Consider the following 144,179-nt stretch of genomic DNA (forward strand, 5'->3'; position numbering starts at 1 on the left):
TGCAAATATGTGGTCACATTCTAACAGTAACATTTACCAGTGTTTCTAAACTCCAAAGACTTCACCTCTGTCTTGTCTTCACTCCTCAACTGTTTGTTTATCTTCCGCCTGCTTCTTCCCGTCCTCTGCACAGTCCCTCCTTATCTCTTTGGCCTATTATTACTTGTTTAAAACTCGGGTTTCCTGCAATCCTTCATCTCTGAGGAATCCTTGAGATACAGTCTAAATTTATCCTCTGTTTTCCCAGAAAGTCCTGAGCTCTCCATTGATGCCAAAGTGCCAGGGAAAGCCTCTGAGTCCCTGGCATGGAAAATTAAAGAGTGAGGAAAAAAAAATGCATGGAAGCACTTTGCAACAGGAAATCTATTTAAAGACAAAATTAAACACATTTTCAAGTTGCAGGTATATTTTGTTGTATTCAGTGGTCAATGCATTATGAATGCTAAGTTTTTATAGAACTGTTATTTTATTTGAAGATACAAAGTTATAAAAGGAAGCAGTAAAACAAGTTAATAAGGCATTAGTTCTGCAGTTGTAACTATTAGGAAGTTGGTAATAAGACTCAGTGGGATTTTACAAAATCTAAAAACAATACTTATTCAAGATTTCTAAAGCTTTAGTAAATTATATCTTTGTTCTAGTTTAATACTGGCAAGCACTAAAAAAAACCTTTGGTTTCACAGCACGTGGCTTCATGACAAAGATAGAGAAAAACTGTTCAAGTTATTCTGCACGTGACTTCGTTTCCTCACACGTAGATCCAAAACAGTAGAAGAACAGAAGATATTTTATCATCCTTCCTTCCAAACAATGTATCTGATCCTCTTATGAGCAACAGCTCAGGCTGACAAATGACCCGCAATACAGGATGGACACATGAAGACGGTTGCATAATACCAGCAGACCTGCCTCCACGTGAGGGAGGCTTACTCACTGTAACCCACAGTAAACCCTCGCAGGTATAGGTTACTCACTGTCATTTCATCATCATCATCTGATATTTCATTTTCTCTGTGATTTGATTTGTGTCCAAAGGGTTATTCATCTGAGGAATGTCACGAAAAAGATTATCATGACCAGCAGGAATCGCACTGCAGCAAAAACAAGGCAGAAAAATACAATGAAAATAGTAAACAGGAGCAAAGGCTTCAGGGATGTGCTTCGTGTGCAGTTTCATATATCTGTGAGGAGGACATTTAATCTAACGATTTTGCCTTAATGTTCCTATAAATCAACACCAACCGATAATTTTAGGCCCCCTCTTCCTCCTGTACTTGACACTTTTCTCCAGGCTTCTGGGAGACTATTATACAACTTCATTCAAGTCATTACACCTTTATTGGCCCGAATGCATTCTGCACCATTTGCGGTTTATGTAGCTGAGAGCGTTTATTAGACAATCCCATCATTCAGCAGGTGACGTGCTGCTTTGCGCAGAGTTGGCAACAACATTTGTGCAAATGTTGCTTTACAAACAAATAATACTACAGCTGCTCCTGCACTGCCACTGCCACATAGACCAATAAAGTAGCACTTGCCTTACTGTGCTGCTGTTTCTCTGCAATTTACCTTCATCACAAATTTCAGATATCTTGAACACACAAATTCAACCTGAGAAAACACTCAGAAGGTTTAGCTTGTGTCAAAGCGCAGCATCACTGATAAAAATCACGACATATAATTAAAGCCTCCAGAAGAGCTACTTAATGGACCGTGTGTTGAATATGTTATCTCAAAAAGTTTTAAATATTTTTAGTTTACAGCGGCCTAAATTTTAATATCCATAATTTTTTTATTAAGTATTTTATCCGTATAGTTTTAAAAAATATTGTTTATTGTACTTATTTAATTTCTGCATCATTTCGTAAATTGCACAGTAGGTTATTTTATGTTTCTTGAATTGTTATGTTTTAACGTCACTTGTATTTATTTTAATAATTACAACTTATATGACTTATACTATAGCCTGTTTTCTGATATAAACATGTATTTTTTGCGCAGATACTATAAAAAACACATATTTAAGCAATCGGATGCATTGTGCTGCTGATGAATCTTGATTATGTATGTGACTGTATGTGTGTGTGTGTGACTGTATGTGTGTGTGTGTGTGTGTGTGTGTGTGTGTGTGTGTGTGTGTGTGTGTGTGCGGCAGTCGAGCGCTGTTAGGAGGAGTCTGTGTCGGAGGGGGGCGGTGTGTGCCGAGCCGCTCCGTGAGCTCACTGGCTGCTCTGTCTCTAATGTGTGAGAGTCCTCTTAGAGGTCTGGCCACCGCGACCGACGTTTGGTCATTAGGTGACTGAAGCTCGCAGTGTGCGGACACTCCAGCACCGCCTTCAGTCCGACCCCGGGACCGGGAGAAGTCAGACAGAGGAGACTTTACGCACAGCTCTGCTGAGAAGATGGAATGCATTGAAAGGACTCCGACTCTGTGAAAGTTTGCGTTTTTCTCGTGGAAAAGCAAATTACAGACAATTAATCGGAATGCAGTCACGCTTCACATTCGCCTTCTTTTGAGGTGCAGCAGAGGATGACACCTGCACCCCCCTTGGCGCGGACCACACTTGGCATCTTTGAATAGTAGGTCAAAGCTTCTGCGAGAGTGACTTTCTGCCTCTCATTCTGCACTCAGATCACAGTCCCGCTCGCTCTGGTCCTTGGTTATTTTCTGCAGCTGCAGAATCAGTGCATGTGTTGCGCTCCTATAGCCTATGTCTTCATCTTTGCACCGTCGCGGACTGCGGCAGGAACGCACAAGCGGGCAATCATCTCGTACCTGGACTGCGCGTAAACGCAGGTGAGCTGTACATTTCTGGTTCTGCTGTCACATTTTTCATCTCTTTGAACTAAAGAGAAGGTTTAAAGCAAGGAATAGCCAGATGTAGCTCTGTAAACAGCCTGAAGTGCATTCTGTGCTCACTGTGCTATATATTCACCATGTTGGTTCAAGCATTTGCTGATTAAGAGAGGAATCCCTTTAATAGTTTAAAATCCAGGAATCTGGAGGGAGATTAAATTAGACTGGTGGTTAACCCCTTACAGACCAGTTTATCATGTGAGCTTTTTGCCCTTAAAGGTTGAAACAAATGGTGTTAATCCACATTGACTAAATATGTTAAACGTTAAAGAAGCGTTGCACCAGCAGTTTCAATTAGCTCCCCAGAGATGTTTAGTCTTAGTGAATTTTTTTATCCCAAAATGGTTTAATTACTGCAAAAATTCGTGATGTTTACCCAACATTTCCAGGATGTTGGAGGCGCTTTTGGGATCTCCTCTGAAATTCAATGCACAGTTGAGTCCTTTTTTGGCTGCACAAGATGAGTTTAAAGAGGTTACAGTCAGCCACCGGGTCATTTGGCAGTAGATGATGTGTTTGTGGGATTAGTTGGCTTTGTTTACGTTCATTCTACTTTGCATTAGATTAAACTCTTTCCCTTTTTTTGTCTCTGCCATTCAGCACTCTCTGACATGCCTGCACTACTCACCTCTTCATGAGATCACACCTCCTGGATATTTAGAATAAAAGAAAAGGAAAAACTTCCTCCTCATCACCAGTGAGGCAGTATAATCTGTGAAGCACTGACTGACTCACCATGGGCACCGTACTATCGTTATCACCCAGCTCTCGCAAATCAGGCTACTATGACAACCGTCCCGGCTCTCTCAGCCACTACCCGAGCCTCAGCAGCCGCTCCCTCAACAGCCAAAAAGACCGCGGGCTAAAGAGGGGCCAGTCCATCTTCCTCCCAGCACTCACATGGAAGAGACTTGTGGCCTCTACAAAGAAGAAGGGCAACTCGAAGAAAGGCTCTGGTGGCCCGGTGGCCCTCGGGGATCCTCTGAATAACAACAACAACATTAACATCTACCAGAAGGATCCCGTGCTGCACCTCAACCGTGAGAATGTGAAGAAGTCGCTGTCATGTGCCAACCTGTCCAGCTACGAGGGCCCAGCTGGTCTGGGTCTGGGGCTTGGCTACGGACTGGGGATGGGTCAGGGACATGGATATGGCTACACCAAATCCCAGCAGCTTTCCTCTGTGAAAAAAGTCCCCCAGGGCACGGTGACCTCGTCTCCGAAGCGCGTCATCGTCCAGGCCTCCACCAGTGAGCTCCTCCGCTGTTTGGGGGAGTTCCTGTGCTGTCGCTGCTACCGCCTGAAGCATCTGTCTCCGGCCGATCCGGTGCTCTGGCTGCGAGCTGTGGACCGCTCGCTGCTGCTGCAGGGCTGGCAGGACCAGGCCTTCGTTACTCCGGCCAACGTGGTCTTCGTCTACATGCTGTGCCGAGACGTAGTGGATGGTGATCTAGTGGCGTCGGAGCACGAGCTGCAGGCCATCCTGCTCACCTGCCTCTACCTGTCCTACTCCTACATGGGCAATGAGATCTCATACCCTCTTAAGCCCTTCCTGGTAGAGGCGGGCAAGGAGGCCTTCTGGGACCGCTGCCTCGCCATCATCGACGCCACAAGCTCCAAGATGCTGCGCATCAATGCAGACCCGCACTTTTTCACACAAGTATTTGCTGAACTCAAGAGCGAAGGAGGCTGCGGCCCTCAGGATTATAGCCGGGTGCTTGATCGGTGAGCACCCATCCTCGCTGACCACATGCCTTTGTGTACACTCATGCACTCGTACACACACACACACACACACACATAATTGTCATGCAGATTGCTCCACCCCTTTTTCTTCTATGAAGGCCTATCTTAAAAGAATTACACAGAAGTATTGAATCATTGCATTTGTGCTTGTTGCCATTGTCCCATCCATCCACAGATAACTGGTTGAGTGGGGCTTATAGCTGTTTGTTAGTTTACTTTAACCATTTGGTCCACCTGCTCCCTCCCGTGTCTGGTCCCAGTCGTCCCAGCTACTGCTCTGTATCTGCACAGCCTCACCTTAACATTATCAATCTGTATGCACAAGGCAAGGAGATGCCATCACCTTACGCAAAGCACGTTTTTTTCCCCAATAGTGACAGAAGAGAAAATAGGGCTCAGACAACATAGTCCACATGAAAATTTCATGGATAATGCAAAGCGACATCTTGACATCCTCCGACGTCTCATGTGCCCGCGGTTCAGACTGACGGGAACAGCTGAGACGTCCATGTTTGCTCAGTAAAACAAAACGAACAGGCAGTGTGTTTTTGTGGAGCCTTTTGAGGGAACACTTGCTGTTTGTTTTTCCCTTCACTCACTCAAACCTGCCAGCGGCTCTTCCGTGTGTTAAAGTCTCATTTAACCCTGAGGAGGAAGCCGAACATGCATTTACCGTGGGCATGTTTGGTGCGAGCGCATGCATGGCTGTGTGCGCAGGCATCGTGCGCTGGACGGCAGCCAAGGTCATCAGCTGTTTACCCCATCCTTTGTTCCCTGCGTCTTGTTGACAGGGCACCCACAGCCGTGGTATTAATGAGATTAGCCGATTACTGCTGCCCCTCCCCTACGTCAACCTCTCCCCCCTTCTTGTCCTGTCGGCAGCCCTGCAGACCTTCAGTGGCTAATCCAGCCCAGGCAGGACTGGGCAGGACTATAGACACACACACACACACATTAAAATACTTTGCTGTGTGTGCTTTATTCTCCATGCTGCATGAATGTGTGGCACACGTGTGCAGCTCGGGGTCCGAGGTGGAGGCAGGAAATCTTTCCAGAGGCCATCCAGGCAGAAATGACAGACGAAAGGCGTTTGTTATTGCTGCTTCTGAATTTGTCCCACTTTCTCATCCCTCACCTGCGCATCCTCATCTGCCATCAAGAGGCTCTCAGGAACTGGGAGTTCATTTCTCTCATGTTCCTCCCTCCGCTCTACTATTCCCTTGAATGAAGCCATTGGCATTTGTGCTTCAGTGGCTTTAATCCCTGGTCCTTGTGTGTTTTACTGTGCATGTCAGTGATGGGTCACAGATGAGCTCCAAGTTCATCGTTTTTAGATTTTAAGGGCTTATCAACTGCATTTGAACCACTGTAGTCATAAGAAGATTTGGTTCTACAGTAATTTATATTTGGTGGCTTTTGGTGGAAGCCAGAGGAAAGGAGAGCAGCTGCAAGACCCAGCTGAGAACAGAGCAGCGGCAGCAGACGTTATATTTATTAAGTCAGACACAGCATGGAAGGACGAGCTGGGGTGGAAGTGGGTTGCAAAGTGACTTGCCCTATATGAGATAGCAAGTTGGCTCTGTAGAAGGGTATCGGCTGAGCAATCAGCTGATCTGAGCTTGACTTCATGGCCGCCGTGAACTAGAGCTACATCTTGTAATGCTGACAGCACAATAAAAGCTCGATTAAAGGCCAAATGTTCAAATTTTCAGAAAAACGCTAGACGTATGGATTCTTTTAGATTTTTAATCAAGGTTGATAAACTCACATATTTAAAGGGTTTGGGGGAGAAAAATGAAGAGGCTTCCCAACTTATTTTGGGCTTATGCTCCTTTAAAAATGAAATGTGTGTCTGTGACTCATCACTGATGCGTATGTTGTCTAATTGTAAAACTTGTTTTTAAAAGAAAAATGTAAGTCATTTACATAGAGAAAGCAAATGTTTGTGGAAAAAAAGATATCTTTTTGTTCTCCTCCTCTTTTAATCACCTCAAGATCCTTCAGAGTCTTTCCTGTGACCCTTATTTTGGGTTCTTGAGGGGGTTTATGATGAATTTGAACCAAGAAGCTGTTTAAAACATAAAAATCTCTTATTGTGTGAAGTGGAAATGCCTTAATCTTATTGTAGCAGGGCATCTGGAGGTTTTGGTGCTCCACCTCTCTTCTCCACGTGGCAATCACTTTGCTGTGATGCTTCGCTATATTCTCGGCCACAAGGTCGTACGATACACGAGCATCCCTGCAACAGATTTGACCTTTACACACATGCAGACGGGCTGTTGCACATGTATTCTCCTTGGGTAATCCACTTCTAATCCTGCAGCCCAATCAAACAGAGAGAGGGAACCCAGGATGAAAACATGGAGAAATAAGCAAGCAGTTCCCCTCGAGTGAAGCCTTCAAGCCCAGCTCTGACAAAGTGAAGACTGCCCCACCGCCTACTCCAGCTCATCCAAGCTTACTGGAGTCGAGCCTCCCTGCTCTCCTGAGGGGTCTCGCATGAGCTCACACCAGCCTGAGAGGAGCGACGGCGGTGAGTCACGCTCGGAGAGTCGAGAAGTGAAACATCGCTTTCTCTACAGCGTTGACCAGCAGCCATTTTGGACTTGTAGGTCAGCGCAGCTCTCTCTGCAGCCTGGTTTCGTCTCTAACAAGGACACTTGTGTCTTAACTCACCCCCTCCTGCCTCTCCCCTCCCTACACACACTCAGCTGTTGTTCCCTGCCTGTTTCATTAGATTTGACACCCCGCACCCGCCAGCCATTGTCAGGACGAGGAAGGGCAGAATGGGCCAGTTTGTTGGCACCGGCTTGGTTTGTGTTTGCGTGTGCATGCAGGTCAAAGTTAAGGGCAACATCTGCTTCCACCATGCAGCTCGTGCAGACCTGGGTGATAATTAAATCATCTCATTGACATCAGCAAGAAATGAGGAGTGGAGGAGCACATCGCGACCCTTTTCTTTTAATGAAAAAGGCCTTTTTCTTACACGTGGCCCATTCTTCACTCTCTGTAGCAGCACAGACACAGCACAGAACCACGATTATATCAGTCTGATCGTTAGAATTTGACCCTAAACAAAAAGGCAACACCTCCCCCACCCCTTTTTTCAGCACATCTGTCCAATCAGTCGGCAGCTGGACTGTATAGCTGTTCCTTAACTAACTCGCTTTTTAGCTGGAACTGTAATTCTGTTTTATCCAATCAAAACCCCCCGATATGAGTCCCAAGCGGATTCTTGCTTCTGACTGACGGCGGACACACGATGCCTGTGACATCTCCGGAGATTTAACCGTGATAAAACATGACATTTAGTGCAGTTTGGACCTCGCTCTGTAGATGGGACCTCCGTCTTGGACTTTGGCAACTGAGAGTTGCAGAATATTTCAGGTGGCTCTTTGCAGGAGGCTTTGGCCGTTTGTGAACAATGTTACAAAAGACTTAAAAGATAAGTCTGGTATTGTTCTTTATTTTTCTTACTGTCAACAAGCATCAGACTGGGTTTTTACGCTTTCAGACTTGTCTGCAAGCTGGTTCTGACTGAAGACGGGACGTGAATGTATACTTTTATTTTATGAAAAAAGAGTGGGCACTTTAGTTTATAGCAAACATCAATGACACAGGAGGAAATTAGTTGGGGAATTTACAGCTGCAGGGTTCGAGTTAGAAAAACTACAGTGCCTATGTTCATTAAATTAAGCAGCATGTGTTTGTGTTTAAGCTGCTGCGTATCAATAATTATTTGATCTGTTGACACTAAGAAATCTGGAAAGTACATCACTGCTTATCCTTTAAGCTGCCACAGCTCTGTGAGCTGTGTTATTTCAGTGCTGCTGTAGGTTGGTGTGTCATTTCAATGGCACGCCTTAGACTGATGATGTAAATATGAGGATGTGTAACAAAAAGAGCTGTTAAGAATGAAAAAATGAACAAAAACAAATAGTGTTGCTGTGTAGTAGCATGCATGCCAGCCAGGTAGTTTAGATTTTTTTCTTTCTTTTTTTTTACTTCTGCTTTTGTTGGATATGTGTGATGTTTTAAATGAATTTCTATGGTAATTTAAAACTGGATCTCATTGGTTACAGGAAACACGATGTTGTCAGTATTAAAGTCTCTCATGGCTGCAGGTGTAACGATCAACATTACCATGGTCTGCTCATGTTCAGAAACACTAGAGACATTTAACGAAACAGAAAAGCTCGTTTTTCGAAAGTCCTGAAAGATCAAAGCATGTCACGTGACTCACTCTCACACCAGGCTTCATTTGTCACTTCGCTAAGTTAGATGTGGTCATCTGGAGTCTTTTTTAAAACCCGAGCTCGCCCCTGTCTTGTTGCTTAATTTGTAAAGAACTGATCGAGTTAGAGGCTTTTCTCATCGATGCACCAGCTGGTGACACAAAGGCGTCCATTGTGCGTGCAGCAGTCGTCGCAGGCAGCTCCGGCTCGGCCTGCGTCCTCTGATGCAAAACAACACGTTAAAATTTCACCACAACTTCACTTTATTTCTGCGTCTTTTCCTGTGCCAGCAGTGGACAGATGTTAGTCCAGAGATAAATATGTGACTGTCCAGTCCATTTCCTCCTCCACCGCTGCTGCTGCTCCTGAGTTTCCATGGTTACTTTCCTCAGCCATCTTTTATAACTGTCGCACCGAGATGAAGCAGCACCTCGAGCGACTTTTGTAAAGCCACTCAAGTGTGCGTCTCTCTAAAAGTGAAAAATACTGTTGATGGGGAAAACTTGAAGAAAAACAAATGTGACTGTTTCATTTTTTTCTTTTTTTTTGTTGTTTATTTCCTTTTTCATGATGATGACGACGATGATGATGTTTACTATATTGATTATTTAATAAAGTATTGAGCTGAAATCCAAACCTGCTGCTTCCCATTTTCCACTTAAATAAACTGCCTTTGTCCTCCACACAGCGCACATGATGATATATTTCCTGCATTCAATCCAGCTAACTTAAGGCTGGCTGTAAATTTATGTGGGACACAAGATAATAACTTAATGCACATACACACAATGGCGCCGCGCTGCAGATGGCCTTTTGGCTTCCTGTCAGTGAGGGCTGGGCTCCATCTGAGCATTTCTCTGCACTCAGTTGCCACCCTTTCCTCTGTTACCACAGGTGGAAATGCTGTGATGTGAAGCTGCCTCTGCTCTCCTCCGAGTGCGATGAGAAGATTTTTATACGACATGAAAGAACAAAGTTGGTGCTGCAGAGCTGAGACGGCTTTGTTCTGCAAGCGTACACGAGTTTAAAATGAGAAACGCAGAGAGGAAAGCAGGTTTTGTGTTGCTGATTTAGTAGCTGTGGCCAGCAGAGCGTCTGCCTCGGGCTGCCTTCACACCCACACACACACACGCACGTATGCACACACACACACACACACACACACACTGATATCTCTACATCTTAGCTGCTTTTAATCATGTATCAAATTAAAATTATGATTCAGAAACTACAAAAGGTATTCCTTGTTACGTTTACATTACTTTTAAAAAAGGACACCTTCGAATTGGTGCACTGTTACTACCTAATAATAATAGTTACATAAATGAACCACATACATGAACTTTATATGTAATACTGTGAAAGCAGAATATTCTCCAATAGCTCCAACTGGCACAAAATCACAGCACTGAGGGAAAAAACAATCATAGGCATCATCCGCTCAATGTTATTGTTAAAGGTAATATTGAATCAGATACCCTAGCAGAAGCCATTAAAGGTGTTTTAAAGGCTGGCTCAGTAATAAATTGAGCTGAAGTTTTAGACTGTTTTTCTTTCTAACATTTAACTGAGCCATCGTTAGCCTGTTCTAGTCCTCAGTCACACAGGCTTAGAGTTTAGTTGCCAAACCTTTGGCAATCGCAGGTCAATAGGGAAAAATGCACATTCCCTCAATAGCTGGTGAGCGGATTGTTGTTTCTTGGTGATGGTTGCTGCACCAAAAACCCCTGTGTGATTGTTTTGGTTGCTCGAAGAATGCTTCCATCACCTGGAGTTTGCAGCGAAGACTACCAAGTGATAGTGAAACTTAAAACAGTGTGATTAAGATCAGAAACATGAAGACTCGTGTTGTTCCCTGAGGCTCACTGGACTTGGGAGCTCAGTCCTTAACATATTCTACAGATGTGTGGTGAAGGCTTCCTCTGCTCCTGCATCACTATGTGCATGGCAGAAAATAAGGCTTTGCTGACGATTGGTCCAACCACCACCACCATCAACTCCAGCAGATGCAGGAAAAGTGTCTTCTGTATCTTGAAAGACCTTACTCACCCAGCACACACACTGTTTGTTTCACTTCCCTCAGGCAGGAGGCCGTGGAGCATCAACAGCAGGACCCCCAGACTGAGGAAGACCTTCTTCCCTGAGGCTGTAAGACTGCTGACCTCGTGTGGTGCTCTGTAGTCTGCTGCTCCAAGCTAAAGATGACAGGCATGAGAAACCACTTGAGCCTTCACACTCGTCACTGCACTTTCTTTGAAACTTGTAAACTGTCACACTGTCATTTTATTATTGATAGTTAATTCGCGTGGTTATGATGCTTCTTTGGTCCCAAATAAAAGCCAAGAAGGTTAAAAATATAATAGAAATTTATGCAAAAATGAGGACTGAGTACAAATGTGGGAACATGCCATGCCCAAACATGCCATGTTCTGTGAATGCACATGTTGGAATGACAATAAAACCCCCCGAATACTTGAGAAATGCAGCTTTTAAGGCCTTTACACACTGGAAGCGTCCGTGTGATTATTTTGTGCAATAAAACATTTTTCAGACTCACCAATCCTTAATGCAACCCTCCACACTGACCAAGTAATTTCCTTGGATGAGTTTATTTAGTTATTTTTTCAAACCAATTTTTCAGATCCGAATAAATAGATCTGACCAGTCAGACCACAGCATTTGGCAACAATACACCCATAGCTCAAAACACGCACTGGTACTGAACATACAATGATATGAAAATAGTGAAATAACACTAGTTTATGTCAAACGCTCGGTGTAATGGCCTTTTCTTTGATCTCCTCACTGTGTGACTGATTAGACAAGCTGGCATCTCTCATGCAAACTACAGGCAATCTGGTAGCTACTGGAGAGGTTTCTGGCACAGCACCGTACCTTGTGACTAATTTCACCTAGCAACTGCCAGAAACCACTCCCCAACCTGTTGGTAGAACACACATTTCTCCATAGCAACGGGTGGTAACCAAGGAGTTGCAGACCAGACTCTAAGCCTTTGTGACTGAGGTCTTTCCTTTGCTATTCCTTTTACAGTGAGTCCAAATGTCTGCCATGAAAATAAAACCCTACATTTTTTTACTTTAAAGCTTTTAAATGTCCCAGAGGAGACGTTTGCTAACAGGTGGCTAAATGAGAGTGGCACCGTTATGGCTCGCTCATTAACAGATACTTTATTGTGTGTTTAATCCACGTTCTTACTTTTTACCAAAGCTAGAAATGGTTAAGTGCTTCTTAACAAACACATGGGTTTTCCTTTTAAATGCATATATTTAGCTTTTGTCATGTAACAGCTGTTCTCCATCTAACTATGACTGAGAAATGAGTTTTCGGTGAAAGCAGCTTACTTGGCGCGGCACTATGTCACCCTGTCGATGATACTAGAAAATGATTATTTAAATGCCATTTATTATCTCTTCACAATGCGAGGGTGAGAGGGCAGTCGGGGAAAACTACACAGCGGTGGTCAGTGGCCGGCACGGGGGACCCCTCATAGGGCAAAGAGGTGAGGGAGGTGAGGCCCGGGGTGCTTTAATAAGAAAAAAAGGAAGAAGACAGATGAGACGAGATGGAGAGGATTCGCTGCAGATGGCTGCCGCGGCCCGACCGAGTCCTTTCCAGCTTTCTCCTGTCCTCGGAGGACACAAATCACCAGCTCTCTGCCTCCCGGTGTCACTCTTCTATAGAGCCTCTGAGCTCCCTGTGGCTTTTCAAAGCCTCGGCTGCTGTTCACTGACTTTTATCGGTCCTCTGGGAACCAACATGCACCAAAACCCTGCTGCCATTCTTCCCATAGATGGTCTCCAAAGACATTATCTGTCCAAGCTGTGCTGCACTTTTCTGCCTCAGTCCCTGCTTTAAGTACATATTTAAAAAAGAAAACATGTTCAGGTGTTAATATGAAGAGCTAAACAGTTGCTTTCCAAACTGTATATCCAGCATATCCAGCTATTGGCAAGCAAGGGCAAGGAGCATATTACTGGGTAATTAGGTCACATTAGTGTGTGGTGGTCATAATAATAAAACCCTGTTTACAAGAACAAGCATATCCTCTGTGGCGGCTATATCAGTTATGTCTACTCTACACTAATGTTAGACACAGGGGTCATTTCCAACGCTCAATGCCGTGTTCACGTCATAGTGTAATTACCAATTTACCACTTATAAACAGCACTGGCGTCAACACTAATTAATACTGAATGGGGAGGCTGTTTGTTTAATGTTTAAACAAGCCAACCGACTCATTATTTCCTGCTAATGGTCAAATGGACAAAATAACATGAAACAGTTCTGGTGCACATGTAGGACTAGGACTAACTGGCACTAGATTGCAGTACGAGAACAGAACATCCTTTATTTCCAAGCCTTCTGCACATACCATGAACTACCGAGGGACATCTTTTGCCCTTGACTGTTAGCTTTAGAGTAGCTATCTGTATATAAGGCAGCTTGCTTTGAGTGAGCACTCAAAGTGCTTTTTACTCAAAGCCTCATTCACCCAATTACACACACATTCATATACTTTTTTGTATACCTAACTGTCTCGTCTAAGGATGCAATCACAGGCGACTTGAGGTTCATTATCTTGCCCAAGGATACGTCGACATGTCATTCCACCAACCTTTCCCTGTACCTTCTGAGCCACAGCCACCCTAACTTAATCAATGCAAGCCTATGATCCGCTCTCACTGGGAATTCCTCAATCATGGGAAATAACTGTAATCTCAAATCCCACTGGATTCCTACTGTAGAATGGAAATTCTTTTGTGTCCATTAAAATGATCAGAGTGGCTGTTCTTCTAGGTGTTGCAATAAAGTTTGAAGTCCAGACATCCATAAAAAAAATAGGATATATGAGGTTTAGAAGCAGGAATAGAAATTGGCAGTAAGTGTTCTGACTTAAATAAACAAAACAACCCCCCAGAACAGCGCTGCTATTATTTTGGATGAATGAAGATGGAAAAGGAAATAGCAGTGACATTTGGAGGTTAGCAAAGCGGAGCTAGTTGATGTAAAATCACCGTGTGGCATGCTACAGCGCTACGGTTAAGCTAATGTAAACACATTAGCAGACCTAGAATGGCTAAACTGCTTTCAGTGCAAGGTCCATGGTGCAACCAAGAGAACATCTGCAATGACCCCATCCACAAGACGAGGTTAGTCATTAATGCTACAGTCACAACAGCAGTCAGAGCCAAAATTATTGCGACTTTGTGCAACAAATTCCATCGTATTTGCACTGTTGGTGACTTCTAGAATATTTTTAATATTGTCATCTAACTATGTGTCCAAAAAGTTTGTACTTCACTTCTGTTAAATAAAACTTTTGTCCTCTGGTAAAATTCTGAGGCTAGACCTTACTTGGAGCCAGTTTGATGCAGCTTGTTGGCTTATGTCCCAGAGCGGGATGAAGCGCTTATCCAGTAAAATTCTAGTCTGCTACTTTGGATTCCACTTTTATCCAAACATGGCACCTTCGAAACCAGAGGGTGACATCATGGTTGCCATGTCCGTATTTTATATACAGTATGTGAACTGCCTTTATACTGCGTATTATCAACAAGCACACCACTTAAAGTTGCTTTGTCTGCTTTGACCACGTATTTTTCAGTTTGAGACATGTCAGGCTATGTCTCAATACAAATAGTACTAAAAATAAAGCTTTGCACTGCAGACATGACCCTGTCTGGTGATGTTCAACACGAACACCTGCTTCTTCACTATCGATGCACCATTCAAGAAAGTCAGTGTAAGAAACAAAAGCAACAGTTTAAGAAGAAGATTTTCTTCATATTGAACCTTTGCAAGCTACCCAAACAACATAAAATGTGACTCTTTTTCCCCATGTTTGGTCGCTGTGGTTTATCAAACGTTTCCTGATTAGTAAGCATTTGGGCTGATGGCGTGCTGGCTCAGAGCGAGCCAAAGTAAAAACCAATCTCCCCCCTCATGTTACTGTAATCTGCAGCATGTGACCTCCTCTGACGGAGGGATGCTGGAAAACCTGCAGGGCTCACCAAACCAGTGGCCGCTCTGCACTGAGAGGATTTAAGGGGAAAAAACACAGCAGCTCTGGGACACGTTATATTCCCACTGGTAAATCCTCTCCAACTCATTACCAAATCCTCACTGCAGGGCTGCTAAGCTCTAAAGAGAGACGGACCAGGTGCCAGTCTTTTTGTAATGGAATTGCACGGCGGTTTAAGTGATTGCATCAACAATTGCCACCCCTGATAAATTAGATTAGACGTAGAAGAATCCTGTTTGCACACTGTTGCTGTAAGAAACCGAGAAACTTCATGATAATCCAAAGCAAACATCAGATGAAACGCTGTTAGCGTCGATCTACATTCTAACCACATGGCTGATTGCAGTATTGCGTTTGTGCCGGCGAGATTGGGTTTCATTCACAGCGAGGAGAGATGTGATTGGAGCTGTCAGAAAGGAAAATGACTGCAAAAATGATGCAGAAGAAAAGCCTGGCAGCAGCAGCTGTGACTGTGATGGGGAAACAATTGGGGAAATGACTGTTGCATTTGTGCTAATGGAAAAGATGCCATTAAGCTAAACCCATCAAAAAGCAGGGGAAGCACTATGAATTTCAACTCTGCTTTTGTGAAAAAGATGTTGATTTGGTGAGGCAAAAATATCCCGGTTTGATCTGATGATTAACTGTTCATCTGTTCTGAAAACGTGTTTGCATGGATCGCAGACGCACGCGAAACACACTTAATAATCGGAGATGGAGAGGCTTCAAATGCTGCTCTAACACGTAATTGATAAATCACTGCTTTTACATGAATGATTAAAGGATTACACACAAACAAATGCAGCATATAATCTCTGTTTTCTAACATACAGCCGCCTCCAGCGAGTGATTGGTGGAGCTGTAACTGGGAGAAGAGCTGTGGTTTTCATCCACGGGAGCGACAGCAGATTAACACAGAAACTCTGGAGGCCTTCGTTTGGCGCCGAAACACAGAGCTTTCACAGTAACACGCATGAGTCTGAGGCTCACGCTGAGGCGCTGCTCGTGGCATCTTGGTAAACAAATCTCGGTCAGTTGCCTGATCTTCCCTCTGCAGCTGTAGAGACCTTGGGATTCTCTCATTTTCTGAGACTCAAAGTCAAAATTAGATTTACAATTAACTTTGTTTTGCTACTAAATGCAATTTGCTGTGAAAATAGCAGCATGAGGGCAGAGGGCAGAGGGCTGAGGTGTGCCTACGGCCGTGATTTCTGCTGCATGCTTACTTTAATTTTTCTTTGATTAATGAGATCTCAATATAACGAGACGCGAAAGAAGAAGCTGCTGACTTCGGTCACCTAGTTAATAAAACCTGAGGGTCAAAAGTTCACAAGAGGTTCAGAGAAGAAACCAAAAAGACTCACTCATCACTCATTGAAGTGCTAAACACATTAATAAATAAATAATAATGATCCAGTGAAGTAATGTAGTATAATTGTTACTTTTACTTTGGGCATTTTAAGCATATTTTGATGCTAAACTTTTCTTACGTAGGATAATGACTTTTATTTAACAACCTAAATGATTCTTTCACTACTTTTCATGTAATCTGTATTATGGCACATGAAAGTGAAAATCATGCCTTGTGTTTTGTACACTATTTGTACTGGTTTTTTTTATTTATTCCACTGAGAAATGGGCACTGAGCAAAACCACCTCGTAATAAAACTACACAAAAAGTTGCACCGTCACGAAGGTGTGTTGCTTCAGATAGCAGCGAGGCATGAAAAACAATTCAATTCCCCCAGTTTAACAAAGTCTTCAGTCAGGTAGGAACACGGCATTTTTTTGTCAGTTCCTTGAAGCATAATCTAAATTAACTTTAATTTCACTAGTCACAGGGAAGTAAAAACTGCATGTATAAAATTATCAGACAAAAACTAATTTAAATCAGTTTTATAAAGTAGGTTTTTGCCCTCTAGAAGATATGCCTCTTCCATCTTTATTGTTTCCATGCCCCATGAACTTCTCTCTCTGTTATATATGTCTGGCTTTAATGCTTTTCAAACCCCTAAACACTATGCAGCATTTTATGACACCACCAGATATTTTATCTTTACAAGGCCTGAGTTATTAGTCGCTTTATTTAGCTGTTTTATTCTTTAGAACTTCTCACATACCTGTAGCTCCCATTTCCCAGAGGAAGATTATGTGTTTTAAACTTCCTCTGGATGGTTCACACGTTAATGTCACGTTGCAGTCGTGCGAGAGTCATTACAGTTGCAAGAATAAAGGTGTGAATTGGCATCAAACCTCCTGAGACAAGATGCCAAGACAGCCTTGTAGTCCCAGCACCACTTTAAAGTGAAGAGAAAAAAAACAAGCAAGCTTTAGACTTTTTGATGTTTCACATTCACTAACTGTTTAATTTGCAGTGTTCCCTAAATACACTTTAACAGTGCATTATTTATTTTTAGCTTAGTGATAGCTGAGCAGTGTGATCTGTTAAAGTTTTTGGAAACAAGTTTGAAAGGCTCTTTCCACACATGAGGTCCAAACAGTTTGAACAGAATTAGGCTGGGATGTTTCCCACAGGTGTCCTCACTCACACGTGCCACACAGCAGGAAACGGTCCAGTTCAAACTATTAGAAATACTCCCCATCTCTTGAGCTTATTTGATGTCTGCGAGTCTGCTTGGGTCCCAGTGGCGTAAATTTCATCATCGGCTACTGGCTGTTATCTTTATATGTTGCGTACCCTGAAAGCAGTTACATTGCTTTTCTGAGCTTCTGAGACAATGATGTGGGCAACAAATCATTGTCATTTATTTTATAAAGAACTCAGAAGCTTAAATACGGATTTAAATCAGAGGAAAGACATGCTTTTTCCGACTTCCACCCAGTATTCAGAAGGTGTGAACATCCTGGTCCAGCATCATGGACGATTTTGGTGACTTTGGTGTAACTTACAGAGCTACAATATTTTCTCCTTCCACATTATGCAGATCCTACTCATGAAAAATACACACACACATCTGTACTCTCAGAGTATTATGTAGCACTGAGATTTGGGGAATCACAGCAGGGTGTGCGTCAAAGAGCAGGAGTCACGGCGAGGGCAGAACATCACCGAGTCGCACTAACAGGTCACAGTGGAGACAGATAAAAACTGGCAGCACATCAGAGAATTAAGATCTCAGACTGTGAACAGAGACACGCACATATTTACTCAGAGGGGAAAAAAAACTACAAGTGGAGCAGTAACCATATCTAAAACCTCACTAAAAGAAAGTGGAGGTTTTGTTGTGTTTGAAATGAAGCTTTTGCAATAAAACACTAAATCTAATTTTCCACATTAAAGTCTGCTTGTCCTTCTTTGGAAACCTGCTGCTAATCTCGGCTAAAGGCTACATTAGCTGCTACTAGCATAACACACCCGAATCTGCAGTTGCATTGAGAATAAGGAATAATAAAGGAATAAAAAAGTCCAAGGCTGTTTTAAATCCACTCTATAGTGGGCATGTATAAAAGAGGGACACTGTTATGTTTGTGCATCCATCCATGCAGGTATTTTCTAGCACTTAAGTAGTTTTAGCTTGTGAGGGCAGCAGTCAAAGCAGAGAAACCCAGATCTTCCTCTCCCCCCACCTCGTCTAGCTCATCTGAAGGGGATACCAAGGCATTCCCAAGCCAGCTGAGAGATATAATCCCTCCAGCATGCTCTGGGTCTTCCCCGGGGCAACTCCTGCTGGGATATGCTTGTAACATCTCTCCTAAGAGTACACCTGGGATGCATCTGTTCAAGGACCCAACACATGCGATGGTTGTGCTTACTGGTTTTCACTTTATTTATCAGTTGCACAGACAAAGACACAGTCAGTCCAGACCTCTGTCTCTCCCTTCTCCAATCGTCTCTTCCTTCACTATGAAAAGAAACGGAGACCGTCATCAGTTTAGTCGCCACCACCTGTGGCCTCACCTGCCTCCCGGCACCGCCCCCTTGAGCACACTGCACCACTCCCGACCTGCAACTAAGTCAGGGACCACACCTCCGCCACAGCATCCTAGTCAGATGCATGAACCACCTCAACTGCCTCCTAGAGATGGGCAGACTGATCTAAACATCTATATCGATACCAACACTGGTAGTGGTATTTGATCGATGCTAGCACTAGGACTGATAGGATGCTTTGTTTCTACCCTCTTAGTATGAAGCGTACTGAACTGTGTTAAACATTTTTTTCTTTGGAAAATTAAAAAACATACATCAGTTATAATCTGTGAAAAATGTGCAAACCTTTTTGTGCTGACTGTCATGTGAATTGTATTTATAGCCTGTAGCACATTTAAGCAACAGTGGCTGAGCCAAAGTGCTTTAGAGGCTGGCACAAAAACAAATTGCTAACTGATGATGATTCATTTATAAATCATGTAACACAGGCTGCCTTTACAGGTTAAAAGTATTTGTATTGGTATCAGCACCACTGGCTGATTTTCATTTGAGTCAGAAAGGTAGAATGTTAAGTTATCAACCAACATCAAATTTAATTAGCATTGGCTGCAGGTATAAACTGTGTGTTTACTGGTAGTTTAAAAATTACCAGAATGTGAAACTGAAGCAGAGACTTCTTGGGTTATTTGTTAGTACAGTAAGCCACACAACATTTTTTTTTTGGCTGATAATACATCTAAAATATCTCAAACAAAGTGGATAGGTCTGGTTCAGTCACAGACTATTCGCCTTAATTGAGTTTAAAATGATCGGTTATGTAAAAAGCCCTCCGGGACTAAACAACAACAAACCCTGTTCAGTTGTTATAAGCATGTAAATCAGCTAGAGACTGAAACCATGTTTGTAGCAGGCTGTAAACATGTTTATTCCTGCTGTAACACGGGAGTCTGTGGGGATTAACTCATATTTGGAGTTAGTCTCGAGTGGCCACCAGAGGAACTGTAGTTTATAGTCCTGGCTTTATTTTTTTTTTTACCACTTGTATTATGTAAGTATCAGTTCCTTCCACGGGACAGTGGACAGTTTGCATCAAACATTGAGACAACAAACTAAAGGACTAATAATGACAATTATGCAGCAATCTTTACCATTAAATGATCATTTTCTTTAAGCATGTCCGTAAATCTGGTTCATACCAAATGTTTTATCTGTTCTTCAGTTGTAAATATTCTGGGAAGAATTACACAAAAGAGCTCAAATTTATCTGCAGCTGCTGTTAGTTAGACCTGGAAAACACTCATAATTATTAATGTAAAAAAACATTTATTGTCACAATTATTGTTTCTACAAATCTCAAAACGTGAACAATGCAAAGGTAGCACGATTTTCAACGGCACTGTAGAAACACACAAGGTTCAACTTAATCACACGTTTCTTGTAAGTTTTCTATGATTGGTTAGCTTTAACCATGATAAACAAGCTGGGCTTCAGTTTAGTGCGGCTTCTCCTGAGACGACAAATTTACACTTTATTTAAAGTTCTGTAAAAAACTGCAATAGAAGACGTTTGTATAAAAGCAGGTTTCATGGTGAGTTTGTTCACAATAAAAGAAACATATCTGGACAACTGGATAGCACAATAAATAAACAAGGAATGTTCAGTTTCATTCCTCAGAAATCATTTAAATTACTTCTCCAGTGCTGGTTTGCGTTTATCAGTCTAACTATCAGGAAAGGGGACGAGAGAGGAAGCAGCTCCTGCGTCACGGTGTCCAGTTTTCTGTGGACGCGGCCTCATAGCTGCCACTCAGAGGACGGATAGAAGCGTCTTTACTGATTCATTATATTCAGTATATTTGTGCAGGGAAGCCTTAAAGCCACTTAAGGCTGAACATTTTAATGGGTTTTAATTACTGCGTAAAGTCGACATTCACTCTGTTCATGTGGCAAAACATGAGAGAAACATTAACATACAGAGAACTTAAGTAAACATTGAATAATGAATTTTCCCCCACTGTCTTTTTTCTTTCCCCCTTTTATTACTTCTGACATAATTATCTCAGTCTGCAGGCAGCGGTGTGTTACAACACAAAAACATGTCCATATTTATCATCATAAAAAGTGCTTTTTGTTTGTTTTTTCAATCATATCTTAAAAAAAACATCTTTATATTTCATAAAAATACAAAAAAGCATAAACAGTACGATACATATAAATGTGTTATAAATGAATATAAAAGTATTTCAGCTTTCAGTTTCCTCTGCGTGCTGAGGAAAGCAGATTCTCCCAGAAAATCTGCTCAGATTACTACTTTAAAATCCTCATATACTGAAAAATTGTTTATATGTATTAAAAGAAATTCCTGCTAAAGTCCAGCTGGGATGTCTGTGGCTGATATTTTCTCCTTAGATGTCGATGAGGTGTAGCTGTTAATGGTTTGACTGGGGGACTGTTAGTTAGCGGGGACCAGCAGGATGAAACCGTCTTTACTCTTCTTGAAATCGGCGATGGTTTGACCGGCTTTGGTTTCCACCGAGATGTTCTTGGGCTTGCCTCGCATGTGAATCTCCAGACCTGAACGGCAAACCTTCACAGGAAACTGGACTTTTTTCACCCTGGAAGACAACAACGCAAACATTTGGGTTTCAATAACTTTGCCAGAACTGATACGTGATTAGCTGATGGTTATCATGGTTACAGGGACCAGGATCATCCATTAAACTGCTGGTATATTGATCTGGTCAGTTAAATAGCTGAAGATGTTCAGACACAATTGCTCAGTGGGAAAATTACAAGCAGCTTTAAAAGATGTCCACATCCATCCATGTCCATATACGGGCTGTATAAATCACTTTTATTGTCACTTATATATTATCTTGGATATTAGACAAAAATATGAAGCTGCTTTTGATTCACTTGGAGACAGACTTTTTGTTAAGCCTTTTTTGACTGAATTCACAGATGCACAGATATAAAACTAACTTTGATCTTTATTTCATTTTTACCCAGACATTAAAATACAGGTCTACACAAGCTAAGATTCAAGAGTCCCAAACCTGCCCACTGGTGCGTGGGTTTTAGGAAGATAGCATTTATCGCTGCTAATCCAAAATCTTGGGATACCAAAGTTGCAGTCTGCTCCTCTTAGAAGTGTGTTTTGAATGTCTACTGCAACAAGACTACAACATTTCCAGAGCAAGTCACAAAGTAAAAAACAGAAAAAACCCCCAAAACTGAAGCATCACCACAAAATATTTGTTATTGATCACCTAACACCTGGCTGTTTGCTGAGTTCTCCTGATCAAAGCAGTATCCAGCCCCTCTGCTGACAGCTGGGGCATGAAAGTGTGCCTGGGCTCGCTCGGCTGCTGCACAGTCAGCTGAAGATGATCCACTGTGAAGTCGCTGCTTCCTCCTCGACCCCCGGGGATCCCGCAGCCTCAGCGTGGCTGCCTTGACCCCGCTGCTCCACCAAACACAAGCTGGCCCAGCACATGGCTGGATCTGTGCAGCATGCTTATAAAGACTAACACTGAATCCACCTACGTCATAGTCAGAGGCCCAGGGGAGTTTAAGGCTCAGACTCCTGCTTGTAAGAATGTTTCTCTTGCGAATGTATTCTCTCCTTCTCCAATCAGCAAACACTCTCACTTTCAATTCAAGTTAATGGCTTTAAAAAAAAGAGATGAAAGGCAATATTTACATAATGACTATTTGTGGATGCCTCTGAATATTGGTAATGCGACTGATGATAAAGGCTGGCTTGTAAAGATAAGCCAACTTGGCAAGCTTGAGGTTAGTTTGGCAAGACAGACGAATGTGTTGTTTCAAAGTGTTTGTGTCATCTTCTCCCCAGACTGCATGGTCGTCTTCAAAAATATGGCTGGAAATCATAAAGGATAAAGTCCCATTTTTGGGAAGATTGCATAATTATTGTTATGCAACAGTGCTGGCAATCGTTGGTGCAAATCTGAGGAGAAACACCTGAAATCTTAGGTTTTAAATATGCAGCTTATTATAGTGTTATATAAATATATAACGCTATGTACATTAGCGGAATAGAGATAGGAATAGGGAGAACTGGATTATAAGTTCACTTTTGTTTTGGAAGTGCTAGGTTTTTGTGTGTGCATTGTGTTTTAACCCTTCACCAAACTCTGGGGACCTCTCATAAAGTCGGTTAAAAGTACAATAAAAAAAATCTCCTGCATATTAAATATAATCTGAGGCTTTGCCCCCTGGCACTAGATTGCATATATTGATTGCAACGTCCTGATCCAACATTGTTTGGACAAATATTTTTACCTCCAATTAGGCTCAGGTTCATGAATACTCGAGTTTGTCTTTGACAAGCAAGCAAAATGTTTTTTTTTCTGGAAGTGGTATTTGCTGGAACTTTCAGTTTTACCTCATTTGTTTGAATTGTTTGAGTTGAGCAAAGACAAGTCTGTATTGAACATTTAAAGATGATGATTAGTATTAAATACATTTAACTTTCATTTTCATGAAACTGGTTGTCAAGTTTTTACTATAGCTAACCAACATGATTAGAATAACTTATTTGCTAGTTTAGCAAATGAATTGATTTGCTAAACTAGCAAATAAGCTAGTTCAGCTAGCAAATAAGCTAGTTCAGCAAATGAATTTTCTAATTCATTTGGTATAAACTAATCATGAAGTTTTTGTTTAGCCTAGCTGATGGTATTCAGGTTTCTCATGTGATGTCAGAGGCGCATTGCGTGCATGTGTGTACTCCCTAACGGGTTGGTGAGTGGTTGCTGGTTGTCACTAGGCCAAATAATAAGAGTGCTTCACCAAAAACCTCCTTTTCCTTGTACTTTAATGTCTAGCAGATTGTCAAGGTTCTTCATGGTTTGCATGGAAGACAGCGGGTTGTCTGCAAACACTTGCTAACTTCTAGTTGAACTAGAAAAAAAATTGCAATGGAGAACATATGTCTTAGTGCTGTAGCCAAAATGTTAAAAAGGTGAAACTTTTGCTTTGAAGGTAAAAGGGCTTAATTTCCTGTTTTAGCTGCTTATATTATAACATTTATAAGAGAAAATGAAGCGCAGTCACTCTTTTATAACTATACAAAACTCATTAAACACATTAAGCTATCAGAGGTGTGACATTTTACTTTGAAAGACAGCTTTTTCCAGCACACAAAAATGAAACAGAAATGTCTATTTGCTAAGACAGTTCTGTCACTACCTCGTCACTGATGTGAGCCTGACAGTTACAACTAGGTCATGTGGATTCAAGGCCTATTCTGATTTAATTAAGTTGATTAGCTGTGCAGGCTAATGTAATAAAATAGTGACTGCCTTCCATTTATGTTTCTATTTAAAAACCATAACAGACAATTACAGAGAAATGCAGCCGCATTCTGAATAAAACAAAAAGATTATCCGGTGGAAAACCTCATATTTGGATCAGGTAATCAAATTGCTTAAAAATATGTTTCAAGTCAATCAGTGGGGACATATTTCTTGAATTTTCTGACGGAAACTGAGATCTCTATTTTTAAAGTTGCAGATGCATTATTTGCTGTGCTCTTTCTAAAAGAGTTTGACCTCAGTCACTGCAATTTTCCAGAGCTGTGATGCTATTCATCATGAATCACCCCAACAGGTGTGGCCCTGCTGTTTTTTTCTCAGCCAAGCCAACCCTGCCTGGCTGAACCCCCAAACCAGCTGTCCAGCCCTGCTGGACTATGATAAACCTGACACAAAAACCCACTGACCTCCAGAGAGCTTTTTTAATTTGTGCACAATGCTGACCTCATCGTAGCACTACCAGAAGTGAAACCCAACTCCGGCAGCGCACATTGAGAAAAGCCTCTGGCTGCCCCTGAGGACAGTGGATGACAGGCTGCAGAGGCCTGTGAATTTTTCTGCTGCAGCAAGAGAATTTTGTTTTAAGGCTGAGATTGTCCACAATAACCAGACTGTCCTCCACCAATAGAAATCGGCCCAGATGTTGCTTGTGCAAACATTTAATGTTCACAAGCACTAGATGGGGAACCACCTTTAACTAGGGGGTCATTGGAGGACCTCACTTTGCAAATTCATTAAAAAAAAAAAAAAAAAAAAAAAAGAACAGATTAGCCATCTTTAAGTCTACATAACATGTTTTAGATAACGTACATAGCAGGAAAGACATTCTCTCAAGGTGCACAAGAGGATTAAAGAAGTAACTGCGGACTGGGACAGATAGAAGTCACTGACCGAGTGCACGATTTCTCAACACATTTCCATTTTTTTCCAACTTAAATTATGCTTTAAAGCTGCACAAAGCATGTTGTTACATTACAGCCAAACCTCCCAGGAAGCAGTTTGGGGTGGATGGATCGGTGTACAACCAAACCGTCAATGTCTGACACTGTGGTGTCCAGCCTGTGGCCTTTAACCAACAATTACCACGACCATGACCCTGCCCTAACCAAACTGTTTCATTTACCTAAACCCACCCTTTAGACAACACCCTTATGAATGATTAGTTTGTTTTGATGTATTGTTTTTTGCAGTTATGGACTGCTGGATAGTTTTTTTAATATATTAAAGCTTCTCACAATAATTTTGTAGTTTTGAGTAATTCAGACTACAACTATTTAACAGTTGTTTTTTTAAAACAGACAAACTGCTCAGACAAACAATCCAGATTCTGCCCAAATTCTTGCACAAACCTGTTGGCCAGTAGCCAGAAATGCATCCTCATTCGCTCGGAAGTTTCTGGCATGTTTGAAAATATCACCACAAAATCACAGATGCTCTCCTATCAGCCCTGATTTATGAGAGCAGCAGTGACCGAGAGTGAGAGTGAGAGTGGAGCTGTATTAAATGTAGCGGAAAATAAACAACATGGTGGCTTTAATTTGATTTGATTCGTTTTCTCGTGTAAGGTCGCATGAATATTGATTTCAGATGTCTCCAATCTTGTCTCACATCTATTAATGAGCAACAAAATGCCAACCCCCCCCCCAAGACAGAGACAGTTAAGTGGTTTGAGGAGCTCTTGTGGTCTGAGTTTACTTGGGTGAAGGTTTGATTCTTTTATTCTCTTTGAAAACCTTCAATATTAGATGTTAGCATTCTCTGCCTGTACTGTGCAGAAAATAAAAAGAAGGCCCAGAAATGCAGCTCGACCTTGACATAAAAGTGAACCTGTTGGGATTGGCTTTTTTTTTTTCTTATCTTCTGTTATATATATAAGGTCTAAAAAGGCTGTTCAATTTAAAAATGGCTAAAAGAGGCCAGCATGTTTTTAAAAAAATGATTGCTAAGTTTCAGTTTTTTTCTATTCTTGACTCTGTATGATGTCAATAAGAGCTGATGTCTTTAATGTAATCATATGTGAGCATCTTTACCTGCAGGAGGGGCAGTTAGTCAGAGGATAGTTAAATTATAGCTCTGTCAGTAGGATGACAACCTCCTTCCTACTAGGCTAAAGCGGCAGGTTGCCTGATGACTGCATTAAGTTTTTTTTTGCTTAGGGAAACTGATTGCAAGCTGCTGCAGTGACCAGTTGGTTGTAAAGTGACTGCACAGGTCAACTGGTGGAAGAAAACTGGTCTCCAAACAATCGTGCCCTGAATCAGACTGGCTGTAATCACTCTCCGAAAGACTGAGAAAGGTTTTCAAATCTTATTTATAAACCCAGGGAATACCAATACGATGCTATCAATCTGAGTCATACTGCACCAATAAGAAACACTCGTCTGTGCTGCGTCTCTTTAGGTGATTCAACTGGTTGCAGACTATTTGGGTTATATTTCTATATGATAACAAGATTAAAGACATTTCTGTTTATGATTGGACGGCTAAGACATATTATGACACACCCCATTGCATGTAATGTGTTGATGTTAGTGTGACTCAGTCTTATTGCCATTTTATCAGTGCACCAAACTCACTTTGAGGACAGGTCACATCTGGTCGCCTTCTTCAACAAGACTGCAAGCTCACTGAACAAGGTCGCAATAATTTTGTTTGGGCCACCGTCTCCAACCAATGTTTTCCAAATGTTCATACAGAGAGAAGCTAAAGCAGCTTGTCTCTGATAAACTGAGGTGCTGCACCAAGGCTTAGAATAAAGTAAATAAAGATTATTTTAACTTTGAGCTGTGGACAAGCTTCTCTATCACAGTCCACAAATAAAAAAATATGCAGCTGGTAATGAACAGAACCAGTCGTCTTTTGTTCTTTCCTCTCATGAAGAAGACTCACACCTCAGGTTGTTGTGAACGCTGTGTGGCTAAAACAGTCACCATGATTGGAAAGCGTTAGCACGGTTACACGTGCTGCTCTCACTGCTTATGACAGGAGTGAAAAGCTGTTTAATAATAATAATAATAATTTTCCATCCATCTTTTTTTATATATACAATTTTTTCACATATTTTCAAACAAAGATGTAAAGATTCCCCTCTGCAAACTACCCATCGTAGTTGTCATTGTGATAGCTTATTTTATGAACATCTCCCCTTTGGTATTGAGTTCAAAATGTCCTCCATGGAAATCATAAAATCAGTGACACATATTAGGAGACAGTCTGTACGGGAGCAGTGGGATGTGGTATATAAACATGGTCCACAGGCTCCTGTCTGCAAAAACGTTCTCATGCTGCAGTCAAATAATTCATGGAGACGACGGTGCAGACAGAACTGGGGCGAGCAGCAGCTCCTGGAGGAGCCCTTGGACCCTCCACTCCTCATCTCCCCTTTTTTTCTGCCCCCTCCTCCCCCTCTTCAGCTTTTTCTAGGATTTCTCCCTGTCATCCCCAATATGATGCTGGATGCTGATAATCCGATGTGAGTACATGCCTCTGGTGTCTCCATTATGGAGACTTACAGGCCATTTCATTTACAGCTGAGCTGCATGTGTGGTGAGGAATAGCCAGTGAGCCTGCTGAAACACAGGGCTTCTGGTGCTGTGTGTGCCACTGTAGGAAAATCAGATCAACAACAACACTCCCATGCAGCATAGCTCAGAGGGAGTAATGTGCCAACACAGATAAAGGATGCTTCTAATGTCTTTTTACACAGTTTTCTTTAGAAACAGTTTGTCCTGCTGGAGGACACTGCTCAGTAAACTGAATATTTTATAATATTATCAGAAGCTTCTCTTCACTTTAAACAGAAAACGGGGATCAGTGCCTCCAAGGGACAAGCGGTGACACAGCAACCACGATTAAATCATGACTGATAATTAAAATGTAACTGCTGAACAATAAAAAGATTATCTGTCCCAAGGAGACAGAAGCATGACACACTTGTATGGGATATGCACAGTATGATTGAAACATCACCTGCATTTATGTTTATGAGCCTGTGTGTCTGCACCGCTCTGCCATCAAGACTTGGAGCTGATGAATACATATATCAACTGTTAGTTTCACTAAAACTGACTGGAGAGAAGACCTCAGTCTATACACGCATTGACAGAACTATGACTGGGAAAAAGAGCGCATGTCTACGGTGGATGAATATAAGCTATTTTATTATGGCCAAATAAACTGTAACTAATACTATCAAACAAACTTATCGTAGCTGCGCCACCACGACTTATAGTTACAGCTGTGGGTGGATGCAAATCAGCCTGCTTAATAAGATAATCAGCTGAATGGAAGCAACTGATTCAGGACATCCCCCAAACTTCACCACTAACAACAGCTATTTTTTATTCGCATAAGGCGAGTACATCTGAAGTTCATCAAACAGCTTTATGTTAAATAATTTCATAAAACATTAAATCATAAGTGTGATTTGCATAGAAAGCTTTGATTTCAATTCACATGCTGACTAGAAACCATGTGCTTGAGAGTCTAAGGAGCTTGGAAAGAAAAGCGTCTGGACTTCTTTGAGTTGCTTGAAGACGTTTCAACTCTCATTCGAGAAGCTTCTTCAGTTCTAAGGGTCAAATGGTGGAGAGTCCCAGATTTAAACCCAGTAGGAGTTTCCCAATCCAGTGGCTCAGGGGGTTGGGAAGCGCATCTGTAACCGGAAGGTCGCCGGTTCGATCCCCGGGCTCTCTGTCCTGGTCGTTGTGTCCTTGGGCAAGACACTTTACCCTACCGCCTACTGGTGTTGGCCAGAGGGGCCGATGGCGCGATATGGCAGCCTCGCCTCTGTCAGTCTGCCCAACTGTAACTGCCCAACGGCTACAACTGTAGCTGCCTCCACCAGTGTGTGAATGAATAGTGGCATTGTAAAGCGCTTTGGGTGCCTTGAAAAGCACTATATAAATCCAATCCATTATTATTATTATTATTAGTGACTGACTGATCCTTAGCCAATGATCTTAAAAGGTTTACCATACTTTAAGTCTAATGGGGACCATAACTTAAAAATAACGTTCAGTGTTTCAGTGTGACCTGAAATTAATGATTGAGCTCATGAACTTCGCCATAGATATTTATACAGTTTTAAGTGTAAGTGGTTTAGCCCTCTAGAGTCGAATCAAATGACCAATTAAAAACGATGTGGCAGCAAGATACACCATCGCTGAGTCTCCATTTCAACGTATGTTATCGTATGTTACGACAGTGATACTGTGATTTTTAGGATTTGTATTTAGTGTTGTTGTTTTTTGGTTTTCTCGAATGTTTGTTGTGAGGCAACTTCTGAATGTCACAGACGTTGGACAAAGAGCCACCACAGGCAAACTGTGCAAGCTGTCTCCAGGTGGGAACCAGAAGGAGTGATGAACTGTGGAAGTGTCAGACCTGTGACAACTGTAAAGTCAGGTTGTGCAGTTTTTAAAGGTAAATTCAAGTATTCAAAAAAGCCACTTGTGCCTTTGCCCCTATGTGACTATGCACCACCTTCCATATACTATGACCCCTGTGAGGATTTTTAATTTATCCTCTCCCAATCTGTCATCTGCCCATCTGTCCCTCGTCACCACGACTAATCTTACACTGTGCAGTTTATGTAAAATCTTAATTAACTCAAGAAGTCTCAAACTGTCGAGCTGCAACAACAAAACATAGTATTTTGCTTAAAGAAACCCCAAAAAGTACACAATAAAGGAGGAAATGCAGCGTCTGTTGGTTGTTGCTAATTCTCTGAAGTAAAGAGCTTGTATCAGAGGCCTGTCAGATTAGATAACAAGCAGAGAGAGCGACAACGTCTGCTCCTAATGATCCCACAGACCCTAGACAACATCAGACTGTCAAAACACACAAATTCTCTTGTGCAGCCATAACTTTCACTTTCCGCTTCCACCGCACATAAACACACATGAACACACATAGCCTGCAGATAACACTTGGGTGTGTGAAAGAACAGGCAGAAACCTGCAAAAGAAACAACAGCTTGACACCTTAAGTCATGTAACGGCACCTTCCATCAGACACTGTTAATGAGAACTTTTTGCACTGTGCAAAAGATCAGAAAGGTTTCCTCTTTTTCTTCGTTCTCTGGCAATTTCTTTATCTGAATCCTCGGGTTTAGGAAAAACTGGTTCTTGAACTACACAGGTGTGCACGGACTGACCGAGCAGAGCAAAATCTGAGCATGCTCTAAAGGGACTCCAGGTCCAAAGAGGAGGCAAAACTGATGAAGGCCAAAGATCAGCACGATAGCACTGATTAGATTTCACATGTTGGACGACCAAGATGAGATGCTTTAGTTTGCAGACTGTGAACTATGTATGCGCTACACAAGATGTAGTCTGTCTATGTTCAGCTTATCTGACTGAAGTTAAAGTCTTCTGGTTACTTCCTCGCCCACTCTCCTTTTCCTTTGGTCTGTGTGTTTTTATGAAAAAGATTCAAATAAAATTTTCATGCAAGTGGGAAAAATTTCAGATCACGCAGAAGCATTTTCACAACACTTCTTGCCACCCTGGACATATTTGCATTTAATTGTTTCTTTCCCATTCACTTTGTATCCAGTTGAAGCTGCACAACTGAATACAGTATGAACACTCGGTTGTGATTGGAAACTGGATTAAAGGAGAAGTTTGCCATTTATAAAACCGTGTATTTGGTTCATGATGTTAAAACTGGTCTCATATTGTTGTCAGTTTAGTACATCTGAAAATGTTTAGCTTAGCACAAAGAAACAGAGGGAAACACATCGTGTAAGCAGGGTGATCAAAATAACCTGCAATGCTACCCATAAAAAGGAAAAACCATAGCAAATTTGAATTTCAGCCTCTCAGGCTTTTTATTCAGCTCAAGAGCACTTAAGTACTGTTTTGACCACTGTATGCAACTCACAATTTCACCACAAATCTCAAGTTTTGCTTCTGTAACTTTGGATTCAAGCCGAGCAGATTTTAATGTTACAGAGCCAAACAGCGATTTTGATTGGCCGAACCTACAGTCCCAGCCAGAAGGCAGAACATCAGTTCAAAAGGGTGACCAGAAACATGCTCATTTTTGTGCACAGCGAATGCATACTGCTGGATGGCCTGCACTGAAAAGGCAAAGTAACCCATTGGTGTGTTCACACCCTGCCCTGCCTGCTAAAATGTTCATACAAAATGGACAATCGTCAACACGTTGATGAGTTGGAGGAGATCCAGCACACACATGTGGTCAATGGACTTGTAGTTTATTTTTGTGGCTAGATGCACACAGACATCATCATGTCACCTGTTTTTGGACTGTAGCCATACACAGAACAAAAAACTACCCAAAGACACCTAAAGACATCAGACTACAAACACAAGCTCACACGCAGTCAATACCCAAGTAAAGACACTAAACAGGAACTGACATATACAATACTAACCAGAAACCTAACCTCTGAAATATAACGTAACCCACAGAGCCTTACACTATGGGGACTGACTTGTTTTGGTGCAAGATGCCAATAGTCTGTAAAACAAAAAAGTGTAAAAACAAGATGCACAGCTAAACCACTTCTTAGTTTGGAGCAGTAAACTTCCTGAAGCTACTCAGATAACAGGCATTCCCTTCAACACTACATTTTTTGTATAGATCACACACACATTACATAACATCAGTCGGTTACGATTAATTATTTGTCATTACTTAACGTGACCCTGTTTGCTGTCTCCCCCTCTTTGCAATCTTCTATCCCATCCATCTTCTTCTCAGAATTTGACACTCTGCAAGGGGAAAACTGGAGGATTGTGAGGACAGTCTTAATTAGCACTTCCCCAGCTGCCTGGCAACCATCGCTGGGGCAACAGCATCATCTGCAGCCCCCACAGCGGGGACAACGGGGGCTGAGGCCACTCAAGTCTTCGGGTATGAGGTGGCTGGGCAGGCGGGGAGCCGACCATCCTGCAGGGTTTGCTTTAGCGTCATAGAGTTGATCATCACCACCCATCCATTATGATAACCATCAGCGTCATCGCTAACAGTGGGCCTATCTTAACTGGCTGCACCCTGCGTCGTGAGCCTCAGCAGGGGGGCATTCTGGGAAAAAAAAAAAGTGATTCATACTGTAACAACAGCAGAGTGGATGCATACAGAGCGACTTCTCCGAATGGATAAAATATGATTTAAGATGCGACGCTAACACTGTGCAGACTTAAAAATGGCTCATGCACATGGCTTGAATCACTGAGTGAAAGGCACTTAAATAATTTTCCTGGTCCTGATTAATTCTCGGGACAACAGACATGTTTCTGAGATAAGAGCAAATCCGTTTAAGAGAGAGTCAATGACGGAGCGCACAAAGCAAGAGCCCAGCGTCTCCTCAAATTGATTATCAATAAGGCGGTCGAACTTTATCAGGGGTTTTTATGCAGCAGGAACATTTGTCACTGGATAGGCAACTCTTAGTCATGCCTGCTACTGAACCCATACCGGTGCAGATATCTTCAGCTGAGCGACGACAAAACAAACAGCCAATCATGTGCTTTGTTAAAAACATTTCATTTATTACTGTTTAGTAGTTGGCACTAAAGCAACATTGTAGTGAAGAATGAAAATGATTGTGAGGAATCCATTTGTTGCACTCGGAGGAGGATTTGGAGGCAGCACGTGTGCCGTTTGAATCCACAAAGAGGCCTTTTGATGCAGTTTCAAGGTCAGTGGCTCAGTCTGAGTGCACCCAGGAGGCTTTAAAAGTTAAACGAACAGGAGCCAACGTCTTCATAAACCTGCTCCTCCGCTGATGTTGTCTTTGATGTAAATGTGTGAGAAGGTGCTCATTAGGAAAGCATGATGTAGTATTCACTTTGTCTAAATCTTTCACAGCACACTTGATGTTTCGAACACATCTCACGGCTATACTGTAGCATCTCCATCTGCATTCATGCCGCTTTCAATTTAATTCAATCCAATACAGTTTGATTTATATAACACTGGCTCACAACAACAGCCATCTCTTCATCATCATAAGCCAACGGTTTCAAAGAAAACCTCAACGAGCAGACTCGGCAACAGAGGGGAGGAAGAATTCACTTTTAACATGTAGAGACCTCTGGCAGAACAAGTGTTAGGGATGCACAGTTGGTGGGGGTGACAAGAGAGAGAAGAGGAACAAGGAAGGAACAGGACGTTTTCATGAGAAGCACAAAGGTGAATGCAAACAGTGCACATGGACACATTTGCAAACACACTGTGCCCAGCGTGCGGATAAATATGCAGGACACAAATTAGACAGGAGTAAAGCAACAAAAAGCAAGCTTTAAAGGGAGGCGAATAATGTTTTCCCTCATTTTCTGTCATAAAAATGATAATAAAATGATGGTGGCTCATATTAAAGATGGATAAACTTTAAAAAAAATATGGTTAATATAGTTGCAAGTTATACCAGTGAGCCAACAGCTTAGAATATTATTTTCCACTCTCTCATCTATATGATTTCATTAGACGTATCTCTTTAAAGCTACTCTTTAATAAAAATACTGGAAAAGAACAGTAAACTTCTACTTTAATAATAAAAGCTGAAACAGAAAATTAACATTCCAAGAGGGAAAACTGAACTGTGTCTTTTCAGAAAAATAGAGCAAAACCAAACCAGGAAAACGGGAACACGAGAGGAGCACAGGAGAGACAAGAAGTCAGAGAACATGGGCTGCAAACTCAGGTAGGCAAACAAACAGAAACAAACAGATGTCCTGACAGCGAAGGAGTCAGGCAAGAGAAGGTTATATATACACACACATGGAGCGGAAAGGGAAATAAAGAACAAAAGAAACAAATCAGGGAGAGACAGCCAATTAAAAAGGGGGCGAAAAACAAAGACTTCAAACTAGCAGAGAAGCAAACCAAGAAATAAATAAGAAACAGGCACAGAAACACAGGGGACACGTGCAAAAGTACAAAATACTAAAACACAAGAGGGGAGCCAAAGAAAACTTTGAAAGCACATAGTACCAGAACGGGCTGTGTTAGGAAGAAATACCTGACAGAACCAGTAGTGCAAATACACAATATGCACTCTAACTGCACTGTGTGAACACCATCAGGTAGTAAACTCAAACACGAGAATTTAGAAACTTTGCCATAAAGTTCTGTGACATCATTATTTTAAGGAGTTTGCTGTACTGCGCCTGTTGTTAAAGGCTATTCGGTCCATTTGAAACGACTAACAGTGGTGTGACAACGGGAAACAGCAGAAACTCTGCGACATTCAGTGACTTCAAGTATAAATGGGTAAAACTACTGCTGGTGATCTTAAGTTGCCAAGTCCTGGGTTAAACTTTTCTCAAGTTCAAGGCAAGCGATTGAACTACCAGCAGCTACCAGTGAGAATAAACTGACTGAAACATTTCAGCATGGTAATAATATGAGAAGGTTACCTAGGCAACTTGAGCCTGGAATGTCTGCCAGCTACTGACTTCTAGCTACAAAGTGACAGGGACAAGCGAATTGCTCTTGTGTGGACACACCCTTGACGCCATGGATCTCTGTAGGAGAAAGGTTAAATGTCCACTCGAGTTTGGGAAACAGCTCTTGCCCCAAGTGGAGGAGTTCAAGAATCTCAAGTTCTAAGGTTGTTGTTTGTGAGTGAGGGTAGGATGGATTGGTGCAGCGTCTGCAAGGATGAAGAAGCTGTTGTGGTGAAGAGAGTGCTGAGTGTGAAGCAAAGCTATACACTTACACAAGGTCATTACAAAAGGGCCATGGACACAAGTGCAGAAATGAGTTTCCTCTAAAGAGTGTCGGACAAGCATTTAAAAAGGCAAGGAATGGAGTCATTCCGGAGGAGCATCTGGATGAGATCATTGGGGTCTAAACAAGACGTTTAAACTGGACAGTTAATAGATTTTAATCTTGTTTTTCACCACATAACCCAGACATTTTACAGTCCTAATTCCTTGTTGATCCTCAGGTCTAACTCACTGGTCACCCTGTAATTTAAGGCAGGTTCAGACAACGCCTTTACATTTTAAATACGAGTTTGAAGCTGCGTTTGAGTTCAACTTCATTACCCCATGCACAAGGTAACAACAGAGTAAAAACAAAAGGTTTATGGTGATGTTGTAACCCATATTCTGAGCTGTGCTCTGAATGTGAACCCTGCTACAGGTATCCTCTTAAGTCTATACTAAGCAGCAATTTAGCAGAAACACAATAATGTGTGGATGATTACAGCTAAATGATTTCCTGAACATAATGTGATACCAAATGCATGACTATGCCTGCCTGTAATGAAAGTCACATGGTTTTCCTACACGGTTTGCCAGTGGCTGAAGTGCCATCCAGAAGGGCGAGGGAGAAGGAGATATTGTATTACCAACTTCCTGTAACATTAATGCTCTTTGAATTGGCCTTTTGTGAGTCACTCTCTAAAATGGATAAATGAAGCTTTTTCAAAGACATTACAGTCACGTGTTTCATCTGAAGTCTCATCGCATACAGTCTGTCAAACTGGAGAGTCCAAATAAACAGTAAATTTGTTGTTGTTGTCAGTCTGTCATGCGCCGCACACACTGCCTGTAGTCAGTGATTTAACTGGCTCTCAGTCTTTTCTGTTGATTTTTTAAATAAGTTTATCCAGATGCTGAACACAATCATATGAAGACTACCAAATATAGTGTCTATTGTTGTGAAAACAAAGGTTAAAACCAATTATATATATATGAAATTAAACTTGTAAATTACACTTATTTTCCCTAAAGACAACTCGGACTTATCATAATAACTTTTATATTTATTATTAAAAGTGAACATTTTTGTGCTTAAACATCCATTTCCTGCTGCTTAGCCAGGTTGCGGGTGTAGCATAATTAACAGAGAGAGAAGCCCAGATGTCCCACTTCCTCGCTACCTTTTCCAGCTCTTGTGGGGGAACGCTGAGAAATTGCCAAGCCTGCCAAGACATGTAATCTCTTCAGTGTGTCGCGAGTCTGCCCTGGAATCTATTCCCAGTTGGACTGGGACTGTTCAGTGTGGAGGAGTAGCAGGTCTACTTTGAGTCCCCTGGCCTTAAATGACCATATTCCTCAGCCTATCTCTGAGTGCCCATATACCTTCCAGAGGAAACTCATTTCTGCACTTTTGATTTTATTCTTTCAGTCGCTACCCACAGCTTATGACCACAGGTGATGGTATGAATGCAAATCAACAGCTTCGCTTTCATGACCAGCTCACTCTCCACCACAACAGTTCAGTGTGGTAGCGGCATCACTGCCAAAGCTGCACCAATTGGCAGCATTAACAGTCGAGGGGAGAATGAACCTCCCACTCCCCTCACTTGTGAACAAGACCCTGAGATAATGGCGCTCCTGTGCCTGAAAGCAACTAATCTGCAAACTGGAGTGAGCACTCCACACTTCTCCAGCTGAGAACCATGACCTTAATGTTGTTTACATTAAAAAAAAAAGGAACAATATGTATTATTCGTTATGTGAACTTGCAAACAATCTAAAATGACACCCATGATTTAGACCGTGTGTCTGATCTCTCAAAACGAGCATCTGGTCAAAGCCCAAAAGAGGGACCAAGTATATCCTGGATAATGTATGCCAGTTCTTTCTATAGCTGCTGAACTATAATGTGTGTGGCTGTGCCATGTGATTTTGTGCACATGGGATGAATCATTCATCCCATGTGCAGTGGAAGTCAACCACACACTGCACATGTCAACAAGGCGTTTTGACCGACTTTAATTAGCAGTGCGACTGAGGCTGGATTTTGTGGCTAAATTCAGAAAATCAGTGAAGCACATGACCTGCCAGCTCTGTGGGAACTGAGAAGGAAATAGGTCAGAGTTTATATACATTATTTACACCCGTCTGGGTTAAAAGCTGCTCCTGTAGTTACTTTGCATTTGATCAAAACTCCAATAACAAGTCAAAACAAGAACCTGATCAGAAGCTGCAGGTTTGGAAAAATCTTAAAAAGTGACAAAAAAAAATTAGGGACAAAAACATAAAAGAGGGGACGAGCTGACCGAGGAGAGTTGGAGCACAAGATGCAGCTCCTGTTGCTCCAGCCAGCAGGACCGACTGTGAGACGAGCACATTGAGGACAGCCACTCAGGGAGAAAAAAAGGGGAGGCAGAGAAACAGGGGAGGCTATTTCAGGACTTGGATGACGCCTTTCACGACCTAAAAACTGAATTTAGAAATGAGAGGGCTGATTTCTCTCACACCTAGAATAACTGGCAAACTGTTGATGTCCAGCGAGGTCAAACAAGTCCTCGAGTCCATCATTAGCAGGTGAGCATGTGTGTTTATGTGATTCTCTTTGATCTGGGCATTGACGTCTAATCACAAGTCCTCTCACATATACTTTAGGGTTAATGAACTCGCACATTATTCTTGCTAAGCTGTAAAGGGATGGGTGACCCAGAAGATTGCTATTAATGCAACATCGTTCCAGGTCTTTCCATATTCATAAATGAAACTGCTGATGTGGAGACGAGTGGAGAAAATGCTGGAGAAGAGTCTGGAAGGAGCAGACTGAGGAAATGAAAACAAATAAGAGTTAGAGGAGGAGAGTGCAAGTGAGGAAACTAGATCTTAACACTTTGTGGACTCCACAAATCATTCAAGTATAGGTTTACTTACAGTTACAAAGTTTAAGACTTTCATTACATAGGTAGTGAAGACTTTAAATTAAGGTGGGCTATAAAGATTAGTGCAATAAATTGAGCATCTATATATTAAATATGATAAAAATCTCCCTTCTGTTCCTGAGTTACTGTGCTGTATAAACACCAGAAATATGGAAAGTCAATGTGAAGTTGACCTTTGACCTTTTTAATGTAAAATGCCATCATTTCATTATTATATGGTAAAACATTAACATAGACATTTATAGTCTGCTAGATCACAGAGACCTCTAACCTCCAGAATCTAACCTACCAATAAGGAGGTTAGAGTGATATAACAATTGGAAGGTCGGAGGTCGGTGTGAGTGTGCACATGAATATTAGGCAAGGTGCTTAAGTTTAGAAAAAAGGACTTGCATTGTGTGTAATTGGGTGAATGAGGCTTGTAACTGGGCTTTGAGTACGCAGAGTAAGGTGGAGTAAACTCATCTTTTAGTTCAAGACGTTGTGCAACATGAAGTTAAATCCCCTTCAAGTCTTCTAGACAAATCATTTATCAAGAATGGGGCAGTCATGCGGTCACTGTGACGTTCACCAGTTCATCCTTGAGTTCCAGCGAGTGTTAGTGTTAAATATGAAAACAGTATCTGTTTCACAAGAGTGGGATTGATGAGTAACCTGAAAACAAAAAGCTACAGGCGACATGAAGCAACGCAGCAATTTGGAGCTGAACTGACATGTTGTTCAACCACATCAGAAAATAAACGGGTGATCTTAGATTGTTGAGTAATATCAGGAATAAAACATCTTACTAAACTAAATCCAGTAATTAGACCAACGTTACAAAAACAAATATGTCATTAAAGAAAAGAAACGTGGTCGTTTCCTGCACACTCGTGCTACAATAATCTGACTCCCGTGGAAGGAGAAGGAAAAACAGTAAATTTTTAAGTAGTAGAGGAATAAAAATAACTTTCTTTAAATGTGACAGTCAAGTGCAAACTAAGCTCATGACAGGTATCGATCTATTGATGCTGTACTGCTCCACTTAAACAGGCTAATGCAAAGCTAGCAATGAAGAACCTCAGACCCAGAGAGATAGTAAAGCTGAGTATATCGGTCAAAGTTAAAGTTAGCATTATTGTCAAAAACCATATGTACAGATGATGCACAGAAACACTAAACAACCAAAAAATAAAAAGATAAAACTTTAATAAAAGCCTTATATGCAACACAACACAGTACATACAGTCTTCTATACACAATCCAGCAATGCAACCAAAACCAGTCAGGCAGTCAGCTTTCTGCAATAAAGTAAAAATCTTGTGTATGTCCTTTATGACAGTGTTTCTCAACCAATGTGTCGTTAGAAATGATCAGGTGTGCCGTGGTTCCACCTGATTAGTACTCTAAGCGACCAGCGTAACGGGCAGAACAATTATATTCTCTTCCACTAGAGGGCAGTACAGCTACCTGCTCTAATTAAATGGGTTGCCAACTGCCAGTAAAACCGAAGAAGACGAAGAAGTGTGAGCTGAAAAGAAAAAGCAGCCAATCTGACCTGGGTCCTGGAGAAAATTCCGACCCAGATGAAGGCCCTAGCATGAGTAGTGGTCAGAAGAAAGCAAAAAATGTATACTGGGGACAAACTGAGCCAATTCCGCTGTACCTGGTGCGCGGGGAAAAATGACCAATATGCTTTTTGAGACATTTTTGTTTCGTGGTGTGTGATTTTTCTAATTTTTCTTAACACTGACCTGTGTGTTATTTAAGGATACAAAATGCACCTAACTCAAGGGATAAACCATTGTTGTTTCTACACATAACACACAACTTATCACTGAACCAATTTTAGACACTTTATTACGAGGAACTTGTTGCAAAAACGCATCTTACCATGTCTTTAGCTCAGTCTAAAAGAATGCCAAAGGTAACACAGTTTGACAGGTATAAAATTGTATTTTTACACAAACAAGGTCATTCCCAAAGAGCTTTTAGCCAAAAACTTGGCATAGCTCAACAAATCGTAATTAGAAATGTAGACAAAAGAAGAAATGGCAGCACTAAAAAACAAAAAAAGTATCTGAAAGTCATCCAGCAAAAACCTGACGTAGTACCTGAGAGATGAATCTGGCCCTTCAGTTATTCCATCTGCTGTTTGAAGTTTCATTAGTAATGGTCTCAATGGAAGAATGGCTGTCAAGAAGCCACCCCACTCACCTACCTATTTCCTACCAAAATATAAAGGAATGAGTGGTAGCTCAAGACTATAGTTAATAAGTTGTACATGATGTCAGGATGGGTTTTGGACCAAACCAGTTTGATCGAGCAATTAAAGTTCATTTTATCTTACATAAAATAAGTATTGATATATTTAATATATACAGACAATAAACAATGTTCCTCTATAAGAGGAACAATAAACTCAATTTCTGGGCTAAGTGAGCTAGAGTTGTATTTTTGTATTTTATATCCTTAATATCAAAATCAATCCACAGACAGAGTTTTACAATTGGTTCTGTTAAAATCAGTTCAAAACTGTCAATTTAAAGCATCTAATATGTGAAAAGTTGCATGAAGGATGTTAACAAACTGCACATTTTGTACAAACTTCTATTTATTCTGAAAGGAGTCTGTGGCCGTGATCAATAAGATTATAAACCCCCCAAATTGCCTTTTAAGTAAAAATCCTCCTAAATCTTTTGAGGCAAGAGCAGATCATACCCTAAATCCTGCCTTTAGCTCACTCATACTCCCCCAGCTGTCCCAGCAGATGGTCCAACCCCCCGAAAAACACACATAGAAACACACACATACACAGTATTTCTCTCTTAGTAAACAGACACACACACACACACACACAGCTCATTCATACTGACAGCTCTGACCCAGGTGACAGGAAGAGAAAGCAGGAGAGAATCAGGGATGAGAGGATGGGGTTATGTACAGGAAAGGAGAGAGTGAAGGAGCGCAGTCCTCTGAGGGAATGAGAATCGGATGTGACATGACAGCAAACCAGACAGCTTGTCTTTGCCATCCTCACCGACAACACAGAGCGGCTTTGAAGTCAGATTTTACCTTGCGCCTTTAACGCTGACTTTTCTGACCCAGTTTTGTACAACTCACTGTGTCACTGCAAACTCTCTCAGCTGTGAACACCGGCAGCCTCACAGATCTACTCACTTACTCTGAAGAGACGAGGAAAAGCAGCAGGAGTCACAATAACTCCATTGACTGTTTCCTCCTCTGACCGTTCTCCCCACCAAACATAAAAACTAAAATGACGTGCGCGTGACTCTCAGAGTCTGGCATCCCATTTCCTGACAGAAGGAAGCACAAGAGGAGTGTGTCTGTGTGTTGTCATCCTCACCCCCCTCTCGCACATGCTCGCACACTTGCACATCTCACCCCTGACTTTGTCTCATGAGTCTCCTTTTGATGAGTAGCCTAGCTGAGGTCGCGCCCCCTTCCATTCACCGCAGATGGTGGCACAATAACAGGCGGAGAGCTGAAACAGACTCCCCCTGAGACGCCTGCCGCACCCCGACACAGAGCCACGCAGCTGCCGCAGGGACCCTGGTGATATAGATACCCATATACCCCCCCTGAAAAAACCCAGACCAAAAGTCTAAGACTCGTAAAATCCACAAAAGCCTCACCGGGGATCTGGGATCAGGAAGCTGAACATACACACAGAGAGACTCATAAAAGTGGGAACACACAGAAACACATGCACCCTGGTGCGACTGCTGTCTCACCGGATTCTGAGCTGAGAGCAAAAACAAAACGACGGACGGGACAGAAGAAATAAAAAACATGTTGATGTGAGTCAGCTGATGGCTCAGTCTACACTTCATCTGCACTCAGTGATTCCAGAAATCACATCACATGGTTTTTAATGATGATTAGAGCATTTTGTTTGGCTTCCAACACAGCACAACTCAATAAAAGTAACCATTTCAGCCTCTAACGCAGTAAACAACTCTAGAATCTATATGAAGGGATCACAGTCCTGGGTTTTTGGATTCGTTGTTATTCTAGAAACTTCATAAGTCGTACCTATAAGAACGCAAAGTCTGTGATGAATTTTACAAAAAGGGAAATGAATTCAGATATGAGCTCCACTGTTTATTTCTTTATTTTTGTAAAATTCTCTCAGCATGAAGCTGGCAGGATTTGCAGGAGATCGATCGCTGCAGACTGGGTGAGGACTCCGAGGGCAGTACTTACGACAACACGGCCACACTTAAACACACACCCGCCCACGCACGCACAACCAAAACAGTCTGCTGTGTGTGAAAACTCGTGGGCCGTGCCATTCAAACGGAGTCTGGCAGAGATGAATGGGGGTGGATGTGAATCAGGTTTATAAACAGCAACGAAAAATCGGAATCCGAGTGATAAATGTGATAAATGTCAGCGTGACTGATTCATTTCACGGTAGTTATTCAGAGCAGGACACAGACAGCGACAACTATGACAGTGATAAATGCCAAAGATATGATTTACGTAATTGTTATGTAGCGTTAATAGAGTTCGTTGTAACCGAGACGTTTGGCGGGCAACAATGGGGCTAAAGCAGTGTCGTTTCTTCATGTGACACCGAGGCCTGGAAAGCGGCAGGTTTTCATTTTGAACAATCACTTCGCCGGCTCATCTCGCTGATTAATTCATTAAAAGTTTTATGAAGAATGTTTTGTTCTAATTAAAACCTATGTCAAAGATGTGAATTATCAGCATGAGAAAACAAATTTGTTTCTGGATTTGCAGATGATCTCTTTGAGAATGATGACCACTCTGTGCACCCTGTTACGCATGCCCCAGTGGGCCGACACATCCGCCATCTGGTTATTGTGTTTTCTTGCATCCTCATTAACCTGCTCTCTTCTCTGCTTCACTTCTAGTGCTGATTATCTGCGGAGGCACACCTGCTGAGCCTCGCCTCTCCTCCATCAGCATCGGTATTCCTCAGATGCTTTTTGGAGTTTCGCTTATTATTAGATGAGTTGGGAGTTGCTGCCTGCCTCACTTATTTGTGTTCAACACTTGCAAGTAAATTTTCTTTTGTAGAAATAAACGTTTCCTGAAAGGCAGCAGTGTTGTGGCATCTCTTTTGAGCCATGAACCCCTTCACTTAGTGCAGGGGCAGGCAGCATTTCTCCCCAGAGAGCCATACTGACTTCAATAAAGTAAGCAAAGAGCCAGACATTGGATAACTCAATCGAAACCAGGTTATATTTAACATCTTGCCAGTTGTCTGAAATATACCACTGCATAGATCACTGATGAAACAGACTGCACTGAAATTGAGTTAAACAGCGGTACAGACTTCCTGCAATCATTGGTCTTCAGATTCCTGTGCATGATGCTGCCTCTGATCGACTGGCTGATTCATGGGTGTTGTTTTCCTGTTTGCTATGTCTGGCCCAAAGGCTATATTTTACCCTTGTGAGTTTATAATTTCTTAAAGTAAACCCATTATGCTCATTTCAAGCTCCATATTTTTATCCCTTGATTCTACTAAAGATGCTTTGCATTAGGGCTGCACAATTAATCGTTAGAAAATCGCGATTTCAATTCATACTTATGTGCGATCTCATTTCGAAATGACAACGATTTAAAAAAAAAAGAAAAAAAAAAAGAAAAAGAAAAAAAGATGACGATTGTACCGCATTTTGTTCCGGGACATAAGCTGCATGAAAACAAGCGCTCACTCTTCCTGCTCAACAAATGACAAGGGCGGAGGCTTATACCACGTGATACAGAAGTCAGCTGGCAGGGAAAAAACAACGGAGAGCACGTGAGAGATGACGAAGCTGTAAAGGCCAAGAAAGTGTCAGGAGAAAATCCGTCCCGGTCAACCACCCAAACATCAATAACGGGAACCTTATACAGCGCTTCCCTATACCCGTTGAACTCCCGCAGGCACAAAGAAATTACGGAGGCTATCACTTATCACCTGACCAAAGATATTTATATTGGAAAAGAAAATCGTGAGAGAATCGTGATCTCAATTCTAAGCAAAAAAAATCGTGATTCTCATTTTATGCAAAATTGTGCAGCCCTACTTTGCATGATTCAGAAGTTCAGTATAATGCTTATTTATCTTATGCAGGGTTGTTGTTGTTGGTCTTGTTGTAGCCCCTCAGTTCATCTACTGTCTAAAACAAGCTGTTTCAATGCCTCTCCTTTTATCCAACTTTTTCTGATTGGCTGCCCCTTGCAAATAGAAAGTTATAACAGCGGGTGGGAGGGGCTGAGAGTCAGAGATGTGTGTGCGATGACCATAACTTGATATCTGCTCTCAGTGACATCATAAAGAGCCAAGAGAATGAAAAAAAAAAAAAAAAAACTGAACCAGAGCATTTGAAGCAGTTTTTTGCTGACAGGGATTACTTGTACATACACTTACCTCATTATCATTAGTGTATCATCATTGTATCAACTGTAATGTATCATCATTATTATAACAGCATATTTATGGTAGAAATTCTGGCTGAAATTATTTTCTGCCAGAAGTTGTTTGACTTGTGCCTGTTTATAGGATAACCCACAGTCAGGTTAGGAACCATTGCTCCGGGAGAAAATCCCCCACAGATGTTAAATAAGTATATGTTGATGTAAGGTAATGTAATCGCACATAACTGTAGAGAACAAAGAATCAGATTTCAAACTGAATAATCCATTTTAAGACACCATGACCGAGGCCACAGCACTTGGCGGTTTATTATCATTTCAGTCATCTTTAGGAGCAAATACTTGCATTGCAATTATCTGCAGGTTAGTACTGAGTACTTTTACCCTGAAGGTAATGTGCATTACAGGCTGACAACATAAGTATAAATGAGTGCGGGATAAAAGACAAAGAAAAAAAAAAATCTCTGTAACTGACCGTGTGAAGTGGTCCACAATCGCTCCCACCAGTTCACCCACTCTGTCCTGGTTGGGGCACAGCTCGCCTCGCTGCAGGCACAGCAGGACGTCATCCTGGGAGGACGTGTGTAACGCCACCATCTGGTCGACCCCGGTGGTCACGCTCACTCCGGTAAACTGCGGAGAAAGAACACGTTAAAGAAAGATCTCAGCAAGATCGAAGCTTGAGCTCATGCTTTGTATGACTTTTTCATGTAATATGATACACTGACAGATAAATAGTCTTATAAATAAATGAATACATAGATTTTAATAATTTTGGTGCTTTTATTGATAAATTGCTTGTTATTTTTTCTGATTATGGCAGCATTGGAACTCCATACCCTTTACCTCCAAAGGAGTATTTCATAACCGCTGCAATGCTATTTTTATTTTAGCAAAAGACCAAAGGCGAGAATTCTCCTTCCTCTAAAGCCTCATGCATGACCTGCCTATAGGCTGAGTGACCTTTAATATTCATCGACACAGATTGCAGCATTGGGGATTCATTTGTATAAAAGTGTCAGGGATTATCACATCAATGTACAAAACCTGTGAGTTTAATACAGTACAGCGCAGCATATCTTGGATCAAAAAAATTCAATGCCATAAATGAAGCCGGCGGATTATTTCTGCTCAGAATATGTAAGCTGGAGGTGCACGTGTGTGGGTGCAGTGAAGGGGAAGTCATGAGCTGTGACCCAATTGGAATTAATGTACTGATTTACCGCAACGGAGGGAGAGGAAGGCGGCGGGGTGCAAATGAAAGAAGGACTAAGAGAGGAAAGAAATATACCCATATAGGTCAAAGACAAAACCAGAGGAGACATGCAGACAGAGAAAGTGTCATGGGTTTTTAGAAAGCAAATGGAAGGACAGAGTGGACTAAGCCTCTTACGGCCTCCAGCCATACAGGTTAATCCAGCAGGGACGACAATGTGCAGGATGTCCCAGCACCGACAAACGCTGGTTAAACCTGCCCTTCAGTGAAGGGGAAGCTGCACAGCTGATCTAGCAGCGTGATACTTTTTACTGTGTTCCAAACATATTTTATAAATTACATTACTTTACTTTGTTCTATTGTATCTGCAGCACTTCTCTTTGCAGTAGCAGTGCTTAAATTACAGCTCTAAAATAACACAAGATGGATTTGATTTGAGGCTCATTTATGATCTTTTCAGTTAATCGTTTACTTCAGTCTCACTAAATAGACAAACAAACTTTGGCTGCACAGTACAAGACCATATCTTTTAGGTGCTCACTCTGTCAACCCAACAAAAAAAAAAATCTAAAAATATCCAATTTATAATTACAATATAAACGTCACAAATTTAAGAAATGCAACTTCCCTGCATTAGACATTAGTGGCTGTTTTAAGTTTTTATACTTTGCCTTGATTATCTGCTTTATTCTTATGATTAAGGTTTAAACTGGAACATAATCTAGGGGTGTCAAACATAAGGCCTGTGGGCCAGAATTGACCTGGCAAAGACCCCAATCCAGCCTGCTGGATGGCTTTGGAAAACTGAGAAAATGTTGAATATTGCACTTTTTTGTCATATCTCCTTGATTAAATCTGTAGTTAAACTTTTTACACCAACAGAAATTGGAGTTTTACGGGTTCAGCCCACAGAAAATCAAAGCGGGCTGCACGTGGCCTGCAGTATAAAATGAGTTTGAGGTCCCTGACCTATGAGAAGACTTCATGGTAGATAACTCGAACCTAAATTCAATCAAGACTGACTCAAAAGACAGATAATACAAAAAAGCAAGACATGTCCCCCAATAAATTGTAAATTAGTATCTATGGGAGACTTCTATACCTCAAAGATCACACTCTTTCCTGTTTTATTTTGAAATCACTACTACTTGTGTATTCCTTTCATTTTTATTTCTTCCTTTTCCTTGTCCCCCCTCATTGGTCATCGTCTGCTCCACCTTGATTAATCCGACTTGTTCACTATTTGCCAATAGCTCACCTGCAGTATATAAACTCACCATCTCCTCTGTTGCTGTGAGATTGTGTTGTTGTGTATAGTTTTCCAGTGTTCCTATTGTTTTTAGTATTCCTTCCTAGCAGTCTTTTAATTTCACTTTGATTTCTACTTTGAACATTTGACTGTTCTAAATAAAAGGGGCATTTTTCACATAGTTTATCTTATAAACAAATCAAAAGTTTAATGACTGGAAATACTCCAGTGTGAGAAACGTCCATTAACTTTCTATCAGTTATTTAAATGACTAAATGTTTTAACAGTAACTATTTAAGCTTACAATTAGGGATGGGTATCGAAAACCGGTTCTTGTTGAGAACCGGTTCCCACTGTTTCAATTCCTTGGAATTGTTTGCCATTTTTGCAAACGATTCCCTTATCGATTCCAGTCGCCCCGAATGACGTCACCACGTTGCGGAGCGTCATTTACCTGGCAGGAAACATGGCGGCTCAAACGCTCAAAAGTTTGGTTATACTTTACGAGAACGGATGACAACAGGGCAACTTGCAATACTTGCAAAGTAGACATTTCATTTAAGGGAGGAAACACTACGAATATGCAAAAGCATTTGCTCACAAAACACGCGATGACCTGAAATGAATGTCGTAATTTTAATTCCGCTCCGGACTCGTGAATCTCAACGCAGCAGCAGCGGTAACGTTTGCACGTCCTCTCCCGTTAATGCGGCAGGTAAATAATCAACTAACAGTGCATATTATGTTAGCGCTTTCTGCCTTATTACAAAACCTGCCATTACTGTGCATTTAGGTGACCATGATGAGAGAGACAGAGTCTGGCTGGCTCAGATGCTGGCAGTTCTCGCTGCAGTTTACCGGTAGCGTCTCCTTTCGGGCCAGGATAGACGAATGTCACCGAGCAGTGACTAAGTTTGTGGTCAAAGGCTTGCACCTATTTGCCACAGCAGATGCCCCGATTTTCGGTAAGTGAATGTGTTTAATTGTAGGCAGGGACATTACTGGATATTCTTGTGTAATTGCTACAGAATAATTTATGTTATACTTTGTTATTGCTACAGAAGAATATTTATTTTACATTTACTATTTTTTTTCCTGGGGACCCTGTGACACCCCATGGAAGAGCCATAGGCTGGATCTCTTAAGATCTCACTGTTGGGTTTGTAAGGCCATGTTACTCCTAAATTTCTATCTTGTTCAAAGAGAAGATATAAAACAAAGTTCTAAGCTAATCGACCTTAGTGTTCTCCTTTTTTTTTTAAAAAGAATCGATAAGAGAATCGATAAAGAATCGAATCGTTAAACAGAATCGAAACTGGAATCGGAATCGTGAAAATCTTATCAATACCCATCCCTACTTACAATATGTTTATGCAAAGTGAATGCTTAGTTTTTAATTTTGTCAACATTTTTTGAAGACTGAGTAAACATAAGTGCCAGTTAAAGTCAAGTTTTCTGAATTTGACCAGTCAGAGGTACAGAGCTCGTGTTTTGCTTCAGGTTTTGACCTCAGCTGTGACCTGGGTGAGAGTCAGAGGTGCACTGCTTCTTTAATGCTGTATTCTGAGTTTCTGACCTGGATAAGACTCATATTCCTCATTCTGAGCACCACAGTCTAATGGCACCAGCTATCTTTAGCCGCTCCGCTGCTGCATAATGATAGTTTTTAACCCTCTGGCATGCAAGCGCTCTCTCTCTCTCCACCTCTCTTCTATCACTGCTGGATGTCCAGCTGTGCTGACTCATTACATCTCACGAAGGTGTTCTCAGTGAAAGCTATTTTGCATTCAGTACCTGAGTCACCTCAAAGTCTGATGGCACTTGGTAATCTCCAACTTTTGTTGGAATCCATCTTAGTCTCAGATTCTCTACGAATTTACCTCAGTGAGGAACTAATGTAAGAAAAAAAATAGGATGGAAATATAAACTAGTCAAACTATTACATACATCTCAATGTTTTAGTTCAGTTTAAGAAGTTTTTCTGGCCAAAAAAGAAGGTGTGCTACTAGCTATTACATAACACACACAGCCACTTTATTAGGTACAACAGTTAAACTGCTCATTAAGTCACTAATCAGCTGATCACATGGTGGAAGCGCCATGCATTTAAAGATGCAGACACTGTAAAGACAAAGTGGATTTTTTTTAATTCTCTTAAATGTATGTAATATGTATCAGAGAGCAAAGACGTTAGCTGCTTGGTCAACAGTTCTAGAGTTGGTCTCCTCCAATCTTGACTGCATGCTTACAGCCTTGCTTTAAGACGCCTTAAGTCTGTGTGGTGATAAAAACATACTTTTACCCGAGACAGAGGTAAATGCCAAATGTCCAAGAAGGTTTTTCTAGCATTAAATGCACCATCACCTGAAACAATACCCCCCTTTTTTAGATATAAAAAGAGACCCAGTGTTCCAAATGTTAAATTCTTTAGTCAACCCTTCACTTTCTGTATGTTTTCCCAACACCAAGGTTCATGCATCAAGCTGTAGAAGAAAATTATGATTTCTGTTATTTCAAGAGAACTTCAGCATCATATTAAACACTTTCAGCCTCTTGCCCTGCAGAGCCAGCAGCCCTTTGAGATTCCTGATCCAGTTTCTCAGCTGAGGTTCGCCCCATATGGCAGAAAATCTAAACCTAAGCTTGGCAGCTGCCTCCCAAGCATGACCACGGCGTCACATGTTGACAACAAAACTTAACGTACACACACAAACACGCACACAAACACTGACTGACTGATCAACAACCTCACAATTCTTAAAGGTCATCAGCCCTGAGAGCCAAAGGAAGACAGTGTTCTCTCAGTGTGAGTCCTCTTATTGCTCTTGTACTTGTTGATGGATGGCTGTGACCTGGGTCAAACATGACGGAAGATGAGTAGGTGTGTGTGTGTGTGGGTGTACACAACTGAGGGGACAGAGTAAGAAATAAAGAGCAGCCAGAATAAAGCACAGAAAGTCTGACCACATTCATAACAGCTGTTATTTTTGTCTTTGTACCACACTTTAAGGACAAAACCTTTTATAAACCTATGTCTAAGGTGTAAAAAGAAAAAAAAGTGCCTGAATTAAGTTAAAAGACTGGTTTCATAAACTAGGAAACACCACAATTATTTACATCTTTTCTCGAAGGCTTTGCTCAGCAAACATGGTCAAAATATTCATGTTATTTCCTGAGCTGAAAAAAGTCAAGATAAATCTGCCAGCTGTCAATATTCCTGCTTTGGTGATTTTCTAATCAGCTAATCTCTTACTCGGTTGGCCAGTGCTCCTTAGTGCAAAGACACGCTGAAGACGAGACTTTAAAATAAATCTACATAAATCTCCTGGTTTTCAAACCTTAATCTAACAGTAGTCCACTTTCTCTGTTTTGTAACAAAGAAAGCAGTCTGATTGTTAAATGATTTGGTCACTAAATGGTTATGAAAAGAGATATTTTGTCAAATTAATTTGTGAGTTTCCTCTGTGATTTGTCTTGGTTTTGTTCTGTGCTTCGTTCTTCAGGAGCTAACAAGAGACTAACTAACGGCATGAGCTACACCTGGGTCCAGTGAGCTTGGCTGAAAAAGCATGTTTTTTGCAGCAGTTGTGTCTCCCTTGCTTTCTGTCCTCATTTTGACATCAGCCTTCTGATTTGTACTTGCTTATGGGCGGCATGATTTCTGGACTTATTTATTGCCGCGCATTTTACTGACTTGCTGTACACAAGTACAATAATATGTTTCTTCAGTGCTTTCATGTATGCTGTAATGCTCCACTTAAGTGATAATTGGATGGTTACAGTTCCTGACTTGGGAATCTACTTTTTATGTGGCTTTACATAATAATGTGAAATCTTGGTAATTTTCATGCTAATATCAAAATGTTCTGTCTAGTCAAGGCTCCTCCAGCTGGAAGGCCACAGTTACAATCCATCAATCCATTTTAAAAACTGTTTATCTAGTTCACGTCTGCAGGGGTGCTGGAGCGATCGGTCACAGGCCACGAGGCCTTGACACCTGTGGCTAATTACAATCCCCAATTACCCTAACACAGGAGCGTCCAACTCTCAGCCTCAAGGGCTGGTATCCTGCAGGCTTTAGATGTGTCATTCAACACATTTGATTTAAATGGTTAAATTACCTCCTCAACATGTCTTGAAGTTCTCCAGAGGCCTGGTAATGAACTAATCATTTGATTCAGGTGTGTTGACCGAGGGTAATATCTAAAACCTGCAGGACACCGAACCTTGAGGCCTGGAGTTGGAGACCCTTGCCCTAACATGCATGTCTTTGGACTATAGGAGGAAGTAACAAGAGAGAAGAGAGAGAAAATGATGGCCCGTGGATTCAAACCAGTGCAGCAATGAGCCGTCCAGTTACAATTAAATCTCAGCCACAAACATTATATGCAATATATGTGTTTGTACTATTTATCAGAAATGTATTATGATGAATAACTCTGCAAATTCTGCACCAAAAGAGTTGAGCAGACATTCAGTCACTCTGAGACCACATGAAAGCACAAAATAAGTATAAGGACAGTAAAGTGAATTTAGTACTGACTAAAGCAATTAATGAAAAATGAAAGTATTTATTATTGTATTAAAAACTGTAAAATCATCATATGGTCTTATGGTAAAAAGTCAGTGCCTACAACTATGAGCATTGTTGGGGACACTATGTTTAATCAGTCTGGGGTTTAAGGGTGAGAGTGGTGCTCTAATGCAGTGAGTTATAATGTAATCAGGCTGTGGAAATGAGTACCATATGCTCAGATCCCAACAGGGTACGTTTGCAATGCTGGAAATATTGGATAAAGACAGCAGGAGTGAAGGTAAGAGAAGGGATAATTTTCACTAGAGAAGCTAGCAAATGAGTCTGTGTGTGAGCTTACATTGAGAGTGTATGCTCTCCCACGTGAGTACTTACTGAGTCTAAAGGAAGCTTCTTCAGAACCTTATACTGTTTCTTTGGCTCTAATTTGTAGATGTACTTGTCTGTGATGAGCAGGCCTCGGTCTGTGCTCTTGTTGAACCTGTTCACCTGAGAGCAGAACAGGGGAAAGAAAAAGCTTCAGCATGTTTGTTCATTTTCTATTTTCTGTGAAGAGCCCTTCATGCCTCTTGCAGGATCTTTTGGGTTATTTCATTTCAAAAACAGGTTTTCCTTGTAAAGCAGCAAAGAAGCAACACACAAGAAAACAAAAAAGACTGTGGTGGGTCTGTGAGTCGGGGGTTGCTTCAGTTCACTGTATCAAAGGCTACGTAACTTCAAATATAACTAAGCTCTACTCATAACTTAGGCGAAGCCCTCAATGTTCAGTCCCTGATATGGAAAGTATGGCCATTATTATCCCCAGGGAGACGATAAGAGGTTCAGCATGAGGTAAAATAATAAGCAGCGCTTCATTCAGGTTAAGGGAACTTGAGGACTGAATTCATAGTTCAGTCCCTTTTTATGATTGAACCTCAGATTACTTCCTGAGAAGGCTGTGTTCACTGGTGGAACATGAAATATTGAAAGATGAGCTGTTACAAAAGAGAGGAAGCATGAGGGGGTGGAATGGGAAACACATCGAACCAGAAAAACATCCCAAAGCTAAAAGGAAGCAGCAGAAGAAAGAAACTCCTTGTGGCTACAAAACAGACATTTCCATTTCCCCGTGTTCTTTCCCCACATACTGTACCTTCCTACAGAAGCTCGAGAAGACGACCTGACTGTACTCGTCTTTGTTCTTCAGCTCCTTGGAAATTCGGATGAAGCTGGCGCTGGTCTGAGGGCAGTCTCGGGCCTGCAGAAATGAAAGACCAGTATTATTTCAGGAGGTCGGTTGAGGCCACCATCTTCAGTACGGATGGAATAAGAATGCACTTCGCTGTTAGTCACAAAACTCCAGGTGACCTCTCCCAGCCTCTTTTAAGCCTTTTTATCGCTTTAATTCCATAAGCAGCAGATCAAAGCTCAAGGCCCCCGGCTGCTATTACCAGACACGGAGCCTGACGTGCCGTTTGAGAGGGACCAAAGCTGATGAGAAATACATTTGGTGGCAAATCTAACACTCTGTTATAGTCTTCCTCCTATAAAGTGCAGCTATCACGGTCATTTTTTAAACATTTCTCCTACAATCTATTTTACATGCTTTAATATATACAGTACACGGTTTAAAGCTGTGGTTCCCAGACTGTGTGCACTGAAGAAATCCAGGTGTGACCATCGTACATTCATTTTGCAGTAAATAACTGCAGACAAACTATATAAATAAATTCAGTCTCTGTATCAGTACTTTCTGCACACTCGTTTCCCTTAAAAAAATCTCTTCTATCAAAGTGAACCTCAGTCTGTTTGAGGAGTATTATGACAGCATGACACATCAAAGGCTCTGACTGACAGCAGGGAGGATACAAAGGGGAAAACGGCTCACTTTCTTGTGTGAATCAAACCACAACTAACCATCAGTCCAGCCTATTCGCCAACTAAAGAAAAGAGAAAAAAAATCAGTAGGGAGCATAGAGGAAAGTGGAACTGCCTAATGGCTTCATTTGCCTGGAGATGTCAACGTCCCTTAATCTGAATGTGTGCTAACATGACGCCAAGAAAGCCTAAAGAGCCACTTGGAAACCAAATATCCCCTCTGAGAGAAACTAGGCCTACTTCAAAAGAGCACCGGATGCCAACCAAGAGGCTCCATGAACGCCTGTTGATTGGTGTGAAGGTGTTTCATAAGGTGATGGAGGCAAGGTGACACTTCAAAAAACTACATCTCTCTGTAGTCTGATGGTGTAATCAAAACAATGATGTCAGAAGACAGAGGATATATTTTTCACAGGGATGCATACTGGTGTACTCTTATATTATGGCTTATCGTTTGGTGTTATTTGGAAACAGTAAGTATCCAAAAAACCTCTTAGTTTTTTAAACTTGTACCAGCTTCCCTGGTTCCAGAGGTAAATCTGAGTGCTACTGAGTGAACTGATATGCTAGTGTGATTCCAAATTTCTACCAACAGCTAAGATTCAACATCTCTGACTATATATAAAAGATGAATGTAGCCACCATTTTTGCTGAATGGGAAAATCACTGTGTCTAAATATGTTCATTTAAGTAATATGAAACGGGGCAGGTTCAGGCACTTTTTCCAGGTCTTAGTGTTGATTACCTGAAAATTTTCCTTTGTTGAAGCTTAAGACTGGACATGAACCCCCTGAACTCAGTGAACTTACAATCACAGTAAGGATTCAGCCTGACTGAATGCCACGATGCATGCACTAATCTACAGGTCACTGTGGAATTAAATGCAATCACATGAACTTAGATCCCTGAAGGAGGCCAGCAAGTCAGGGGCCGGCTGACAAACTAGCAAAGGGAATGACTCAGAACTCTGCGGCAGTCACGCTCATGCTCCCCGAAGGCATCTTTAAAGTCAGAAAACAACCTCATTAGCTGGTAAATGAAGCAACTGTAGTATTCATCAATAAAGGGCTGTGTTCACATGAACAGCCCTCTTTTGGTCACAGCCCAAGGCACATCACATGCACAGTATACATTCACAACAAAAGATGATCCTATACACAACTGATTGTTCAAGTCTTTTTTCATTACTGTGATGAATTTGTGTGAAAATTTCCTGCCAGTGGGCTGCAAAATATCCAGCTGAACTAACTAAATGGGAGTCATGTGAAATGACAACTGCTTAAGAAATTCTTCTGTTTTGGAAGTTAAAGAGGCAGAAAAACAAGCAGAAAACTATAAAACTACAAAATGCTTTAATGTTTTTATTAGTTCACCAGTGTTTGAGAATCTATGTCACTATTTTAACATTGATATGTTAAAATATATATAAAGAAATAAGTTTTGTTTTTTTTAAATTTTGAAATCATGTTCTGCCTTTCCAGGGAAGCCACTGAGGCTTATTTCTACTGTTTTTTGGGTTTTTTTAAAAATCTGGAGTGGAAAGTGTAGAAAACTTAAACGGCAGAAAAGTCAACTCCAGCTTTTCAATAAAATGCATTGCAATATCATTTCAGGTGATTTCAAAAGTAGTTCTGCTTTTCTAGCTGAGATTTAGGTGTGCTGTCTGAATCACAATAATCGCAGAATTAATGGCTGGTATCTTAGTTTTAGTTTTGCCATCTAGTTTATTTGGTGGTTATAGTTTGCTTTTATTCCCTGTTTCAGTTTATTCTGCCTCGCGTGTGTTTCTCGTGTCTTAAGTATCCATCTCTGTGTTAGGTGTTCTCATGTTCAAGAGCTAGTTTGTCTTGTGTGTTTATTATTCAGTTTTGCCTCCCATAATTGTGTTTCACTGATTACTTGCACCCAGGTATTCTCCACAGCTGTACTCATTTCCTCTAAGTAGCCTGTGTGTACAACAACCCTCAGGTTTAATGTGTTTTGTTGGTGTTTTCTCTCATAAAATGTTGCCAATACATTTTTATTTTGCTCACATGTTTTCCTTTCTTGCAGATATAGTTCCCTGTTGGATTTTCTTTGTACTATGCTGTCACACAAAAGGTCATCAAATGCACATACAAGTTTTTGTCTGTGTGTCACAGTGACATCGCAGAAAGGTGGATGACAAAATCTGGATAAGCCCTACTCCAGATTTCTGGTGGTCTACAAGTGAAAGTTTTATACTTTTCCTTTGTTATCTGTAGTGGCATTATTTTTCTAATGACATCTCAGACGTGATTTTTTTAATGAATCACTGATCTATAGATCTATCTATATATATGTCTGTTCATCTTCAGACAGTAAATGGTGAGACTGCAGAAAAGTCAGCATCTTTTAAGCAAACTTTAGGAGCACCAATCTCCTAGTGACCTATCCATCCATCTTTGCTGATCACACATGGTAACAGTCAGCATCTACTCACCAAAAAGTGTGGCATGTATGTGTGTGTATGTGTGTGTGCGTGTGTTGCCTCATCTTTGCATATTAAGGTGGACACCCACAAATTTGTGAAAGATTTCATATCTCAAGAGTCCAATTTCCTTGCTTAAATAAAGGTAAAATAAATCAAGTGTCTCCCAGAGGTCAAAATAAATCCCAAAACAAATAATTTTACGACCTATTCGAACATGATGTGCTGAGAAACAACAAAGGTACCCAGGATTTATCTTGTTACTACTGTGATTCTTACATTTGCCAGGTAGTCCCTCTCCCAGGCTCGGCTGACTCCCCAGTCTTTTCTCTCTCCGCTCAGAGCCGTCATAGCTGCCACTTTGGCCCGAACCTCCAGCGTGTCAGACGGCGGGATGTTTTTCACGATCTGCCTCGCCCACCACCTGACACCGAGGGATGAGAACGAGACAGCATGCCATGAGGGTGGATATTACTTCATAGGCCCAAAGAAAGAAAAGTTGGAGGAACAGCTTTAAGTTAGAGTCAGATAAAGGATAAAAATCACACTCAATCACACAGCCAAACACTGACTCGACTTATTCTGCAGCTACTGAGAATTTAGTGACCTGAAGAGATGAGTTGATTTCAACACATGTGCTTAAAAAAAAGAAACCAGATTTTTGCACACTTTACAAAATGAAGATGAAAGAGACGGAGGAAGAAAGCAGGGAGGGTAGAGAAGAGGTGGAGAGAGTGGTGGGGGTGAGGGAGACGAAGTGAGGATAAAGAGGTAAGGATGAAGAAGAAGGAGTAAGACTTTAACCCTAATGGATAGAATTAGGATTAGGTTAGGGTTTGGCACTTAGTTCAGATAGTTAAACCTAGGGTTAAGAGGCTTGAATATGTATAACTCTACAGGGAGTGCAGAATTATTAGGCAAGTTGTATTTTTGAGGAATAATTTTATTATTGAACAACAACCATGTTCTCAATGAACCCAAAAAACTCATTAATATCAAAGCTGAATGTTTTTGGAAGTAGTTTTTAGTTTGTTTTTAGTTTTAGGTATTTTAGGGGGATATCTGTGTGTGCAGGTGACTATTACTGTGCATAATTATTAGGCAACTCAACAAAAAACAAATATATACCCATTTCAATTATTTATTTTTACCAGTGAAACCAATATAACATCTCCACATTCACAAATATACATTTCTGACATTCAAAAACAAAACAAAAACAAATCAGCGACCAATATAGCCACCTTTCTTTGCAAGGACACTCAAAAGCCTGCCATCCATGGATTCTGTCAGTGTTTTGATCTGTTCACCATCAACGTTGCGTGCAGCAGCAACCACAGCCTCCCAGACACTGTTCAGAGAGGTGTACTGTTCTCCCTCCTTGTAAATCTCACATTTGATGATGGACCACAGGTTCTCAATGGGGTTCAGATCAGGTGAACAAGGAGGCCATGTCATTAGTTTTTCTTCTTTTATACCCTTTCTTGCCAGCTACGCTGTGGAGTACTTGGACGCGTGTGATGGAGCATTGTCCTGCATGAAAATCATGTTTTTCTTGAAGGATGCAGACTTCTTCCTGTACCACTGCTTGAAGGTGTCTTCCAGAAACTGGCAGTAGGACTGGGAGTTGAGCTTGACTCCATCCTCAACCCGAAAAGGCCCCACAAGCTCATCTTTGATGATACCAGCCCAAACCAGTACTCCACCTCCACCTTGCTGGCGTCTGAGTCGGACTGGAGCTCTCTGCCCTTTACCAATCCAGCCACGGGCCCATCCATCTGGCCCATCAAGACTCACTCTCATTTCATCAGTCCATAAAACCTTAGAAAAATCAGTCTTGAGATATTTCTTGGCCCAGTCTTGACGTTTCAGCTTGTGTGTCTTGTTCAGTGGTGGTCGTCTTTCAGCCTTTCTTACCTTGGCCATGTCTCTGAGTATTGCACACCTTGTGCTTTTGGGCACTCCAGTGATGTTGCAGCTCTGAAATATGGCCAAACTGGTGGCAAGTGGCATCTTGGCAGCTGCACGCTTGACTTTTCTCAGTTCATGGGCAGTTATTTTGCGCCTTGGTTTTTCCACACGCTTCTTGCGACCCTGTTGACTATTTTGAATGAAACGCTTGATTGTTCGATGATCACGCTTCAGAAGCTTTGCAATTTTGAGACTGCTGCATCCCTCTGCAAAATATCTCACTATTTTTGACTTTTCTGAGCCTGTCAAGTCCTTCTTTTGACCCATTTTGCCAAAGGAAAGGACGTTGCCTAATGATTATGCACACCTGATATAGGGTGTTGATGTCATTAGACCACACCCCTTCTCATTACAGAGATGCACATCACCTAATATGCTTAATTGGTAGTAGGCTTTCGAGCCTATACAGCTTGGAGTAAGACAACATGCATGAAGAGGATGATGTGGACAAAATACTCATTTGCCTAATAATTCTGCACTCCCTGTATGTGCAGTTGGGCAGGCAGCAGTCACTTTATGGTAAACACTGCTAACAGAGAATAAATTCCAGCTAAAATATTGAACCACTTATCCAAACAACTTCAAACTCGGGGCTGTTCTTCCTCAAACCCCAGAAAAGATCCACCAAGTCTGAAGTGGATCAAAAGAACGGCAAAGAACAGACAGATGAATCACTCTCGCATCTGTGAATTCAGGCTTTAGCCAGCAGCCACTTCGCTTAGCTTAACAAAAAGGCTGTAAACAAGTAGAAAGGGCTGTTTCTCAATATCTCTAAATGTTAATACTTTACTAACCTCTAAAACTAATCCACTAATTAGAAAGTTACATCTCTTTTGTTTCATCTGTAATAAAGTCTCTAAAGTGTTTCACGTCTAAGCAGCAACCTCTGGGGATGAAAAATGAAGCCAACATGAAAATCCCCAAAGCGGCGTTTCCTAAAACTGCCACTTCAGCTTGGCTCCAAAATCAAGTCAATCCCCAGAGACAACAATTTGATAACACCCAAGTTTAAAACTGTGACTGTGCATCATGTTGGTAGGGTTCCCATGGACGCAGTAAGGATGGACACTGCTTCTTTTGGCTGAGCTTTTATTAAATATATAATGACACAGCATAATATGTCAGTATATGTAATGTAAAATATCCTTAGTATTTCACAGACCACACAGAGTTGCATATTTTTATGTGCTCTGACCTGCGATGCAGCATGACTGTGATGCTGTGAAACTGCGACAGTGCTGCAGGCGGCGTCGGCCACTCCAAGCTCTTCCCATAGTCGGCCATAGTTCGCACATTAGCAAACCTCCGCTCCACCTCCCAGAAGTGTGCCTTGACCTTGTAGCGCTTATAGCAGCCCATGATGGCATAGATGGCCCTTATCCGCCGGCACCTTGCACGAGCTAGAGTCCCGCGCCACACCTGTGGGTCAGGTTAAAAAAACAACAACAAAGGGGCATGTGAAAGAGACAAAACAAGAGAAATATTATTGCCTCTGCATCCCACAGCACTTAAGACAAACTTTTCCTCCAGTTAGAGTTCCAGATTTCTCTGCAGTTATAAAGTAGGTCAGAGGAAAGAGAAAAGAGAAGGGTATTTCAATGAGCAAGCGAAGTAGTTGACTTTAATGCAGCTGTGCTCTGGATCGCATTAATTATCCCAATTATTGTTACAGGAAATTAGGATTCAAGCTGGCAGATGAATTTCAGTCAAACATAACCAAGAGCCACATATTCATGAGCCTGAGACAAACTGCAGTTTCTATTCTGATACCTTGAAGCCTGGTGGAAAAAACACTGTATGTTATTAACTTCAACACACCATCTGAACTGTTCCTAATGCTGAATTAGATGTCAAACTATCACATCAATGGATCTTTAAAATTAAACATTAAACCAGCTGTGAAGCATGGTGACACTTTCATGCCTCACCTTTTGCAGGAAAGTCACCAGGATGGGGATGAGGTGGTTTCTCTCCTGCTCCAGTGTGAAGAGAGACCGCGGCGTTCTCACAAACAGCTTTGTTTGGCCGTACGCAACGTCGTCCTGGAAACCGTGCTGGATGACGATGGCCTCCACAGCTTCCCTGTCTGACGCCATCAGGTGGTTTGGCCAGGTGTACTCGCACGTCATTTTATACCTGAACAACATTCAGCAAGAATCAGAGACGATGATCACATAAGTGTTTGCAGTCTGACCTCAAACTTGGGTAGAGACAGTTGATGTCAGTGAACATCACCAACTCTGCTACCTGAGAACGTGAGTTTCCAAGCAGTTTCCAAGTGTCCGATTGAAGGATCAATATCAGAAGGATAACCGAGAGAATTTTCACTGTCACTGTGATTTTGACATTTGCACATTTTTGTGCACCATGAACTCTCAACGAGGGTCAGACTTTATCCAGATGCCTTCTGTGATATCCAGAGGCATCGGAGGGCAGATATCTTAATTTATGGTATCAAGCGTAGCTTTGATTAAAAAGAAAACATTGTGACCACACCAAAATAACACTTTGACATTGTCCATGTTTTTCTTCCTTTCATTGGCTCTCATTAAAAAATTAATGCATGGCCATGCTTCTGCCACATCTGCTGAGACCTTATTCTAATGTAGCACTTTCCTGCTCCCAGACAATTTTGTAACTTTAACTTTGACATTTGCTATCGTGCCATTGTGCACCTGCTGACAGGCTGTTAAAGAAAAACTCAGGAGTTTATGAGTAACACAATCACACTTGAGCTTTCCAGTCTCCAGATCGGGCTCACTGCTACTTCCTCCTCTTCCCAAAAATGGAATTCAACTTGAAGGTTTGCTATTTTGAAACTGTGGAGGAGATTCAGCAGATGGTCAGAACAGGACTAATCCTAAAATAGCTAGGGTTCTTGCAGTGGTGCAGAATTACACAAGAAGACAACCCTGAAGGGAAAGCAACCACAGTATAAATGCTGAACATAGTCTGACAAATGAAGCCGTAAGCTTTTTCTTTTTAATTACCAGCAGGGGGCGATCCCTCTAGCTCCCAAAAAAACTTCCAGTCCTGTGGAAGTCTGCCCTCCACTTTCTTGTGATGGGACCTCTAAACACTGTCCTGATGGCTAATGACTCATTTTCTAGTTTCAGGTCATACTAATTAAATTATGGTCATTATAATGACTTGTCCAACACGTAGTGACTTCAAAAAATACAAAACATATCATGCATAAACCAGGCTGGTAATGTTGGTAATGTGTTTTTTCTTTTAGCCAACTTTTTGACACACCTTAAATGTTAACTTTAGGTCTTTTTAGTCGTGTTAGGTTTTGTTAAAACAGGCACCAATTGGCAAATAGTCTAAATCTCTTGGGTAGTACTATTTACATAAATGTGTGCCGTCTTTTTAAGGTTTCAGATCAAAGTACATTTTGGGTAAGAAAAGTTACTTTTTTTTTTAAACTTTTTAACACATTTTACTCATGGTGTTACACTCCGCTGCTGAAGAGACCACTTCACTAGACCGTAATCACGTTGTCTTACCTCTGCAGGAAGCGAGCATAGAGCTGCCTGTAGGCAAAGCCCGCCCTGCGTACCCTCACGTTCTCCAGCAGGCCAAGGTAGGCCACCTGATGCTGGCAGCGGGCGTCATCAAACAACACCGGTGACTTCATTTCGTTGGGCTTTATACATCGCACATAGTATGGCTCCTGCAAAATAGAACAAGTTGTTCAGCTGGCATGGTGTGAGCTTTCTTTGGCTGTATTTCAACAAGCCTGTTTGCATTTTCAATAAAGTGTTACATCACTGGTGACACAGCAACACTGCATTTGGACTGATACTCTGAATGTATTTTTTCATAACACTCTTGTTTTATCATCTGCACAAACTTGACCAGGTCTTTGATTTTTCTCAGTGTTCGCGTCACCGCTGCGGTCATCACTGTGCGAGCAAATAAACTGAACTCAGCTTGTAAACTGTCAATGAGCTGCACCACAGCCAAGCTGCAAAACTGGCAAACTGAGTTCAGTGACCTTAATCAGACTTGCAGAATGTTTCAACAAACGCCACAGTGAGCAGCTGAGCCTCACAACAGCCCAGCCCCGCGCAGCTACTCGCTAGCAGCACGCCGAGCTGCACTTTAGATGAAGCAGGGTCATGGCTGGATGCCTGAACCTTGACAGTTATAGCGGGGATGCACTACATCCTGTCAAAGAACTGGCTGTTGTGTTTTCACTGATTTAACTGCTCTGTCCATTAAAGACAAATAAGGCGAAGCACTTTCTGACACCAAACACTGATCCCTGTGCAGGCTTTGCCTGGAGTTTCGACTCAGCTCGGCAGCAGTTTGACAAAATGTCAGAAAATGAAGGCTGAGAGGAAATGAAGTGCGAAGCCTGAGCACAGGTGCTTCAGTACTGCTGCTGAAGAAAACTGTCTGCTCTTTCAACGTGACCTACAGGAAAAAAAAACCTTCAGGCATGGGAGTTTACTTTCCTTTCACCTCAGCCACATCATGACGAGATGCTACAGCAGCCCGGAAGCAGGCCGTCCAAAAATAACAGCAAGAAATGTCAGACTTCAGTCAGTGAGATGAGGCCAGGCGAGGTGAGGTGCATACTTTATGTACCACCTCCATCTCCTTCTCAGCACCCTCTAAACGCCACAAAAAGCCAGATAGGATGAGGACAACTTAGAAACACTGCTACTCCCTGACACCATAAGGACCAGACTGCAATGTATACATGTAAATGCTACACCTCTTCTTCCTCTTCCGATGTTTATTATGCACCATCCAAAGGAGACATCACACAAACACATTGGCAGTCTCAGAATAGTCTGTGAGTCATGCAGACTTACAGGGACCAGAACCGCCTATAACTGGTGCAGAGCGTCAGTACAGACAGTAGAGTAAACTGGGGAGATGATCTACGCTGGCACTAAACACAAACTCTGACACAGAAATATAAACAAATCTGTAGGTTTCCAGAGTATTTGATTTGACTTCAATTCATGTTCTACAAAATCAAAGCACAGAAGCAAAACCAAAATAAATGCTCCACTGGACTCAATCTTTCATATGTTTTTTGCTAGATTAAAATCTGTAACCTATATAAACAAATGTGTTATGTGTTCATGAAAACAGCATATAAAAAACACAAACCATAGAATTATAGGCTGACTGTAAAGCTAATCAGACAGTCATTCCACAAAGCTAAATCAGGAAGTAGCTAAATCCAATCATGATGGAAGAAAGAAGTCTACTAAAATCCTCTAAAGCTAACAAGCTTAGAGCATCTCTGTAATAGGGTAACTACCTAGACAGTGATGCTAAATAATGAAAGAAAGGCATATGAAATTTTACCTGATAAGACTGGCATGTAGCTTAGCTAAAGCTAAAATGATTGATTCAAATATATCTTTTCTTACTTTTAATTAAATTATATCTTAGTAATTTATCTAATGATTTGAGGAAAAGGCATTTTGCCTATTTCTAAAGTTAGCAAGCTTATAGAAACTCGGTAACTGGGCAGAAACTAGGTAGCTAAGCTAAATAAAGCAAGAAAATGCTAATTAAATGCAAGCTTGTGATTAGCTACCTACATTAGCTTTAGCTGAAGCTAAACTAAACTGAACAATATTACGAGAATAATTTTTAAGCTTTTTTAGTGAGATTTTATTTTGGTAATTTAACCAAGGTTTGAGCCAAAAACTAAATTTCTCACTAACTCACTAACTGGGTATCTAACTACACAGCTAAGCTAAATAAAATGAGATATGCAGCTGGTGATATGACCACTTTGTTTTAGTTAAAGCTAAATCTAAACTGAACAAATCCCCCTTAACTGGTTTGTGCCTTTTAATAAAGTGACATTTTGGTAGTTCTAATAATTGAGAAAAATCAATTAAACTTATCTAAAGCTAACAAGACTACATTAATAAGTAGATAGCTACACTATAAAAAAAAAGAGAACTATTTGAAATATCATCTGGTGAGACAGCCACCTACAGTATATGTGTTCAAAAGTACTGGGTCACCTACACATTAAACCTACAAGAGCTGGCCATGGAAACTATACCATGAAGCTCCCAGTGCAGTTTTTGTGCTGATGTTAATGCCAGAAGAGGTCTATGGGACTTTTAAGAGCTATTCTACATTGTGACTGAGCTCTTGTAGTTCCTAAACACCACAGATATTGTGGGATATCTAAGAGGAAAGACATTTCACTAACTGATGGCATCTTACTACAATACCACACACAAATTCAGCGAGCCCTTTAGAATGACTCAGTACATTTCCAATAAATGGGGAAATCCAACTAATTCAAATTCTGGCTTGAATGGACTGACTGGCGCTACAACCTAAAAGTGTAATGGTGATAGGGTAAAAGTAACATATTTGGCACTTTTCATTATATTTTCAGTATAAAAGCAAATACTTTACTGTAACCGTAATGGATGCCACAAGTCATTTTAGAGCATTTACCATTTTGACTTCACACCAAACTACTAACATTTACTAGCAGTTATCCTGCACAATCACGTGCTATCAAGGTAGCACAAGGTAGGAAAAGGTACCGTTATAAAGTCTTAACCATCCAATCAGCACACTTTTGCAAAACACTGTTATTATTTTAGCCATTTAACATCAATCATGTACTGTCTCTGTCATGTTTCGGCTGTGTGGCAGGCAGGGATTGGACCCAAATGCAAACTCACGGGGACAGAACTTGAACTCAAAAGCACAGCTTTATTGCTGGAAAATAGAACACAAGCAATACAAAACTAAACTGGGGAAAAGCTAATTATAACACATACCAGAAGACACGGGGAGAATCACACACAGCATGAGGGACGACACGACACCGACTCAGAGAAACACAGGGTTTAAATACACTGGGAAGTAACGAGGGGAATGAGACACAGAAGGAGGGCACAGCTGGGAGAAATCAGGACTGACGAGACAAGCAAAGCAGGACGCATTCACATAAGACACGGACCATCAAAGTAAAACAGGAAGTATAACACAGAGACGCGAACTTGACACAGTGGAGACAGCAACTAAGAAACACAGAGACATAAACCATAAGGCAGAGGTTTAAGAACCAAAATACACAGAGGGAAATACTCAGCTTGGAACACAAGAGACTAGACTAGAGGGAGTAACAAAAGACCAACCATGAGAACATAATGCACAATGCAGAGGGACAGAAAACAAGAAACTCAAACATGCAAAGACACACAATTACACAGAACAGAGGGGACACAGAGACATGAAGGGCAAGGGATCAAAACTAGAAGCCATAGAATAAATCACACACACAAGTACAATAGTACAAAAATCACAAAGAACTAAAAACGCTGGGTCAGGAGACCCAGGACCGTGACAGTCTCATGGCAGCTCTCTAAGTAGACGGAGTGGTAGCGATTAAAATAATTATCTTAAAACCAACATAAAGCAGCAGTATTATGGATTAACATATTTACAAACTAGTTTAGAAATCAGTTTTCTCAACTTTAATGCTTCTTCATTTACTACTCTTTGACTGTGTGGACATCAAACGTGCATTAATTAGCTGAAAATACATCCACAGCCTCCCTCTGGGGTTAAGAGAAGAAACGAGGAAGTCGATCATAAGCAGAAACTACTGACCTTGCACGCCAGTTTATCAACCAAAGCCACAATGGAGTTCTTGAACAGGGTGGCAGCAGTCAAAGGCCGCTTGGTGACCTCTGTGATGCTCAGATGTCCATCTGGCCACATCTCTTTTAGGACTGGATTGGCACTATGAGAAGCAAGAAAGCGGGGTAAAGAGTAAAGAAAGGACACCATTAACTAGGCTAGCAGAGGAGGGATGTGCAGACTGAGGGAAGAAGAAACTCATATATACACATGACCCAGTTAATGAACTGTCAAGAGCATTATGATGCTGGGAAAAACTGTCAGTGATGCTTGTGTTTGGCACCTGTTGTACATAAGGCGCTTGAAGTCTTGGAAAAGCAGGTCCTTGTTCTTGTCCAAAAAGCCCTCGACGGAATATCTGCAACAGATGTAGAGAGGGTGATATGAGAGTAATTATTTAGTAATGAGAGGGAGGCCCCATTGATGAGTATTTGGAGTGAACAATAACAATCAAGATGCTAAAGTTACACAAAAGTCAGACTAAAATAGCAATAGAGTTTAAAGAGTAAGTGTCTGCCACTCAAAGGGTCGCTATCATTAACTGCACTCTCTGCTACTAATGACTCACAGACCTCCGGCAAAGGATTAGAGCAAGAGTCATGCTGCTTAGTCAATTTACAAATTAGGTACATGGTCAAATTCTCCCCATGGCTCGCGTTTAGATAAAATGAACTGTCTACAAACTAATCTGTCTGCCTTTTTTTTCCCTCCACAAACTGCTCTGTTGGTTTTGATGAGGCATCAGTGGGAGGTCACGGGCACATTGTAAGGCACAGTTACATAAGCTGTCCAGCTCCGGGGGATGAGCCTGCTGTAGTGTAAGCATTGCCTCATAAAAACCTCTCCCTCATATTCACAGTGTAACAATACGATGCACAGTGTGGATGCATTTCTGACTTTAAAGAGTGCATCCCTTTTATTGGACTGTGCACATAACCTGTAAATGAGAAGCTTTAAAACCAGTAAAAGCACCAAAACAAAAAATGTATACAAATTTTCCCCTAAAATTACATTTTTTTTAAACTACATTATATATAGGGGTTTTCTACTGTTATCACCCAGTTACAGGACTTTGGACTATAATCCATATTAACATACTCACAACAATGACGCGTTTGGGGCACTTTTGGGTTCAGTGTCTCACTAAAGGACACATATGTATGCTGACTATCACAAGCTGGGACCCAGTCACCAACTTCCTGATTACTGCAGGACTTGTTTTACCTTCAACTGCTAAACCACTGGTTCTCAAACGTTCTCTGTCTTTCCCCACTTGAGGTGGCTGTAGCTCTGAAGGCAGAGGCAGGTCATCTACTAATTGGAAGGTTGGTGGTTCAATCCCTGCCATGCCAAAGTATCCTTGTAGAAGACACTGAACCCTGAGTTGCACTCTGATGTGTTCACTGGAGTGTGAATGTTATATAGAAAAGCACAAATGTGAGTGAATGAAAGCATTATATAAGCACCAGTCCATTTAGAAGCCAAAAAACCCTGAAACATCTGCATTTTTATCCAATTATTAACAATAATAAAGTATTCAACATGAATTTTACTTTCAATAAAGGCCACCCCAATGGCTTCAGAATACTCTTGTTTATGTTAAATTAGCTTCCCTTCATATTCAGTCCAATGCCAGAGCAAATTAGTCAGTGTCTGGTCTCATTTGCACTGTTTCTTGGGGGGCATATGAGGGCAAAAACGTCCATATTTGGAGTCTGGAAAGGCTGATGCTGGACAGAATTATTTCACTGCATACTCTAGCATCCTAAGTTCAAGGCCAACATGTCACAGATTTCCATAATAGACAGTGTAAAAGTTGAACATAGCCTCCAGATCTTAGAAGGGATGCCAACGTGGAAGTGCCTTAAATCTGTATTTTAATGGCCACCAGGGGGCGATACCTGTGGCTCCAAAGAGACTTCCAGGCCTATAGAAGTCAAAGGGGAAATGGTCAAGGATTCGTTAACAACTTATCAGTGCCTATGAGTCATAGGCACTGATAAGTTGTTAACGAATATGACAGATGTGTCTCCTTGGCTCTCAGAAGTCAATATAACCTGATCAGATTTCTTGGAGGCTCGCTGAAGTAAGACAGTGTAAAAAAAAAGTGAGGGTTCAGGACCCACAACAAGAAGCCACAGCACTTATTTACAAGTGTAGGAAAGCTGTTGCGACAGAGCAGACAGCAGAGGACAGGCAAAGACAAAGGCAGTCGGTCTCCAGAGACACGACAATGATTTAGAGGAATGTATATTAAAGTATGAAGGTCAAGGCTGATGCAAGGAGACCGCTGAGTGGCACAAGGTGAAAGGCAGCACATATGGGGAGAGTCAGGTGACAAAGATGTGAGATGCCTGCAATATAAAGCTGTAGAGTAGGAATATATGAAACTGTATATCTTTCCTGAAAGTGCTGCATGTGCAGGCTGAAATTCTGCAGGGATTTAAAAGCGCGGATAGCGATGAGAGCTAGGTGAGTGTTGCAGAACAGAAGCAGGAGAAGAGGAAACAGGATGAGAAAAGGAGGAGAGAACAAAGTAGGTCAAAGCTTCTGATACTGGTGGTTTGGTGAGAGTGGAGAAGGGGGGCCAGCGGGTGGTGAGGAAGAGAGTATATTTAGCCAGAGTAAGGAAAGACTGAGATGGGATGGGATGGGACAGGGGATGGTGCCACCAGGAAGCAATATACGAGAGGTGACAGCTCAGCTGGAGAGACCCCGTCGTGGCCCTGAGGTGATCAGGGGCCGGATGATGGGGACACGTAGTGACAGGGACAGCCATCTGTCATGACTTACTGCAGGTCTGTGACACACGCTCTTATCCAGCCCATCATATTACCGCTGGCAGGACCCCGATGACATGGTTTTTCTAGGATGCTCATGACTAAACAATTAAACAAACGTAACATTCAATAATTTAACCCTCTCTGATTCAGCTTACGTGTGTGTTTTTTCTCTGACAGCGCAGTGGTCTGACGATCAAAATGAATCTGCTTATCTTTCCATCATGTCTAGCCCTAACCCTAATGTCCAGACGAAAAGGAGGTTTTATGAGCGTTAGAAGTTAACAGGGAGTTAGACAGTTGAATTTTACACAAAACTGTGTTCTGACTGAAGTATTTGTATAAAATCAAAAACATACAGCACCGCTTTAGCTTTAGACATAAGCAAGGATGAAAAACTAAATATGAGGAACATTTGGCAGGTTAGTGAAGTTGGCCTAGTTGCCTGGTACTTGGATGGACCATCTGTTTATCACTGTCTAACTGGCTAATTTCATCCAATCAGATCAACGAACCACTCGACATAGAGAGCTAGATGCAGCTGAAAGGGAGTGAGCGGTCAGTCCAACGAGACAAATGGTTAGCATGTTGTAAGATGATTCTTTGTAAGAAAAATCTTCAATTAAAAAGCACCTTCAGGCAATGAAAAGAACTTCAAAAAGTTCTTGACTGACACTCATGTTGATCAACCAATTGTCACAATATTTTGATTAAGTGGTTGACTCAAACTTTTTCTTTTGGATTTGCATTAAAAAAAAAGCATAAATTTGTGAAATAATTAAAATTAATAGAGTAATTCTTAAAAGAGTCTTGTTAGTTACAATCCTAATTAATATAAAAAATAATAAAATGAACAGCTACTTGGACATTACTGCATCAGTAATAATAACATTTTGTCTCATATACTACATCACTACTACAAGAACCTTTTCTTTTATGCATTTCAGGGGAATAGAAACACCATTGCTAACTGTGGGTGAGAGCGATCCTGAGCTGATGCATGAAATTGTCCTGTGTTTCTGTGTGTGTTTGACATCCTGTTAGCCTGGATTTCCCAGAGTCACAGAACCTCAATAAACCTCCCTCAGTAGTCTTTGATTACTGCTGCTGTATCACACAGAGACGAAATTGTCTCATCAGCTGGCTCCATCTCTCCTCATCCTCCTCCACTTGCGTGTTCCCTTGACATATTAATGTCCTTCCCTCTCTAGATTGAGGGCAGTACACGTGAGCTGTGGGGATTCAAAGCCACGGCGGCTGACTGCTGGCCAGGGGCCTCATCTGGCCGCTGCAATGTTTAAATCCCAATAAGGAAATGGAGCAGTGATGGAGAAGGAAGCTGAGCAAAGTGTTTCTTCTTTAGTCTGTGTGTCATAAACCAAGCAACCACTAACATCAATGAAAAATAAATTCAACTGTCGGAGCAGGCTAAAAGCTAAAAAGCTCAATATGCATATATCAGTTTTATAGCCATACATGTGATTTATGATGTCATCTGTCCTATAAATTGTTTTCTAGCAGCTCAGAACGCCTCCTGTTTGACTTTAGTAAAGTACACTTTTGCAAGCCGCTGCCAGGGTAACTATAGCTTTTTTTTTAAAAAGTTTTAATTTTTAGATTTAGCCTACTTTTACAAGTATAATTTATCTGTGCATTTACTACAGGGTCATGGTTGCAGGGGCATGTGTAGATACCCAGACCTCCTTATTAAAGGCCACCTCATCCAGCGTGACATTCAAAGCCTGACATTATTAACGTTATTTCCCCAGTGTCCCGGGTCTTCCAGAAGGCCATCTCCTAGTTGGACTTGCCCAAAATGTCTCGCATAGGAGGCATCTAAAAAGTATCCTAGTCATATATCTGAATCAACATACCTGCCTCCTTTCAAGGTGGAGGAGTAGAACTTCTTCCTGGGAGAGCCCAGACAGTTTTAACTGCTTTTATCTGCCTCAGTGTTATGTTTAGAGTGTTTTTGCTATAATGATAAAGGCTGATATAAGCAAGTTTTCAGAACATAACTTACAAACACTTGACTCATAGTCATGTTTACCCTCCAGTCTCAATAAACATAAGCAAAACTGTCTCACAATCCTGTCTATATTCAAAAATGTCACTAAAACGAAACGCGCTTTTTAAAAATCTTTACTATCTCTACTTACCTTTTATTAACATTCATTAAAATTTCTTATTTTTCACACGTGGTTTTGATTTTTTGTTTAGTTTTAGTGAACTAAAATAACCTGTGTCACTAAAACAAAGACGATATCAGTAATGAATGGTTGTCTGTCTCTCTGTATTAGCCCTGCGATGGACTGATGAGCTGTACCCCACCTCTGTCTCCCCACAACAGCTGGAACAGACTTCAGCACTCCTGTGACTTCAAACTACATATGTGGTCAAGAAAATGAATAGATGGAATTTATTCTATGTGTTGTAAAACATATATTTAAATTATCTTTACGTGATTTAAAATTTGACACATAAAATATTAGCGGTTTGGAAGTTTTTGGACATGAATATCCACTGATCCTGTTGAAAATCATGTCTTTCCAGCTCTTGTAAGCAGATGTGTGCGTGTCCTCTCCATGCCACTACATTGCCCTGTTTATGTGCAGAGTAGTGTCCTACTCACATATGTGACTTCTGAACCCTGCTGTCATCTGTGGAAACATCCACTGTCCATACAATTATACATTAAGTGGATATGAAAAGTGACAACATCTTTCCAGGATTGCACAGATTTTGGTTAACATGGGAATTTACTGCATATTCTGCTCAGTAAAGCTGTCACTCTGGACCACTGGAGCCCAAATGATGTCATTGCCATGAGCTGACCTCCTTTAATAGGATTTTATGGCTTACACTCGTGAACTCAAGCACAGCAGCCTGTCATTATTTTTTCTCCACAGAGAGGCCTTGGACTGAAAAACATGACAACAAACAGTGCAAAATGTAGCGACTCACGTGACGTCTCCGGCATAGTGGCGAATACGGAAGTGTTTCTGAAAGTCCATGCTTTTGTCAGTGGGGCTGAGCTGGAAACAAGAGAGGACAATGTGAGTGAAATATGATCTATTTAACTCAATTACAGACATCTTCAGACTCAACTTTACGAGGAGTTTTGGAGATCCTGCACTTCATAAAGCATCTCATATCTGGAGCAAACCTAAAAGGAAAAATATTGGAGAAACTCTGCTCTCTAGTGGTAAAACCTCAAAACTGCACCTGTTCTCTTAGGTAACTATGGGTGTTTTTATTCTCCTCTATATTTAAATAAAAAAAAATAGTATTGTGCAAAATTCTCAAACCGCCTCTCATTTCTTCACATTTTGAACAATGAGAGACAAGATCATTGATTTACTGAAACATGCAGACATGAATACAAACACAGTATATAAGAAAAAGCCCCAAACCCCGACACAGCTTAAATGCGTTTTACAGATGGCCGTTGACCCTCTCTGTACACAGGGATAAAAATTTGGACCAGAAATTTCAAATCCGGTCTCATCACTCCATAATACCTGCTAACACTGATTTTCACTCCAGCTCTGATGTAATTTGGCATACCTCAGCCTTTTCTCCCCGTTTCCCTTCCTTAAGAGTGCCATCTTGAGCGCCACCCTTCTATTTCTGATGAGGCTTCAGTGAACAGTGGATGATTGAACTGAAGGGCCAGATGCATCTCTCAGGTTCTGTGTCAGGTCTTTGCTGTTTTTATGTCTGATTTCCTGACAGGACTTTCAGATACTGTTCATTTGATTTTAGGACTGTCACTTCCTCTTTATCTCCACTTGTTAGTTTTCCTCAGTTTCTTAATGACAGAGTGCACACCATGCTGAGTTATTCAAAGGAGCTTGCAAAGAAAAGCGTCTGGACTTCTTTAAGTTACTTGAAGACGTTTCACCTCTCATCCGAGAAGCTTCTTCAGTTCTAAGGTCAAATGGTGGAGAGTCCCAGATATAAACCTAGTGGGAGTATCCCCCCACAGAGGGACAAAAGGACCCCCTGATGATCCTCTAATCGCCTGAGCCAAGGTGTGAAACTGGGTGTGACACCAGCGAGGGAGGATAAGAAGGACAGACGCAACAACATTGTCATCCCCTATGTAGCCGGTGTATCAGAAAAACTTAGGAGAGTTTTCTCCAAGCATGACATCCCGGTGCATTTCAGACCCAGCAACACGCTCAGACAAAAACTGGTTCACCCGAAAGACAAAACGCCAAAACACAGACTTAACAATGTGGTGTATGCTGTACAGTGCAGTGAGGAATGCCCAGACCTCTACATTGGAGAGACCAAACAGCCACTTCACAAGCGCATGGCACAACACAGAAGAGCCACCTCCACAGGACAAGACTCAGCAGTCCATCTGCATCTTAAGGATAAAGGACACTCTTTCGAGGATGCCAATGTTCACATTTTGGACAGAGAGGACAGATGGTTTGAAAGAGGAGTGAAAGAAGCCATCTATGTCCACTGTGAGCGACCATCTTTGAACAGAGGCGGGGGTTTACGACACCAACTCTCTGCCATCTATAATCCAGTTTTGAGATCCCTTCCCAGACGCCTTAACGCCCACTCACATCCTGGGCCATCTGACCTCAGGAATTCGCATGATAAGGTGGGGCCAGGTTTCACAATGAACACACCCGAAACTCTGGCTGATTGGGACCCACACCCAGTTTCACACCTTGGCTCAGGCGATTAGAGGATCATCAGGGGGTCCTTTTGTCCCTCTGTGGGGGGATACTCCCACTAGGTTTATATCTGGGACTCTCCACCATTTGACCTTAGAACTGAAGAAGCTTCTCGGATGAGAGGTGAAACGTCTTCAAGTAACTTAAAGAAGTCCAGACGCTTTTCTTTGCAAGCTCCTTTGACTACGATGACCTGGATGACTGAGAACCTTCACAGACATGCTGAGTTATGCATGATAACTTTTCAACCAATAGTTCTTTGGGAATCAATCTCTTGGTACAAAAATATATTTTATGCCTGTCAAACTGTCATCTTTGGTATTTTTCATATATGCAATAAAGAAATGCAAATAGACCGTTTTTGCACCAGGCTGCTAATAAGCACCCACAGATATATTTTAAAATTGGTTCTTTGCTAAGTTGTCTGTGTAAAGACAATACCGATTGAAGACCGTTGACCCCTTACCTTTGAGTTAGGTGCCTTTTTATCCTTGAATGATGTATAAGTCAGTGTCAGTAGCTTAACAAACAGTAAAACAATCCTCTGAAAATGGTCAGGTAAAAGGACTGGACTGGAAATGAGTGAAAAAGCAGCCAATGTCCAAAGTAAAACATATGAAGGACCTTCAGACAGTCTAACGAACTGTTGCTCAACAATTCCATTAAATATTGTGACTGGTTAAATTATACGTCCACATAAATGGACATTTCAAGTCTTTCAAGGCTCAGCACTGCCTTCCATTTACTTTTTATTGATTCTGACTAGTGTGGATTTGTCTCAACCTTTATCCAATAAATTGCTTCACTGGCTTTACTGGTTTTGTTTTTACGTGTTTACAATCCACCCTTCCCCAAAATGAGCAAAACTCAATTTATTTTGGGTTGTAGCATTTCCACTGCTTTACTTCGGTGCTTCTAACCTACAAAAGGCAAATATTAGCATTTCGATTTTGGCAAATGATCAGATTTCTTCCTTCTTTTGCCTTTTAGGTTTACTGTAAGTCTGATGAGAACATGTTGAAAATAAAACCACTTCCTTCCCAGTTAATTCTGAAAGTTCGAGATCCTGTTTTTAAACCACTTTGTGTTAAAAACATTTAAAGTTCTTCTGCTTTTGTTGAGAAGCTTGATAACCTCATCATGTTATAATTCACAAAAACAAATACTTTTATGATTGTGCACTGGCAGAAGTGCTAATGAAACCCAGTCATTATGAAAGCATCTTTCCAAGTATGAAGCAAATTTCTCCTAAACTTGCAAAATAATGCACTGGCTTTGGCAGAGGATGTGCTCTTTGAGTGCCCTTTTAATTGTGTGCTACTGTTAGAGAGTATAAAGTTATTTTCTAACCTTCGGGTCTATTAAGGGAATTGTAGTGTAAATGTTACATCACATGAGGAGATGTAGTAATTAGTTCTGACCTTGCGGGAGGTGTAGTGGGGGTGCTGTGCCAGTTTGGTGTCCATGCTGTCCAAGCAGACTGTGTCAGTGACTTTTCCAACAGTGAGGCAAGCCTCATCCAGAATGGAGATGATGCCTTTGTGGGCCTGCTCCACCAGGTCGACAATGATCTGGTTGTTGAAGTATTCGATCTGCGCATAAAGAGCACGACTGTCAGTTAAAAGAAAGAAGAGATTGGTTTGTGAATTAAGTGGTTGCTCTTGTTACTGCACGAGAATTTTGTTCTGTTTATGAGCTTTTGTGACAGATGTGTCCACATACAGCGAGTGTGTGGTTTCGGTCAGTTTCTTGATTTTGCAATGACACCCCCATACAAACAGATTCACAGATTGTTGTATATCTGATGTTAAAATAAACTACAAGTAATGAGAGTTAACACAACAAGAGACTAGCAGTGATGTCGTAATCAGAGGCCATGGGATCTCAGTGAAATCCAACAATATGTGGCAACAAAAGGCAACATAAGAGTCAGCAATGCAAAGCTAAATGGTAACTTTTCTCAACTTTGAGGTGACTGATTGAAGCGACTACAAATGGGAGTGAAAGATGCTTATTGACATTAGAAAGTGTGTAAAAGACATGAGAGGGTTACCTAAGCAACCAGGTGTCCACTACTGAGCAGACGGGTCAGGGTTTTAAGCTCACACGAAACTCGTGTCTTTTCACTAGACTTTAAATCCAACACTCGATTAGAAGATTTTCAATTTGAAAATCAGTGATTTAAGAGTTTCCTTTTTGGATCAACATTATGAAGGATAGCTGTAGCTTCTGGAAGTGAAAAGTGAAGCCATTGCACAAGTTTCTTTAACCTGCATTAGTTTTAAGAGAATCCAGCAGGGGGCGACTCATCTGGCTGCAGAAAGACTTCTTGCATAGGGGGAAAAGGTCCTTGGCTCACTTTGTCTGTGTCCTCAGTAAACACTTTGATGAAGACTTCAGTGGATAAATCATAAATAAAACATGAAGTTAATTTGTAATTTATGGACCTCATTAAAGTCAGAACTGAGGATTATCCAGGGTATGCTAATTTGCAAAAAAAAAACAATTCTCACTGACAAGTGCAGTGTCCTCAGTTTCCTATTCAGATCAGCCCCTCATTTGAACTGACCAAACAGTGAGGGGCTGTTCTGGGGTTGGGGGACAGTAATGCTACATGGGTTATGTAAAAGTATAATTAAAACACAAATTTGAGATGGGATGGGAACCACTGAAGTTGATGTTGAATCCAAAATACACTTTTGATCTCTCAGCCTGACCTTTAGATACACATAGACACAACATTACACTTCAAAGTCAGAGTTGATGGGTAGTTTTGCATAGTTCACTGTAAAATTATGTCATACTGGGTTTTGATGCCCACTTCATCCCCTGTCTGAAATCCAGCTTTCCTCTGATTGGCTGCCTCTCTCAAACAGAAGGTTTAAACAGCAGGTGTGTGAGGCTTAAGTGCAAGATCTGTTTAAGATGGCCATATAAAGACATCTCCATATTTGAATCACAGAGACAAGGCAGGAGAAATCTGTCTGGCTCAGAGCATATCAAGTGGTCTGAAAGCTGACCTTTTGACCTTGTTATTTGAAATTTTGTCATATTTCATATGAGCATCCACCACTGGAACCGGATATATAATGTATAAAAAAGAGAAACAATAATAGGCCCACTTTGAGTAAGAACAAATATGGACGCAGCAGTTCTTGTGCAAGTGCTTGTGTTTGTGTGTTTTCCTCACATGTTGCCAGGTGATGCCTTCTCTCTGATATTCATCTTGTTCCTGTCTGAGGATCAGCTCGATAAAAAGCTGCTGCAGCTTCTCGTTGCAATAATTGATGCAGAACTGCTCAAAGCTGGCCGAAAACAGCGGAACAAACACTTGAGCAACAACATCAACAATGACTAGTATTCACAAGAAAAGAGGGCGGATGTCAAAACACTGTTGTGACACCCACCTGTTGTTGTCAAAGATCTCAAAGCCATAGATATCCAGCACACCAATTACAGTGTTTTTCCCATGCAGCACTGGGTCGTAGTCTTTCACCTCAATGATGCTGTTGATGCGGCTGACGATCCAGCCGAAAAGCCTTTCATAGAGAGCCTGTAGGAGAGAAGGCAGAGCTTAAAAAATGTCACAACTGTGAAAATATGATAAAAGGAAAACACGTTACTGTATGTTGTAAACATCTATATTCATCCTCAGTAGCTGTAACACCATTTAGCTTTACTGTTGAGCTATTTTAGGCCTGTTTCTGGCACCTTGGCAAAAGCATCCCGTCCAAAGCAGGCGTCCTGCTCTGTGTGCCCCTTCTCAATGACCTCGCCTCCTCCAGTGGCCACCGTGCGGTACAGGAGGCTCTTATTGACGCTCTCCGGGTCTGTGGCCGTCAGTTCTGAGATGTGGTTCACAACTTCTTGTCCCACAATATTAACGCTCTCACCATCGCTCTCAAATTGCATATTGCCCTGAAAAAGACACCATTCTATTTCATTGGATGCTTCAAGTATATTGACCAATTTATGTTTTGCATGTATGTCAAGAAAAGTCATTAATCCAAGCTCTAAAATACCAAAAGCAGAATGGTGGCGAGGATCTGATAAACTGAGGTGATCTCTTCTTTTGAGAAGCCAATAACTTCCAGTGCGCTCAACACGGCTTTGTGGCTTGAGCGATCATTGTTGGAGGTCTGGAAAGCGAAGAGATAAAATAAAAATGCAAAATAAAACAAATTTGCTTATCCATGACAACTGGGCTGCTGGGAATATTTTTCCAAATTTAATTCATATAAAAATTCAGACACTTTGTTTAATTTATATCAGTTATTCAAACTTTTATTCACTCTTAAACTAAAACTCTCAAGATGATATACTCACAACAGTTTCCGCTCCCTCTTTGGTATAAACGTAAACAGCAGGATCATTCTGCAGGTGAAACGACTGCAGCATTTCATCAGAGCCTCCACGCAGCAGCTATGAAAACACAGCAAATATACCAGCTCAGCACCATTGTGACTGTACAGCTGTGCAGGCATCACTGGGCAGGTGACATTTATTTGTGGAGGTTACATTGCACAGCCTCGTTATAGCTGCGGAGTGAATGTGTTCATGTGTTCATGTGATAATTGCGATAACTGTTTTACAGCAGAAGTGCAGACTGCAGTTTACCTGATAGAACGAGTGGAAGTTCCTCTCACCTCCTTGCTGTTGCACCACCCTGGACTTGAACAGGAAAACAGATTATGGTAGCAAATAAAAAATGCTACCTAAGGTACTCTTACAGTGTTATACGATTATTCTGTGATGACGAAGCTTTTTCAAAAGTTACTTTCAGTCAGGTGCAGTTTCTGTAACCAATGTTAGGGTCATTCCTCAAAATGTGTTGCACATTATTCTGTTCCATGAAAATGAAAAATAATGCATTACTTTACTTATTCCTTAGAGGAGGAAAAAACCTTAAGACTACTCCATCCAACTCATTCTTTAATTCAGGGTCACATGTGGGGCTATCCCAGGTATCATGAGGTGAGAGGCAGGCAGACGGCCTGGACAGCTCAATAGCCTATAACAAGGTTAGACTCCCTAATTAAGCAAGAGCACACAGAGAGAACCCCAAAAGAATTTGAAACCTGGGACCTTCTTACTATGATTTAACAACTACCACTCTACATCCTATTAGTTTTCTGCTACTGTATTACACGACCTGTGTGACTGCCATATATCTGCAAACCTCAGACAATTAGCGTTAGCTGGAATATACATCCATACATGTTTTCTAAGGAGCTTGGAAAGAAAAGCAACCGGACTTTCTTTCCAAGCTCAGATCACCATCACCTGGATGACTGAGAACACAAACATCCATATATGTTCATATATGTTCTCAGACTAACTGAATATTAGAGTAAATGTATCCTAAATATATTTGGTCACTTTGAATGCAAAGCTGACAATAAATGCCTATCTGTGTCTGTTTGTTAGAATTTCTTCTCTTTTGTTCACTGACATTAAATGAAATATTTATCTGACAAACTCAACTTCTAACCTTAAAATTTAAAATTTAAAAATACCATTATACCTTTACTACATACTACATACAATTCCCCAAAGGTCAGAGCTCATTGGTTTAAGTTTTTGAGACAAAAAAAAGAAAGCTTTGGACGCTGAATCAAGTGGGTCAGTCCAAAAGGGAAACGTGAAAACAACACTAATCACTCAGAAAAATTAAACTTGGTGGTTGTTACATTTACACAATTCTAACTTGTAATTTTAAACAAAATAATTTCATGTTTATATGGTGAACGTAATTAAATCGTGTAGGATCTGCGTGAAATTCAACAACTTAATTTGTTCCAGTTGAGATGACATGATGCAGTCTAGTTGGAGTGGAGTGGTTAGCTGACTGGACTCATGAAGTGCACAGGTTCACATGAGACTTCAAACCACAGGAAAACCAAACTCACACTACGTAGATGCTATTGCTACTTATTGTGGTTTAACCTGTCAAGTACAAAAATGTAAAGAAAATTCTGTATCAAGCCTTATAATCATAGCTTTCCTACTTATTTAAGTCTGGATTGACAGCCCAGTGGCACAGTGGTTAGCACTGCAGCCTGGGTTCAAATCCAAATCCACAGTCTGGCTGAGTTTGCAGTGGGTTCTCTCTGAGTACTCTGGTTTCCTCCCACAATTAAAAGTCATTAGTTAATTAGTTAGTTGGTAATGCTAAATTACCCATAAATGAGAATATACGTGCAAATGTTTGTATGTCTCTATCTGTTAGCCTTGCGACACACTGGCCCCACACCTGTCCAGGGTTTACTCCGCCTCTCACCCTGTCACATCTGGGATAGGCCTCAATGTGAACAGAGCATCACATGTTATGCTAGTCAGCTGTCATTTTCAGATATCAAAGACTAATATTTCCCTGGATGTTTCTGAAACACTGGTGAAAAGATTTACCTCCAAGAAGGACTTTCATGGCTTTTCCAAACACCAAATGAGCTTTTACTGGAAGACTACACATGTACAGTCCACATACAGTAAAAATATAAGCAGTTGCATATGTGTCGTCCTAATAAACTATTATGCTTTAGTAAATGAGTTAAACAGCAAAGGTAGTGTGGAAGAAAAGAATTTTCACAGTGCTGATGGTTTTCTTTTGTCTCTGTTGTGGTGTCAAAAATTCATTTTTCCAGGAAAAACTGTCTTTGCTTTTTGTTTTTTAGACAGCAACAACCCCAGTGCACCATGCAAATAAGACCAGACCACCTAGTTTTGGAGGAAAAAGTCCAAATCTCCACCTTCTGTATTTCTAGCTGTTTCAGTTTTTCATCTCTGGATTTTTTTTGCTGCTTCGAGACAGCGTGGTTATTTCTGCCCTCTGAGAATAAATCATGGCACCATCATTTAAACTGGATCTGAGTGTCAGACGGTTTTTTAACAGAGTGGATAAATACAGCAGCATCAAGTACCCCCAGGTGAGCAATTCATTAACGCGCAGCAGCAGGAGGATAGAGGCTTCACAGACACATCTATTCATGGATGTTCCCTCACACCTCTTTGTTATCACCTCATGAAACATTCATGTTCAGCAGGAAAGATGTAATTTAAAAGCTAAATGAGAAGAACTTTTTGGTACTTTTCAGCAGAGGCTCGCTGTGAAGGCCCTCTCTCTGCAGTTTAAACCCTTTCATCATCTCACCTTCTCCAGCAGGTAGTTGTTGATATGTCCTCCGGTGGGATCGCCGTTGAAGTTGAAGTTGATGTCCATGTACTTGCCGAAGCGGCTGGAGTTGTCGTTGCGATTTGTCTTGGCGTTCCCAAAGGCCTCCAGCACACAGTTGGACTTCAGCAGCACATTCTTCACACTGATTGATCACGTTGTGGTAACCAATGATGGTTTTACAGAATCACCCATGTGGGAGGTAAAGCGCAGTCAGAGGAATAGAAGAATGACAAGTTATTTATGGCAACATCACATTAAAATAAAAGTTATGAACCTAATGATCATGTGAGGGCTCACCTCTCGACCTCTGCCCTCTGGCTTGGGTTTGTGATTGCTGCAATGTACTGCATGATGTATTTACTGGCTTCTGTTTTTCCGGCCCCACTTTCACCTACAACACAAAAAATGTTTCACAACCTTTTTGAGCATGGAAGTGAATATAATATCAGAATATTTACATGATGTGAAAAAATGGCATCTCACTGACAAAAGGATGTATTTAAGCAGCATGCCATCTAATGAATGAGGATACAGACATTTGGTCAACGCAGTAATAATCACTATCCAGCAGATCATATTGTTTGACAACCTTTATAGTCCTATATCTATTCCTGTCTGCATAAAATAAGTCTCACATCCTCCCTGCCTATAGAGTGAAAGAAATAAGTAGTAAAATACAGTATACTTTATTTATGGCAAAGGTTGAAAAAATGCCCCTCTTAAAACAGCCAACAAAATACATATATACAAAAAAAGCTTGCATACACAGAACAGGCATGTATCTGAATACACATATAATTACACAATGATAAAACAGTTTGATCAATGAGGTGAAAACTACTCAAAAAGCACTCAGAAACAAACTTAAAAAATCAAACGTAAGCCAAACACCTAAGCTATGATGTGACTCATCACCTGATGACATCTTGGTTTTGACCAAAAAAGGAGCATAAATTAAATTTCCAAAAATACCTAGCTGAGTATTAAAACTGCAGAAAGCGGAAACCCAACACCAAACACAGGGCTGATTTGTGTATGTGAAAATACCACAGCGTTATTTTTTTTGCCTTCATATAAGTAAAACCACGCTGTCCCATGCTGTCACCTGTTTAACCCTAAATTGATTTTACAGTCACTGGTTTTGACTGTATCTCAATTCTGTATCCCTATAGTAAAAACCTGTATAGGTTTTAACTATACTAATACTACCATCCTGATCTGATCTGTGATTAACAGTGATAAAAGTCTCCTATTATAGGACTAGTTTTTCTAAAGCCTGAAAACAGTGTATGAATTAACTCCAGGAACACTGTGATTACAATTCAGTCAAAGGTCACTGCTGATTTTTAGTAGAGGGACGCAAAAAATGTATTTTTAAATCCAGATTTAGGCAAGTTGCCTGTTCAGGTAATGATAGAAAACCAGTTTACTAATTAATACTGCTACTGGTATAGCCACCTTATTTGGTATAGTTACAAGTACAGCATCCGTGCTTCCTAACTGTTAATTATTTTCCTAATTAATTAAATAACTTTTGTCTCTAGCATTAACCTCAATGTCCCAACATAACAGTTAACTTTGAGATTAGCATCATGCTAGTTAACTAAGAACCTTGGAAAAAAATTAAGAATGCGACTGGACTTCTTTAAGTGGGTTGAAACGCCTTCACAACGCTTAAAGAAGTCCAGTCGCTTTCTTTGGTAGTGTAGCTCCTGAGACTACCATGACCTGAATGACGGAGAACCTATACAAGCTAGTTAGCTTTGCGTTTTAAATGTTAGCATGGTGCTTTAACCCAAATGTTCACCATATTATCATGTTAACTGTTGAATTAACAATGATATTAAGAGCTAAGTGCAATGTTTTCATATTAGGTTGAACATAACTTGCCTGTTCTTCTAGGTAACTGTGTAAAGCTAACTGCTATGCTAAGAGACCAGCTAAAAAACTCCTTTTTGTGTTCTGAAGTGCTGATAGAGAATTCTAAGAGTGAAAATCAACCTTCTATTAAACAATAGTACTATTGTAAGCCTACAAAGTCATGAGGTCACTTTTACAATTGAAAAATCCTAAACAGTTAAAATTATAACAACCTGATAACTTACACTCACCAGCCACTTTGTTAGCCGCATTTGTTCAACTATTCATTAACGTATCTAATCAGTTAATCACATTCCAATACTTCACTCTCATGTCTACTATAGACATGAAAGTGACTTCACTGTACTCTAATTTGCTTCTCAGTCACTTGATCACCTTTGAGATGTGGTGCAATGGGTGAATGACATCATGTGCAGCAGACAAATCTGCAGCAACTGTGCGATGATGTCATGTGAACATGGACCAAGATTTTAGAAGAATACTGCCAGGACCTTGATGAATCCATGTCATGAAAAATTAAGTCTGTTCTGAAGGCAAAAAGGGGTTCACCCTGGTGCTAGCAAGGTGCACCTAAATCAATTTTACATTTTTAATTCCATATTTTTGTCAAAGCACAAACGAAGAAAAGCAGAGTCATACTTAAGAGGGTTCATATTTTGACTAAAGTTTAGTTTTCTCTTTAATTTCCCTTTAAGTACCTTTAAAGTTGTTAACAATTCCTCATTGGATTGTTCCAAATATTTAATAAACATAAAATCAGAGAAACCAAAGAAGGTTTCATCATTGAACAGAAATCCCACCAGTCAGACATTACAAGCTTATTATGAGGTTATTGAAAGTAAACAGCAGTGAGGTTAGTCTGACCTGATATGACGATGCAGGTGTCTTTGGCCCGTCTCTTCATGGCTTTATAGGCAGCATCAGACACTGCATACAGGTGAGGAGGGTTTTCATACAGCTCGCGGCCTCGGTACGCTTCAATGTTATCTTTGCCGTAAATGTCCATCTGTCTGTATGGGTTAACGGAGACGACCACTTCTCCGATGTAGGTGTAGATTCGGCCCTTCTCAAACCTGACAAGACAAAAGGCAATCACATACACCTGCTGTTATTAAAGATGGCATTTGTGATATAGATTTTCCAAATGCAGTAACTGCAGACCTGCTGTGCACATTTGAGATTAAAAGAAGTCACAAAGCATAGCATTCAGCCATAGAGTCAAGATCAACCACAGATCAGCTGATCTTAGTGCTAGCTCATATCTACTTATACCCTTCTACACAACAAGTTAGCAAATCAAACGCATGTATTAAGCTCCTTTGTGCATGAATAAGCCACTGTGCAACCCGCCTCTACCCCAGCCCCCTTTCTTCAATACTTTTTCTGACTCAGCCAGTGTCATATATTTTCTATCTGTATCTGTTTCTCCAGTTACTGTAGATTTAACTACCAATCTCCTTTTGACTGTAGTGGTCCAGTCTGGACTGTATGTCAGATAGAATTATGTCGTTTATTCACTCTTTTGTTAACGGGTATGCGGGTGCAAGTTAGCTGCATTTGCCATTAATTTTTTCACAATGCACATGAAAATGAAGATCACGCACCACTATGTCACAGCTGACAGGAAGTGACACAAGTGTCTGCATGCTAAAAGCAGGAAATGAAACTTGCGGCTCGAAGGGCGTCACCAAGCCTTGGGTAATCTGACTGTGGGTTTGTTGAGCTGGGAGGGGTTAAGACTACATGGCACAGAGGTTAGACAGGTTGCTAGAATGAATAAGACCTAACAGTCGTGTTGCATGTGTAGCTTTGTAGATGGTAGGTGTTGTGTTTGCTCAACATGTGGCAGAAATGCTGTGTCTCAACTCAGAGGTTGGAATCTGTCTTAAAGAATGATTCCTGTTTATTTCATGGTGTTTTCCATTTAATGTGCTTGTGCTGGCTCTTTGCATCAGGCTAAGTTTCAGGCTCCACCAGGATATGAAAGTAAGTTCAGACCACTTGCATAATTGTCTAAAAGTTTAACCTAAAGACCATCAACATAATAAAACTTGCGCACGTGCTTTTATTATAACCGTTGTGTAATTTGTTAGTTTATTGTTCACCCATAGAGCCAGTTTAGAATCACCAATAAACAACTATTTTTTGGTATGTGAGAAGTAGCTTAAGTACCTGGGCAGAACTCACAACGGCACAGGAAGAACGCACAAACTCTTCAGAGAAAAGCCAGCCAGCAGATAGGAAACAAGGAATCTTTTTGCAATGAGGCCATAGTGTTAACCACTCCCTGATCAGTGGTGTGAATATGAGTGTGAAACATTATCTGTCTCTCTGCATCGATCCTGCGATTGACTGTTAACATAACATTACACCTGCCTCTGGCACTGTGACAGCAGAGATGCGCTCCAGGCCCTGAACTGGTTCAGCGATTAAAAATAGATGGATGAGTAGTTTATTGCATCTAATTCATTTTATCTGCTCCAATCTGGTCATCGTGCTCCTGATTTTAGTCATGCTACTATCTGTCAGACACCAAAACTGCTTCTTCTTTTGGTTTTATCACTTGGGGTCACCGTAGTAGGAACAGTTCTTGCATCCCCTTCTGTCAAACCCTCTGCATGTCCTCCTGCACTACACGAAAAAAAACATTGTATTTTATGTTTGTGGACTATCTGTGCATGGTTTATGTATTTAAGGTCAGTTTGAAAGCGTCTATAGTTAAGTTTTCCCAACCTGAGTATTCAGGCAATAATTAGCTATACCAGAGAAACAAGAGGGAGATGTGGCTCTATCAGAGAATCCTGAATTTGAAATCTATTGGAGAATTTTATAACGCCAAAGATGTTGATAGAATAATAATCAAGAAGAAAAAGCTGTTTAAAACTTTATCTTGTGCATAGTTTTGAAGCAGTTTTCATTCAGATTTGATGATTATGCAGTTTTTACATGCTAGTTGTCATCAGAGTCATTGGAAATTAGAATAGTGTTTTTAAACAACTGACAAAAGTGGCCAAAAGCATTTTCAAGACAGTTGACAAGTGCTGAAACCTGTTTCTACTACTACAAGCATCTTTTAAATTTCTTAAAATTATTTAAGAAAATAAGATAAAAATGTGATTTCTTCATAATTTGGAGAATTTGTTTGTTACAGCTGCTAAAAATTAGGTTTACCTTTTGTGGTTTAAGTCATCATGGGTGGTAACTCCAACACTAAAACTACCCTAAACCGTTTAAAAAAAAAATCTGTGTCAGTTAGAATGAGTTTTTATTTGTTTCTTGATAGCTAAGCCTTGGCAGAACAGTGTAATGAAAGCAAAAATTAGATATTCTTGGTTAGGGCTAGGGTTGGGGTTATGTCTAACTCACCAGTGGCTTAGACCTAAGTCAACTCAGAGAGTCAAGCACAGGTGGTAAACCTCCATTAAAACAAGGTTGCCCAGCACATATGACATTTTGATCTAAATCCTGGGTCTGTGCATGAAGACAGCAGCTGTAAAAGACAGCAAAGTATTTGCAGTGTTTGACTGTTTGTTGCAGTTGTTGTATTATCACAAACAGATTGCATGTAATTGGGAACTTGACGCCATTAAACTGCAAGCGGATAGCAGACTGTATCGAAATATATGTAACTGAATGTTGTAAATTTTGTTTGGGTTTTTTGTGTGAATTGCCTACAACAAACAAGAGTTAGAAATTAGCAGTAGCTGTAAAATCTATGTGTAGTACATCAGTGTTGGAACAGGCGGATTGAAACTATGTTAAAATTGATCGTCCCTTTCAAACAACTGACAGCAAGTGGTCACAAACCGGTCCTCATTTCCAAAAAACCATTTAAAAAGCAACAAGGCTGCAAGTTCACTGCACACCATTGCACTATTTTTGGTCATGCCACAGTCCCCAGCCATGATGTTCCTTATGTATGGCTGTAGCGTAGGTTAAACTACTTTACATATTAGTAAATGAGGGTTAGTCCTTAATGATTTTTAAAATTTGAATGCAGTCAAATACATCAATCTATGTACTAATGAGCAGTTCAAATTAATTGAGTAAACTACATTAATATTACATTTTATTTAGAGGTGTCAGTAATTGTGTAGTTTCTGTAAGTATTTATAAAGTGTCTCCCAAATGCAGCCAAGAAATGCAAACTTTCTTTTCCCGAATTGAGAGAGTGCAACCATTGCAGACCTCAGTGTCTAAAATTCATGCCCCGTTCAAGTTATTCATGTCAGCTCATACAGTAAGTGTTCTGACTGACTGGATGGTACTTAGTAGCATTCCCAAATTGCAGATTACTGAAAAATCAAAAGAAAAAACAAAGAAGAAGAATCTGATAAGGTGTTTGGGCACCAGATATAACCATTAAAAATTTTTCCTTTAATTTGTCACCTGTCTATGAGTTTGGTAGCTGTTCTTTGGCCCCAGACAAGTCTAATCAAGCTTCTAGTGACACTCTAGGCCAGAGTGATGTGAAAAATGTTCATCTAGAGCCATCAGCTGTGCACACGTCAGCTGATATAGTGTGATTATTCTCTCTAAGTCTCATTTAACAGTGTCTGACATTCTGGTGTTTTGGCTCCCTCTGCTCATCCTTCAGGATGATGACGGCCTGGATAAAAAGTGCTGTGTGACTTCTCACAATTTGAAATGAGGACACGGTGCCCCTCTAAGAGGTCTCTGAGGAAGCGAGAAAAGTCTGGACCGAAAGCATTTACACGCTAAAGGTCATAAAAACAAAACCAGAAAAAAGTTATATCAGGATATTAAACTGTTTAGGTTTGGTCTGTTGCCATGTGTGTAATTTGTTTCCCCTGACAGTGAACGAGGTGTGGTGGTGAACAGATCAACCACAAGCATTTACACTGAAGCTGAGCGGGAACGTGGAGGTAGAAATGAGTCATGGTCTTTTTGCCCCTTTTATGTTTTATTGTAACATCCTCTCTTAGCCACAAGCTTATAAATTCAACACGCCAAACTGTTAGTATCAGTATTGTTGTATGAAATTTATACCGTTGTTTTAACTTGCACATGTTAAATCCTGTCAGTATTCACCTTAATTTATCTTTTATTTTTTTTATCCCTTCATAGCTGGCTAAACAAAGTAAAACCCAGCTGTTTTCCTTCACATACCATCCAGTACACGTGAAGTATAACCTTCTGCATCTCTACCATCCAGCTGCTTCCACCCTCCTCCTCCCCTCCCTTCCTCCTCTCTAACTGTATCTCAGGCCTTACCTCAGCTTCAGATTTTCCATAAACTGCTCCATCGTGACCTCGTCCAGGAGTACAAAGTCTGACTTCCCAAACTCCAGGCCTTCCAGCTCCGCCATCCCTGTTTGAACTCGCTAGACACAAAAAAATAAAAGACAGACCAAACCCGGGGGAACAGAAAGCACCTCAAGGAAGAAGAAAGAGAAGTATGCTCGACTTCTGGGACCCGGTAGTGTGTAGAGAGTGCGCTGTAGGCGTGGCGTGATCTTTGGTTGGGTCTTGAGGCTGTGTTCAGTCAAGTCACTGCTGTGGTAACATGCTACAGCACGTCATGCTGTCAGTCACTCGCCTGTGCCCTCACACGGACCTATATAAATAGGAGGAGGCTATCTTTAAAAGCTCAAACCGCTTCTGCATCCTCCTCCGGCTCTGTCTTCCTGCCACAAGTCGTCCAAATTTCTTAGCTGTCACTAAACAGTGCTTAACGCGCTTGCCTTTCAGCCTTGTCTTTTTGTGTGTCTGTGTGTGTCTGTGTGTGTATGTGTGTAGATGTGCGCTTATTTTTACTTATATCTTTACTTTCCAGGAACAGAAACTCACATTTGAGAAGCTGCCAGACAAGAGCAGTTAACCTTACTAATTTGGGGGTAGAGAAATGGTCTTTATCTCGTGGCATTTCCTTGCTTAGTTCTGCATCAGCAATGCATCATGTTCCTCAGAGATTTCTCTCAAACCAGTTTCCAGTTTGTAGATGGTGAAGATAAGGTTTTCCAGCAGCATGTTAGTATGTACGTATGGGTGATTTAGTTCAGAGCATACAGGAATGTTGACAAAGACAGATTTCCAAACCCATTTTGACTAAACATTGCCTCATTTTTGGCTTTTAGTCAAAGATCATGAAGCAATGAATAAGTAAGAGCTAAATTTAGATAAAAGGTTGACAATCAAAAAAAGAATTATCGAGACTTATCCACTATCAACATACGGTAAGCAGCTATTAACTTCAAGATCACTCACGATCTCAAATCTAGGAAACGTTCCCATCTCACACACTTAGAATCATCAATTTTTTTTCTACAATAACTTAAGCCACGCAAAATTTAATCTTCATACTGTGAAAATTTCAGGCTCTTGTAGTGCGTACACTGGGGTGGGGTTGGCACTCTTTACATTGCCTGATCCGTTTCATTCTCTCAACTGCAAAAGGTGTTAAATCTCTGTGAAAAACTGCAACCTAATTAATTTTACAGCCTTTTCAAGAGTCAGAACCTCAAGCTAAAATCACTTTGACACTCACTCAACTTTAAGCATTAGTGTCACGGGGCTTATTACTGCACCAGTTTCAAATCTAATAACAAAAACAAGCATTAGTATTCTGGATCGTTTCCCTGTTTTATTGTCTGTTTGTCTCTAAATGGGGCTGTAATTCACAAAAAGAGCATCAGTTCTTGTTAAATAGGACTTGAAAGTAGAGATTGAGGACAGTAACTAATCAGGAAAGTGTTTATTGGGGTCTGAAATCAAGTGAGCAGTTAGGTCAATTTTCCACAGAAATCAATACAGTGGAGTTCCCTTTTGAAACTAAAACATTGCCCCCTGCTGGTGATCAGTAATAATGCAGGTATTTCAGACGCTTCCACATTAGCTTCGCTTTATAAACGTGGCAGTCTCATTTATATATATATATATATATATGTATATTCAACCTTTTCTGAGTGGTTAATGATGAATTTGGCTTTCAGTTGACTTTGACTAATTATATCTTCAGCCTTTATTAGGAGCATCTTCAGAAAAAATGGTGATGTGTAGAAAATGACGAAAAAACATCACTTCCTCTAAATGTGTCTAAGTATAGAGTAAGACCAAAGACTTGATGAACAGATGTCTAAAAATGTATTTATTCTCAAACCTTGAAGCCCATTTAGCCCATTTGGATGAACTTATACATTCAGATGATTACATCTGGATTCCTCTCAGCACCGAGTCAGTGAGTCTAAACTCAATCTGCATTTCCAACATGCTCCTGCAGTTCTCACTTATCTTTCCAAGCACAGACAAGTGACACAGCATGACTCAGTTGGACTGTTTTTGCCATGATGAGCCAAATCCATGCCTGTATTGTCTCTTTGATAAATGGAGTCTGTGATAAGGATAAGAAGCTGCTCTTTATGAAAAACCATAAACGTTTTGCTCTAATATAGTGTGGAAGTGCTTTTAAATCTGCATTTTTTTCCAGTGACCAACAAGCGGCAACTCCTCTGGGCGAAGAAGCCTGGTTTTATATTGTCCTTTAAATGTGCTTAAGGACATTCACGGAAAGGATGTCTCATTTTGTTAAATGCCTGTTGCCTCAATTTCCTGTCCCCCCTTGCCTCCTCTTCTTGTATCTCTTGTGGAAGAGATTAAAATGTGAGGAGAGGAAGTAAGAACGTGCACACTGGGAAATGGACATATTTTGGCAATCCCCACTTACCCAACCAATTATCCAAGAAGAATTATACACATGATCTCGGTTAACTAAACTTTCCTGTCTATTTACAAGAAAAGGGAACTTTTGAACCCTGATCAGTGTGTTAACAACTACTTGTACTTCTAAATGATAGAAACCATATTTGGGAAAAATGTTTTTAGGGTGCGGGCTTTATGCCGTATCCTGAAGTCAGACCACAGTCAGTCACACCATGAATCAAGTAATTGGTAAATCCACACACTCACTGGCTAATGACTTGTGATTGGTCACCATGTCCTGAATAATTGTTCTTTTTTACTCTAATACTCTGGCTATGACACAAAATCTCTAACCTGTGTCTTTGTTTCTGTCTATAAAGTACTTTTACTTTCTATAAAGTGCTCAAGTAGAGTAGAAAAGCACTATATAAGAGTCAGTCAATTCACCAAACTGGATCTGAAAACTCCTCCTATGCCTTCAGCACAAACTCAGTGCGCAGGTACATCTTAGCCTCTTAAGGTTCTTATCTATTTCACATATAATGATGACATCATGCTATGAACACTTAGCAACAACCTAAAAAGTCTTAATGCACCGGAAACAAAAAAACAAAAAAACAAAAAACAAAACATTATATCATTTTTATTTGATGACAGTAACATCTAATTTATATCCACAAGTGCTGAATTATGCATTGTATATTATGACACCATTACACTTCCTGGCAGCCACCTAGCAACAGGCTAAAAAATACCTGGGTTTTTTTTCTATTTTAATTTCTTGTCAGTAGCTCAACAATAACTATCTAATTTACACACATAAACAAAAGTTTAATTATAACTGTATAGCAACCACCTAGCAAAACACTAGCACTGACTATTTTTAGCATTTAAACAACATCTACAGCCCCTGTGACTTTGTAAGCTTTCCAGCATCACAAACAGGCCAAAAACACTGTAGCTCTTTAAGCACTAGTGACCATAATTCACTTAATTTCCCTAATTAATTCAGCAGAAAATTCATCAAAAAAGTGTACTGTGGTCACAGATTAAGGAAGTTGAGGGTTGTTTTCCCATAGACTGTGCAACTGGAAATCTTTTTGCATCTAGAATTGTCGCCCCCTGGTGGTCAATAAAAAGAATGCATTTTTCACGTTCTCCTATACTTTTCAGACACTGAAGCTGTTGTCTGTGGTTTTCATATTTAATGCTAAGAATCAACTTGCTTAACCTTTAAGTCAGCATGAATGGGGGAGTCTTTATGATAAAAAATGCCCACAAAAGTCATTTGATGAAGTCTGTGAAACAGCTGAAAGCTTCAGTAAAGCACTAACTCGAGGTTGAGATGGGATTGGTGTAATGTGGCTACTCTAATCCTTGAAGTAAAAGTGGTTATCTTTACGTTTTCTGTCTTGATGAATAAAAAATATGTCAGTATTTGATTTCATGTTCAGTGTGTGACTGAACCTAGCAACAGACCGATAACAAAACAGGGAAACCACAACATTAGGCTGCGTGGAGACATTTCTCACCGTACTAATGTGTTTTCATTATTACGTAAAAAAAACAGCCTTTGAATCATAACCATAGTCATCAGTGTGTGGTCTTTATGATTTACACTTGATACATACACTTACTGGAAAATAGACGTGTAAAGGGACTTTTTGACTGAAAAACAAAACGCCTACCTACTGCAGGGCGTTCATCTACCTCTTGACATCCTCTAGTCTCCTTTAAGTGTCCAATCTTAAATTTATTACCACAAAATGGCAGCAAAATCCACTCAAACACTCAGCTGGTCTTTCAGTTACTACAGTGAGCCTGTTAGATCCTCATCAATACTTCCTCTCTCAGGTCAGATCAACGTCAGAGACTTTTTCACTTCCTGCTCTGGCTTCCCCTCATCTTTTTCTGACTCCATTGGTGTTACAGGGAAAATGTGATAACACAGAGCACACAGTCACTAAAAGATCCAGAAGAAAAACACAGGTGTACCACATTTCATAAACATCACGTAGCCTTAAAATGTGCACAGTGCTTGTTTTTTATTCACTGGTTTATACATTCTCATAATTTCCATTTCAGTGAGCCATTATGATCCAGAGCAAATACTGATGTGTGAAAATATTAAACAATGGTGGTGCAACCATCAAAAATAACGATTAAGAGATGTCAGTCAACTGAGTTGACAATAAAAACGTTTCATTAACTATTAAATACAGAGTCATGGTATTTTCAGTTAGTCTCATTGTCCTCCCTGTCCTTATCATCCCCCTCTGTCACACCGACCCTCTGCATGTCCTCCATCACGACATCCTGGTCTTCCTCTTTTACCCCTTCATATTAAGCATGTCCAGTATATCCATTATCCCTCCTCTGCACATGTCAGTGTCCTGCCTCTTTAATGTTAATCCTTTTTACGTAAAGCTTATTTTTAGTGTTTAAAATGTTTTAAAAAATCTACTTTTGAAGAGTGTTGTGTCAGAACCAAAATCAGAATATTGCACCACAAAACGGAAATAAGTCAATGTTTACACTTAAAGTATTAAAAAAAGTTAAAGGTAAACAACGGAGATAAACTGGTACATCTACACAGCTGATATTATAAAGATAGGCGTACTGGTAGTGGTGTATCTGCCAGCATTGATAGGTTTAAGGCACAAACCTTCATTCTTCAAGCAGTCTGGACTTTATCCAAATGAACCTCTGGAAAATCTCCCAAAGTCTGAACAGCATAAATGACCAACTTCATTCAAGGGTCACCAGAGGATAATTAGATCTGACCCGGCCATCGGCCTGACCTTCGACTGACAGATTACACCATCATCTAACAAGTCTGAGTGTAAAAAAAAAGCAGCAATAAAACAATTCAATCATCAACAGAAAATGAACAGAAACCGTCCTTTGGTTTAAGCTCCTTAAACATGAAAACAGCTTTTTTTCTTGTTTGAACAGAACATTGATTCACATTTCTTTGGATTTTGAAAGTTTGCTCACAACACTACACACACTATTTATTCATTTAGTTAATTTTAAGTAACAGTGAGGTTTGAAACTCCCCAGATAATAACAAAAAAGGTGGGATGGAGCTGTTTCGTTAAAATGAATAATCACTGGGTGGCTCCATCCACTACATATTGACCAGCAGACTCAGAAAAGGGGAAGAAGGCAGGGCTCACCTTTACCTCCTCTGTTGTTGTATGTAATTATTAAACAGGAAACTGATGTGTGTTTTTTTAGTGGTGGGGAGGTCCACAGTCTCATGCTTTATGCAGACATTTTATTACTTCTGGTTTCAGATGCTTTTAGACGTTTGAATGATGAGCTCTGTTTCAGTATTGTTAGTTTAACAGAGCCAAGTCAGACACACTGGTGGCATCTGCAAAAATAAAATAAAACCTTCTGTCTCTTTTCAGAAGAACAATCAGACATTTTGAAAAAATATGTAGATTAATTTTAAATCTTTTGTTTTTTTTAAATGTCAAATTATTCTTTGCAGAAACAGCACCAGGCTAGGACATATTCTACCCACAAAACACGTGTTTTGTCTGGATTAAATAAACAACAAACAGGTTTATTGTCATTCTCCAGTCGTTATGCTAAGCTAAGCTAACCACTGATCCAGGCTGCATTTCCTTAAAAGGCAAATGCATATTCCTTTCAAGCTTGAGCCCTGGTTTCAGTATTAGTGGTGTAACACCACACAGGTACTCAGTAAGAAAAAAAACATGCATTTATACCCTTTTAAATACTCACACACAAGAAGAGCAACGGTGCTCTGTTTTGTGTCAAGAGAGATTCTCTCTCATTTCTTTTTTAAATTTCTATTTATCTTTTTAAATGTGTTCTTTATCTCATTGGATTTAAATGTTAAAAGGTTTTTTAACTTGGATGACTTCTGAGGTGGAGGTTTACTTTCTCTCTCTTTCGGGTTGCCATTGACCCTCTTTGCATCTTTATTTACACGGGACAGAGACCGGGCTCTTGGCCGACTTTGGAAAGCATCAACTTCCCGCCCAGTTGTGGCATCTTTCTGTTCATCATCCTGGTGCTTGGATGGGGAGTAACCTGTGGCTCCACCGGGTGATGTATCAGGGCTGGCAGCTGTTTCTGTGCTCTTGCGATTAGTCGGTGGAGCGGAGCTGCTCCTTCCTCTGGAGCCTTTAGCTGAGGCTCTCCCCGTGCGTCCGTGCCGGTCACGCCCATCCAGCAACCTCTGCTTTAACTCGAAGCTCTCGTGAGATGAGCCAATAAGATGAAGCCTGTCGCCCATCTCGGACACCAGCACCGAACCGTCAACGTTTCCTTTTTTCTTAATTTTCGTTAAAAGCATTTTGCCATCATCAGACATGTCCTGCAGAGGAACTTCCTGTGTGCGTAGTGTATTGCTAAGAGAAGCCATAAGGCTCTGCACTTTACTCAGTGCTATTTTTGAGTTACTCCCCGTTAAAGTGATGTTGACCATATCACCACAATCCTGTGCTTTCATTTTCACATCATGGCTGATCAGGATGCTGTCCATTTCTTTTTTCCTGAACCGGTCAGCATACTTGAACACATCTGCATCAATGACAAAAGTCTTTTCTCCGTGCCTGAGGGAACCACGCTGGTCTGGGGACGAGCCTGCAGCGTACCCATGAGAGGCTGGACGGCTACGAGAAGGGCCTGGCGCTGATGAGGAGGAGGAGGTGGGGGAAGACAGAGCAGCGTGTGGGGGCTTGTCTCTGTGACTGTAGTTTTTGGGAATGGCTCCAGAGGATGCAGTTGGGGTTGGTGAGGATGAAGAGGATGGCGACATCTTGGTTTGTGATAAGGGAAGCTGTTCTAATTTAGCCTTTACCTCTTTGAGCTTAGAAAAATGACCCTTTACACGCACCTGACCTTCTCCTAGATCATGCATCTCAAAGCCATGCAACCTGAGGATATTCTTCACTTCTCTCTCATCTTGAAACTCTTTCAAATGTAGTGTTGCCTCCACTGGGAAATCCATCTGAGGACAAGGGGGAGGGAGAGAAGGACCAACAGCATAAATACATAAAGGATAAATCTGACCTAATAGAACATAAATAACAGTAAATGTTCAAGTTACCTCAGACATTTTCACGGTTAAACGATACTGCTGATCATCAATCTGCAGCACATCAGTCTGCTAAACTCAGCAGGAACTGTTAAAAAAAGATGTTAAAATTATTTTATAGCCTCAACTTGGGCGTTAAAGTGTCCTGATTCACTGTAATAACATATAATCAAATCCCTTATTCCTCTCACCTAGTGCTGGTAAATAAACCCACTCTGCAAACTAAATTAAATAAAACTGAAGTAAAAACAACAATATTCACTGCACAGCTTGTTTCAGAGGATGAACTGAGGGTCTGCATGAGGGCCCAGGATCAGATAAAGAAATACTATTTTAACCTGTGAATCATGCAAAGCAACTCTATCATAGTCCAAGACAAAAACGGGAGCGCGGAGGCAATTTTACTGTTGTTACATTTCATTCTAATGCCTACAGAGGGCGCTAAAGTACCACAGATTAATGCACCCTGAATGGCTGAAATTATTATTATCCACACAGAAACGTCCAACCCACAGCAAACACCTTCACTTCCACCTGACCCCCTGTTTAAGGCCAGCTGAGCTCCAGGTGGACTCACCCTCTGGTCCTGGACTATGATGACGGCCTGTCCGGGCTGGTGAGAGGGGCACACGTACCTACAGCACCTCCCCTCCTCCGTGCTTAGGTCTGAGGAAATAAACCGATGTTTTTCAGCTGTCCTGTCACCTGGTGAAACACCTGGAACCCCCAACCGCCTAACCAGGCTCCCCTGATTATGCATCTCCAGGAAGGAGCTGGAAACACCTTGAGACTCACTTGTTTTCTACTTTCTGGTGCCAGAGAGACAAAGCACGGGATCTGTCGCGTTTACTTAGTTTAATCGAAAGTGAAAGTAGCGCTTTGAGGTCAGTCATAGACACAAAACATGTGCAGATTAGCATTACTGACCCGCAAAACTGAATAAAAGACGTGCAGGTATGATGTGCAGCCACTGCAAAGCAAAAACTTCATTTTTTAAACCCCTCTAAACTTTTTTTTTTTACGAACACTGCTCCTGCTGATTCATGAGATTACTCCATCATAGTTTCAGTAAAGATACCAGAAACAGACAGACACCGCGGATCTGACGACCCACAACTTACTGTTACTGCTCACTTCTCTGTCTTCATGTCACCGGCTTTGTTTACTCCACAGCCCCATGGAAGTCAGGACGAAATCGAAACTGACACGTCATGTCCGCCACACACTTTTTACACAGAAAACCATGCAAAACATATAATTTATTACCACCAATAATTAAATTATAGCTTAAAAATAAACCAGTTTTAAATGGAAATCTCTTGGGATGCATTAAAATAGGTTCATTTACACTTTAAAAAAGTGTTGGTTCATTTCCACCTCGTTCACGGACTAAAAATGTCTCACTGCTGTGTAAAGGCCGTTAAAAGCCCTTAAACTTGTCATATCAATTTATTAGTGTTAGATAAACAGAGAAACCCAATTAGATCACGGTCACCCTTTAAAGTCAAACAGGTCTTTAACCTTTAGTGCCTAGATGTAGTGCAATGGCGCCCTCACGTGGATATAATGCAGAATTAAAAATTTAGGCAGAATTAGTTGTTTTGGGACAAACCTCCACAGCTGCTAATCCCCCTACACAAAGCATCTACACAAAACATTTTGCAGAGGGCATTAGCAGCCATGACAGTTTGTCTTCAAATAACAACTGTAATCCCCACGTTTTAACTTTTTATCTTGAAATAGTACTTTTTAAAATATTTTTTTTCTTAATGTGTCCCTAATACTCCATCATACCCCTCAGCATCCTACTAGATACACCTCTGGTATCAGTTTAAAAATCCTGTCACCTTGTTAACACATTCACGACTTTATCAGAAAACGTGACCTCTGAGGTCAAGGTCAATGAGATTTGAACTCTACAAGATTTTCAATAGATGTAGCTACGGTATCAAATCAACTCCAATCGTTCTCCAGTTATCGCATTTACAAACTGTCCCCTCACCCAGCACGGTGTTGACAATACCCCACAAGCCATTTATGGCTGGAGGGTATTAAAAAAAAATCTTACTATCTATGGGCAGGACAAACTCTTTCATCAAATATATTAGCGTTCTGAAACTTATTTCTGAAAGGGAGCAGCCAGAAGAAGACAAGCTGGTTACCCATCACAGATTCAATCAGGAGACAGATAAATGTGCATTTAACAAATTCTGTTGAGAGAATTGAGACCTCTGTTTAATAATCTGTATTTCACTGTTTTACATCTTAGTGCAGTTTTGGTTACTGTAATGTTCTGTCTCTGTAATATTTTGTGCTTAAATCCTTTTTTTTGCTGGTTTTTAGTCTGTTTGGGTTTTCTGTCCAAAGCAGGAGCAGGGAACTCCAGGCCTCAAGGTGTCCTGCAGGTTTTAGATGTGTCCTTAATTCAACACAGATCATTTAAATAGTTAACTTACCTCCTCAACCTGTCTTGAAGTGCTCCAGAGGCCTGGTAATGAACTAACCATTTAAGTCAGGTGTGTTGACCCAGGGTGAGATCTAAAACCTGCAGGACACCGGACCTTCAGGCCTGGAGTTCTCCACCCAGCTCTAAGGGGATGGGGTTTTGGGTGGGATAACAGGAGCAGAGAAGCTGCAGAGGCGTGTGAGACTGCAACTCTGCTTCCGGGTCCCAACTCTAGATAGTCACGTTTTGGAGGGTTAATAAATTTGGCCAGATTTCTAGAAATGAGAGCAGAGCAAAATCCAAAGTGGGATGGATGCCGTCTCTCCTAACAAGACCAGGTTTCCTCCAGAAAGTTTCCCAATTATCTATAAAGCCCACATCGGTTTTTTGGACACCACTCAGACAGCCAGCAATTTATGGAGAACAAGCAGCTAAACATGTCACTCCAGGTCTAATGTGTCATTACTGATGATGTGAATTACAATTTTACTGAATTTACATTTAGCCTTAGCCAGCAGTTTTAAATTTTTCCCAACGTCACCTGCTCCAGCTCCTCGAAGGAATGAAATAAATAAAACAAGATCGATTTTCATGATTTTATTTTAATGTTTCTCTAGTATTCATTTCAATTGGTTGAACACTTTCATGTGTTTAAATGTGTAACAGATTATAATCGATTTATCTCTGTGCAAATACATTTTTCTAGTTTCTTTAGTGTCACAGATTCTTTCCGCATTTAACCACAAAATCTGCAAGTCAACTTAACCAACAAGTGCTTCAAATGACAGTCAACCTGTACATTACTAAAGCAGTGCAATAAAAAATATTTTAATATTTATTTCTTTTGCTTGATCAACTGGTTCTCCGGCTCTCTGGATGAAATCTGCAGAGAACAAATTTAAGAAGAAGAAGAAGAAAAAAAGACAGTTTAGTAAAAGGGTTTTAAAAAATAAAAATAAAAATATGTCAGATATTCATGGATTCATTTTCTCACCTGTGAGGCCAGACTCTTAAATCTCTGGTGCTTTGAGCAACAACAACCATCTGCACTGGAGAGCTTTTCTCTGGAAGCACCGCCATGCTAGAAAAGATGAGAAGCACAGGTTTCACTTACAGAACTGTTTATGTGCAAACTGAGAGACATTACCCAACAACCTGACTGAGCAGGACTAAACGTACACACACAAAAGTTCACTAAATAAACATTTGTTTATTTATTTGCGCCTGACGTCTAAATGCTGAAACACAGCGCATTTAACAGAAATATCTTACTGATGTTAAACATGTAATTCTTTTTGTAAACACAGGATTTAGTGGTAGGTAATGGGAGCTGAGTGAGGCCTCTGTGAGAGGACCGTAAAACAATTTGCACTTTGTGTTAGTCCAGAACTGCTGCTATGACACTTATTACAGTTAAGAGATGTCCAGGTGAACGTACCACTTGGTGTCTATTGAGACATCAACAGCAGACACATGCTGTGGTTTCTCCTGTGCAGAAAATAGAAAAACAGGTTCAGTAAAGAAGCTAAAATACAACGCTCGAGTGTTACAACAAGCCTTCAGCTTCAATTTAAACAGAGTAAAATAATGTTAGAAGTTTACCTATAACCCTGCAGCGAATGGTCAAAGCAGGGCCTCAAACAGCCTCACATTACTCTAGCAGACACAACAGGAAAGGACAGAGCCACTGCAGGCTGAGCCTCGCTGGAAAGTCTGCACACCACCTACACATTCACGTCATGCGTGACGGAAGATGGCGATGGAGAGATTACCTTATTTGCAACTCGTGGTCCACGCGGTTGGAACTGAAGATGGCAGCTGCCCATCTTCATGTGCTACTCTTTATGAGTCATTCCTGAAGAAGCCAGCCGCCTGTGTAAACAGAGAAAGATAAATGTGAGGTTTACGTGGTTTGAGATCCATTTCAAATATTAGCATCTGTAAACTTCAGCAAGGAATTTTGCCTGAAATGTTACCTAACTTTACTTTTGACAGTATTTTTGAACTTTTTAGAAATACTGAAGGTTTCAGATTCATCAGGAGCAAAAGTCTCTTTGCAGAAGGTTTAACACACATCTTTTCACACCTTGAAGCTGCTTCTATCTTTTATGCCGTCTGTGTGTGGACATTAGTAATGCACAGAAATAAGGAATGCCTGCTTTGTAACTGATAAATCACTTAAAAGAAAAAAACAAAACAACCTGTCCACTTTGTCAGAGGTTTACCTACAACCCTGCAGCGAGTGGTCACAGCAGGGCCTCAAACAGCCTCACATTTCTCTAGCAGACACAACAGGAAAGGACAGAGCCACCGCAGGCTGAGCCTCGCTGGAAAGGTCTGCAAACCAACTACAAGAGGGAAGATTATGATGAAGAAATTACCATGGTCACATCTCGTGACCCATATGCCATCGATGGCAGCGGCCAGCCTTCGTGCACTGCCCCTGTGGATTAATGCAGAATCCAGACACCTGAATAAACACAAATGTACAGAGACAACTATCTGATACACTGAAAACCAAAATGGCTAAAATCACTCACTTTAAAATCTGTTTTACTTTGTCTGAGGTTTACCTATAACCCTGCCATGATGGGTCACAGCAGGGCCTCAAACAGCCTCACATTTCTCTAGCAGACACAACAGGAAAGGACAGAGCCACCGCAGGCTGAGCCTCGCTGGAAAGGTCTGCGGGATTTTCAGAACACCGTAAAATGTTTTCAGCCTGTGGACCCAAAGTAAGAAACACCGGCTGTTGTTAAACTCAGTCTGCCATGTGTGAGACAGCTAGTTAGAAGAAACGAAAAAGAAACGCGGCGTGTAAAACTTTAAAACGCGACTAATGTAAAAATAAGTAAATTGTAACGTAACCTACCCGCTTCAAAGTCATAACTTGGTGTGTGAAAGCTGAAACACTTCATATTTCAGGTTGGATGGTAGCAGATTAATCAAACGCACCGCCATGTTCGTCCACTGAATTCAACTGGAGACTCTGTGCGGATGTGACGTAGTTTAGCATGTGCACGGGGTTTCCCAGCAGGGGGCAGTAAAACACCAAAGATGGCTACCGAATGTTGGTTTGATTTTTTTTTCCTTTGTAATTTTTTATACATAAATACATAGAAAAATACATACATGCATGAATAAATAAAGCTAAACGGTTAAGAATGTAAAACTATGACAAAATAATAATAGACACAATAAATGAAAGTAAGTTAAAATCTGTTTAAAGGATAGGGGTTTTCTATTGGTTACCAGTTTCAGGGACTTACTCAGGATGTTAAACTTGTTCATCCACTGATTTATACATGATCAGTTTTGAAGTACTTACTTTATGTGTAAGCAAGCCTCCCCAATAACAATAAAGGATTGAAAACACTTTCCACACAGATTGTTGCACTTGTTAGGTGAAAAAAGGAATTTTTAAGCAATCTTTTCAGAATCAGAATCAGCATGCTTTATTAATCCCTAAGGGATATTATGTGGGTTACAGTTATCACATTCTCAAACAAAAGATACATTCCAGTTCTTAAAGCAGAGAAAAAAGCGTGGTGGTGGTGAGGAAAGAAGCTGTAGTTGGTTGGCAGGGTTGGCAGCAGACCACTGAAGACAGATAGGCAACTACTGTCATTTTGATGGGAGTCTGTGACACAGGACCCACACACACACGGGTTATGCTTAGTGTCTTTTTATTTTGAAAATAATCTGCGGTTTTTTGGCACCCGCCTCGGACGCAGCCACTCCGTCTCTCTGCCAGCATCATCTGCTCCAGCTCACTGTGGGCACACAAAAAGACATCTCCCTCATTAACACAGTCCCGTACACCTGTTGCCTCCCCGCCTCCGTGCCGCCCAGAGAGCTCACTGTGTCACCCTTCCTCTGCAGCAGGCCAGCAAACCACACCCCCGCCACAGAGTCATTTGACGATGGCCTTTGGCTCAGGTCACTTTGCTGTTCAGAAATGGATCAATGAACTGATCATCATTGGGACAGTTGACTTTGAGCAGATAATATCTTCAACACATATCCATTTGTTTTGCAGTTTTCAAATAAGGTTATGTTTAAAAACTAGATGCAAAAGCTCTTCATGGTCTCAGTGTCCTTAGTAATGCTGGGTACCACGATTTCTGCAGAACACTAAAGTACTGTGACAGGAATAATTAGACTGATGTTATACTGCAATAGCTTAATGGCAATATGGGTGGTTAAGATTTACATTACCAAATTGTAAGAATGCTTGTAAATTAAAGTATATCAGTAGAATTCACCTAAGGGGGCATATTGGCTTGGGTTGGCCTGGATCTCTGAGGTTCATCCATAATCCTGATGCTGTTGGTTGGTAAGTACGCAAAGGAATTTTAGTGTACAGTCTGTGGAAAAACATCAACAAAACTGAAGTTAAATAGAGAAAAAAAAATTTCTTAAGAAGAATTTACCAAAACCAATACATATTAAGCAAATCATAATATATTAAAAACTTGGGCTTAATAAATCTGTTTTTCTCAAGCCAGAAACACTAAACTACTGTTAATTATTTCTAGAATCACCACATTATGGGATCACACCAAAGCAAATACATGCAGGTTTAAGGAAAGTGCTTTAAAAATATTTCATTTTCCTTGGACTGAGCTGTTGTGCTCTTCTAATAAAAATTTTAATTAGCAGTAGTTTCTCTAATGGATGTTACATAATACTTTACTGAATAGAACCTTACCCATAAAAGAAAAACATTTTGAAAAGTGCTTTTTATCTACCAGCATGGACTATTTCTATGTAGGAGGGCTTTTATAACCCAGTGGACAGCCGTTGGTGGTGGGTGTTGGCAGCTCTGGAGCATCCATGAGGAGATCTCTTGTGGTCGATGACTCATATTGCATGGCGGTACAACAATGCGAGCTACAGACGAGCAACCGTCTGCCCGGGCCTGCACCATCAGCAGACGTCCGAAAAGAATTTCAGCTTTGTTTGCCTGCAGTGACGCTCGCTCAGCTGACACGGCCTACATACAGATGAAGGCCTAAAAGTGATAAAACACAGGTTAATATTTTTGGCAAGATGCTGAGACTTAAAGAAAAACTGATAGATTTTTAAAACCTACATAAACTGTAAACAATAAACCAAATATATAATAATCCTATTTCAGCCTTTAATTCCAAAAGTGTTTTGTTTCATGAGGAGATCTACCCGAAACAGCTTTAAACAGTTTCAATCAGAGAGAGGTTGAAATTGAGATGATTTTATTTCAGCCTCTGGTCAAAAATGACCAAAAATAAGAAAATTCTATATTCTAATGTTAGCTTTCCTTTCATATCAGTTATTAGATCATAAAAAAGAGGAAAGTAGTCCCTGATGGTGTCATGTGCTCAGGTCTTTTACATGGAACTTTGGGATTTTACAAAACAATATCGAAAACTTGCGTGTTGCCACCAAGTTTTTTTTTCAACATTTAAATGAAAAAGAAAATCAACTAAATTATGTCTTAACTGTTTTATATAAACAATGTATTAAAAATGATTTAGCTTTATTTATCCAGGAAGAAGGACACAATAGTGTCCCAGATCTTCAGAAGAAAACTAATTTCTGGGTGAGTGCAGGCGGCAGCTGTGCTGTGCTGATTGGTTGTGGCTCCGTCTGATGAACATGCTGACCCAGTGTATCCCAGACATGTTCAATAGGAGACACACTGATACTGAATGTGAGTCAGGAAAGCTGCAGCAACAGCTCAGCTGCACAGACCCAGCTTCAGTCGGCTTCAGTTAGTGTCTGTATCAGTCAGTGAGTATGGTGCCACTGATGGCACCGCTGTGCAAACACTGTGTTGTTTTGTTTGTTTGTTCTTTGGATGTGTGTGTACTGAGACACCCGACTTGAGATTGCAGTAAATTAAACTAATTTTGTGCGAGTGAGTTGATTTGAGTTTGATAAAACAAATTATCATCTCACCACTGATTTAAAGTAATCACAGAAAAGACATTTGGGGCTCTCCTCAGCTCTTCCCAGGAGGGTGGCACGGTTGCCCTCCTGGTCGTCCTCCTCGGGTCCTCGTATTCTGGGGCCCCGGGATGTCTGGGGCCTGGATCTCCTCCATACCTGCTTCATGCCCTGGGGGACGTGGCTATGGCTCCCCACACTCCCTAGCAGATCATTACACGGAGAAACCTTTTGAATACAAGCGTGCCGATCCACACAGGTGTGCACACAGGTGTACACACAGGTTTTCACAGACAAAAACACCTTTCTTGGCTGCTGCCTCAAAGCACACTGTGTGCTGTCGATCTTGCGTGCTGCACAATAACATGTAATATTTAGTATCTACTGTTATCTGCTGTTAGCTAGTTTATTGTGATGGTGTTGTATTTATTATGTTGCTCTGTTTTGTTTGTTTTCTCGTCTGTTTTTTCTTATCCCCATACAGGTGATCCAGGTGTTTTGTTTGTGTTTCTTTCTTTTTTTTCTCTCTTCCCCCCTTTCTCACCATCTCTTCTCCCCTCTATTTTTCTTTCTCTCCCTCTCCTTCTTTCATTCTCTCTCCCTGTCCTATCCCCCAGTCATGTCTGTCCCGTCTATAACAACCGGAAAATCAAATCAAATAAATACATAATTATAATAAAGGTCAATCAAATAGACCAATATGGCAAGGCCATGATGATCCAGTTGGTAAAGTAAATCCACTTGGCATCTTTCTTGGCCTTCAGACAACAGTTCTGATGGCTAAAGATCCAAACAGGACAGGCAAAAAAAAAAAAAGAAGATACCAACATGAAATTATTCTAATGTCCCATTTGAAGTTTGTGTGTTACTTCCAATTCTGCCCCCAGGAAACGTACACTGAATATAAATTAAGAAGGACTTATTTTCATATTTTTCAGTTTTTCAAAGTTTTCAACATAAGTGTCAAAAATAATTTTATTAAACAAATTTTGAGCTCTTAACCACATCTACAGCTGCGCTTCACTTCCACTGCAGCTCTTTACAAGACCGTTTTTTTCAGCTGAGTGTGAGGATGCAAATGCACAAAAAAAGTCATAGTGGACGTTAGCTGGTCTTTACACTGCCAGATCCTGAACACAAAGTCTTTGTAATGTTGGATAGCACACGTAACAGCATAGTGTGTTACCCACCAGTGGTTGGATGCACACTCTACCCAGGGAGCACCTGTAGCTAAACCACACCCAGCATTGTGAAGTCATCTGAATCAGATTATTTCCTGCTTTGTGTGTTGCAACTATACAAAAAACTTATTCTCTCAAAATGACCTGAGATCATGTGTGAAGAAGGCTTATAAACAAGAAAAACTTCCAAAACACAGGCAGTATTGTATTCCCCAATTTAAAAGCATGACATTAATACCTTTATCATCTTATAATGACGCCACTAAATTGTTATTTATGGCAGCTGTAGAACATTTTGTTTCATTGGAGGGGTTACAGAGGTCACTTCCCAGAGGGACCAAGCACAGTTCACTTAAAAGAGGAGCTCCAATAGTCCTCGATGCCTCCACACAGAAGCTGAGTCATTACATTCATACAATTGAGGCTTCTTTGTTATGTGAACTCTTAAAGGCGCCCCTTGGTCCTTACTCTATGAGTGAACCCAGTCTCAAAAGATTTCCACTGCAGCACTGTGGGTTGCTTTAGACCAGAGGTGGGCAATTAATTTTCCCAGGGGGCCACATGAGAAACTGGGACTGTTCTGGAGGACCGCACCAATAAACTTACAAAGAGATAAAAATTAATACTGAGCATAATTGAGTTTAGCGTACCCACCCACAAAAAATGTCCTGAAAGTTTGCAAAGTTAATTGTCGTGGGTAATAAAAAGCTTTATTATACTGAATAGAAAGAAACAGGAACCATGTGAGTCTTAATCAAGTTGAATGGCTGGAGAAAGGTTAGATAGCAAAATTAAATTTCTGGCGTCACAGAAACCACTTCATTGCCAAACCTGAAGTGTAATCCAGCTAAAGGCCTTTTGGCGAGCAGGCACAGCAGCGAATACTGCTCCACATGACGTCACCGCCTCCGATTTGTTTCAAGGTGACGCTCTGAGGCTCAGCACCAACTGAGAGAGCAACACGTAATGACTCCACCCTAAGAGCCTTTTCTCAGAATCACTTTGAGGTCACATAATTTACTTTAAATCCAGCTGCCAAGTGCATTCACATCCCCCATTTATGTATATTTATATAAATGCAGTGTGCAAAAAGGGAGCTGCAGGATTTGTTTGACTTAAGTGAGACTTATGTAATGTGCATTAGACCATATTGGGTCGGGATGTGAATAACGCCTTTGTGTAAGTCAGCTGACCAATGAAGGGACTGCTGAAGCTAACGATTAACTGACCCATAACTACTATTTTGATTATTGTTTAACCACAAGAGCTATAAATTTGAGAGAGCTGTGACAGAACTGATCAGATGTTAAAACCATGTTAAGTTTACATATAAATCTAAAAAGCAGCCTCATAAGTTATTGATGCACATTTTAAATCCTATTACAACAAGTTTACCAATCTAACAATCTGCAATGTCTGTCTGTTAATCTTTACTGGCAGGGCCCCTTCTGTTTTCGTGTTGGGGCACATTCTTGTGGCCCTTCTCAGTTCGGCCTGATCTGCATGCTACATCAATGATGGAAAACAAGGAGAGCTGAGGTGCAGCTGAGGCTCCAGCTGGTTCCTCCCCCTGTACAGGAGTTCCCAGCTACTCTTATGAAACAGCGCCGTAATTTGCAGGACTGTGGTTTGGGAATAATTGAGGTTTGACGCAGAGTTTTTTTTTAGTGAACACATAATCCTTTCCACCTGATCCCTCCCCTCTGAAAAGAGGTGAAAGCCTCCAAGACGCTAGGTTGAGAAACATAGAAACCCAGCAGAGTTAAATGGTTTAATTCTGCACCTGATTTTCTGTCTAACTCGACTGAAATTTGACAAACATCACATATGAACCCCAGGAGGATAAGGAAGAATGCATCCGGTCCATTTACGCCCGTGGTTATAATTCAGGAGCTGGATCACACACACTAAGAAGTTTTCCAGTGCACGATCTTCTCACTGTGCATGTGAGTCAGGCTCTTAACACCACACAGTGCGCAAGGCAGGATGTTCCCTCGCTGTCCTACTGAGTCAGCTTTTTCTCATCACCCACCCGCCTCCTGTGTGGCACCATATCTCTACCTCTGCACCACTAATCCATGCCCTCTCCCAACACCTAGCCAGCTTTTTCCCCGGTTCTCTTTCTATCAATGGCACTACCATAGAAAGCTTAAACCCCGGTTATTTAAAGAGGCCAGATCCTCCGCTAATAGCCTTATCAGATGACATACACTCCTGACTTCATGACTATGCAGATACTCGTTGCCTGCATGGGTTTGGGGAAATGTGCATCATGAGTTAGTGAAGTGCAGTCAGTATCCTTTTCTAGAAGTCAAGAGGGATGCTTAAATGATTCTTATTTTAATCTAAAAAAGTGTTGAGAGTGTATTCAGTCCGGAGCAACATTATTCAGCTTATGCACTCTGCCTTTGGTGCATTTCACAACCTGCAGTGTTGAGAAAGAAAAAAAATGTTACTCATTAGTGTTTCCAGTCCAAGTGGATCAAAATGTTTTGTTCTTAAGACTTCAAAACAAGAACGCATTGCACATGAAAAAGGATTTCCCCAAGGTAAAGCAATAGGATTAGTGATAAGAGCATTTTTATGATCAGCAACCAGAGTTACACTGGCTGCTCAGAAATGTTTCCCAATGGGAGGTGACGATTGTTTTGTTGTCACCGTTTATAGCAATCCTGTACGGCCCCTGCAACTACAAGCCAATAAAAATACCAGCGTCACATCAGGTATTAGAATGAGTGCCACGGTTGTTTTTTTCCACGTTTCTGCATTTATGGTTTCTTGTGCTGTCACATGCGGCGAACATGCAGGGCAATGCTGACAGAAGAGTGACTGATATGTCTAAGCGTGTGGAAAAATCCTCAGGTCACAGCAGGGCTTTTGCCACACGCGGTCGACACACTTAATCTGATCCATCCTGAGTTCTCACACTCGGGCCTGGATGATGGAAAAACACACAATCAAACCTGAAACCCCCCCCCCCCCCAGTGTTTCCGTTTAAACATAAATAATCAACATTGCACAGCAAACAAGCAGATCCAATTTCCTTTCAGAAGGAGCTCTAAAACAGAAAAAGAACACAATAATATTACCACGGAAAGCTTAAACCCTGGTTATTTATTAAAGAGAAACTATTTATATAACTTTAATAACACTTTAATTTATGGTCATTGCTTATGTGCAGCCTGAGGTTGGCCACAGACTGAATGAACAATGCAGGCTACGGGGTTGGTGAAGGACAAATTGTACCTGCTTCCCAAAATGCCTCACTAAGTAGAAAAGCACAAATGGATTTTTTTTTTTCTTTTCTACTTTTATGGTCTTAACAGTAACTGTTAGGGAGCTGCTCTTCTGTCACTCTGTTGATCATCTTTGGGTTTCAGTGGGGGATACACTCGCAGATTACCACATCTCGATTTCAGCCACATGCTTCTTGAGAAATTCTTTTGCACACTTTTGTAAATTGGAGCTGATCAAAATGCTCGTTGCCTCTGATTGAGTCACTTTGGAGTTTTTAAGTGTTTTCCGTTTGTTTTTACTGCTGTTTCAGTGCTTTAGTCCCACATTTTTGACTATTGTTAGTTTGCATTTTAGATGTCATGTTTGCATTTCTTTATTATTCTACTAAATCATCAGTCTTAGTTCTGGGGCTCTTTAAGCCCGTAACCAACATTAAAATGTAATTGGAATCTCTCTGTGATGTGATTATATGAGACATTTCCAAAAAACTGTCAGTAACAATACTTTTGAAATATACAATGACCAAATTTGGCACAAAAAAAGCACCAGCAGCTTTTTAATTATATATTTAAACGCAACAAATTGTTATAGTGTCGTGTCTTCAGTGCCTTCAGAATCAATTTTGGAATCAATCTGGTACCAAAGTATTACTTTTTGTGACATCTTGATTAAGTACAGCTGATATATTCTATTTTTTTACTTTTTTTTTTTTACTTTGATTGAACTCTTTTGTGTTGTGTAATTTTTATATGATTTGTTTTGTCACAAACAACAGCCTCGTGATGTCTTAAGGTTGTGGTGTTCTCAAACCTGGGAAAATGGAAGGTTTTGTATCAGGAAGGCCATCCGACATAAAGTCTATGTGAAATCCGACATGCAGAACAATTCGCTGTTTAAACCTTTGGGAAATGAAAGTAACTGAATCTGTCTTGTTTTTTCATATTAAATAAAATGTAATGAATTAAATGTAATTTAATTTGATAATTTATTTAAGCTATTTTGCTATAGATTCTGAGTCACTTTTGGCTGCTGTAATGAAGGACTTTGGCTACTTTTGTGTAATAAATACACTTCTTCTTCTCTTCTCATTCACTGGCCTTTGCAAATAAAACCAGTGAGGGGTTCAATAGGAGCCTTGTCAGCATTGGTGCCTAATAAATCTCAGTATTTTTCTTATCTGGAGCCAGATCTGAAAAGGAAACTATTCCTAGTCTTGAGTCAAACTCACAGACTGGAGGTAAAAGGTGGACATAGCCGCAGTAATCTTCCTGAGGCAAATTCATGCTCATATGGTACTAACTCATAACCTTCAACATCTCCTGCTTTATTGTCTGTTTTGCAGTAAATGGGACCATAAATTTAAAAATGAATATCATGCTCTGTTAAAGAAAACTTTAAACTGGGAACTTACACTGAAAAGTATTAGAGAAATGCATTGCTGCTATAATAAATCATGTGAACTGCAGAGCACTGTAGGACTTTTTCATCTGTCAGAGGATCTGCCCCCTGTTCGCCATATGAAGGAGTGCAGGTCAAAGACACTGGTTTCACTATGTCTGTTGTTCTTAATAACGTATAATCAAACCTTTCCAGCATTCTCTGTTTGTGATGATCTGGCCAGAGGAAGTGACTGCTGGTTATACTTGAAGCCTCCCTGACCCACGCGGCAGCAGCTTGGCACACATCGCAGATCCACAGCAGAGACTCATGAGTGGACCTGAAGACTGATTTGATTGCTGCAGTGACTAGCACTCCATCAGACAGGCAGTAATTGTGAAGTAGATGTGAGGAGGCAGACAGAGGCGGGGGGCAAAGCACAAGCAGCTTGACAGCAGGCCAGGTTAGAGGGAGGAAGTCCGGAACATGCTGATCTTCTGCTGCCGCTTATAATTGGTCGTCTGTTTCTCTGCTTACCTGTGGGTGTTTTCAAAAAGAAGCCACAGTGTCACTGCGCCTCCTGCCAGGAGTCCACGTATTTGGGGTTTAATGGTGCACATGTGGGAACCTTTTTTTTTATCTGCACAGCAGTTCTACTGGGAAAATCAATTAACAAAGGCTAATGGAAACACTTTTTTGGGTTTTTTCCCCCTCTGATGGCTTTAATCCACTTAGATTTTTGGGAGGGTGGATGTTTTTAAGCAGTGCTCCACATGTCTGTGTGCTTCAGTGACTTTATCAGATTATAGTACTTGGTTTTCCCCTCTCTGCCTAAAGAAAAACAAATCCAGAGTACTTACTTCACAGAAGCTTATGTGTCCACTTTTTACTGTAAATGAGGTGCAAGATACTGCTCACTTTGCGTGAATGAAAGAGGTAAAAACCACAACAAAGTCACTGAAACATTGTGTTTCTGCCTCATTCAGCAGAACAATAAACAAAGGAGGCGTTGGCTACTGTTAACTTAGATATAAATACCACTAAATGAAAAGAACCTAGTTTGAGACAAAGTTTTCCTAGAGACAATATTACCAAAACTGCAAGCAGCCGTAAGGGTTGATTATACTCTGGTGCGAAAATCAAGGACTACAGTCATAGTCAGAGAAAAGAGGTAGCCCGTCACACTCATCGTATGACCCTAATGGACTAGCAGGCGTGGATTGTATAATCCCTGCCTTATGCATGATTTAGACTCTTACGGGAAATCAACGTCGTAACTTACAACAAAACCAGAAGCTCCTCTTAACCCCACATGCAACCTTTCACGCCAATCACTTGCTTAGGTCTTGTCGACCTAATGTGTATTTACATTTCTCAGGTTACGTTGGTGTAGGGTTAAAAGGGTTTTCTGTTAGACTGTAAGTTACGACATCGATATTCAGCTGAAGTATATTTTTCCTGGCTAAATTTGTCCCTTAATTTTGCACCTTGCACAGACCTAACCACTGAAACAGGTCCATGCCTTTGACATTTGTTTCTATCTTTAGCACGACTTCAGAGTACATGCAGAGAAAGCAAGCAGGCAATTAGTCTGCAAGGGGTCTTTTATTTTGAAAACTAACCACTGTGCCACACAGACCCCATGTTCACCAACTGATAATGAGAAATTTACATTAAAATGTTAACTTGTCCACCACCTGAAATTTCACCCAGACACAATGGAGTCCCTAGCAAACCCTAGTGGATGTGGAAAGTATAATCACAAGTTTAAGTGTTGGATAAATAAATGTGTAATGCTATAGGATTACGTGAAAATGGCCTCACTCACACAGGCCAAGAGACTAAATCCACAACCATCTGGGAAAATTGTTCTCCCCAACCAGTTGGCAAGTGGTTGCTGGTGTTTGTGGCCTGTGTGACTGTGTTAAAGCCACAGTCACACAGGCCACAAACACCAGCAACGATGGTCAGTGACCCAGCACTTGTATCACTGGTCATGGCAGAAAAATTTGTATTTCTGTGGGCTTTTAGTCTGATGTTAAAAAACTAGTGCAGTGCTAAACAGGAGTAACACTTGAAATTTAAGCCTAAATCATGGCGGCATTGCCATAGCATAGAAACAGTCAAGCATTATTAATGTGTTTTATGGTGGTTGTTAATCTGTGTTTTAGACTTTGCCAGATAGTTTATGGCAATAAAGTAGCTTTTACAGTAGTTTAATTTGAGTTTTTATTCAATAGAATAGAATAAACCTTTATTATCCCACGGATGAGAAATTTCGGTGTTACAGAGCTCTTACAGCAATGGAAAATAAAATATAAAAGGAAGACATAACCTCTAATAGTTAAAACTTTTATATACTATTATAAGAAACTAACTGCTCAACACTGATATAGAATACTTTGACAGTACAGTAAAGCATCTTTCTACTGTAGTTCATAAAAATACATTCATTCAGCTTTCCTCTACATGATTTTTAATGTGATTATTCACCAGTTTTGTCTCTGTGAACAACTAATACTGAAATGCTGAAGGCTGAGGTTACTGTGTGGTACGTCTTTTATGTAAATTTGCTCTTGAGGGATATCATCTTATCTGGGGCCTTCATTGTCACAGTTCCTTTCACTGCAGAATTTAAAGTTTAACAGTTAAACGATGAATCACTTCAGTCCTCCGGTAAAAACCCAACATCACCCTCATCTCCCTTGTCAGCTTACGTGGAGGTTATTCTTGACTTTTAACTAAAGGGCAAAAGCTCTCTGAGACCAAGGCCAACTAAGGCAGTCGCAGCCATGGCAACACGTTCTCAGGACCTGACCTTTTGCAGCCTCCCTCCCACTGATACCTGTTTTCATACAGAGCCCACCACCTACACACAAGAGCCTCACTTTACACTGAAAACAGAGCAAGGTTTAGCTAAATTAAGGCAAACTTTGCGTCATTGATGCAGAGAACACTTGAAATAAACTTCACTATACCCACCTGAATTATCTGAGTCATGCCTAAACTAATTTACAGTTATGCAATGTGTTCTTTATGAAACAATTTAACCCAGTAAAATCATGATGCGGTACTAACTAGGGGTTACTGTATTTGAGTGCAAACCACCATCATAAGGCAAATCTCTGGTTTTACGTAAAACTGGTTGGGGGGGGGGGGGGGGGGGGGGGGCTGTTGGCGACAAGAATCTGAGAACTTTACCAGGAACAAAAACCAAACCATTTAACAATGAAGAGGTTTAATGTTTTTAATCATGGACAGACCTCATGTCCCTATAAACATACATCAGGAGATGTGGCTGACACGTAACGACATGTCAAACAAAAAGCAGTCTGTTTGCAGCCGTAAACTGTGGTTTGGTTGGAGCTCATAAAAACAAATATGTCTTTGGTAACACAGACAGAAACACTAGCTGGCCACTTCTTTAGGTACATCAGTTGGTACTGAGGGGCCCAAAGTGTGCAAGAAAATATCCTTCAGACCATTACACCAGCAGCAGCAGCCTGAACTGTGCATACAAGACAAGATAGATCCATGCTTTCATGTTGCCTATGCCAAATTCTGACCTTATCATCTGAATATAGCAGCAGACAGCGAGCATCATCAGACCAGGCGACACTTTCCAGCCTTATGATGTACAGTTTTGGTGAGCTTGTGTTCTTAGCTGACCGGGGTGGCACCTGGTATGGTCTTCTGCTGTTGTAGCCCTTTCATACTGCTGCACCAACTGAAGGGTGTTCGTCCCAAACTGCAAGGGAGTATGTCTGTATAGGTTCCCACTCAACCAGGTCACGATGGTCTTAAGTTCTAAAAGTAACTTTTTCTTAGGTCAGGAAGAAAAATTCTTGCATCCAGCTGGGCTGCTTCCTGCACCTGCTACATCTAATTAGTACAGAGTTTATTTAATATTATATCTTACAGTATATTTACAGTAATGCACTGTGAAGTAAGAGACTGTTTTTCCAGAAATATCCAGACCCCCTTACCCTTCCAAAATAATTTCCATGATGCCCCTCCATGCCCCTGCTTTGGGTACACCCTGTTGAAATTTTCCACCATGATATAATCAGCTGACTGCTGTCGATCAATGCTGCCACCCCAGGCCGGCAGGTTTAGAGACACTGTGATCTGTTGGCAGTTTTCCATGTCAGTGGGCTCAGTGATTAGGGCTCTCATTGGGACTGGGCAGCAGACATCTGTCTCTTAAGTGTAGTATCTGCAGCCCAGATACCACAGGATACCCTGCTAGTCCCAAATGAACTGGGAAAAGAAAGAAAGAAAGAAAAACTCTGATTACTTCACTTGTGGCACTTTTCATCTTTTAGCAAGAAGCTTTATGTTGTCCACATTTTCCCAGGAGACTCTAAGTGAACTCTCTCCTTATGATGCCTGCATACACTGCTGTGTTTGATTGTGAGGTTTAGGCTTAATCTGCTGTTTGACTCATTGTAATTTGGCTCAGGTCATTAGTGGGCACAAGATAATTGCCCCAAATGTGCATGATTAGTCCTTCATTTTCAGCTTTTGTGACCCGGGAAAATAATTTGAAGATCACTGGACTAATCGCTGGTGATTAGTCACTTTGGATCAGACTTAAATATCTCGGCAAACTTTAAAGTACATGTAGTGGTCCAGCCTTTGCTTAAGTTGCTTACGTTTCCCCATTAACCCAAAGGTGCTCTCCGATGCATCCACTGAAACATGAATGTATGATAGAAAGCATAGAAAAGTGCTTGTGTGAATGAGTGGATGAGGCAAGTTTTGTAAAACACTTTGAGTGCTCGGGTAGAGTATAAAAGTGCTTTAAAAGGACCAATCTGTTTACCATTGACCATGTTGTGTTTACAGCCAAATAGGAAATGTTAGCATGCTAGCAAGCTAAGCTAACATAGCTTACTGCAAACAAACCAAACATTGTGTTAGTGTTAGCAATGTTAGCACGGGCACGTTAGTGTTCTTAAGTTAGCCTTAAACACAGATTTAGATTTTCGATTTGCTGAAGTACAGTTTTACTGTCAGCTGTTAGCTTATTGAACCAAAAGTTCAAAACATCCCCTGCCATGAACAATATGCTCACATTAGAATAATAAAACGTAAAAGCTTGACGTGTTTACGTAAAAAAAGAGTGAAAGATAGAAAATCATCTAATTTAAAAACCTTACATTTTTTCTGTTATGAAAGATTAAAACCTTTGTACTGTTGAGGATCAGTGCCTAAAATATTTATTTTTTATTATTTACCTTGGGTTTTTCAGGCTATTAATTTCTTGGATTTTCATGCTGGTTTGCTGTGTGTGTGTTTTCATTGTGTTGCAGGAGTTTCCTGGGTGGAGATTAAGGACAAGGTTAGAAATGCAGAACACCTGATTCTGACTGTTTTTTTCTTTTTATTTGGGTTGTCTTAATTTGTTTGTTGCATGCACATTATATCTATTACATTTGTCCACTGATATGGAGTTACACACACATGATGATTAACATTAAGTTAAATAAATCTTTGGTAGTTCATAATCAGTTGGTGGCATGACTCCATTCTGTACTGCGCTGTACAAGTCAGTTGTACCAAGGTAATAGAAATTTGAGTGGAGCACTTTGTAACTTTGTACCGTATAACTAAGTTTATTAAAACAAAGATTATTATTAATTATCATTGTTCTTTCATGTTCACTATTATTACTGTATTACTTTTCATGTTTTTCTTTGGTAGCTGTGTTTCTCTTGTCGTTTAGTTTTTTCAGTCCCCCCTGAAATGGATGGATGTTTGTGTACTTTTTCTTCATCTGCTAGAGCTCACATTTTGTTATGTTATTCTCCCTCTCCCATTACAACGTGACACAATCTCCTGGAGCACAAAGTGATGTCGTTAAATTGCTTATGTAATTAAATTAAAACGGAAAAAAGCTTAAAATTTTCACATGTGAAGTTAAAACCAGTAAAAGTGCATCATTATGGTCGAAAATAAGTTTTAAATTGCTTGTTTACACTATAGTTGTTCAATATCAAGTAAAGCCTCAGTCCCTAAAATGTTGACAGCTTGCAGTGTTTTCTCCTCTCATCAGAATAAGCTGCGTGACCTGATGGTGGAGCTACGAACAGAAAACAGCCGAGAGCACAGATTAAATAACAAAAACAAAATGTTGCCTCTTAGTGAACTTTATTCAGCAGGAGTCGTCAAAAACGGCAGGGCAAAAAAATGCACATAACACCAGATGTTTGCAGTCATCCTGGGCGGTGAGCTGCTATAATTAGCCAGACACATTTGATTCGCAGCCAAGGAAAGAACATATCTGCAGGAGGCTAAGTCCAAACCATCCCCAGTGCTGCCGGGAACTATTCGGCTCACTTTTGATGTCTCTGCGGGAAACACTCATGACATAAAAATACGGTCTGGGCTGCGAGGGACAGTCACGCATGTGTGGAAAACACTCACAGGGCCCGAAGTCTCCACATAACACAGCGCTATCTCTGAAGATAACCTACATACAGGAGAGCTCTTTTTCTGCACGGCGACTTGTTTTTGTGCTACAAAGAGATCCTCTTAAAAGTCAGTGGCATCAATTCTCAGTACATCTGGTACAAATCGCAGCGTTAATCTCCTGAAGTTTGCTCTGTGCTTCGGCTTGTTTGTGCCTCTGCTGCTCCAGCTGTTTCTGAGATCTGGTGATGGGCCAGCGAGCGATATTTCAGGACAGATTTCGAGTTCATTCAGATGTTCACTAACATAAACCTAACACGACCCTAAATGTGAGTCCCAAACATAGTGTTGCTGGACCCAAAGGAGAAAACAACTAAAGGACCACCGTGCAAGTTGTCGTGCTGGAAGAGACCATAACTATGTTAAAAACACCACCATCTCTGAAGCATTGTGGTTTTGTGTTTTATGTGTTAACTGAGAAAAACATGTTATTCTGAGGAATGTTTAGTGACTTCTGGGCTGGTTATTGGTCAGCTGCAGTAAAAGTCTCATTATCAAAAGCCTATAATTTTCTCTAAAACCCCAGTGTGATGTTTTTATACTTTGGCATTCATTTCTGAGCTTAATTTCAGACTTCAGCATCACAATAATGAGCACAATAATCAGTGGACATAAAATACATTGGCATTAGAACTAAAATGAATATTAGATGTGACTGTGGCTCATTTTATCCTTCCTAGTGTTGCATCTTAGACATCTCTTAATGTCCTGTTTGTTTTTAAATGTTTTTATGTTGCATAAAGCAGCGGTCCCCAACCTTTTTTGCGCAACGGACCGGTTTATGCCTGACATTATTTTCACGGACCGGCCTTTAAGGTGTCGCGGATAAATACAACAAAATAAAACTAGTACCGGTACCGAAAAAAAGAAGATTTATTCATAACACACGTGAAAAGACCCAGGAAAACCGGGTTAACGATAAAAACGATAACAAAATAACGCTGAAAACCGATAAAAACCCTGAAAACCATACATTTCACACCTGAGCCTCAACTCTCGCGGCCCGGTACCAAACGACTCACGGACCGGTACCGGTCCGAGGCCCGGGGGTTGGGGACCGCTGGCATAAAGTATACTTTACTACTTTGGTTTCATTTGGATTACATAATAATGGAGTAACTAAGTAACTAATTACTTTTGAAAATAAGTAATCAGTAATTAGTTACTAATTACTTTTTGCAACTTTTCAAATAATTATTAGGGCTTTTTATAAACATGAAACACAACCTGAATAGGTAATAAGGTAATAGACCTTTCAGGCCAATTCTACTTTTTATGCATAATCCATCATATAAAATGTAATCAAATGAAAAAGTCTCTTTTTAAAAATTGTTTTATGAGCTTTAACCTTTTAAATTTTTGCACATTGCATCAAGCAAAAATTACATTTAAACAGTCTTTGACTGGAAGAAATTTATTTAACATTTAAACCCATTTTCTGCATCTTCCAGCATATTTTGTGTTTACACTCACTCTTTCAAATAGATGCAAGTAAAACACAGCAGAAAATAAATAAAATCAAAGATTCAGAGTCCTGTCACTCTTAAATCTATTGTCACCTGTTAAGCAGGAGTGGAGCAGGTGGAGGTTTACCGGGTGCTGCAGCGGTCATGTCAGTGGGAGGATCCGGGGGTTTCTCTGTGAATTTCACATTCCCATGGCGACGTGCTAAGTGCTTGCTCAGAAGTTTAGGGGTTTTTTTTTGCTCTAAAAATACATATTTTTTCCCATGCGTACGCTGTACGCTTATATATATATATTATCCATTGTTAATCTGCACACGTCTGTTACCACGAACATCACACGCCCTTACGTCATTGTCATGAGACACTCCTACAAACAAAATCATGGTTTATTAACGCAGTACCGCCATGTGCTTATGGGAAAGTAACAGTAATTTAATTACTTATTTTTGCAATAGTAATCCCTTACTTTACTTGTTGCTTGACAAAAGTAATCAGATTACTGTTTTCACTTCTCATGTGTGCCGCTTTTGTACATAGACCATCTGAATAATACATGTAACCACAGACCCATCTACATCTTATATGCTGGGACTAAATGATGAGTTACTGGTTTATTTTCGAGACCTTTTACAAGTTCTGCTGCACTGTGCTTTTCGCCTTGTGGATCAATCGTGGAGCTCCTACTCATAATCTGTGGCTGCAAGCTGTGCGAAGTATCATTGCTTTTGAAACCTTTTCTGCAGCATTAAAGGATAAACCCTTTTTCATCCTATCAGCCCTGGGACTCATTTCTTAAGTACCTGGGTGCCTCTGCATCTCAAAGGATGAGCTTGGCACTTTTAGATCATGCCTGGAAAAAAGGAGATGAAATCATAGTTTGATATGATACATGCATTATGTGTTGCAAAAATACTGCTTGTAGCTGGTAGTAGGTGAGATTGGGTTGAAATTTAAGTCCAGGTATTTGGAACTTATATAAAGAGTCAATACTTATCTGACAAAGAGTTTTCACAGCATGCTGTGTGAATAGACGCTTACTGCTTCTGTAGAAATGAAGAAGGTAAGTAACAGCCTGCTGCTGCTAATCATGTAGACACATTTATAAGAGTAGAGGTTTGGGTAGTTTGCTGGTCTGCCCACTCAGGAGTATGTTAACACAGTCTTCCCAGGAGTGGGAATTCACTACGAGATCAGGCAGTAAAAACCAAACAAACCAATAGCTACGTCCCAAACTCTAGAGGCCTCATTTAGCATGTTAAATGTGAAAGTTTATGACATTAAAATTAGAAAAGCACAACAGCAAATCTACAGAAGTATGACTGAAAAAGAAAAGAATCAAGGTACTACTAAGGCCCAGGCAAAGTCCAGACCTCAACCTGAGTAACATGTTGTGGTGACAGAGCTGCGCATAAGCAAAAGCCTGCAAACTTCAGTAAAATAAGTCAATGTTGTAAAGACGAATTTGCCAAAATCCTCCGCAACAATGCAAGACATGGATAAAAGTCATATAGAAAACCATTGCTGCATGTTTTTGTTACTAATGGTGGCTCTACCAGCTGCTGAATCATGTGGTTTATTCACAGACGTGTGATTCCCTAATTTCACAGCAGCCAACTTACCTGCAGGTATATGTTTGTTGTATTCTGACAGAGCTAGTGCAGAAACGTTTCCAAATGTTAAAACATTGCTCTAAAACCTCAAGAAGAGATGTCATGTTTTGCTATTAAACTCCAGCTCTTGCCACTTTGAAACATACAACAATAATTCCCTGCCATCCATGATTAATAAAGACTCTTATTTTATCACATAATGCAGTTTACTGAATCTATCTGGTTCTAATTACTAACCTAATAAACTATTTTCCATTTTCTTGTACCTGCCCAGGACACTAAATGCTATTATGATGACAAATGAACACACACAGACACACACACACATGACCTGAGGATAAACCTCCTGGTCCATCCTCCCACTTCATCCATTCATCCCATTCATCCACTCATTCATTCATGAAAACAGATTAAGCTATTAAATCCCTCGTGCACTATTCTCTCCAATCCCCTTCATGTACCCAGACTACATTATAAACCTGAGGGTGGGAGGTGGTGGTCGGAGTGGTGGGGGAAGGGGATGCAGATGCTTTTATTTTTGAATGATTTTTTTTCCCGGATTATTGCACAGAATCATGCACTGGAGGCCAGATAATCCAAATTACGCACACAGAAGACGTATAATCCACTCCCAGCTGTTGAGATGAATATCGGCCAGACGTACTTGATGTTCCAAGCTCACCACAGAAACATGAAAGCAGCCATAAAATAACAAGTGCAGACAGATTTAATTTGTTGCCCATTTGATTTACTGCTTTAATTATCTCCAACAAAGCTGCTATTCCCACATAAATGCCTCTGCTTTTATTGTTTGTGGCTTTAAATGTCACAGCATGTCCACATTCATTCTCTGAGACTTCTGCACACACAGGATTACATTTATTGGATTATTGAAATTAAAAGGCCTAAAATATCTGACTTACATTTATCTTCTTACTATGTACAAATTCAGATATTATCACTTCTTTAAGCCACTTTCCTTTCACCTCCATTTTTTAAATGTGACAGCAGTTTTAAACCTTGGTCTCATGACTGAATAAGCATCTTATGTAAAAGTCATTAAGGCAATCTCAGGCTATAACATTTCCAATAACCGTACGGCAGCAAACTGAATGACATCAAAGAACACTCCACATGAATAAATCTCTTTATTCAGTATTTATTTCTCACAAGCACAATTAAAAATCCACAGCTGGAGCATCACACATATGACCACATGGTCCAGTCTGGTCCAGTGGATGGTTTTATAGAACATAAACACAGAAGAGAATGAGGGCAACATTTTCAGATTTCTGTGCTGCAAGTTGTTAAAAGATCACATCATTAAAGTATTAATTTAATCAGATTGGGAGGTGTGAGCCACTGTCAGCTGCACAGCCTTCTTACATTACACACTGCCTCCCAAACCACACCAAAGTAAGATGAGCCATGGAAAACCGTGCTGTGCTTTTCTATGAGTCGCATTTCTTTGTAATGACAACAGACGAGTTTTATGGTTCCTCTCTCAGTCTGATTCACCTCTCTGCCTTTCCTGATGTCTTTCCTGTTTGTATGTCTGTGCATCCTTCCCAGGTGTGTAGCTTCCACTAGCTCCCTGGTTGGCATGTCTGGACACAATCAACCAATCACTATGTTGCGTTTCATTTGAAGTGGAACGTTAACTAATGAAGGAATGGCACAAGTTTTAGGATGATGATGTAAAAGGTAGACTAAGGTATATTATGCGCCGCCTATGTCGGCCTCCTCTCAAGCCTCCAGAGGCTTCCCCAACACCAGCTGCCAAAGTGCCTCCTTCATCGCCAGCCTCCAGAGGGGTCCCATCTCCTCAGCTGTCTCCTGTGCCGTCGACCTCCTGAGTTGCTTTGCCTCTGCTGCTCCAGGTCTTGCCCCACGGCCGAGCAGACATCCAGAGCTACTTATATTTGGACTCTTGTGCTCCCTCTTTTTTTTTTGTTTGGTTAAAAATGGCTGTTGTAATCTGTGTAATGTAAGAGAGTCATATTAGTTTTTCTTGCAGGCAACACAATGAGGCAAGAAGAGAGATGAGGATAGGCATAGGTAATGCGCTTAGGTGTGGGGACTTAGCAGGGGGGAGAAAAATAAGATTTAGTTTTTCTGAAAACTGCAGGACCTCTTGTCTGCTGAGGAATTCTTTTGCACCAGTGATGAGGTTCTGAATGGCTAGTGCAGCAAGAGATGGAAATTCAACCTGACTGGATCCAAACTGCCATTAACCCCAGAGAAGAAGAAAAAGGATTAAGACTAAGATGCATCATATACCATTCTTGTTTAACTGTGACTCACTTAAAAAACATACACGGATTACTGACCAAGCTGTATCTGTGAATTTGCGGCAGCGTTGAAAAAAAAAAAATCCAACATGCATCAGGTTGCATTCCAGGTATTTCTAGCAGTAGCTGAATGGTTTTACCTTGCTATTGAGCAAACAAAGCCTGTTTCTCTGACTGCTTCTACTGGAATAGAGTCACGCTGGGTTCCAACATCCGACTTCTGAGAAAATAGGAATGCAATCGAAAGAAAGTTTTCCCACGCACTCCCCCACTAGATTGTCTGCGAGCTTTAGTGGCAGTTATTGCAGCAGGTAAATGAAGCTTTCAAACATATACAAGTTCCTCTGGAGCAATTAATTTCAGAAATGTTATTTTCCACTTGAATTTTCATTTTGGGATTCTTTTTTATTTCTTTTACTAAATTTCACCAACTAAATATATGGCAGCAGTTTTTCTCTTACTTTCTATTGTTTTGACTCCATCTCCAGAATTTCTTTGTTTCCAATAAAACTAAATAATTTCAGTGACACAATTCCAGCCTGCAATATGTGTTATAAAAGCTGCAGCTCCACAGTGCTCTGGAGGTTTACTTCTTTTATCTCGCTATGATGCATAAAATCAGATTTGATTTGAACATTTAAAATTCATCCAATGACTTTGACAGTAAATTTCATGTAATCAGTGCACGGATGCTCCTTTACTCTTGGTTCAGCTCTCTCATGCTGGCACACCCTGGCATCATTTAATTATTAACATGCAACGAGGACAGACAGATAACTATTTACTGTCACACCAACAGACACTCTAAAACCACCAGTTAACCTGACCAGCATGACTTTGGACCAATGAGGTGATTGATGCACCACTGTGCACGCTGGTCAACTCACGTTACTAATCCATCTACATTATGAAGTTAGTTAGGTTAGTGTTTTACCTTCTTCTAGTTTAGTCCATGATAAACAGATTGTAATTTATTTAATGTTTTTCTCACCTAACACTCAAAGCACTCTTTGCATTGCAGACTGGATGCACGAGACATTTCAACCACCGACCTCCTGAACAGCAGATAACCCAGCAGATAACCCACTCTAAATCCTGAGCTAACATAAATAACAACCTTAATAACAATAATCCAGGACATGTGACTGAAAACAGTATTATTACACACCACACCCTCATTAGCAAAAAATTCTTCTGAAGCCTCTGGCCTGATGGTGGAATTGAACTCAGGACGTTCTTGGTGTGAGGCCACCGTGCCACTGTGCTGCCAGTGAGCAATTTCCATGTAGTTTTGTCTGCTGCACTAAACCTCTGATGTTGTAAAATAGTGCTCTCTCCAAGTCTCAGCTATTTTCTCCCACTACTCCAGATTTTGATACCTGCCTGTCCTCTCTACAGTGCTTCTCCCTCTCTAATTCTTCTTATTTAAATCTGAACCTTTAAACACTTCACAATAGCCGCAGTGTTCCCCGAGCTTGTCATATTCTGTTGAACATCACAATAATGTGATGTTGCACAAGTCTTCTCTCAAAGGTCAACCGTCTGAATGTTTTCTCTTCAACTCAAAGCAGGTCTTGCCAAGCAATGTTCCACCCAATGTCTAAAAGTCACCTCACAGATCTTTAAATAACAGCACGCAGCATAGTTTAAACTGCATGTCTGTGAAAGTATGTGAGCTCCCCTTTCAAATGAATGGTCTCCACACAACAACGTGCATGTATGTACAAGACATGCACTCTTGCTTTTAATGCAAGTCTCCTTTCAGTCACATTAGTTGCCATTATAGGGACACATTAGAGCTAATAAAGCCAATAAAGGTTAAAACCTGGTGACTGTAGAAGAAAGGCAGCATTATATAACTGTCATCGCATATTAGCCTAAATCCACTCATGTGGCTGCCTTCCCTCATGAGCAGAATCATAAGCAGATAAAATGTGTCTGGAAATACAGATAAAGGGGAAAAAAGTGGGATGAAGGTCAGGAATGCTGATGGTTGTAAAAATGCATTCCCGGCTTGTGTCATATGACTCTGTAACACAAAGAGCTGGGTCTGACGGTTCACGCCTGCAGTCTGCTGCAGCGATCTGATTCTGGTTCCAATGATTTAGCTCAGTAACCCCAGCTCTCGTGATAAAATGGGCGAAAGGGCATTTTAGGGCACACGAGGCTCATTAACAGTCACCTGCTCATGAGAGTTATGTAAGAACAAATCATCAGGATGATGTTCCAGTTTCTGATGATCAGGATCACAAACTCCATGTCCAGGGTATGGGAATGACAAGGATGACCAAATTGATTCAAGGTCTATGTAGAAAAAAGAAGACATCACATGAAAAAAGCTTAAAGCAACACTCAAGTGTGATTTAGTGTTGTTTATGGTCCAGAAACCTCTTAAAACTGCAGCAGCACTTCAGCTCTCATAAAAAAGGAGGAAAGAGTTTCTGATAATCCCTTTTAATATTTGACTGTGCAATAACCACTGTGCAATATACTCACTCAAATGAGCAATCCTATTTATCCATATTGTATATTCTGTATCTATATATGTGTATATGTGTATATATGGTGTATTTATGCTTATATCCTTACTCTCTTTCCCCTTAATGTATCTGTAACATGCAACTTCTTTCGGTGCTTTGCTACTGGAAACTGAATTTCCCGGAGGAACCCACCCGAGGGATTAATAAAGTTTCATCTAATCATCTAATCTAATCTAATCTAACCATTTTTCCTGAGATCAGATTAAATAAAACGGTCAATTAATGTTACAGAAAAATACTCTCAGTCAGTGACAATGAAGCGATATTTAAGATAAGATAAGATAAGATAACCTTTATTAGTCCCACACGTGGGAAATTTGTTTTGTCACAGCAGGAAGTGGACAGTGCAAAAGTTATGAGGCAAAAATTAGGATACAATAAGAATAAATACAGTACACAACTGTACAGAATAGAATAAAAATAAAATACTATATACAGTAGAATAAAATAAAATAAATATACAATAAGATAAAAATAGAATACAAATACAAATGCTATATACAACTGAGTAAAAATACAACGATGACAGAAAAGATTATTGCACTTAGTGTTATTGCACATGTGTGGATGTGTGTGTTTGATCAGTTAAAGTCTTTATTGTGGAGTCTGACAGCAGTGGGGAGGAAAGACCTGCGAAATCTCTCCGTCCCACACCGTGGGTGCCGCAGTCTCCCACTGAAGGAGCTGCTCAGTGCTGTCACAGTCTGCTGCATGGGGTGGGAGATGTTGTCCAACAGTGATGACAGCTTAGCCACCATTCTCCTGTCACTCACCACCTCCACTGGGTCCAGAGGGCATCCTAGAACAGAGCTGGCCCTTCGGATCAGCCTGTTCAGTCTCTTCCTGTCCCCGGCAGAGATGCTGCCGCCCCAGCAGACCACACCATAAAAGATAGCAGAAGCCACCACAGAGTCATAGAAGGTCTTCAGGAGTGGGCCCTCCACTCCAAACGACCTGAGTCTCCGCAGCAGGTACAGCCTGCTCTGCCCTTTCCTGTAGAGGGCGTCTGAGTTATGAGTCCAGTCCAGTCTGTTGTTCAGATGAACACCAAGGTACCTGTAGCTGTCCACAGCCTCAATGTCCATACCTTGGATGTTCAGTGGTTGCAGTGGAGAATGCTTGTGAATGCTTAAACCAGCAGTTGTGTTGTGTTGTGTCTTCAGGATTTCATAATGAAAAAAATGCTCCTTCTTTCTCTGCTATAAATAAATCTAGACTTAGCAGAGTTTCTTCTAAAAATGGCCAGTGTTTTAATTAAATTATTATAATCAGGGTTTGTATATCTTGCATTGATAACTTATTATTGCATGTCACAAAAAAGCCTTTGATCTGTTATCCTTGTATCCTTCTGCTCCTAAGATTAGGCTTAAAACGTCCTTTTAGTTAAGGCTGGCTTAGATGACTCTCTGTGAACTTCCCACAATGCATTCAGAAACTTCTTTGTCCCTCTTTACACTATTTTGACAAACCACATCTGTAAATCTGTAACTCTTGTTAAAGTTTGAGTTTTGTGTTGTCTCCCTATTTTCTCTTCTTTTTCCTCCTCAACCTTCATGGTGGCTGCTGCTCTCTGATCCTGCCTCTGCTGGAGGTTTCTTCCTTTTAAAAGGGAGTTCTTCCTTCCTGCATTTGCCAAGCGCTGGTCATTTGGTTTCTCTATAACATTTTAGGGCCTTTGCTTTGCAATATAAAGTGCCTTGTTGAGAAGTGGTGCTATATCCATAAAACTTAAAGAACGTTTTATAACATGATATAGAGGGCTGTTCGTTTTCTATAAATGCACCAGAAAAAGACTTCAGTCAGTAAAACTAATTAGCAATAAGCAGTGCAGTGCACCTTCAAAAAGAATTAGAGGTCCAGAGATCTGTGAAGCAGATTAAAAGTAGATCCAAGAGGGACTGTGACCAGTCATGATGAGTTACACATTACCTTCTTCTCCTGTCTGTTTCAGGGTTTTAGCTGATTCAGGGCAAGAGGTTGTGTAGACAGACACAGGCAACCAATCACACCTACAATCAATTTAGACTCACCAATTAACTCCATGCATGTCTTTGGATTTTTTAGAAGCAGTCAGAGTACCCAGAGAGAACCCACAGAGACTGCAAACCACACAGAAAGACCTGCTCTTTACAGCAAGAAGGTTTCAGATGAGGGTGATGGTAACCACTGCACCACTGTGCAAGCTCACCTGAAACAACACAGAAATAAAACCTATCTGCACTTTACCTTGTTTACACTCCACAGTCTACCAGCAGTTTTTCCTGCAACTGTTTGTTTTGTATCAATTCAAGCATTTCCTGCCTTTTATTTTACTTCAAAACACCAGATTTGTGTTAATTTGACACACGGGATTAATGTTTGTCTCTAATCGCATGCATGTGATTCAGTTTCTCTGTCACTGGGTATAAGTAGATGTAAGTTGCTTATTAAAACCTTCTTATTCTGCACTTCACTCTTGTGTCTTTGCTACATTTTAGGTGAACTTTATTCAGATCCATAAATAATAATGTCTTCCTCAGAGCAGCTTGTTCGGAACACTTTGTTCTACATGTCTGCAAACACAACATCTGATATTGGCGCTATTGTCCTCGTCTCCAGAGGAGGTGCCAACATGGGCCGTATTCCAATATGAGAAAGATTATCCTTCGATCATTCACTCAGCTCAGGTCAGGCCTGCATTAAACTTAGACTGGCTGAGTATATGTTCAAGAGGATTGGGCCTGTGGCGTGACGCTGACGTGATTTTCTTCCACTTGTGAAACATTCCACATTTGTTTCTAAGTAAGTATTGTTCATTCATGCAGTCACGGCACGCTAAGGACTTTCTCCCACATGCTTTGCTTTGTGTGCAGAGCTGCATAAAACCCAGCTGGGCGAGGCAGACGATCGACCCGGCTGTCGAGTAGTGTGTCAAAGCGATGACAGAGTGCTATTTTTAAACAGCATTGACAAGCCATTATCACTGTAAATGAAAGGGTGGAGGAATGTAGGGTTAAATTAGGCACCGTGTTTCTAAAAATCCTATATCGGCCTACAGTTTTGACGTCAACAAGAAAAAAAAGTTTCCTTTGGGAGTCATGACAGCAGCATTGTCCCTATGTTTATGTAATACTGTGCTTTTGTGTCAGAACGGGGAGGCAATGACACAAATTAGATCCACACAGCTGAACCAGTGCACCATATTGGCCTACAAAAAGCTTAAAAGGGTTTAGTCATTCTGCAATCCGACCCTGTGTGAAGGGGAAAAGGTGCAGGTTAATATTCTTACACAGATGCATCAGTATTTTCGTGATAAAAACACTGTCACATGCACTGCAGTGACCCACTTCCACATGTGTCTATAAAACAAGATGAGAAAAAAGCTGTTCTCTGCAGGGGAGCTATGGAAAATTCCTCCTTTAGTGGCCAAAGAAACAGCATGGGTCCCTGAAGATGCCTGGACCAACTTGGCAATGATGGGAAGAATAACTGCCTTATCTGAAGAGTCCCTTGGAAACAAAAGCATTTCTCAGCATCAGACACTCCTGAAAGAGTAATGTGGATAAGCTATAACAACCTTCTGGAACAAAGATAAAGCTTTCTGAATAATCCATAAATTCTTGCTGTAAGTCTTTCTTTCACCCCTGTATGACCCAGTGCCCTCTGTCAGTGATTAACAAAGACTGAAGGTTAAATGTGAAGCAGTTGCATAACAATGTTTTGCATGACAGCGCCATGACTAACCCCTTAACCTCTTGTCTTCACGCACATAGCTGTCGCTATTTTTATTCCCCTTCATCCTTGACCTTGCAAGTGAATCTCTAAACAATCTGCCGGAAATATTCATTTCCAGACATCCAACCTCCACACGTAAGGAAAATCACAGCCCGGTTCATGAAGGTTAAACAATAAAGTGCTTCGCAAACAAACCATAATCCATTTAAATATCTTTCTACTTTGACCACTCATGTTATAGGCAAAGGGAAGATCACTGAGTTGTACTCAGAACAATGGCAGCATGTTATGTTCACTGACACAACCGGAGGGCTGTTAAACGTGGTTTCACTACGAGCCAAACGCGAGACTGATATCAAAAGTCAGACATACAATCATGAAAGAGAACATTTTCACAGGAATTCTTGCAGTCCTGTGAAAAACTAAGAACACCCTACTGTTTCCACAGGAATAAGAGGGTAAGTAGCAGGCAGGTGCTGCTACTAATCTGCCAATCAAATGCACTTAACTGATCATCAGCAACTCTGAGCACCTCTATAAAAGCTTTTGGCAGTTTATTGGTGTGTGTTATTAATTGTTATTAATGTCACACTCTTACCCAGAAATGGTCCCGGCAAATTCAACCTAATGTTATATCGTGCAGTTGCAGAGAAACTGCTCGAGAGCAACATCTCAGATTCTGCAGGACTCAGATAGCATGTTAAACGTTTAAGTTCTTGACTGTACAATTAGAAAGAAGACAAATATGGCTCATTAGGAAGGGTTGCAAGGAGAAGGCCCTTTCTCTCTAAAAAAAACATGGCAGGACAGCTTAGGTTTGTAAAGTAGCATCTGAACGAACCAAAAGACCTCTGCAACAATGTCCTGAATAGAAACCTGAATAAATAAACCTCAGTGACATGAACTTTGTACGAGTGGGCTATTCATAGGAAAGCAGCACTTGGCGATCTGGTGCTGATTATTTTCTCCAAACATTATTGTTGGGTTTTTACCTTACAGTATAAAACACCTTGAGGCAGCTGTTACTGTGAATTGGTGCAATATAAATAAAACTAAACTGAATTGAATTAAATGGATAAACACGCCCCAAGGTGAATGAATGGATCCTGGGGTGGTTGAAGGGTTTTAAACAGCAGGCAGAAATCCATGAATAGAGGGAGAGATGGGAACCTTTGTTTCTTAAACAGACCTCCAAATCAGGAGGCTGTGTTTGGTGTATGAGGGGGGAGAGTGATCTGCCTTTGGTACAGTATTTAAGCCCAAGATTTAAAGCAGCACGAAGGAAAGACTGAATCATCGCTCTTGTTTGAAAAGCTCCCTTTTAACCACTCTCACGCACAGAGAGGTCATCTTTTACTCTGAACACTGAAAGAAATTTCCAAGACTTACTAGTAACACTTCACCTGCTCTGATGGATGTCCCCTTTGTTCCTGCGCCTCATGGAGAATAATTTCTCCTGTATTAACAAGAGAAAGTTCTTCCAGTGAGATGAGCCATCACTTATAAGGAGGAGAAGCAGGAACTTCGTGTCACACCATTTAGCTCCTGATCTTGTACAGTACATGGATGATTCAATTACTCTGTAACTGTTACATAAGAAGAAACATGAGCAGCAGAGGACACGGGGCTGAGACGCCTGGAGCAGTCCTTGCAAAGTGGAGGCTGCAGACAGCCACTCTGCAGGAATTAAACCAAAATTGGCAAAGAAGATTTAATCAAGTAATTTCTGCATTTCATTTAAGTCTTTGCTTGTGGTCCAGCTGGTGCCAGTTTGGCACACACCAGATGGGCATCAAACATGGCGAGGAATTATAGAATGTATTTATAAAATAAATGGACTGCGCATCCGAAAGACCGCGAAGCATCCGAGGTTGATGTCAGTCACAGGACAGCGGGTTTGCTTATGTAAGTGAGGTGATATCACACACAGGATGGAATAGCTATGTTTGCCTTAGGATGATGTTCCCTCTTTCATAACACTTCATGTATTCTTAATCTTCCATCAGATAAGCGCTCACCTACTTTTTACATCCTGCACACTTATCCCATCTCTCTCCGGTTTGAACCCATCGCTCGCTAAGTGCGACCACGACACTGTGGACTTGCTGGACTTGTTGGCATTGCTGAATAAATGACTTTGCCCTGCGCATATGCATTTACATAACACTCTAATTCTGAATAAAAAAATATTCCCCTAATTTTGACTTTATTTACTAAACAATTTATAATTAAATGAGCCTTTAAAAAACATGGCCTGTGCTTTTCAACTCAGTGCCACATACCCCAGCAGGACACGTCTGCGTCACACTGAAGGCAATGCTTACAATGCATCAAATGAGGCGCAGCATGTTTCAAAGCCTCTCTGTTCTTTGTTGCTCAAAATAACATAGGGTTTATTTTGATGGAAGAGATGGACAGAGAGAACAGATGAGGAGGGCAGGAAGTGAAACATAGGAACATCACACAGAATCAAGCTCATTTTCAAAATAAAAGACTACGACAATAAGTCCACTACAGTCCACTACAGTCCTAGGGCAGCGGTCCCAACCTTTTTTGTGCCACGGACCGGTTTATGTCTGACAATATTTTCACAGACCGGCCTTTAAGGTGTCGCAGATAAATACATCAAAATAAAACCAGTACCAGTACCAAAAAAAGGAGATTTATTCATAACCAGTGTTGGTCAAGTTACTTGAAAAAAGTAATCAGTAACTAATTACTGATTACTTCCCCCCAAAAGTAATCCCGTTACTTTACTGATTACTTATTTTCAAAAGTAATTAATTACTTAGTTACTTAGTTACTTTTTAAAAACACGATTTACAACCTGAATAGGTGATAAAGCGATAGATCTTTCAGCCCAATTCTACTTTTTCTACATAATCCATCATACAAAATGTAATCAAATGGAAAAGTCTCCTTTTTTAAAACTTGTTTTATTAGTTTTAATCTTTTAACTTTATGCATCAAGCAAAAATTTAATTATATGCAACATTCTCTGACTGGAAGAAATTTATTTAATATTTAAACCTATTTTCTGCACATTCCAGCACATAAAATAATTGGGTTTTTTTGTGTGTGTTTACACTCACTCTTTCAAATAGATGCAAGTAAAACACAGCAGAAAATAAATAAAGTCAAAGACTCAGCGGCCCTTTTGCTCTATTTTCACCTGTAAAGCAGGAGTAGGGTAGGCGGAGGTTTACCCTGGTGCAGGTGTGCCGCAGCGGTCAGTGAAAGAATCCGCGAGTTTCTCTGTGAGTTTCCCATTACGTCATAGCGCACTCGGTGCTTGCTTGGAAGTTCAGGGGGGTTTTTTTCGCTGTAAAAAGAAGTTTTCTTCCCACGCACAACGGACACTAATGTTTTTGTCACTTTTTATGGAATCAAACTTAAAGTAAGGTCAGTACTTCCACGCTTTAAACGCTGCAAGCTCATACTCGCTCCCGCACTCGATATATTATCCATTGTTGATCTGCACACAGCTGTTACTGTCATGAGACATTCTCACAAAAAAATCACGGTTTTAGTAACGCAGTAACGCAGCGTTCCTACGTGAAAGTAACGGTAATCTAATTACCGTTTTTGCAATAGTAATCCCTTACTTTACTCGTTACTTGAAAAAAGTAATCGGATTACAGTAACGCGTTACTTGTAACGCGTTACTGCCCATCTCTGTTCATAACACATGGAAAAGACCCAGGCAACCGAGTTAATGATAAAAAAAATAATGATAAAACCTTAAATTTCACACCCTAGCCTCAACTCTCGCAACCTGGTACCAAACGACTCATGGACCGGTACTGGTCTGTGGCCTGCAGAGATGGGCAGTACTTGTAACGCGTTACTGTAATCCCATTACTTTTTTCAAGTAATGAGTAAAGGAAGGGATTACTATTGCAAAAAAGGTAATTAGATTACTGTTACTTTCCCGTAAGCACTCTGCGTTGCTGTGTTACTAAAACCGTGATTTTTTTGCGAGAGTGTCTCATGACAATGACATGAGCGAGTGCGAAGTTCATGGCAACAGCTGTGTGCAGATCAACAATGGATAATATATCGAGTGCTGGAGAGAGTATGAGCGTGCAGCGTTTAAAGAGTGGAAGTACTGACCTTACTTTGAGTTTGATTCCATAAAAAGTGACAAAAACATTAGTGTCCGTTGTGCGTGGGAAGAAAACTTCTTTTTACAGCGAAAAAAAAACACCCTTAACTTCCGAGCAAGCGCCGAGTGCGCTACCACGTAATGAGAAATTCACAGAGAAACTCGCGGATTCTTCCACTGACCGCTGCGGCACACCTGCACCAGGGTAAACATCTGCCTGCCCCACTCCTGCTTTACAGGTGAAAATAGCGCAACAGGACCGCTAGTCTTTGATTTTATTTATTTTCTGCTGTTTCACTTTATTTTATTTATTTGAAAGACTGAGTGTAAACACAGAAAAATATTGTATTTTATGTGCTGGAATGTGCAGAAAATAGGTTTAAATGTTAAACAAATTTCTTCCAGTCAGAGAATGTTGCATATAATTAAATTTTTGCTTGATGCCTAAAGTTAAAAGATTAAAACTAATAAAACAAGTTTTAAAAAGAGACTTTTTCATTTGATTACATTTTGTATGATGGATTATGCAGAAAAAGTAGAATTGGGCTGAAAGATCTATCGCTTTATCACCTATTCAGGTTGTAAATCGTGTTTTTAAAAGTAACTAACTAAGTAACTAATTACTTTTGAAAATAAGTAATCAGTAAAGTAAAGGGATTACTTTTTTGTGGTGGTAATCAGTAATTAGTTACTGATTACTTTTTTCAAGTAACTTGACCAACACTGGAGGCCTGGGGGTTGGGGACCGCTGCACTTGGGCCTGCATTGGTCCCAGTGATGTAAATTTTGTCACCAAATGGTTGGAGACTGTGCTGCCTGCGTCCGTGTACTCAACAAAGTATAATCTAGGCTTTAGATGTAATCTTATAAACTCTCCTGGTATATTCTTTGGGTCATTCTGTGTAGTACCTGCGAATCATGACAAAATTATTAAAAGAGGAATTCACAAGAAATCTGTGATGTCATATTACCACATTACCATGCCCAGATTTTGATTTCTTTTTTCTTTTTAACATATTCCATATCAGTGCTTAGACTTGTTTTTGGACACTAGTTAGCCTTATCTGATTTAAATTCGGACAATCTCCCCTCAAGGTTCTCTTCTTGGGTAACGTCGAGCATAGCTGCTGTTTTTAGATCACTCTCTTCAAGTCCAGTTATGACCACTTGCAGTCTTCATTCTGCAATTTTACCACAAACCCCAAACCTGAGGAGAGATAGCATCATCTCGACCCAAATTTCGCATCAAGGATTTTCACTGCTGATGAATGCTGAGTGTCTGGCTATGAGGAAGGATGTGTATTAGGTAAAGAGCAAGACTAGGTGAATGTTTGTTAGTTTTTTTGTTTGTTTTTTGTCAACATTCATGAGCTCTTCCAGTGTGAATTCTTCCTCAAAGGTGAGACTGTCAATGCTGGAATTTTTTGGCCATACCAACCCAGTTTTTCCTCATGACCTGGGTCACTTTAAAGATTTAGCTCCCTGCAACTTCTGTTCCCCTTCTGTAAAATGAAAATCATTTTGAAGAAACATCACTCTGACACAGTGAAACAGGAAGCATAATGTGGCTTCTACTGAGAGAGTCAAGAAGGATGCAGATTCAAAAGAGTCGCCTGACAAGATGATTTTTACAGGGCGATAAGCCAAATTTAAGCGGTAAGGTTATTTGTATAGGCCCATTTCCAGAACTTTTCCAGAAATTTAAATGAAGTGATTTGGACACATCCTGATGTAATGTTAAATGCATATTTATAGTTAGCAAAAAAAATATATATCAGTTTGCTATTTGTGTAAAATCCTTGACTCAGATGCAAAGTCATGAAAAAAAGGCCTACTGCTCTTTGTCGCCATCTGACCACAGCAGTTAGGGTCATTGTGGCCTGATGTGCTTAGAAAACTGAAGTTAGACAGGCATACAGTACTCTGTCCCCAGGTCTTCTCTTCCCATAAAGACATAAATAAGAACCATGGCATGCCCACGACAAAGTAATGATTTATGACAGGTTCAAAAGCTGAATAATATGAATTTAAGGAGGTTTATCTTCCATTTCATGTCTGAACCAGGGGAGTCATTGAAAACCAGCTTAAATCGTGCCTTCACACCCAGCCCACACTCAGTGGTCCCGAGTGTCTTGGAACATCACGGTCATGCTTCACTGACACCGAATTTTAATGGCGAGAGAGAAATGCTAAGCTCATCTCCATCCGGTGAATCACAATCTCTCACATCTCAGAGAACATCCAGACTGCATCTGACAGGCCGCCCACAAGTGGTCAGATCCATCAGCTCGTCATCAAGAAGCAACTTAATGACCTTTTGTGGGCATTGATGGAGTCTGGATCACATAAACCTAAGTTTTACTCATATAATCACTGCATGTTACACATGGACACAGTACGCTAGTGCTAGTATGACTTATTTTTTGGACAGGGCATTTTGAAGCTCTCACCATGTTGACTTTTTAAAGCTAGAAGTTACTAAATTTGAAGAACAAAATGGGAAGTACAAATGTATCAACTGATACTAGCATGCTCCTTCCTTCCATAAAGTGTGCAAATTAATGGCTAATTAGCTAAGACACACACAGGCTGGCTTTCAGTTCCCTTTATCTGGATACCTGTCAATCAATACAGCATCCATACAATAAATACAGAATAATAGTATGCTCTGGTCCAAAACAGAGTGTTGGGTCTCAGAGAATATAGAGAAAAAAAAAGAAACACCAGCACTCACTGAAAAAAATACTTGATATAAATATTTTTCAATGGGCAGAATGATAGATCAGCAACAATCCATCATCAGCATAATTCCTCATCCTGAGGATGGACTTTAATGCCAGTCTTGAACTGCAGCTGGTATTTCTACAGCCTCACTGAGCTACAGCATAGTAGCTCAAACGCTACAAGCTGAAGGTCATCTCTAACCAGACTCTGCAGGAGCTGTAGAGGATCACCGGAGCAGAACGGAGGCTACCGCTGTCTTCTGCAATCCAAGAAGGAGGAATGAGAGTCTATCCAACCGTGGGACTCAAGACATCTGAGTGACAACAGCAACTTGACCAGACTGTAGGGAAACATGAGACAGGAAGGCAAAGCAAAACAGAGTGAGGGGACTTCTTATTTTTAAATAAATCATGTTGTTGGCTCAGAATGATTAAAGAATAAAAATAAATCACAAGATATACTTTGGCAGGGATTAGTACACCTGGGAAACTGCCAAAATAAAGTTTATGTCTGGGTAGAGTCCAAAGCTGTTTTTGTACCAAGCTCTATGTTTTGTGATGCTGTTAAGTTGATTTTATCATAGGAGTTCTCCTCAAATGAATTTATACAGTGCCAAAACACAACAAGTTGCCTCGAGGCGCTTTATCTCTGCATTAATACAGAGAAAATCAAAACAATCAGATTGTGAAAGTGGTTTGGCGACAGCAGGAAGGAAAAACTCCCTTTTATAAGGACGTAACATTTGGCAGAACAAGGTTTAAGGAGGGGCAGCCGTCTGCCGTATGTCTGTGGGGATTGGCTCACCTTTGGATCTAGCCTCAAGTGGCCACAAGTGGAACTGCATGTTTTGCTTGAGCTTCATTTTTTCTGGCTCACTTGGTTTTAATTTAACATTTCACTGTTTGGAAGTTACAGTTCAATCACGTCCCTCTAATGTCCCTCAGTCCCATCATAATCCATGCAAACCATTTATAGAAAATAGACTGGATGATGTAGTTTGTAGCTCTCTGCAGTCTGTGGTGTTCTGGTGTAAGTAACACAATATGAACAGTAAGCCATTGTATCACGCATGTAATCACATAAATCCTGCAACAGTTCAGAACGGGGATTTGTCCAGAAAACTGGTTAGAGCAGCTGCTGGTTTCATCTCAGTGAATGGGATAGCCTTTCTCCCAGAATCACCGATTGACTGAGAATTGATTCACCTCAGCTTTTCAAACTAATACAATCTAGGACAGATTTGGGGTTTTTTTAGAAACAGTGGAGGTTATTATTGATTATCAGGTCAACAGCTAAGCTTGTCTAATCATGAACAAAGTTACTAGAAGGCAGTATAAGTTAGTAATTCTTAACCTGAGCTGTTTGTAAAGCAAAGAGGAGAGTCCAAAGTAAGTGTAGGTGATAAAAAATATTAATAAATGGTGAAAACTAAAACTAAATAGTAACACTCAGAAATGTTTTGCTCCTTGATCAGAGCTGCTTAGTGCTAGTTATGCTGCAACAAGTGTAGGCTGCTGGGAGATTCCCATGACGCATTGGGTATTTCTTCTTCAGTTACCTTTCTCATTCACTATGTGTTACAGAACTCTCTGCATACTTGTTGCTAACCTCTGTCTCTCTTCCACAGCATGTCTTTTATCCTGTCTTCCTTCTCACACCCCAACCAGTCGAGGCAGACGGCCTGAGCCTGGTTCTGCTGAAGGTTTCTTCCTGTTAAAAGGGAGTTTTTCCTTCCCACTGTTGCCAAATTGCTTTCCCATAGGGGGTCACATGATTGTTGTAGGGTCTACCTTACAAAATAAAGCACCTTGAGGTGATTTGGGGTTGTATAAATAAAATTGAATTGAATTGAAACAGGTAAACATAACTTGATGTAACTGAAACATCCAGATTCCCCAAGTTGTACAAATTTAGATTTCATAAATTTTGAATTAACCTGAGCCCAACAAATGAATTGAAGTGAAACTGAACACATCTGTAACCTGATTTAGTTTGCTCTATGAATCTATATCTTTATGTGTATTTAAGAGGGGACTGCACTGCAGACACCAGAAAGAATTACTAACGACTACTGTCCTTCTTACAGGCAACACACAGGTTTATAACAGAAAACAAATACAGAGAACAAACGCTGCTACCTGCTGATGAAGTGTGCAGGTGGCAACTGAGCGGCTTTGCTATTCTTATTCTATCTCAATTTTCCATCTGGCATTGTATGACGTCTGAAGTTCAGAAAATGAATAATCCTGCATGATGCAGCAGAAAGTCGTTGGCTTCAATTCAATTCTCCTGTTAAAATTTTCCATTAAAAGACTGCACGCAGGATTAAAATGGACAGGTTGATGCATGGAGAAAACCAAGGCCAGGAATTTATAAAGAGGAGATCAAATAATTAAGATTTCACTCCAAACCTTGCTAGATTCCTAACAACATGCCAAACGCAGACATTCAGTCTGCGATTTCCCTCTGTTCTGATGCTGTTTTCCATTTAGTTCATTTCTCCTTCGTTTTCTTTTCCATTTCTGGCCAATCCTGGCAACACACAGACAATGAAACTCACACCGTCGGTCTTTTCCAGCCTCACAGGGAGCCAATTACATGCCGTCGATATGTGCATCAGTCCACATCAGTGCTTTGAGGCAATTTCCAATTATGGGAGCAGCAGGCACTCCAATCGAATGACACTGATGAGTGACATCAAATTATTAGGTAACATACTGCACGTTGAGAGAAAATAATTTATTGAAAACAGCATATAGCAATAAAGTGTAACTAAAGCTCGTTTTAATTAAACAATATTAGGAACAATATTAGGAATGGTTTAATTAAAACGTTAAGTATGTAATAAATACTCAACAAAAGTTCCAGTAGCCCCATTTGGTGTTAAGCTCTGTTTATTAGTTTATTACAACAACTGCTGATATTAAAGTGTTGAACCACTATATATATGATGATGGCAAATGTTTAACTCTGTTTCTTAATTTGTCGAGGTTTTGGAAACAGTTGACCGTGGTTATTTTGGTAAACAGAGTAAACAATATTGTTTTGTCTGTGAATGCTATAAGAACAGAAACATACACAATTTCTTTCTTACATATTTACATTAAGGACAATGGTTACTGTAAACAGAGTACTGTACAGTTATTCAATAAAATAAAATAATAATAAATAATAATAAAATTTGTTTACTTTCATTGGATTACAGCAGGGGTGTCTCTCCAGGCCTCAAGGGCCGGTGTCCTGCAGGTTTTAGATGTGTACTTGATCCAACACAACTGGTTTAAATGGCTAATTTACCTCCTCAACATGTCTTGAAGTTCTCCAGAGGCCTGGTAATGAACTAATCATTTGATTCAGGTGTGTTGACCCAGGGTGAGATCTAAAACCTGCAGGACACCGAACCTTGAGGCCTGGAGTTGGACACCCCTGGATTACAGTGATCTGCTGTCTATGAATTCACCAGACCAGCTACTAAAGAGGTCGGATACTTTCTATCATTGTGTGTTACGTTTTATTATTGGCTGTAAAAACTGTGCACATCACTGTTCTGTGTATCTCTGCTTAGGATTGTTTCTTCTTATCTGTACATCTGCATGTGTACAAACCACAGTCACTGCGGGCTACACTCTCAATTCACATTAGTGTGACTATTTTTAATCTTGTTTGTGTTCACTTGTCTGTATTGAACACCAATTGTAATTTTTTCTTTAGCTGGTATATGTATGTGTTCGTTTTGTTAGACTGTCTGCTGCCCTCTTGGTCAGGTCTCTCCTGGAAAAGAGATTTTAATCTCTATGAGACTTTTACTTGCATAATTAATAGAAGATGGACTTTCTAACCTCATCAGTTAATATGGCCAGTATTTCACAGATATGAATCACACGGCTGTTAAATGTTTAACTGTATTGCATTGCACTGAACTACTATGTTTAGTAAGCTCTGGATAACAGACATTCCAGAATTGTAGAAGCATTAATGATTTACTTCAGCTCGTTCTTTAATCAGTCACCGTACGGTCACAGATATTTACTTTACATAGTTATCGCTACAGAACAAATCAGTGTGGAATAAAACGAGGCTCCTAACAGTGATAAACACACATTATCCCAGCCAACATTTAGATGTTGAATAACCATCAGCTGGCACAGTAGCTGATGAAATTTATGCCGATGTCCCAGATTTAACCTTGCTGTATACAGGGAGTGCAGAATTATTAGGCAAGTTGTATTTTTGAGGAATAATTTTATTATTGAACAACAACCATGTTCTCAATGAACCCACAAAACTCATTAATATCAAAGCTGAATGTTTTTGGAAGTAGTTTTTAGTTTGAGCTATTTTAGGGGGATATCTGTGTGTGCAGGTGACTATTACTGTGCATAATTATTAGGCAACTTAACAAAAAACAAATATATACCCATTTCAATTATTTATTTTTACCAGTGAAACCAATATAACATCTCCACATTCACAAATATACATTTCTGACATTCAAAAACAAAACAAAAACAAATCAGCGACCAATATAGCCACCTTTCTTTGCAAGGACACTCAAAAGCCTGCCATCCATGGATTCTGTCAGTGTTTTGATCTGTTCACCATCAACATTGCGTGCAGCAGCAACCACAGCCTCCCAGACACTGTTCAGAGAGGTGTACTGTTTTCCCTCCTTGTAAATCTCATATTTGATGATGGACCACAGGTTCTCAATGGGGTTCAGATCAGGTGAACAAGGAGGCCATGTCATTAGTTTTTCTTCTTTTATACCCTTTCTTGCCAGCCACGCTGTGGAGTACTTGGACGCGTGTGATGGAGCATTGTCCTGCATGAAAATCATGTTTTTCTTGAAGGATGCAGACTTCTTCCTGTACCACTGCTTGAAGAAGGTGTCTTCCAGAAACTGGCAGTAGGACTGGGAGTTGAGCTTGACTCCATCCTCAACCCGAAAAGGCCCCACAAGCTCATCTTTGATGATACCAGCCCAAACCAGTACTCCACCTCCACCTTGCTGGCGTCTGAGTCGGACTGGAGCTCTCTGCCCTTTACCAATCCAGCCACGGGCCCATCCATCTGGCCCATCAAGACTCACTCTCATTTCATCAGTCCATAAAACCTTAGAAAAATCAGTCTTGAGATATTTCTTGGCCCAGTCTTGACGTTTCAGCTTGTGTGTCTTGTTCAGTGGTGGTCGTCTTTCAGCCTTTCTTACCTTGGCCATGTCTCTGAGTATTGCACACCTTGTGCTTTTGGGCACTCCAGTGATGTTGCAGCTCTGAAATATGGCCAAACTGGTGGCAAGTGGCATCTTGGCAGCTGCACGCTTGACTTTTGTCAGTTCATGGGCAGTTATTTTGCGCCTTGGTTTTTCCACACACTTCTTGCGACCCTGTTGACTATTTTGAATGAAACGCTTGATTGTTCGATGATCACGCTTCAGAAGCTTTGCAATTTTGAGACTGCTGCATCCCTCTGCAAGATATCTCACTATTTTTGACTTTTCTGAGCCTGTCAAGTCCTTCTTTTGACCCATTTTGCCAAAGGAAAGGACGTTGCCTAATAATTATGCACACCTGATATAGGGTGTTGATGTCATTAGACCACACCCCTTCTCATTACAGAGATGCACATCACCTAATATGCTTAATTGGTAGTAGGCTTTCGAGCCTATACAGCTTGGAGTAAGACAACATGCATGAAGAGGGTGATGTGGAAAAAATACTCATTTGCCTAATAATTCTGCACTCCCTGTAGTGTGCATGCTTTGAGCATCAATTGGATGTCCATGTTAGACTTCCTAGCAAGAGAAAGTTTGTGTTCAAGGAATGCTTTATATTATCCTTTTGTCATTCACAATAAACAGATCCAGTTCTTAAGACTAAATTACTTACATCATAAGTTTATAATGCTGACATCAGTGACAGAAAGTTCATGCTTATGCTGTTCCAGATATGATAAGTCCATCATACAACAAAAAAGATGGAAATTACATGTGGGTAATGGTAAATGGCTGTGCTGCTCCAGTAACACTGGCCTTTGGCAGTCGTATGCAGCAGTAGTTTTGTATTCAAAGAAAACAATGCATGCTTGTATTTTTTTTTTTATCTTAATAATATGATATTTCTTGCTTTTTGAGAAATAATATGCATGGAAATATCACATCTATCCCTCTGTTCTGCAGTTTTTGAAGTCATACCACGACTAGCTAGTTTTGATCCAGAATATAATGTTACCGTATGAACCACGTTTGCTGGGAACCACTGAACATCTGCAAGCTGCCTGCAACATGTTTAGGGTTAGAGTTAGGAACAGGATTACACAGAAATAGAAAAAAAAAACAAAAAAAAACTTGTTAGGTAAAATTGTGTAGTTTTTTTTTTTTTTTAGACCTATGCTTATGTAGAGTGTGGTTAAAAATCAACCTAACTCCAAGCCTTTCCTTAAGTGTTTCACAAGTGACCTGGTGGATTTCAAGATGTTTAAAATGCCAACTTTTTACATGTTCAAGAAGCTTCTTCAACAAATGTTTCCTATAGAAAAACAACTCTGGAATAAAAACTCTCCTGCCTTCCTCCTCTCCCCTGTGCCATTCCTCACCTCCCTAAACTTCCTAATGCAACAGTCCACTTATCTGTCAATCTAAGCATTTGTAGTAAATGATAAGCATTGTAAGATTCGCTTAAAATACTTTAAATTATGCTATCAGCAAAAGAGTTCAGGTTGAATAAATCAACTAATCATGATGCAAATGATCTTGCTGCAGATGTGTTTAATCGCTTAGCTTAAAAACAGAGGCAGGCTTGTTTGTGCCTCATCTTCAACCGCCAGAGTTTCTGAAACACTGCGGATGAGAGTAGTACCATAGAATAAATCATGAACTCAGTAATGTTACTTGAGATAACAGAAGTGGACGTAACCACAGGTAAAGTGAAACTACTTCTTCGGGAAGGTTATTAACGATGTTTGTGGTGATGAATGGATTCAAATAGCACTTTTCCTAACCGAGAAAGCCCCGTGCATCTTGCTTCTGATTCACTCACACACTAAACACAGATGGTAATGAGCACATATATAAAGATGCAGCGTAACCTTTGGGAGCCAGTTAGGTGATGCTGAGCTATAATAAGCTGTGATGACGCAAGTGTTATTAACCTGCATCAAAAATAACTTCTGCTTCAAAGTGGACATTAAAAGCTGCACTTGACTGCACTAAATATCAAATAAATATGAAAGTGGGGAATTTACCGTAACTGTAAGGATACTGGAGTTAAAATCACCCAGAAGACAGTGTTTTTATAGCTTTTGAAATTGGCAAGTTCAGCATGTTTTCCGTAATATATTTATAGTATACAGCCTGCATTTATACATAGTGCTCTTCTACCTTCATTTCTGGCTGAAATTCACCCATTCACACACATTTACACAATTCTTCTATTGTGTAAATATATATTTTCATTTGCACACACCAGTGACACATTAGTGGGCAGTTTTGGGGGTATTTTGATATGTTGCCCAAGGACACTCTTAACATGCGAACTGGAGGAGGCAGTCCAATAAGTGAACTTCCTATTTATTTTCCAATGTAACCTTTGTTTATTATTCCTAAAAAAAAGTGAAATGATCATTAAAATTACCCTTACAAAGAAACTAAACCAAGATATGTGCAAACCTTTGGTAATTAAATATCAAACAGACTTTTAATACTCAGGGTTTTTTTGTCTTTGCACATCTAGTTGATATTATCAGTGATGATTTCAAGGTTACGTCAAGGATTTACAGGAAGCACACCTTTGCTGTTATGAGATCAGGTCTGAGATTTGATTCCTGTGCATATAAGAAGATCTCATTTCTTATCTCTGACTTTGCACTGTCACTTCGGTGAAGCGGGAGTAGCATTAACCCAGATTCAGCCCAGCACTCACTTCTTATGCAACTCCTCCATCTGAGTAAGGCAGTGTAGCCTAGAGTCTGATCCTTCCTATGTGCGCAAGTCAGAGAGGAATGAAAAGACAAACCCCTCACATAGATGTACAGAAAACAACTACTCAGGAATAAAAGCCACTCCATTCATTGACTGCAGTTCCTCAGGCCATTTGACATCCGCGTCGGATGTCGATTGGGCATTCAGTCGTGCATCATCTCAGCCGAGAAAAAGCTAAAGAGCTTTGGTCTTTGAGAAGGATTTAAGTTTCTCCGCTGCACTGGCCTTTAGGTTTATGTAAGAAGAAGACTGGTGATGGAGCCGAATGACGTCAGGGACCTTTGGTAGATGAAGTGCCACTTGAGAGATGAATTTATAAAAAGTAATCAAGAGCCTCAAACAAAGAAAGGTTTAACAGGTCAGGATGACTTAACTGGATCATCATGCCTCATCAGTCATGTAACTAGTCACATTTTTAGCCTTGTATATCTCTTAGGATGTTTGGCTCCCACTTCCTGTTTAAACATCATTTCAGCAAAGTTAAATCTCTGTGTTTCGCACCTTCTGTCGATTTAAGATGGTTTGAATTCAACAGATTCACAGTGTTGTGTAAGATGTTCCTTTACTGTAGCTGAAAATTTACTGAGCTCAGCAATAGTGGCGTTTTTTTTTTTTCACTGAGACAGCGGATTCTTGATACCAATCGGCGGAGTTAATTGTAAACAGAGACCAAGAGAGCAGAATGTATTAGACTAAACAACTCCAGATTATGGAGACAAGTTATTGATTAATATGTGAAGTGGAAACATAACTTTAAGTTGTTACGGAAACATTTCCAGGGCAGATTTCCTGACCCTGTGTATTTGAAAAAGTAATCAGCCTTGCTCTATTTCCCATGTACCACAGCTGTAGTGTGGACATCCATTTCCCACTGTAGCATTTTTAATCACTAGTTTACATATCTAAGGGTTACATTCCCGCCACAGCTGGATTGTACAGACCTGCTGGCAGGAAGTCCCCATCGGGTTGCACAACTTGGGTCCCATTCTGGTTGTGAGCGAGGTCAGACTGTATAATGTAATCCTCCCAGATTGCCTGTGTGGGTAGAGACGATTAGTGTGTCTGAAGATTTTTTTAGTGGCACTGTATTTTTTTTCTGTGTTTTGCACGTCTGAACTTGCATAACTGAGAGCTGAGGCAAGCAGACAGTTTGGTAGGACTTGCATGCTTAAGTTAGTGCAACAGCCTAAATCTACCCCTATTTACGAAAAACAGTCTGGTGGAAAACCTTCTTTGCAGCTATGCTTGGTAACTTATTGATGTTGGAGATTCTGTTTTGCAAGGAGTTCTTTCTAGCATGACTAATGCTGAAATGGTGACTCAGTGGAAAACATTTAGTATGGGCTCCATCAATCCATTTTCTGTTGCTTATTCTGGTCTGTGTTACATGGGCAGCACACTAAGCAGACCTCCTCCAGCTCTTCTGGGAAGATATTGAGGGCTTTCTTGTAAAATCTCCATTATATCCTGGGTCCATCCCAGGGTCTCCTTCCACTTGGATATTGCCAAAATCCATCACCTAGGAGTGATACTCCTTGAACCAGCACAAATCGCTCCTTGTGGAGGAGTAGGGGCTCTACTCTGAGACCCAGTGAACTCTTCACCCCATAAGGGAAAGCTCAGATACCCTTTGGGGTGAAGCTCATTTAATTTCTCATGCTCATATAAGTAATCTTATTCTTTCTGTCACTACTCACAGCTCATGCCCACAGGTGAAAGAAGCTCAAACAGTAAATTGACAGGTTTTTTTGTTGCGCTCGGCTCATTCATCACTATTAGTGATTGGTATAACCTTTTCACCCAGACACCGCACCAATCTCTCTGTTGATCTCTTGCTACCATCTTCACTTTCTTGTGAATAAGTTTGTTACATCCCTGCATTACAGTTTTGAGTTTTTGGAATTTAAATACCTGTTCATTTTGATTTTCTCGAATGGGTTTGAGTTTTTTAGTCTGCAGTTTATAGTCCAGGTTTCCTTCACCTCTGTTTGTTCCCCCTGTCTTCTAGTTTCTTTTGGTGTTTTGAGTCATTATTTTAGTCTAGCTTCCTTGGTATTACCTTGTACCTTGTTCTGGGGTTTGTTAGACCTCTGTCTCTTGTGCCTTGCTGTTAGTTTTACTTCCTTTGTGCTGTCTTAATTAGTTTCAGCTGTGTCTTGTTACCCTGGTGTTTCCAATCTTTCTAATTACCACTGGCATCTTTTAAAGCAGATGTGTCTGACTCCAGGCCTCAAGGGCCGGTGTCCTGCAGGTTTTAGATGTGTCCTTGATCCAACAAAGCTTATTTAAATGACTAAATTACCTCCTCTGCATGTTTGACAATTTGCTTTTTGCTGTGGTAGACTGGAATAAATCTGATTATCTGACAGGACATTATAGATATTATTTATCACTATTTTGCAGTGTATTCTAGATGTCCTGAGAAAGTCGTCAATGTGCTGACTTAAGCTTGTACTCAGAAATGCAAGTTAGCAACTACAACTGCGATAGGTCTGTTTGAAAGTTGTCACGATTTGCAAAGTTAGAACATGTGGAGATGAGAATAAGGACCCTAATGCAGACATAGATTCAGGAGAAGGTTTTAACTGAAGGCGAGCCTTTATTTGTGGCTGTAAGAAAACTCTACAACACAACAAGTGAGGGGGAGCCGAGAATAAACTAACAAAAACATCAACTGGGGTAAGCTAAATATTAGAACATGAGGTACATAGAAAACAAAGCAGAACTGGGACTGGAAAACACGAGGAGCGAGATAACACATTAAATGGCCAACAGAGGTAACACAGACAATTCAA

At 40.6% G+C, this 144,179-nt stretch overlaps 3 protein-coding genes, 1 long non-coding RNA gene and 3 other non-coding genes across 16 annotated transcripts; 1 reads left to right on the forward strand and 6 right to left on the reverse strand.

The window, feature by feature from the left end:
* Positions 1–2,184: 2,184 nt before the first annotated feature.
* LOC146363275 (cyclin-dependent kinase 5 activator 1) lies at positions 2,185–11,343 on the forward strand. 2 transcript variants are annotated; one of them, XM_084919509.1, is made up of 3 exons: positions 2,185–2,797; positions 3,458–4,582; positions 10,922–11,343. In XM_084919509.1, the coding sequence occupies exons 2-3, from the start codon at positions 3,594–3,596 to the stop codon at positions 10,980–10,982; spliced, it is 1,050 nt and encodes a 349-aa protein (XP_084775635.1). In that variant the 5' UTR covers positions 2,185–2,797; positions 3,458–3,593; the 3' UTR covers positions 10,983–11,343. The 2 variants fall into 2 exon arrangements, with proteins under 2 accessions (XP_084775635.1, XP_084775636.1); XM_084919510.1 differs by lacking the exon at positions 10,922–11,343 and having other exon boundaries at positions 2,187–2,797; positions 3,458–9,474.
* Positions 11,344–19,196: 7,853 nt separating this feature from the next.
* Positions 19,197–91,146, reverse strand: myo1g (myosin IG). 2 transcript variants are annotated; one of them, XM_084918710.1, is made up of 23 exons: positions 90,925–91,146; positions 86,813–86,922; positions 82,442–82,650; positions 79,994–80,087; positions 79,673–79,838; positions 77,140–77,193; positions 76,849–76,944; positions 76,545–76,661; positions 76,234–76,440; positions 75,930–76,075; positions 75,713–75,827; positions 73,944–74,114; positions 70,790–70,860; positions 65,329–65,403; positions 65,016–65,148; positions 60,905–61,071; positions 59,324–59,531; positions 58,591–58,814; positions 55,704–55,848; positions 52,251–52,355; positions 51,494–51,607; positions 44,595–44,752; positions 19,197–21,387 (listed from the first exon to the last, which is right to left on the reverse strand). In XM_084918710.1, the coding sequence occupies exons 2-23, from the start codon at positions 86,905–86,907 to the stop codon at positions 21,225–21,227; spliced, it is 3,033 nt and encodes a 1,010-aa protein (XP_084774836.1). In that variant the 5' UTR covers positions 86,908–86,922; positions 90,925–91,146; the 3' UTR covers positions 19,197–21,224. The 2 variants fall into 2 exon arrangements, with proteins under 2 accessions (XP_084774836.1, XP_084774835.1); XM_084918709.1 differs by lacking the exon at positions 90,925–91,146 and having other exon boundaries at positions 86,813–88,176.
* Positions 91,147–91,256: 110 nt separating this feature from the next.
* On the reverse strand, positions 91,257–95,501 carry rbm43 (RNA binding motif protein 43). 2 transcript variants are annotated; one of them, XM_084918711.1, is made up of 3 exons: positions 95,435–95,501; positions 94,326–94,401; positions 91,257–94,226 (listed from the first exon to the last, which is right to left on the reverse strand). In XM_084918711.1, exons 2-3 carry the CDS (start codon positions 94,332–94,334, stop codon positions 93,042–93,044), a joined length of 1,194 nt encoding a protein of 397 aa, XP_084774837.1. In that variant the 5' UTR covers positions 94,335–94,401; positions 95,435–95,501; the 3' UTR covers positions 91,257–93,041. The 2 variants fall into 2 exon arrangements, with proteins under 2 accessions (XP_084774837.1, XP_084774838.1); XM_084918712.1 differs by having other exon boundaries at positions 94,891–95,485.
* Positions 95,502–97,341: 1,840 nt separating this feature from the next.
* LOC146363278 (uncharacterized) lies at positions 97,342–99,738 on the reverse strand. Of its 7 annotated transcripts, none has more exons than XR_014799326.1 (6): positions 99,632–99,738; positions 99,141–99,202; positions 98,532–98,631; positions 98,198–98,247; positions 97,754–97,840; positions 97,342–97,642 (listed from the first exon to the last, which is right to left on the reverse strand). It is a non-coding gene; the product is annotated as an uncharacterized LOC146363278 (long non-coding RNA). The 7 variants fall into 7 exon arrangements; XR_014799325.1 differs by having other exon boundaries at positions 99,141–99,229; XR_014799322.1 differs by having other exon boundaries at positions 99,141–99,481.
* On the reverse strand, positions 98,345–98,478 carry LOC146363279 (small nucleolar RNA SNORA9). The gene has a single exon (XR_014799360.1). It is a non-coding gene; the product is annotated as a small nucleolar RNA SNORA9 (small nucleolar RNA).
* LOC146363280 (small nucleolar RNA SNORA9) lies at positions 98,968–99,102 on the reverse strand. The gene has a single exon (XR_014799359.1). It is a non-coding gene; the product is annotated as a small nucleolar RNA SNORA9 (small nucleolar RNA).
* On the reverse strand, positions 99,316–99,450 carry LOC146363281 (small nucleolar RNA SNORA9). The gene has a single exon (XR_014799358.1). It is a non-coding gene; the product is annotated as a small nucleolar RNA SNORA9 (small nucleolar RNA).
* Positions 99,739–144,179: the final 44,441 nt, after the last annotated feature.

Source organism: Perissodus microlepis, chromosome 22 (genome assembly GCF_051167445.1).
Source record: "Perissodus microlepis isolate ML-2025 ecotype Zambia chromosome 22, ASM5116744v1, whole genome shotgun sequence".
Classification (NCBI taxonomy): domain Eukaryota; kingdom Metazoa; phylum Chordata; class Actinopteri; order Cichliformes; family Cichlidae; genus Perissodus; species Perissodus microlepis.

What these genes read in the sequence shown, in the direction of transcription:
- LOC146363275 (XM_084919509.1), top strand. Translation starts at nt 3,594, where the DNA reads ATGGGCACCGTACTATCGTTATCACCCAGCTCTCGCAAATCAGGCTAC. An exon ending in TATAGCCGGGTGCTTGATCG is followed by an intron (nt 4,583 to 10,921) that starts GTGAGCACCCAT and finishes CACTTCCCTCAG; the next exon opens with GCAGGAGGCCGTGGAGCATC.
- myo1g (XM_084918710.1), bottom strand. Translation starts at nt 86,907, where the DNA reads ATGGCGGAGCTGGAAGGCCTGGAGTTTGGGAAGTCAGACTTTGTACTC. An exon ending in CAGAGGGCAGAGGTCGAGAG is followed by an intron (nt 79,839 to 79,993) that starts GTGAGCCCTCAC and finishes GTGATCAATCAG; the next exon opens with TGTGAAGAATGTGCTGCTGA. An exon ending in AAGCGCCTTATGTACAACAG is followed by an intron (nt 65,149 to 65,328) that starts GTGCCAAACACA and finishes TGCTTCTCATAG; the next exon opens with TGCCAATCCAGTCCTAAAAG.